Source organism: Leptodactylus fuscus, chromosome 8 (genome assembly GCF_031893055.1).
Source record: "Leptodactylus fuscus isolate aLepFus1 chromosome 8, aLepFus1.hap2, whole genome shotgun sequence".
In the NCBI taxonomy this organism is placed as follows: Eukaryota; Metazoa; Chordata; class Amphibia; order Anura; family Leptodactylidae; genus Leptodactylus; species Leptodactylus fuscus.
The window spans coordinates 86,998,045-87,127,061 of record NC_134272.1 but is presented as its reverse complement, the minus strand read 5'-3'; the positions used below and the strand labels follow the sequence as shown (position 1 = coordinate 87,127,061).

General features: G+C 43.0%; 1 protein-coding gene across 1 annotated transcript; it reads right to left on the bottom strand.

Annotated features, from left to right (window-relative positions):
- Positions 1 to 16,603: 16,603 nt before the first annotated feature.
- TMEM163 (transmembrane protein 163) lies at positions 16,604 to 110,082 on the bottom strand. The gene is made up of 8 exons (XM_075284634.1): positions 109,714 to 110,082; positions 98,501 to 98,620; positions 54,049 to 54,092; positions 52,440 to 52,531; positions 33,576 to 33,672; positions 20,210 to 20,321; positions 17,555 to 17,696; positions 16,604 to 17,251 (listed from the first exon to the last, which is right to left on the bottom strand). The coding sequence occupies exons 1-8, from the start codon at positions 109,901 to 109,903 to the stop codon at positions 17,191 to 17,193; spliced, it is 858 nt and encodes a 285-aa protein (XP_075140735.1). The 5' UTR covers positions 109,904 to 110,082; the 3' UTR covers positions 16,604 to 17,190.
- Positions 110,083 to 129,017: the final 18,935 nt, after the last annotated feature.

The window sequence follows — 129,017 nt, the reverse complement described above, 5'->3', positions numbered from 1 at the left end:
GGCTGGGGGGTGTCCAAAAGCTTGAATTTGATGTTCCAGTTTGTACTTTGGTTGTCACTACCCCTGGATGCTTCAGCAGGACATGGATGTTTTATTTTGGTTACGTAAAGCTAAAAGTAGCATCTGTAGAGACCGGAGCAACTTAAAGGGGAAAGATTTAAAGGGATTCGACCATTACAACTGTTTTTTTTTTCTGTGGCTAAGATGTCGGAGTCGCCTTCAGAAAGTCTATTCGTCTGTTATCTGTAGACGTGGTCTCCGCTGCGCCGTTCCTTAGAAATACCAGTTTTACCGGTATGCAAATGAGTTCTCTCGCAGCAATGGGGGCGGGCCCCAGCGCTCAAACAGTGATGAGGGCGTCCCCACCACTGCCAGAGAAGTGTCTCCAAGCGCCGCCTCCTTCTTCGTCCGCTGCGTCATGTTCAATGTCTTCTTCTGGCGCAGGCTCATAACTGAGCAGAGCAGACTGCACAGGCCACGGGAAAATGGCCGCTAACAATACTGTGCAAGCGGCCATTTTCCCGTGACCTTTGCGCCTGCACAGTCTGCTCTGCTAGAAGTTACGAGCCTGCGCCGGAAGACATTGAAGATGACGCTGTGGACGAAGAAGGAGGCGGCGCTTGGAGACACTTCTCTGGCAGTGGTGGGGACGCCCCCTTTGCTGTTTGAGCGCTGTGGCCCGCCCCCATTGCTGCGAGAGAACTCATTTGCATACCGGTAAAAAACAGTATTTCTAAGGAACGGCGCGGCGGAGATCACGTCTAAAGGTAAGAGATGAGTAGACTTTCTAAAAAAAATGTTTTAATGGTAGAATCCCTTTTAAAGGGGTTTTCTGACAGTTAACCCACTTTCACAAAAAGCTCAGAATGGGTTAAAAAAAAAAAAAAAAAATTACAAAAACAAGTAGCTCTCATTCTGATGCGCCCCACCCCCCACTGGTCTCTCCTGGTCCCTCTAAGGCGCAAAATATGCTGCTCAGCCAATCCGCGCCTGAGGCGGTCACCGCTCCGGCCATCGATTGCCTAATCAGTACCTCCCGTTGTGATAAGAGGGCTCAGAAGGTCGAGACCAACGCGGAGTCTCCTCTTCTTGACGTGTAATTTGCATAGACTTCTATTAAAAGTAAAAATACAAAAATTTGTAGCCTTTGCTGAAGCAAAACGAAGAAGTCAAATGTCTGCTGCTCTGTGGTCATAGTTGGGTCCGCCCCCCAAGGCCGTTACTCGCTGGATCAGGGCGGTCCTGACTACAGACCAGGGGTTTTCCTGACAAAAATGTTAAAATTTAATCTCAAATTTTTGTTTAGTTGAGCATATACTGTAAGAGTCTCGGCGTACTGCCTTAAAGCATCGGGCGGTCTTGTGTTGGGCTGCACTAGATATAAGACGGGGTCTCGCTTTTTCTTGTAATGTCTCTTTATTTACACTGGCCATAAATCTCCTTTCCCCCCTTGTGGGATTCCTATACATCTGGATTGTACGGACATGAAGGCGGAGCTGACACTTGTATCTGTAGACATGTTCTTGCTTCAGCATGTAATACTCCAAATCTCCAGCAGAGGTCCTCGGTACGGAAGTGGACGGGACATTGATATGTCATACAACATCCTGCAGTGCCTCTTGTGGTGGTTTGCGGTATCACTGCCATAATGGGCACCATCCAGGGTCTAGCCGGTCACCTGTCTTCATGTCAATGTCGCTGCTACTCAACAGGATACGGTTGATCAAGTGACAAAAAAAAGGAGGTTGGTATTAGAATAAGGCCGGACTTATCTTAAAGGGGTGGCCGATGACAAAAACCTTGATATACTGAAGCGGTTAGAAAAACATGGCTTCTTCCTTGTAGGAACAGCGCCACACTTGTCCACAGGTGACGTCTGGTATTGCAGCTTTTTTTTTAAGCCAATGCAGATGGCACCAAACCTATAGACAAATGTGGCGCTGTTTTTGAAGAAAAGTAGCCATGTTTTTTTTTTTTCGTCAAGCCTATCGCCGCCCCCTATGGGTCCGCGACGGTTTAACCAAACATTCCAAGTTATCTGTAAAAATCCCAACTGAGCTTGGGCACTGCCACCTACTGGTCACGTGATGTATCACATTCCTCCGCTCGATCTAAGAATCAAAAAGTTTCACGTATAAGGGCATTGTGGTCATCGGGTTTGTTGCACTGATTTGTCTCTGTTGTTAGTTCTGTTTAGAATTTTTGTGTTAACCCTTTGTTCCACGTTTAAAGTCAACTAAGGGGATAAAAAGTGAAAAATTTTTATTTTTGAAAATTTTTGGATTTTTTTTTTAATGTTTTCTTGATTTCTACCTTATTCTTTTTTTCTCCCCCACTGGTGAAAATGGAATACAATACACACTGTTAAGATGACGACGAGGACCTCATTATCTCATATATGCAAATTAATTTGCACATGTATAAAATGTTTCTTTTTTTTCTTTTTTTTTTTTGTTCCTCGGGGGCGGGGTTTGTTTTTGTGAATGTTTCGCTGTCACTTGTAAATTCCGGATTCTGTGTTTTTTGTGTCTTTGGAATTTGTCCTTTTGTGTCTTAATTTAATTTTGAATACAGTACGTGCCTTTTAACTCTTTAAAGGTTGTTTTGTGAATCGGGTTTTGTTGGAACAAACGTTACAATTGGCGCCTCCCAAAAATTCTAAGGACAATCTTTTCGAAACCGGACGGCACAACAATGGTCATAATCAATAGATCCCTAAATTTCGCTTCTGTGTGTGTCCCATATGTGATCTATCAAAAAATTTAAAAATATTACATGAAAAAACCTCTAGCAACTTTTTTTTTAAAATAGTTTTATGTTGAATGAAGTTTTCAAAAATTTTCCATATAATCTACATTAAAATAAAAAAATTCCTAAAAATCCAGCAGTTCTAATTTTTTTTTTGACCACTAAGCCAAATTATATGCTGAGAATTTTTTTTTTTTTTTTTTTTTTTTTTTTTTTATAGGTGATTTCTTTGCAGCAGTCACCTCACTTACAGCACACTCATCATGATCACAACTATCTTGTATATGTAGATAGGACACTGAACCCACCAGTCACAATAGGGGATGTCACATCTTATCTACGTTCTTACAGAGCATGCCCAGAAAACTCTCCCATAGAAGCCAATACGGTCTGTTCCAGACCATTGTGTCTATGGCCGGCCCACCTGCAGCAGATCACATCACAAACTATTTTAGGCTTAGTGGTTAGAGTTGGAATTGCAAGATTTTTAGGTTGTTTTGTTTTTTTGAATATTGATCATAATATGGAAAATTAAAAACATCAAAAAAAATTTATTATAAAAACCTTCCTCTCTGCCCTCCCCATCACTTGAGTAGGCGGAGCTAGGATTCAACAAACGCCCCCAGGTTCGCCTGAACGGTTCCCATCATGGGACTGGTGTGACGTTCCAGCATTTCCCGATCACGGGGTTAGAGATTGTACCGATTTCTATAGTGTTGCTAAACTAAAGCTTTCAGAGCTGTTGTAAATGTCGATTCTGCATCTTTAAACCTGACGCTTTCGGTTTTCATTGTTGTAGAGAAGAAATTCTAGGGAAAATTTATTTTTCAATAAATCATTTTTTTTTTTCCGGTGTGAACTTTGTCCAATCAGTAAATCGTCTCCCATACAGGGGCTGGTCTGTGGGGGGCGCTCTACAGAAGAAATACTGAATACGCACAGAACATTGCAAGAAACTGACAGCGACTAACTAGGACGTTTCTACGGAATCAGCCTTGGTTTCCCAAGATGACACAATTCTTGGAGTAGAAGGAGAGCAAGAGAAGGAGACACCGGTGGAGACTGCAGCAGCCAAACATCAGCTCTTCTATCTGGAGTATAATACAGGATAAGTGATGTAATGTATGTATACAGTGACTGCACCAGCAGAATAGTGAGCGCAGCTCTGGAGTATAATACAGGATAAGTAATGTAATGTATGTACACAGTGACTGCACCAGCAGAATAGTGAGCGCAGCTCTGGAGTATAATACAGGATAAGTAATGTAATGTATGTACACAGTGACTGCACCAGCAGAATAGTGAGCGCAGCTCTGGAGTATAATACAGGATAAGTAATGTAATGTATGTACACAGTGACTGTACCAGCAGAATAGTGAGCGCAGCTCTGGAGTATAATACAGGATAAGTAATGTAATGTATGTACACAGTGACTGTACCAGCAGAATAGTGAGCGCAGCGCTGGAGTATAATACAGGATAAGTAATGTAATGTATGTACACAGTGACTGCACCAGCAGAATAGTGAGCGCAGCTCTGGAGTATAATACAGGATAAGTGATGTAATGTATGTACACAGTGACTGCACCAGCAGAATAGTGAGCGCAGCTCTGGAGTATAATACAGGATAAGTGATGTAATGTATGTACACAGTGACTGCACCAGCAGAATAGTGAGCGCAGCTCTGGAGTATAATACAGGATAAGTGATGTAATGTATGTACACAGTGACTGCACCAGCAGAATAGTGAGCGCAGCGCTGGAGTATAATACAGGATAAGTGATGTAATGTATGTACACAGTGACTGCACCAGCAGAATAGTGAGCGCAGCTGTGGAGTATAATACAGGATAAGTGATGTAATGTATGTACACAGTGACTGCACCAGCAGAATAGTGAGCGCAGCTCTGGAGTATAATACAGGATAAGTGATGTAATGTATGTACACAGTGACTGCACCAGCAGAATAGTGAGCGCAGCTCTGGAGTATAATACAGGATAAGTGATGTAATGTATGTACACAGTGACTGCACCAGCAGAATAGTGAGCGCAGCTCTGGAGTATAATACAGGATAAGTGATGTAATGTATGTACACAGTGACTGCACCAGCAGAATAGTGAGCGCAGCTCTGGAGTATAATACAGGATAAGTGATGTAATGTATGTACACAGTGACAGCACCAGCAGAATAGTGAGCGCAGCTCTGGAGTATAATACAGGATAAGTGATGTAATGTATGTACACAGTGACTGCACCAGCAGAATAGTGAGCGCAGCTCTGGAGTATAATACAGGATAAGTGATGTAATGTATGTACACAGTGACTGCACCAGCAGAATAGTGAGCGCAGCTCTGGAGTATAATACAGGATAAGTGATGTAATGTATGTACACAGTGACTGCACCAGCAGAATAGTGAGCGCAGCTCTGGAGTATAATACAGGATAAGTGATGTAATGTATGTACACAGTGACTGCACCAGCAGAATAGTGAGCGCAGCTCTGGAGTATAATACAGGATAAGTGATGTAATGTATGTACACAGTGACTGCACCAGCAGAATAGTGAGCGCAGCTCTGGAGTATAATACAGGATAAGTGATGTAATGTATGTACACAGTGACTGCACCAGCAGAATAGTGAGTGCAGCTCTGAGGTATAATACAGGATAAGTAATGTAATGTATGTACACAGTGACTGTACCAGCAGAATAGTGAGCGCAGCTCTGAGGTATAATACAGGATAAGTGATGTAATGTATGTACACAGTCACTGTACCAGCAGAATAGTGAGCGCAGCTCTGGAGTATAATACAGGATAAGTGATGTAATGTATGTACACAGTGACTGCACCAGCAGAATAGTGAGCGCAGCTCTGAGGTATAATACAGGATAAGTAATGTAATGTATGTACACAGTGACTGTACCAGCAGAATAGTGAGCGCAGCTCTGGAGTATAATACAGGATAAGTGATGTAATGTATGTACACAGTGACTGCACCAGCAGAATAGTGAGTGCAGCTCTGAGGTATAATACAGGATAAGTAATGTAATGTATGTACACAGTGACTGTACCAGCAGAATAGTGAGCGCAGCTCTGGAGTATAATACAGGATAAGTGATGTAATGTATGTACACAGTGACTGCACCAGCAGAATAGTGAGCGCAGCTCTGGAGTATAATACAGGATAAGTAATGTAATGTATGTACACAGTGACTGCACCAGCAGAATAGTGAGCGCGGCTCTGGAGTATAATACAGGATAAGTAATGTAATGTATGTACACAGTGACTGCACCAGCAGAATAGTGAGCGCGGCTCTGGAGTATAATACAGGATAAGTAATGTAATGTATGTACACAGTGACTGTACCAGCAGAATAGTGAGCGCGGCTCTGGAGTATAATACAGGATAAGTAATGTAATGTATGTACACAGTGACTGCACCAGCAGAATAGTGAGCGCAGCTCTGAGGTATAATACAGGATAAGTAATGTAATGTATGTACACAGTGACTGCACCAGCAGAATAGTGAGCGCAGCTCTGGAGTATAATACAGGATAAGTAATGTAATGTATGTACACAGTGACTGTACCAGCAGAATAGTGAGCACAGCTCTGGAGTATAATACAGGATAAGTAATGTATGTACACAGTGACTGTACCAGCAGAATAGTGAGCGCAGCTCTGGAGTATAATACAGGACGTACCGATCCTAATATCAATATGATTAACCCTTTGCAGAACCAGGGTATGACAAGCTGTAAATACTCAGGCAGTATTATAGCGCTCCTTGGCTCTATCACTTGTGCGTTTTCTTTATTATTGCTGCAGTTTTGTTACATTAACCCTTTCCCCTCCTTCTCTTCTTCTATGTTATGATTTTTGTTCTTAATAATAAACTTGAGATTTTTCTCCTCAAGCCATTAAACAGCGCTCCGGTGCGAACTGATCGATACGATATTACTGTGCAATAAATACACACAGATTACAGAGTGACATGAAAATCAATGGGAGCAGAACATTACAGTATTAGAAAATGCCACCCAAAATCCATCCATCACGTTGGGGTCGCTCCTGTCCTCGCCGCGGGGTCGCTGCTGTAGCGGCTGATAGATGAAATCTTGTTATGAGGAACTTTTGGATTGATTTTCATAAAGTCAGAAAATCATCAGGGATTTGGAAAAATTAAAGTTTTGTGACCTTCTATCCCCGAGTGGTATCTTGTGTGTCGCTGCAAATGCCAGGAGGGCGCTAGAGAGCAACGTAAAGGCCGGAGATTTGTGTTGTGCTGATGAGGTCGTCTATAGGGCTCCAGTATGGCGGGATTAAAAGTCTGCTTTATAGATCAGGACCTTGTGAGAGTTTAATAATTTCAGCTTTACTTATTATGGACTGATCATCTGTTTTATGTCACCAGTCACATCCAAAGCTGCATTCTCTCTCTGACTAGTCACATCCAAAGCTGCATTCTCTCTGACTGCCATTTCACTATCAGATACAGAGCTCTGTTATGTAAAATATCCTATTGGTTATTGTTGTAACTTCTGTCCACTGTTGTCTTGTGTGACTGCGACTACTGTATATGTTACCTGGAGTCACAATACACATCCTAAGCTGCAAGTGTCAAATTAGGTTCAAGATGTTGACTTCGAGAAAGAAGCCGTGCGTCTTTGTGGCCGTCCAACTGTGGGACGGTTTAGTTCTGGAAGCCTGTAGATGTGTCATAATTCGTGTTTTATAACCATCTGCGTACAGGAATCTGGTTGCGGAACTGACGCATTTCCGACCTTGAGCACCTGGAAAATACCTTTAACCTGTTGTATACCGCTGTGCTAGCCGTTCCTGTCTGTAGGTCAGAGGGTGCGGGTGTGAGCAGTGTCTCGTCTACCATACGTGGTGGTCGGTGCCTTTGTAGGTGTGCGGAGGTTGCGGGTCACTACACTACTTCATAGCCCAGTGTGATAAGTGAGTGTGGAAGTCCGGGGTCACACGTGTGTTGCTGTGGGGGTTGTGTTTGATCCATAACATGGCCCAACCTACGCCCCCTTGTGGCGATACGATTATATCCTGTAAGGCTGAGGCCCCACGGTGCGGAAACGCAGCTTTTTTTTTGTTGCAGATTTTGCTGCGGTTTTTTGAGCCAAAGCCAAGAATGTCTACAGAGGAAATAGGAAATATCTAGGAGGTTCTTAGACTTCTCCCTTCTGTTTAGTCCGCTCCTGACTTTGGCTCAAAAAACTGCAACAAAAGAAGCCGCGTTTCTGCATCGTGGGGCCTCAGCCTAAGATCTATTTCTTGGGAAGAAGGGACAAGTTGTAGGTTTGAACACTCCCTGGAAATGGTATTTCCCCTGTAATTCACCAAAGCAGCGACAGTCTGAATGAGTCCAGCGGTGACCTATGAGATCTGAGAGTTTCCAATGCAGCTTTGGATACAACTAGAGTATAAGACGTTAAATACCTCCTGATGAGGTATGGGAGCGCTCTGTATTATTTTAGACACAGCTTTGGATGTGAATTGAGTATAAGAGATTATATGACTCGTGGTGAGGTCTGGCAGCTTTCAGCATTATTTTAGATGCAGCTTTTGATGTAACTAGAGCTGCCTGAGGCGAACTATAGAAAGGTGCCCCCCCCACCCAAACAATGAATAAATATAATACCCACCCTCTTTGGTTGTGTGATGAGACCCCCCTAATTAGGGCATGCACCCCATTGGCAGATAGATATTTTTAAAAATCCCCTTATTAGGCACCCACATAGTATATCACACACACCCCCCCCCTTTTTTTTTTTTTTTTGACCCCCACACAATATACTATACTATATACACTGTATATTAGCTTTTCCTTATTTCTTAGTATAATATAGCTGTGGTCAATTAAAGAGAACATCTGATCCCTTTCCAGTAGATGGCGCTCTATCACCATCCTAATTCTATGTACATTGTAGTTCTTCCTTCCCTCCGCTAGATGGCGCTATCAGTATAATAATTCTTTGTGCACTGTAGCTCTGATTTATTTCCACTAGATGGCGCTCCATTACCATAATAGTCTTCTGTATGCTGTAGCTCTCCCTTCCATCCACTAGATGGAGCTGTCACCATTATAATCCTATGTGCACTGCAGATTTATTATGTTATTTAGTAGATAGAAGTAAATGTTTGTTTTGTACCGTGTTATTAGAGATACTTAGGAATAATTCTACTTAATATATTAGTTGTGATCATTTTTTTTATATTTAATACTATTTATTATATTATTTATTTCCACTAGATGGCGCTGCGTCTCCATAACACCATACCTTGTGTTTATAACACTGAATATCATAGATGGTTTTTACACATTTTATTATTTTTCATGAATATTGAACGCTGGAAAAACAAACTTCAATACTTGTCAATGCAGTTAAAAAATCTCTGTCATCTGAATGTAGGGAAAGCTCTGGGTCACTCCATGTTTTGCCTTCGACACGTTACAATCTATGGACATGTTTAGTGTTTATTCTAAAGACCAGAAGGAGGCGCTGGAGATCATGGCTGTAATACAAGCCGCCTCTTCTTATTATATTCTACCCCCTGCATATAGAGATCTATACATTTATGCAGCTATATATCCATATATTGCGCTTGTATCTCAATACCACCAAACCATATAATAATACTATACACTGAATCAATACAATAAACTTATATACATATAGCACCTCCATATGGTGTCCATGTAATATTGCCTCTAATTGCTCCTTATACCCCCTACATTGAATTAAGTGTCCAAGAGGACTTTCCACCATTTTCACCACCTCCATCTCTTTGCATCTTTTAATAGCCCCCTCCACTGATTCCAGCACAGTTGGAATTTTCTCACCCCCACCATTCCTGAGCAATCAGCACTTTTATTATTATTGTTTATTTATATAGCACCATTAATCCCATGTTGCTGTACATTATTATATTAATCCCATGGTGCTGTACATTATTATATTAATTTCATGGTGCTGTACATTATTATATTCCATGGTGCTGTACATTATTATATTAATTCCATGGTGCTCTGTACATTATTATATTAATTCCATGGTGCTCTGTACATTATTATATTAATCCCATGGTGCTCTGTACATTATTATATTAATCCCATGGTGCTGTACATTATTATATTAATCTCATGGTGCTGTACATTATTATATTAATTTCATGGTGCTGTACATTATTATATTCCATGGTGCTCTGTACATTATTATATTAATTCCCTGGTGCTGTACATTATTATATTAATCCCATTGTTCTCTGTACATTATTATATTAATCCCATGGTGCTCTGTACATTATTATATTAATCCCATGGTGCTCTGTACATTATTATATTAATCCCATGGTGCTGTACATTATTATATTAATCTCATGGTGCTGTACATTATTATATTAATTTCATGGTGCTGTACATTATTATATTAATTCCATGGTGCTCTGTACATTATTATATTAATTCCCTGGTGCTGTACATTATTATATTAATCCCATGGTGCTTTGTACATTATTATATTAATCCCATGGTGCTCTGTACATTATTATATTAATCCCATGGTGCTGTACATTATATTAATTCCATGGTGCTCTGTACATTATTATATTAATTCCATGGTGCTCTGTACATTATTATATTAATCCCATGGTGCTGTACATTATTATATTAATCCCATGGTGCTCTGTACATTATTATATTAATCCCATGGTGCTGTACATTATTATATTAATCCCATGATGCTGTACATTATATTAATTCCATGGTGCTCTGTACATTATTATATTAATTCCATGGTGCTCTGTACATTATTATATTAATCCCATGGTGCTGTACATTATTATATTAATCCCATGGTGCTCTGTACATTATTATATTAATCCCATGGTGCTGTACATTATTATATTAATCCCATGGTGCTGTACATTATATTAATTCCATGGTGCTCTGTACATTATTATATTAATCCCATGGTGCTGTACATTATATTAATTCCATGGTGCTGTACATTATATTAATTCCATGGTGCTGTACATTATTATATTAATTCCATGGTGCTCTGTACATTATTATATTAATCCCATGGTGCTTTACATTTGGGGGTTACATACAGTACACATAATATACAGGTAGATATAATACTAACAGTGACCGACTGGCACAGTGGGGTAGAGGGCCCTGCCCGCGAGGCATTGCAATCTATGAGGGAAGGGGGGTAGAGATAGAAGGAGAGGGGGAGACTGTACAGATGGGGGTGCGGTGATAGTGTTATTGGGGGGTGTAGGCCTTCCTGAATAGGTGAGTCTTCAGGGCCTTCTTGAATCCTGTGATTGTGGGATCAGTCTTACGTGTCTTGGTAAGGAGTTCCAGAGTATGGGGGATGCACGGAAGGAATCTTGGAGACGGTTGTGTGAGGAGCGGATGAGGGCAGAGCGGAGTAGGAGGTCATTGGAGGATCTGAGGTTACGTGTGGGCAGGTAGCGGGAGATTAGTTCAGAGACCAGACACCACCCACTTGATATTAGGGAGTCTAGTTTGCATATCAGGCTCCAAAACTAACAGCACTGATTGCTCAGGAATGGTGGGGACTAGAGGAAAAATTCTCACTGTACTGGAATCAGTGGAGTGGCGCCTACTAGAAGATGAAAAGAGCTGAAAATGATGAAAGGTCCTCTCTAATAGTTCCTGGTGGTATAGGGTGATCCTGCGGCAAGTAAGAATGGTCTGTTGACCTGTACTGGCAGATTGCATTTACCTCTTAAAAGCTCTAGGTGGCGCACCAGTTACTGGATCAGCTGACATCACAGGATTTCCTCCTGTTATAGGGATTTTTTGTAAGTGCAGAGGGGCATCACCTATTCTATAGGGTCCCTGTATGTCATAGGAGCAGCCAATGATTGGACCACCAGTGGGGCTGCTTTAGCTATGGATAGGTGAGCATAACATTTAGTTTAAGTTTGTAGGTGTTGAATTATTTTAAAGGGATCCTGTCATTGGATACTTTTTTTTCTTGATAACTTGTAGGAATAGCCTTAAGCCTTTTCTCTGATTTGCAGGTTCAGAGCTCAGTGTGTTTTCTCTGCTTGTGGAGCTGCAGGTTCAGAGCTCAGGGGATGTTCCATATGAGGTCTCTCTTAATACCCCTCCATTTTCTCATTGCTATAACCTGTATCTGTCTCTCCCACTCCTACAATGATTTGGCCTGCAAGCTGTGATGACGAAATGCAGGTCTATCTTCCTGGGGGATATATTGCATGCTGCATTTGACTAATACGAACCTATAATAACTACAAATGTTACTTGCCTGCTCGGTTACCAGCTGCCTGCAGGATCAGACTACATTGGGTTTGTTTGTAGTCTATGGAGATACATGGATATGCATATGAGCTGTGCACAGGATATCTTGCTTTTTTTTTTCAGTGCATTGGAGCAAAAATGTCCCTTGACTGATATTGTCTTCGGAGTTTGGAGTGTCATATACAATCTATACAAATTTAAAGAGACAAACACATTTATTTTTGAATAAATATTTATTGTTGAAAGACTATATAATTTATTCCTTTGTCACCAGGGGGCGCTGTAACACATTGCTCAGTCACTTGATGCTGGAGGCCCCCCTTATAGCTAAGAGTTGAATGTACCTTCTTTAAGGAAGACGTTAAGATATACATTACATTCAGGGAATACACCGTCAATGTTAAATACAATACGAGTGAAATAAATTACTTGGAAGGTCGTCTTCAGATTTCCAGAAAACTTGGATACAGAATAAAATTTTTTTACCTAAAACATCAGACAGTCAAGAACTAAACGCCTGGGGATGACCGCAACGCTATACGGAACGTTAGTAGAACCGCCGTGTTTCCAATATGGAGCCTAATATGGAATGTGACTGTCGGCCGTCATGTAACATACATGTGCAGATTCCACACAGATGTAAAATAGCTACAAAAATAAATGGCACATAATAAACCTATTACATAGGAACAATTTACAGGTTTTATTATTTTCCCTTTTGTGCATTTGACAGTTTTTAATTCATAAAAATTTTACTTTTTTTTTTTTTCACAGTTAAAGGACGAAACCTCCCGCTCTTGTGCCGACTTCGAGGAATTAAAGGGCTTGTCCGTCATTACCGCGGGTCAAGTTTTATGTATCCAAAAAAATTATCTAATCTTGATTTAAAATAAACTTTCAGTTTTCTGTATACGGCTGAAGAAGAACTGGAGAAGGGTAACACATGGCTGTAAGAGCAGACTACATTTGTAGTCTGTTATCATGGAGACGCATAAGTCTGGGCAAGAGCTGCGTACGCAAAACGATAGGTCATTTTTAACCTATTGGAAACGTCATTTCGTATTTTTAGATACATTGCAGCAATAAGAAAGGGATTTAAAGGGGAAGGAATCCAAGCAAATGTAGATTTTCAGTGGGGGGGGGGGGGGCAACAACGAATCTATGCATGTGTTCAGCATTTAAAGGGATTCTACCATTAAAGCAACTTTTTTTTTTCTAATTACCACGTCGGAATAGCCTTAAGAAAGGCTATTCGTCTCCTACCTTTAGATGTGGTGTCCGTCGCACCGTTCCTTAGAAATACCGATACTTACCGCTATGCTAATGAGGTCTCAGCAGCAATGAGGGCGTCCTTCTTCTTCATCTGCCTCCTCCCCTTGGCTATCGTCTTCTTTCTTCGTCATGTCTGACACCTGCGCAGTCAGCCGGCGGACATATTTCCAAGGCTGCAATTGCGCGCATGCGCAGTATGCTCCTCGAATCTTCGCCGAACGGAGTGTACTGCGCATGCTCAGTAAGGTCCGTACAGCCCTCCGACGCCTGAATGAGTTCACTCGCGCGTCTGAGGGCTGTACAGACCTTACTGAGCATGTGCAGTACACTCTGTTCGGCAAAGACGTGAGGAGTATACTGCGCATGCGCGCAATTGCAGCCTTGGAAATATGTCCGCTGGCTGACTGCGCAGGCGTCAGACATGACAAAGAAAGAAGACGACAGACAAGGGGAGGAGGCAGATGAAGAAGAAGGACGCCCCCATTGCTGCCGAGACCTCATTAGCATAGCGGTAAGTATCGGTATTTCTAAGGAACGGCGCGACGGAGATCACATCTAAAGGTAGGAGACGAATAGCCTTACTTAAGGCTATTCCGACGTGGTAATTAGAAAAAAGTTGCTTTAATGGTAGAATCCCTTTAAAGGAATTTTTTGCTTCTAGTCTCTAAGGCTTCAGCTAAATTGAAACCTCTGATGTAGAAAGATCTTTTTGGTGGTATAGAATGGATAAAGCCTTGGGATGGCCAATATGTTTGTGATTAAAGGGAACCTCTCACCAGGATCCCTTTTAGATCAGGGCATCTGTGTCTATGGATAGAATAGCAATTTCACATTTCTTATCAAAGGGCTGTTACAAGGAAGGGAGCGAACCGCAAGTCCTTTGATGAAGCTGAAAAGACCCTTCATCTACAGAGCTGGCCCCTCCCCTCATTCCCGAAATCACTGGGATTGTCCTGTTTATTTCCCTACATGGAAGTAAAAGGTAAAGATTTCCTAACTGTGAGAGTTTCCCTTTAAAAAATATAATAGTAAATGTATTAGAAAAAGTTGCAGGAAGGTGTCACATGTCCAAATCGTAGGAGGGTGGAAATGACCCTTTGACTTATCATAATAAAGTTCTGTATCTGAATTTCAATATTATGAAGTAAATTTTATATAAAAACATTTTTTAAAATAAAATAAAACCTATTCTTTACATCCTCACTACTTCTCCGGTACCTGTATTGCTTGAAACTATGGATTTGCATCCTAAGACCCTGTGTACACCCCATATAATACACCACAAGACATATCGGTAACAATCCTCTACTGACCACGAAATACAACAAGAAAGTCCTTCCTGTCCCCAACTCCAGTGTCAGAGGGGGAAACCTCAACGTGATTCCAAAATGACTTGTCCTATTTATTGCCGCTATGTACTTAAGATATCATCGCCGTCTGTATAAGCTGCGTCATCGGGAGATGATGATGTTAAAAGGCTTTAAGGGAGTCACCAGAACCAGCGTATCACCCTGCAGATAGATAGGTTAGGGTCACCAGAATTAAATGATCTTTTCCCCTTGTGAATCGCCGTCTCCGTTGCTGAGATATCGCTGTTTTAGTCTCTATATAAATGAGCATTTGCAGCAATGGCGGCGCCCTGGTGGTCACAAACAGCTCATTTGCATATGGATACAAACAGTGATATCTCAGCAATGGAGGCTGCGATTCACAAGGGGAAGACGTCATTTGATTCAGGTGACCCTAACCTATCTATCTGCAGGGTTGGGGTGATATGATGGGGTCTGGTGGCAATCCCTTTAAGTATAGATATTATAATTGTGCTTACAAGTGTGCAGGATTGATCTGGCCATAGATACAGGATAGCTGCCGGGACTCCCTCAGGAACATATCCCCAACAACTGGATCTCCTATCCTAGAATATTTTAAGCTCCACCCATGTTCTACCAGGGACCCTCCCTTATACAAATTTATACAAACCACACCCCTCTATGGTCCAGTTTGGTTGACAGTTTTGCAAAAACGGGACTGTTGGTAGGGATGAATTAAAGGGGTTATACCACAAATGAATATTATTCCCAGTAGAGTACCTATCATCTAGACCACTCTGCTACTATAGGGCCCCGAGGTAAGGGGCCGCTGCCGATTTTCTCCTGGCTTTCCAAAACTAATTCACTGCATTTTTCTGCAGTTGCCACTAGGGGAGCCCAATGTAAGGAGATTTATACAAATTCCATTGGGTCCATGTGCAGCCATATCTCACAGGTAGGGACTTGGGACCCCGGTTCTCACAATCATAGAGGTCAGATAGGATTGGGGATAAGTTTATTTAGTGGTACAACCCTTTTATTAACCCCTCGATTGGATCTGTTTATTTAATGGAGCTGCCGATTCTTCCATGGGTGATGTTGGAGATTGCTCAGAACTGTTCCAATGGTCATCAGACAAACATCTCATGTCTATGGTCAGCTCTACATGTGCTTTTATAGAGCAAATGACATCACGATGGTGACTATGAATGTTATATGAAATGTTCTTAAAGGGAGACTCCACCTTTTACCACCAGCTCATTTTTAAGTCCAAAATTCCATGCAGATGAATTTCTCAATAAATCTTTCTTAAGGACAGAGCTTTGTTTTCCTGATACAGCCCACGAAGCCCCTGCACAGGTCTGTAGCTGCCACTAGAGGGCACTTAATAAATCCAAGATGTTCTATGTATAAACTGTATGCGGTAAGCTCTTTGGCTCCCTCTAGTGGTGACTGCAGGTAGTCAAAGTTTTGTCACTTTGCTTTAAGTCTATAGAGGGGATTTGGAGCTCCTTGTCACAAAAGCAAAGTTTTGACCACTGTAAAGATTTATCAAAAAAATCAGCGCAGAATTTGGAATCTATTTAGTTAGAAAAAAGAAGCAAGAACGGGGTTTAAAGGTAAACATTCCCTTTAAGTGGGATGCAAAAGATGTCATGGTCCAAGTGTGTGGGAGGCGCTTACCTCTGTGCGCACCGTTGTCCTCTGTTATCTGACGCACTGGTTGTCGCTAACTTGACACGTAACACATGAAATAGTTTCATTACCTTCTTATCGGCTTTCAATCGCTTTTGTTGTTTCATATCGACGCCGCAAGTTATCAAGTTAAGGGCTGCTACACCTGTACGGGAAGCGGGGGAAGGGAACTGACAACTGTTTTGAGCTCATTTCTGCCTCAATTCCAAAAAAAGTTGTCATGGCCAAAACCCATTCAACCTCTGCCCTGACAAAGTTGAACATCATCCCTATACCCACACTAACTACGATTATGCTGCCCCCTATGGATAAAAATCTAGATAAAATCAGTTCATACAATACTCCTATGTGACTACAGTTGCTGTGTATGGATATGGAATGTTCCGAGTGATTTTTGTTGCTTTGCTCCGTCGTTGTGCTCTAGTTTTTGGGGTTCATTCTGTGCTTGTAGGGTAGTATTATATATACCGAGCTCACGAGGCCGCTATATACACATGGAATATATACTTAGATAGAAAAATACTCTGTTATTCTGTCTTCTGCAGCGTCGTTCAGCTGATGCGTCCTCGGTCGGCCATGTTCTGGGGTCGGGGTTCATTCTGTAGATAGGTAGAGAACGGTCATAGATACAAATAACAGGAGTCCATGTTGCAGAGGTCTGCGCGCCGCTTCTTCAGGACGCATCACTCACGAGGATCGGCCATCACACACCAGTCCCATAAATGTTAATTTGCGCAGACAGGTCATTATATAGTTTTGGATTTCCATACAACCCAACGATATAAGTGGGAACACACCATGGCTGTCCCTTGTTATCAAAGTCTTAGGGAGTTAACAAGTTTCTGGCGGTCTCTTCACTCGAACATCTCGTAGTGGCGAGTCTGTCTCACTCGGGGAACCATGTCCAATAGTAACCTGGAAGACAAGGAAACGGGTGAAAATGGGATGAAATCGGCAGCGAGGACTATATGGATTCTTCTGTGGTGCCCCTAGTGGGTACACTGCCCATCAGCTCAATGGACATGTCTGTAACAGAGCCCCGACCACGTGCGGGGTATAAAACCGGTGTGGTCCTTGGTGGGATTTGAACACCAGGACCCAGTGCTGCAAGGCTGCAGTGCTAACCACCGTGTGACCCCCCAAAACCAGTGTAGTCTTATGTGATACATCTGGGCCTATCGGGCACAAGGACGGGCCTGAGGGTTACAATTTACTTACTTAATCCCATAGCCCATAATTATTAGTCCGATCAAGATCCCGAAAGTCCCGTCCAGGTACCAGACCTTAGAGTTGTGCTTGTAGACCTCTGCGCTGATCAGAATAGAGAATCCCATGATGCCACCCACCAAAGAGTTAAATCCTGGGGAAAAAAGGCATAAAATATATTATAAATGCAGCTTTGGATGTGACTGTAGGAAAAATCATAAGCAAGTACAATAGGCCCATGTGATCGGTGTCCAGCAAATGAATATTCTCTTATTTTCCCCATGCTCTCATCCAAAAAAAAGGCATCAGAGTCCAACACTACCCAAAATAATACCGCACCAATACCATGTGTGAACCCGGCCTAACACTTCTATTACTCCGTATATGAGACACAAGAATCAGGATTTGTTTCTCAACAGATGGCAGTGAAATATAAAATCAAGGCTCTACAACCAGAAGTATCCAGAGCGCCTCCGATTCTTTATTACATATCAATATTTGATTAAAGTTAGCAATTGTAATTTCCAAAATCATACTGAGCGATTCCCCCCACCCCATAAATATATTCATGTGCCCTCTGGCATCACAAGGGTTTGACAGAACTGGAGCCTTAAAGGGAACCTGCTCCATAACTTCTACTGAAACACCATAACAACCCTATGTAGTGAAGCCTCGATACACTACTATACTGCACCATATTATAATGCTGCCAAGTGTACATAGGGGGCAGTATTATAGTAGTTATATTCTTGTACATAGGAGTAGTATTATAGTAGTTATATTCTTGTACATAGGAGTAGTATTATAGTAGTTATATTCTTGTACATAGGAGCAGTATTATAGTAGTTATATTCTTGTACATAGGAGTAGTATTATAGTAGTTATATTCTTGTACATAGGAGTAGTATTATAGTAGTTATATTCTTGTACATATGAGCAGTATTATAGTAGTTATATTCTTGTACATAGGAGTAGTATTATAGTAGTTATATTCTTGTACATAGGAGTAGTATTATAGTAGTTATATTCTTGTACATAGGAGCAGTATTATAGTAGTTATATTCCTGTACATAGGAGGTAGTATTATAGTAGTTATATTTTTGTACATAGGAGCAGTATTATAGTAGTTATATTCCTGTACATAGGAGGTAGTATTATAGTAGTTATATTCTTGTACATAGGAGTAGTATTATAGTAGTTATATTCTTGTACATAGGAGAAGTATTTTAGTAGTTATATTCTTGTACATAGGGGTAGTATTATAGTAGTTATATTCTTGTACATAGGAGCAGTATTATAGTAGTTATATTCTTGTACATAGGAGTAGTAATATAGTACTTATATTCTTCTACATAGGAGCAGTATTATAGTAGTTATATTCTTGTACATAGGAGTAGTATTATAGTACTTATATTCTTGTACATAGGAGGTAGTATAGTAGTTATATTCTTGTACATAGGAGTAGTATTATAGTAGTTATATTCTTGTACATAGGAGCAGTATTATAGTAGTTATATTCTTGTACATAGGAGTAGTATTATAGTAGTTATATTCTGTTACATAGGAGTAGTATTATAGTAGTTATATTCTTGTACATAGGAGTAGTATTATAGTAGTTATATTTTTGTACATAGGAGCAGTATTATAGTAGTTATATTCCTGTACATAGGAGGTAGTATTATAGTAGTTATATTCTTGTACATAGGAGTAGTATTATAGTAGTTATATTCTTGTACATAGGAGTAGTATTATAGTAGTTATATTCTTGTACATAGGAGGTTGTATTATAGTAGAAATATTCTTGTACATAGGAGGTAGTATTATAGTTGTTATATTCTTGTACATAGGAGTAGTATTATAGTAGTTATATTCTTGTACATAGGAGGTTGTATTATAGTAGTTATATTCTTGTACATAGGGGGTAGTATTATAGTTGTTATATTCTTGTATATAGGGGGCAGTATAATAGTAACACTAGTATTATATCATTGTAGTTCTCTTCATCAGTTACAGGAGTATATAATACTAGTATATAATACCTATAAATCGCTATCATTATTTTGTAGGATCTCTCTTTTCTCCCCAGGTGTGTGGGTACGTTCAGTTGGACGTATATTATGTTCCCGGGTGTTCAGACTGTACAGGCCTCAGCTCACAGACTGCTGGGAATAGTTCCTGTCTGGCTTTGTATAATGGCTGCCTCTGCTCCTCTGTGGTTTGCTCTTGTACCCCATCCATTATAAAACTGCAGGCTCATAGCCGAGGTTCAGTACAAATCACATTAGTTGTGATGAAGCATCTGCCGGCTGCAGAGAGGAGAAGTCTCAGTAATTATATCTACGTGGCGGAGACTCGCTCTGCGGCCAAATAATCTGCATCTGATTTATCCATAATGTGCATAAGATCACAGAGATAATGAACATTTTAGAAGCATGCGGCTAAAGGGTTAAAGAGGACTATCAGGACCTAACCTGGGCCAGCCCATCAGCAGGAACTATCCTTTAATGTTTGATAGTTTGTGTCCAACCCTCAGCAGAATGAAGTGGCTGCAGAGCTTCCCACTTAGATATTTCCATTGGTGTCACCCCATTACCTTGTGATCAAATCTCTTGGGCTGAAATCTCTGTAAATGTTCAGACATACATCCCATAATACTCCATCACTCACCATCAGTGATCAGCGCTCGACTCGTCAGGACTTTCCCCAACATGAATTTCACGGCAGCCAATAGCGTACAGAGGATTCCACTTAAAATGGAGACGCTGAATAGAAAGTTATCCTGCAAGACAAGATGGACGGATTGATAAAATCTCCTGATGTTACAGGGTGATCATACAAAATCGCGCTCAATAAAGGTCTCTGGAATAAAGCCATTTTATTATTTCTACCATCCGAAGTTTGATGTGAAAAAAATCTAAATAAATTCTACATACCCCAAATTGATGCCAATGGAAAATAAAATTTGTCCCGCAAGAAACAAGCCCTAATAGAGCTACACTAATGCCACAATAAAAACGGAAAATCAAAAGACAAAAAATTGTTTGGTCCTTAAAGGGATATTCTAGCAATTTTAAGCAATCCCCTAGCTATTGTATAATTGGTGGGGGTCTGATCTTTGGGACCCCACAATATGAGGATAAAGGTCCTGTTCCCCTATCTCAATGGACCAGCGGCTCAGGCATATGCAACGCATTTCCTATGGCACTGCCAGAGATAGCCAATAACATTCATAGAGAGGTAAAAGGGTCCACCGTGCTCGTAATCAGTTGGGGTCCTAGCCGTCGGAGCCCCACCAATCCAATGAGATGGAAAATGAATGCAATACCCCCGTAATGTGTTATATTCCTAGCCATAGCAGTTATGTCCTACAGATGCTGGTCCCATCTTCAGGACCCTTACCGATCTCTAGGACGGAGGTCTCCCAACCCCACAACCTGTCCGTGTTGTGACCATGTATGTATGGCTGTTCTCATGTAAGCATTAGGGAACCCTGTTCTCTGCATACAGTAGGTGCAGGACCTCCATCAGACATGTATGTCGTATTCACATGGCAGGACGGTATAAGGCGCTCTACCCTGGGCCTGGCGTTTAGCATCGTAATTGACCCTTTACGTGTTTATTTTTGCTTTTTTTCTGTAGGGAGGAGAACACAAGTTCTTGTCTGTTCCATCTTCTCCCATCGGCTGTTTACGGCTCCTGAGGGACAGGGGGTTTATGTTTCGCCCCTCATTACTATTCACCTCACACATCTGCCTCTCAATTTATTCGCACTGTAGATCCGCATAAGGCAGCCGTGTACAGCGCGATATCCCTGATCTGTCATCTCCCCCGTACCAGCCCTGATTGTTAGTGACGCTCCATTAAGAGGAGACTTCTTAACATTCACAAGGGATACGGCGCCAATTTACACTAATTTATCAAACCCATTGAGTAGAGTATACAATTTATTATAGAAAGACTCCTCTGCCACCGACTACACAGAATCTCCTGTTCTTAATTTCCTCATTGCTGTTCCCGAGAGACATAAAATTAGTTTCTCACAAGGATCCGCACCTGTTCACACTGTCATATTACACAGTACAACGTCCCTGCATAGCTCTAATAGCTCATGTGCAGTCAGATAGCACATTATATATATATACAGTAGTCTTATCTACAGAAGGCGTTTTATATTCTAGTACATAGGAGCAGTATTATAGTAGTTATATTCTTGTACATAGGAGCAGTATTATAGTAGTTATATTCTTGTACATACTGTAGGAGGTAGTATTACTACTACTATGTACAAGAATATAACTACTATAATACTGCTCCTATGTACAAGAATATAACTACTATAATACTGCTCCTATGTACTAGAATATAACTACTATAATACTGCTCCTATGTACAAGAATATAACTACTATAATACTACCTCCTATGTACAAGAATATAACTACTATAATACTGCTCCTATGTACAAGAATATAACTACTATAATACTACCTCCTATGTACAAGAATATAACTACTATAATACTACTCCTATGTACAAGAATATAACTACTATAATACTACTCCTATGTACAAGAATATAACTACTATAATACTACTCCTATGTACAAGAATATAACTACTATAATACTACCTCCTATGTACAAGAATATAACTACTATAATACTGCTCCTATGTACAAGAATATAACTACTATAATACTACCTCCTATGTACAAGAATATAACTACTATAATACTACTCCTATGTACAAGAATATAACTACTATAATACTACTCCTATGTACAAGAATATAACTACTATAATACTGCTCCTATGTACAAGAATATAACTACTATAATACTGCTCCTATGTACAAGAATATAACTACTATAATACTGCTCCTATGTACAAGAATATAACTACTATAATACTACTCCTATGTACAAGAATATAACTACTATAATACTACCTCCTATGTACAAGAATATAACTACTATAATACTGCTCCTATGTACAAGAATATAACTACTATAATACTGCTCCTATGTACAAGAATATAACTACTATAATACTACTCCTATGTACAAGAATATAACTACTATAATACTACTCCTATGTACAAGAATATAACTACTATAATACTGCCTCCTATGTACAAGAATATAACTACTATAATACTGCTCCTATGTACAAGAATATAACTACTATAATACTGCTCCTATGTACAAGAATATAACTACTATAATACTACCTCCTATGTACAAGAATATAACTACTATAATACTACACCTATGTACAAGAATATAACTACTATAATACTACCTCCTATGTACAAGAATATAACTACTATAATACTGCTCCTATGTACAAGAATATAACTACTATAATACTACCTCCTATGTACAAGAATATAACTACTATAATACTGCCTCCTATGTACAAGAATATAACTACTATAATACTGCCTCCTATGTACAAGATTATAACTGCTATAATACTACTCCTATGTACAAGAATATAACTACTATAATACTGCTCCTATGTACAAGAATATAACTACTATAATACTGCTCCTATGTACAAGAATATAACTACTATAATACTGCTCCTATGTACAAGAATATAACTACTATAATACTACCTCCTATGTACAAGAATATAACTACTATAATACTACACCTATGTACAAGAATATAACTACTATAATACTACCTCCTATGTACAAGAATATAACTACTATAATACTACCTCCTATGTACAAGAATATAACTACTATAATACTGCTCCTATGTACAAGAATATAACTACTATAATACTACTCCTATGTACAAGAATATAACTACTATAATACTGCTCCTATGTACAAGAATATAACTACTATAATACTGCTCCAATGTACAAGAATACAACTACTATAATACTACTCCTATGTACAAGAATATAACTACTATAATACTGCCTCCTATGTACAAGAATATAACTACTATAATACTACTCCTATGTACAAGAATATAACTACTATAATACTGCTCCTATGTACAAGAATATAACTACTATAATACTACCTCCTATGTACAAGAATATAACTACTATAATACTGCCTCCTATGTACAAGAATATAACTACTATAATACTGCCTCCTATGTACACGAATATACCTACTATAATACGGCTCCTACAGTATAAATAAAATATAACATCTGGTTTGCATTCTTATACTATATGGATGGAACCTTCACTGTATAATGTACTTAAAATCTTAAGTAAAATATACATCTTATATCACTATTCTTGAACGTGGAAACTTTCAGGATCTTATATAAGGATTCTTCGTTTCCAGGTTCTTGGTCCTTCCGGTTCATTCCGGTTCATACATTCGGGGATTAGGGGCTCTCGCCTCATATGAGCAGCAGTAATTATGTTGCTGAATTAAATTCTACACTAATTCCTTTCTCTCGGGATCGGATGATTATTTTTAGGGTTCGGTGTTCGTCATTGCACAAACATTTATTAAAGATATTGCGCACGGCATCCAAAGCAGCCATTATGAGGAAAATGAGGCGGTGTGCGGCGGTAATCCCAGATGTCACCATTATTATGTGCCGTGACTGCAGCCAGCGACTTGTTTAATGCAAAATTGTAATAATAAAGAGACAGGACTCGGTTATTAAAGGGGAAGTTCATTTATGACAGGTGACAATAATATTCCATCGTACAACGTGTACAGCAACTTCCAACTACACCCAGGTGCTTACAGTATGTGCACAGCAGACCATAGCCAGTGTCAGTCAGGGGCTGGAAAGCAGCGTATTTGGCTATAAAGTTTGGTTTTATGTGACTCTAAAAATTTAAAGTGGACCAGTCAGTCCCCGTGATGTCTGTACTAGTGAGTGTGCTTAGCCCTTTAAGGATGCATCCTAGTACAGGCCTTGAGATTTGGCGATTTTTTTTCATATTTTTCAAATGTCATAACTTTTTTATTTTCCGCTGACATGGCTGTATGAGGACTTATTTTTTGCATCATGATTTGTATTTTTGGTCGTCACCATTTTGAGATATATATAAGTTTTGGCTATTAAGGTTTGTGCATGAACAATTTGCTGGGACAGGTATAGTTTATCTAGGTACCAATTTCTGGAATGTTCAACTTCTTGATCACTTTTTTTTTGTTTGTTTTTGTAGGGAGGCGAAGTGACCAGAACCCATTAACTTACACTTTGCGGTATTAATGTATTATGTTCAGCAAATGGGATAAATCACATTATTTTTGCATAGTTCGGCTGTACCGAATATCTTTTTTACTTTATTTTTGGAAAATTTCTGGATTTTATGATTTATTATTTTTTGTTATTTTTTTTCCACTTTCTTTTAATTTTTTTTTTTTTTTTTTTTTTTTTACTGTATTTCAAGGGGACTTGAGTATTGGGTTACTTGATCCCCTGGACAATATACTGCAAGACTGCATTGCCTGCCTATGTGTATCACAGCAAGGCATTGCTTGACCTCCTGGCTGCTATGACAAGAACAGGGCTCCCCACCCACTACTTGCCCAGAACGGCAGCGTACTGTTTCGGCATGGAGCGTTCATTGTGTAACTGCTGAACAATGCTGATAATTTGTTATTTTGCTTTATAACCAATTACATTTTTATACTAAGTTGCTATTTGTGCATTTCTCTTCCTCTAAGATCCTACAAGTATCCTCAGGAAGCCAAATATGAACAGGGTCCAGGAGAGGATGAACACTCCTCTATGACATATGCCGCACTTCCCATTAAAACCCTGGACGACTACCAGCAAAGGCATTGGCACAGGAGGCAAAGGCAGATTGTGCCCATCTCATTCACACAGCTTGGGCGCAACGTATCACTGCTGCAACACAACATGACGAGGGGAGAATTCACACACAGCAGATTTTGCAGCAGAACTTTCTGAATGGATCTTTCTGTTCAAAATAACATAATGCAGATGCCTGAAATGGAATGATAGCGGCATAAATTTCCGAAACAAACGTGCCGCATGTGAATATGACCTAATAGAAGACTGACTCCCAGAACAAATAATTCTATAACTTAGCATCTTCTTCTCTGATGCAGGTGTACAAGAGGGCGCCACACAGCCAAAGAATAGAATAATAGAATTAACCGTCTGCTGTCACCACTAGGGGGAGCTCACATTATATGGGTCTTCAATTGAGCTAAATGGAAGATGGAGAAAATTCTATGTAATGAGCACCCCTAGTGGTGGCTGCAGGAAGCAACCTTTTTAATGTTGCAGGTACAGAACATGACCAAATATTTTGATGTTCTTTAGAATTACAAATGGTATTTTAAAGTTTTTTTGTCATGCAACTGTGTTTAAAAAAAATACTAAATACTGAAATTTTCACTCTAACCACTAGACCTAATAATAATTGGACACTTGCCAATTCTGAAGAGTTTTTCAAAAGCAGGATTACAATAGAAGATAACACCTGTATAGATAACACCACTGAGCAATCATTACATCCCTACTGACAACAGATGATAGGCAATAATAGATAACTGGACATGTGCGGCTTCCAATGCAGAATACATGGACCTAGTGGGCACATCAAAGCCCGTGTGCCACCATGTATGAAACGGAGGCCCAACATCAAAGCGGACAGAGGACAGAAAGCTACACAGGCCTGGTTACAGAAAGGGCCGGTCAATGGTAGGGATTGTGGTAAATTCTGCGATGTGGGCCATATCATGCTGTCATAGTAATAATGCCAAGTGATCGCTCCCTCTAGTGTAGCTATTACGTTTCCCTACACTGCCCCCACAGGAAATAATCGTCATGACATACAGTGGTCCTCCAAAACTGAATGTTATGTTTCTCTTTAACCCTTCATCAGGTTTGTCCCTTAAATAAGAAATCGCAGTACACCCAATTATTTACAGCCTGACGCCCTGATGTCTCCCTCATACACCTTGCTGGGCGCCATCTTTGTATTCATGTCTGTCCACAGACAGATAAATCTCTGCTCCGTTTTCCCCCGGGTATATAAATGGCTCCGATAAGCCGCCACTTTAAAGATTTGTCCTCATGTAAAGTGAACAGACATAATTCACCCGTAATGAGAAACAACAACAGATCTTTGATTAAATTCCACGCCGCCATCCATCCTCAAACACCAGTCGGGCTCTGGGATGATTTCTCCGTAACGCATTATTAATGGCTGCCAAGGTTTAGAGGAATTCATTGTAACGCCCACCTGGCATTTTATTCACTCTCCAGTCTGGCACAGTCAGCGGAACGCATGCTGGCGCGGCTTCAGGCCTGGCAATGTGATCTGGGTAGTTAATGTCCCCTCCTAGATATACAGAGCGTATGATGGCGGTGAGTGATGGCCGTGGTCACTATACATGTGTATCCCCTAATACAAGGACGTCATAAAGCCGATGACTTCATTATCCGGCCGGCTGTGATAGAAGACATTCTTATTACAAGCAGATGGCTAATTCCGTCATGTAGCCGAGATGGCATGTCTATATTGTGGCCCAGGCGGAGAGGGGGTGTATTATAATCCAGCACAATCCCTAAAGATTTCCTGACTCAATCTGTTATTGAAAATTAGGAAGAAAATTGAAAGTAATTTCCTCGTTTTCAATGATATTAAATAAGAATTATCCAATTATCCTTTGTTCCGGTAACAGTACGGGCGACGCCATGCGGCAGCTTGGGACTTTGCAGAAAGGGTTAAATTTGTGATTGAAGCCGAGGATGCTCCATGAGATAGTAGGAGGACTATAGGGGAGAATATCTATGTAATACAGTGCCTTAAAGGGGCACCATATGGCGGCACTGAGAGTACCTACGTATCTGTGCAAGTGGCGCTGCCATATGTATCGTGTGACTCACATACTACTTACATTGGCAGATCTGAGGGGCCGCACCTGAAAAGTACATATTTTTTGCACAGACAGTATCTCCATATTGATAGCTAAAGTGGCCCCCCTCCCCCAAAAAAAGACTGCTCCCCAAAATAAGTGGCATAAAATTGCCCCAGTACACAATATTGCAAATATAGTGCCCCATATAGGGCCAACAGAGTGACCCCAATAAACAATATTGCCCTCGTGCCACATTGTGGAGGTGCAACAACCTTCAGAGCAGTGGCGTAACTAGGAATGGCGGGGCCCCGTGGCGAACTTTTGACATGGGCCCCCCCCGCAACCGACACCGATGCCGAAGACCTCGACCGACCCCCTCCTCCGCACTCTATTATGTCCCTTAGTAAGCCCTGCACACAGTATTATGTCCATTAGTGGCCCCTGCACACAGTATTATCTCCCATAGTGGCCCCTGCACACAGTATTATGTCCCATAGTGTCCCCTGCACACAGTATTATACCCCATAGTGGCCCCTGCACACAGTATTATCCCCATAATGTCCCCTGCACACAGTATTATCCCCCATAGTGGCCCCTGCACACAGTATTATCCCCCATAGTGGCCCCAGCACACAGTATTATCCCCCATAGTGGCCCCTGCACACAGTATTATCCCCCATAGTGGCCCCTGCACACAGTATTATCCCCAATAGTGGCCCCTGCACACAGTATTATCTCCCATAGTGGCCCCTGCACACAGTATTATCTCCCATAGTGGCCCCTGCACACAGTATTATGTCCCATAGTGGCCCCTGCACACAGTATTATACCCCATAGTGGCCCCTGCACACAGTATTATACCCCATAGTGGCCCCTGCACACAGTATTATCCCCCATAGTGGCCCCTGCACACAGTATTATGTCCCATAGTGGCCCCTTCACACAGTATTATCCCCCATAGTGGCCCTTGCACACAGTATTATGCCCCACAGTGGCCCCTGCACACAGTATTATCCCCCATAGTGGCCCCTACACACAGTATTATCCCCCATAGTGGCCCTTGCACACAGTATTATGCCCCACAGTGGCCCCTGCACACAGTATTATCCCCCATAGTGGCCCCTACACACAGTATTATCCCCCATAGTGGCCCTTGCACACAGTATTATGTCCCTTACTGGCCCCTGCACACAGTATTATGTCCCATAGTGGCCCCTGCACACAGTATTATCCTCAATAGTGGCCCTTGCACACAGTATTATGTCCCTTACTGGCCCCTGCACACAGTATTATGTCCCATAGTGGCCCCTGCACACAGTATTATCCTCAATAGTGGCCCTTGCACACAGTATTATGTCCCTTACTGGCCCCTGCACACAGTATTATGTCCCCATAGTGTCCCCTGCACTCCGTATTATGTCCCCATAGTGGCCCCAGCACACAATATTATGTCCCATAGTGGCCCCTGCACACAGTATTATCCCCCATAGTGGCCCCTGCACACAGTATTATGTCCCATAGTGGCCCCTGCACACAGTATTATGTCCCATAGTGGCCCCTGCACACAGTATTATCCTCAATAGTGGCCCTTGCACACAGTATTATGTCCCTTACTGGCCCCTGCACTCTGTATTATGTCCCCATAGTGTCCCCTGCACTCTGTATTATGTCCCCATAGTGTCCCCTGCACTCTGTATTATGTCCCCATAGTGGCCCCTGCACACAGTATTATGTCCCCATAGTGGCCCCTGCACACAATATTATGTCCCATAGTGGCCCCTGCACACAGTATTATGTCCCTTAGTGGCCCCTGCACACAGTATTATGTCCAGGATTGGCAAGTAAATAGGGCCCGAAACGGCCAATTTAAAAAAACAAACTAAAAAACCCAAAAAAACGCAGCGGTAGTGGCTGTCCCCGGGCCCCCTAATGGCCCGGGCCCTGTGGCAGCAGCATCCGCTGCCTCTATGGTAGTTACGCCCCTGCTTCAGAGACTCTATTTGTAGTATAAAAGCAATTTACCTAAGTCTTTAGTAGAGTCAGAAGGAAGAAAAGAAAGATGCAACATGGTTCAGGGGCCCCAAAGAAATCATGTGGCGGTATTCCAGCGTGGAGGGAGTCTCCATCTCCTCCACCGCATATGTACTAAGGGTTGTCTTGTCCATGTTACACTAGAAACATCAACCATAGGTGATCTACAGTATATATTTTACATGGGTACGGTATTGTCTATGAACTATGGAATGGTCAACTCTAATCATATGAGGGTAAGGAAGAGGCTCAAAATCTTCTTACTTACCCTCAAGGGTGTAACTTGGGCCCAATGCAAAATCTGTACCGGAGTCCCCATTTCCCATGTGCTAGCTATACTACTTGCCTCTTATTATACTGTAGTCTTTTGGGCCTCCTCAGGCTATTGCTACCTCTGCAGCCCTTATAGCTTCAACCCTGCTATACCGCCATGCGCTGCACAGTCCCTGCACCGGTGAGAGACTTAGGAGCCTTATAGATGTCTCTAATATTGGGAAACTTCTGGATAATATGGGAATGTAGACAGATAGGGTCACTCAGAATCTGTCAAGATAAGTCATTTTATTAGGTTTTAAGTGTGAAATAATGTAAATTGCAAAAAAAAATTCAGGAAAATCAGAGATTTTGATCTCCGAAGATTATGTATCTATGGACATGTAGTGATGGACACTGATGTGAATAGACGTCTATACCGCGCTGTGAAGTACATCAATTATTCATAGTAATCCATAGAAATCCACATTCTACCGCCGGAGACTCCAGGAAATCCAGGGATTGTGCAGAAAAACATGATATTAGTCCACCACCCTTACTTTATCCTTGACTGTGACCTTGGGGAAGTCTCAGCCTTCCGGTATCCTAGACCTCATCAGACCGCAGTGTAACCTCCGCATTATTGGCGCAGGGCTCGTCCGTATACACCAGGAGTCGCAGAAAAGCTCCGCACTGGGAAAGAGCTTCAAGTCCCAAGAGAGTAGCAAAGTATATTAATACAATGGCATTAACTGTATCCTGCCTGCCCGAGGACGAGACCGCCACAGATACGGAGGTAATACTGGCAGCTCACCAGCTGGGGGCACTATAACTACATTATGTTCTGCTCACCCTGATCACAAAGAAATTGGAACCAAGTCCCCTGAGAGATGAGATCGGGAAGATTTATCTAGAAAATAAACTGGTATATGGAGACTGCGCCAACTCACTGCTACATCCATCACCGAGAGAGGCGGAAGTTTGTGAAATATCAAGAGATATCTATTTATCTGTCCGTCTATCTATCTCCTATCTATCTATCTATCTATCTAATATCTATCTATCTATCTCCTATCTATCTATCTATCTATCTATCTATCTATCTCCTATCTATCTATCTATCTATCTATCTATCTATCTATCTATCTATCATCTATCTATCTATCTATCTATCTATCTCCTATCTATCTATCTATCTATCTATCTATCTATCTATCTATCTATCTATCTATCTATCGCCTATCTATCTATCTATCTATCTTCTATCTATCATCTATCTATCTATCTATCTATCTCCTATCTATCTATCTATCTATCTATCTATCTATCTATCTATCTATCTCCTATCTATCTATCTATCTATCTATCTATCTCCTATCTATCTATCTATCTGTCTTCTATCTATCTATCTATCATCTGTCTATCTATCTATCTATCTATCTATCTATCTATCTCCCTATCTATCTCCTATCTATCTATCATCTGTCTATCTATCTATCTATCTATCTATCTATCTATCTATCTATCTATCTCCTATCTATCTCCTATCTATCTATCATCTGTCTATCTATCTATCTATCTATCTATCTATCTATCTCCCTATCTATCTCCTATCTATCTATCTATCTATCTATCTATCTATCTATCTCCTATCTATCTATCTATCTATCTATCTATCTATCTATCTTCTATCTATCATCTCTCTATCTATCTATCTATCTATCTATCTATCTATCTATATATCTCCTATCTATCTATCTATCTATCTATCTATCTATCTATCTATCTCCTATCTATCTATCTATCTATCTATCTATCTATCTATCTATCTCTCTATCTATCTCCTATCTATCTATCTATCTATCTATCTATCTATCATCTATCTATCTATCTCCTATCTATCTATCTATCTATCTATCTATCTATCTATCTATCTCCTATCTATCTATCTATCTATCTATCTATCTTCTATCTATCTATCTATCTATCTATCTATCTATCATCTCTCTATCTATCTCCTATCTATCTATCTTATCTATCTATCTATCTATCTATCTATCTATCTATCTATCTATCTATCTATCTATCGTATCTAATTCATCCTATCTCAGGATTTCCACCTCTGTACATTGTAAATTTCTAATGAGTACTCTGCTGAGGATGGATTGGGTCACATTGAGGAGATCCAGCTGATGGCGTCGCACAGGCAATGTTCCATGGAAAAGATATATAGATATCAGGCACATAATCCTTTGCCATGTCTGTCTCATGTCTATGGCTAGCTTAAGGGTCACTGCAGGCCATATTGCTCCTATAAAGGAGACCACCGTGGCCCATTACATAGTTAACTCCAGTGCCCAATGTACTATTAACCCACATGACTTCAAGTAGAAAATGGGGGCCTCAGGGGCTGCTCCAAAATACCTCTATAGGATCATCCCACTGAATCCAGGACCCTCAGGCCTTTAGTCCTATCCGCCATAGGGAATGCATTGTGGGATATATATAAGGGCACCAAGAAAGCAATTTTAGAAATCCAATCTCTCAGCTCCTGATATTATTGTATTGCTGCCTCCGGGGCATCTGGTATCTTAGGAAATATTTTATATTATCTTGGTACCAAATATGGGGAACATTATTGTCCGTCCATGTCCATATAATGATCTGTAACCGCGGAGCCCCACAACTGTAACCGGCCTCATATTCTTAATTTAACATAATAACTAGATATTCTGCGTTTTCTTTCGTGTTCCTTTATTTCGGCCTCATTTTCCCAATTAGCCCTAATGTAATCATCGCAGCGCGTTCAGATGACAGTGATGGAGCGGAGGCCACAGCGAATGTGAGCGCGGCCGATGATGAAATCACATACGGTTCATGTCAAGATAATGGCCGCCGGGCGAGCCCGCACCCTCTATAGGACTAATGCAATTACCATGTAAAATATCGCCATAAATGTGCTGGAAACCTTCCATCGTCCCCTGAAGAGAAATCCTTAAAGTGACCCTTAAAACTTTCTACCAACACTCAGGTAGAGATTTTACGTCCCGCCCGCCAGCCGACTATTGGAACTGACCCCAAAATGGGTAAGAATTTTTATAAATTTTTTGGTTAAAAAAATTCATCGCCCAGGTGATTTATTACATGTCCTGAACAACATGGGGTCGATTTTAGACTGCAGTATAGTATGTCCATCTTAATGAAGGGCTATGTTGGAGTGAAGTGGGCCAGAATTATTAAAGGCGTTGTCCAGGACTTTTGGAGATGAGGACAGCAAGTGAACAGTCCTGCTAAATAAAATATTTTTGCCATATTATATTGTTACTGTAATGGTCCCATTAGAGGCGTCCCCGGAGTGTCACGGGATCTTCCACCACTCTTTCAGTGCACTTCGCTCATTCTTCTTGTATATTCATGGATTGCGCATGCGCGGAATATACTATAGCTGTCACACAGTACAGAAAGGAGATGGGAAAGGACTGCAGAGAGAAAGTAGTCCCTGCTGTAGGAGAAAAAGACAAGGACACATGGCCGGAAGGGCCTGGTATATGCGACATTGCCAGAAGGGTGGAGGAAGACCATGTGATACTCCGGGAAAGCCATTTCTGCCATGATAGCTGTTAAAAAGTTGCAAGAAGAGCTCAATACATGCGCCACTCAATACAGCGCTATCCCCATATTCACAAATCTGATAGATGTGACCCCCCACCACCACCTCTGAGACCTGCCCCTATCTCCAAAACAGAAGACCGATCCCGCCTGGTGCTGTGGCCACTGTGAATGGGAGAGGTGGCCGCACATGTACGACTCTGGACAGAAATCTTGACCATTTTCTAAACTAGGGTCACCGCTTCCTACATTTCTAGTCGGCAGAAGGAGCAGAAAGACAAGCGTGACAGGTTCATCTGGGAGACTTACGACTTCTGGGAGGACTCGGATGGAGAGGTCATGGATGGCTTTCACCACGATACAGAGAGCTGACAGCAGGAATATTACACCCAGGATCACGCAGGCTCTGCGGAATTGAAAGTAACACAAAGTTAACAGCTTTAGTATAAAAAGTCGTCCCATTGTAGATACTGACAAAATGAGATCATGGTCTTAAAGGGGAACTCCACAATGTACTCAATACACTAAGCTAAGGATCGAAATACTTTGCTTTACTTCCCTTCTTCTGGTTTTATCCTCCATCCAGGTCTAAAGCAAAGGTCTGACATCAGGGTGGAGATAAAATATTATCAGTCTGGGGTATTAATTAATGGAGTCTGGTTTAGCATTTTCTTTTATTGGCGTCTTTATTAATTGGGCACTCCGGCTGTATTGCACAGTGGTGGGCGGCTGGAAGACATCAAGATAAGGAGCTCCCGGCTTCCAAGGTGAAGTGACATCCTGTGCCCAAAAGTTCCTATCCAGAAGAAAGGTAAGTATGATGGATTGGGAGGGGCTTGAGTTAAGAAGAGCTAGTAATGGGTGGGGTAGCTACAGAAACAGGGAGGGATGAGTTTGTATAGGAGGGGAAGGGAGTGAGAGAGGGAGGAGGGGAAGGGAGTGAGAGAGGGAGGAGGAGGGAGTGAGAGAGGGAGGGGAAGGGAGTGAGAGAGGGAGGGGGGGAAGGGAGTGAGAGAGGGAGGGGGGGAAGGGAGTGAGAGAGGGAGGGGGGGAAGGGAGTGAGAGAGGGAGGGAGGGAAGGGAGTGAGAGAGGGAGGGGGGGGAAGGGAGTGAGAGAGGGAGGAGGGGAAGGGAGTGAGAGAGGGAGGAGGGGAAGGGAGTGAGAGAGGGAGGAGGAGGGAGTGAGAGAGGGAGGAGGAGGGAGTGAGAGAAGGAAGTGCTGTGAGCCCAAGGCATCACGGTAGTTGTAGGAATACAGAGAACAGGAAGCCTTGTAAACAAATGCAGAGGATGCCAGGAGATCCCAAAGAAACCCAGAAATCATTCAAAACACTGCTTAAAGGTATCCGAGTGCAAAAAAAAAAAAAAAAAAAAAATCCTGTAAAACCCCTTTAATATTTTGAGAGGCTCTGGTCCGTATTTATTTCACATAAAGGGGGTCTTACGTGAAAATTTCCTAATGTCACTTCTCAAACGTTGAGGAGTATTGGATGCAAATGAGGAAAATGACATGAATAACTAAATCTGGTCCAAAAACAGTAAAGTGAAGTTACACAATGTTTTATATAGATTTTACCAGTGAAAAGTTCTAACAAGCAGGATACGATACTTTTGTACTTAGTGTCATATGTATCTGATGTTACCAAATATAATCCTTGTATCATGCTCCACCCCGTTTAATGCTCCACCCCCTGTGTCATGCCCCACCCCTTGTATCATGCTCCACCCCCTCAGGCCTTGTATTACACATATCTGGACTGTTCCTTTAAGATGTTTTTCCATATAGATACAGAACTTCTAGAACACAAATATAAACCAACATTTCGGACAGCTGTCACTTCTCTCTTTATACTTTTTCTTTCTTAGGCTTTAATCGATTTGCCATTTTTTGAGACATCCAATCTATGACACCCCCCCTCCCCTCCCCCCTCATCCCCTCCACATACTGACATTTCCATCATATTTGAATGTGTTTCTGATATTTCCGGATGTCTTGCGTCCGTGGAGATGACATGATCCTTTGTGGCCATGGAGATGAGTTATGGAAACCCCACATACCGTGTGTCACTAGTGTCATGTACTATTCATTACATATTATACAGATCCGTATCTTCTATATTGTATGACTGTTTTGGTACAAATTGCTAAGAACAAGGCAGGACAACCCAAAGAATACTCCATTATTGATGGCAACTCCTCCCATGCAGTGAGGCCTAGTCCTATATCCTGTACTGTGACATCACTGTGTGTATTATCTCTGTACTGTGACATCACTGTGTGTATTATCCTGTACTGTGACATCGCTGTGTGTATTATCCTGTACTGTGACGTATGTAGATAGGGATACAGACTTCGTCCCAGTGTTGAAGCTAGGGTCCCACCCCGTATCAATAGGAAAAAGAGCTTCACACGAAGATATGTGTCAACAAATCTGGTAATTTTTTATTAGTAGAGCAAACGTTTTCGGTCTGGATGGACCTTCCTCAGGCTCTGTTCAATGTAGTAAAAGACTGTAATTAACCTCATACCAAATCTCCAGACCAACATCTGTGACAGTCTTTTACTACATTGAACAGAGCCTGAGGAAGGTCCATCCAGACCGAAAACGTTTGCTCTACTAATAAAAAATTACCAGATTTGTTGACACATATCTTCGTGTGAAGCTCTTTTTCCTATCCTGTACTGTGACATCACTGTGTGTATTATCTCTGTACTGTGACATCACTGTGTGTATTATCTCTGTACTGTGACATCACTGTGTGTATTATCCTGTACTGTGACATCACTGTGTGTATTATCCCTGTACTGTGACATCACTGTGTGTATTATCCTGTACTGTGACATCACTGTGTGTATTATCTCTGTACTGTGACATCACTGTGTGTATTATCTCTGTACTGTGACATCACTGTGTGTATTATCCTGTACTGTGACATCACTGTGTGTATTATCCTGTACTGTGACATCACTGTGTGTATTATCCTGTACTGTGACATCACTGTGTGTATTATCTCTGTACTGTGACATCACTGTGTGTATTATCTCTGTACTGTGACATCACTGTGTATATTATCCTGTACTGTGACATCACTGTGTGTATTATCTCTGTACTGTGACATCACTGTGTGTATTATCCCTGTACTGTGACATCACTGTGTGTATTATCTCTGTACTGTGACATCACTGTGTGTATTATCCTGTACTGTGACATCACTGTGTGTATTATCCTGTACTGTGACATCACTGTGTGTATTATCTCTGTACTGTGACATCACTGTGTGTATTATCCTGTACTGTGACATCACTGTGTGTATTATCCTGTACTGTGACATCACTGTGTGTATTATCCCTGTACTGTGACATCACTGTGTGTATTATCCTGTACTGTGACATCACTGTGTGTATTATCTCTGTACTGTGACATCACTGTGTGTATTATCCTGTACTGTGACATCGCTGTGTGTATTATCCCTGTACTGTGACATCGCTGTGTGTATTATCCCTGTACTGTGACATCGCTGTGTGTATTATCCCTGTACTGTGACATCGCTGTGTGTATTATCCCTGTACTGTGACATCGCTGTGTGTATTATCCTGTACTGTGACATCGCTGTGTGTATTATCCCTGTACTGTGACATCGCTGTGTGTATTATCCTGTACTGTGACATCACTGTGTGTATTATCCTGTACTGTGACATCACTGTGTGTATTATCCTGTACTGTGACATCACTGTGTGTATTACCCTGTACTGTGACATCACTGTGTGTATTATCCCTGTACTGTGACATCACTGTGTGTATTATCCTGTACTGTGACATCACTGTGTGTATTACCCTGTACTGTGACATCACTGTGTGTATTATCTCTGTACTGTGACATCACTGTGTGTATTATCCCTGTACTGTGACATCACTGTGTGTATTATCCTGTACTGTGACATCACTGTGTGTATTATCCTGTACTGTGACATCACTGTGTGTATTATCCCTGTACTGTGACATCACTGTGTGTATTATCCTGTACTGTGACATCACTGTGTGTATTATCTCTGTACTGTGACATCACTGTGTGTATTATCCTGTACTGTGACATCACTGTGTGTATTATCCTGTACTGTGACATCACTGTGTGTATTATCTCTGTACTGTGACATCACTGTGTGTATTATCCTGTACTGTGACATCACTGTGTGTATTATCCTGTACTGTGACATCACTGTGTGTATTATCTCTGTACTGTGACATCACTGTGTGTATTATCCTGTACTGTGACATCACTGTGTGTATTATCCTGTACTGTGACATCACTGTGTGTATTATCCTGTACTGTGACATCACTGTGTGTATTATCTCTGTACTGTGACATCACTGTGTGTATTATCCCTGTACTGTGACATCACTGTGTGTATTATCTCTGTACTGTGACATCACTGTGTGTATTATCCCTGTACTGTGACATCACTATGTGTATATTATCCTGTACTGTGACATCACTGTGTGTATTATCTCTGTACTGTGACATCACTGTGTGTATTATCTCTGTACTGTGACATCACTGTGTGTATTATCCTGTACTGTGACATCACTGTGTGTATTATCCTGTACTGTGACATCACTGTGTGTATTATCTCTGTACTGTGACATCACTGTGTGTATTATCCTGTACTGTGACATCACTGTGTGTATTATCTCTGTACTGTGACATCACTGTGTGTATTATCTCTGTACTGTGACATCACTGTGTGTATTATCCCTGTACTGTGACATCACTGTGTGTATTATCCTGTACTGTGACATCACTGTGTGTATTATCCTGTACTGTGACATCACTGTGTGTATTATCCCTGTACTGTGACATCACTGTGTGTATTATCCTGTACTGTGACATCACTGTGTGTATTATCTCTGTACTGTGACATCACTGTGTGTATTATCCTGTACTGTGACATCACTGTGTGTATTATCCTGTACTGTGACATCACTGTGTGTATTATCTCTGTACTGTGACATCACTGTGTGTATTATCCTGTACTGTGACATCACTGTGTGTATTATCCTGTACTGTGACATCACTGTGTGTATTATCTCTGTACTGTGACATCACTGTGTGTATTATCCTGTACTGTGACATCACTGTGTGTATTATCCTGTACTGTGACATCACTGTGTGTATTATCCTGTACTGTGACATCACTGTGTGTATTATCTCTGTACTGTGACATCACTGTGTGTATTATCCCTGTACTGTGACATCACTGTGTGTATTATCTCTGTACTGTGACATCACTGTGTGTATTATCCCTGTACTGTGACATCACTATGTGTATATTATCCTGTACTGTGACATCACTGTGTGTATTATCTCTGTACTGTGACATCACTGTGTGTATTATCTCTGTACTGTGACATCACTGTGTGTATTATCCTGTACTGTGACATCACTGTGTGTATTATCCTGTACTGTGACATCACTGTGTGTATTATCTCTGTACTGTGACATCACTGTGTATATTATCCTGTACTGTGACATCACTGTGTGTATTATCTCTGTACTGTGACATCACTGTGTGTATTATCTCTGTACTGTGACATCACTGTGTGTATTATCTCTGTACTGTGACATCACTGTGTGTATTATCTCTGTACTGTGACATCACTGTGTGTATTATCTCTGTACTGTGACATCACTGTGTGTATTATTTCTGTACTGTGACATCACTGTGTGTATTATCCCTGTACTGTGACATCACTGTGTGTATTATCCTGTACTGTGACATCACTGTGTGTATTACCCTGTACTGTGACATCACTGTGTGTATTATCTCTGTACTGTGACATCACTGTGTGTATTATCCCTGTACTGTGACATCACTGTGTGTATTATCCTGTACTGTGACATCACTGTGTGTATTATCCTGTACTGTGACATCACTGTGTGTATTATCCCTGTACTGTGACATCACTGTGTGTATTATCCTGTACTGTGACATCACTGTGTGTATTATCTCTGTACTGTGACATCACTGTGTGTATTATCCTGTACTGTGACATCACTGTGTGTATTATCTCTGTACTGTGACATCGCTGTGTGTATTATCTCTGTACTGTGACATCACTGTGTGTATTATCCTGTACTGTGACATCACTGTGTGTATTATCCTGTACTGTGACATCACTGTGTGTATTATCTCTGTACTGTGACATCACTGTGTGTATTATCTCTGTACTGTGACATCACTGTGTGTATTATCTCTGTACTGTGACATCACTGTGTGTATTATCCTGTACTGTGACATCACTGTGTGTATTATCCTGTACTGTGACATCACTGTGTGTATTATCTCTGTACTGTGACGTCACTGTGTGTATTATCTCTGTACTGTGACATCACTGTGTGTATTATCCTGTACTGTGACATCACTGTGTGTATTATCCTGTACTGTGACATCACTGTGTGTATTATCTCTGTACTGTGACATCACTGTGTGTATTATCTCTGTACTGTGACATCACTATGTGTATATTATCCTGTACTGTGACATCACTGTGTGTATTATCTCTGTACTGTGACATCACTGTGTGTATTATCTCTGTACTGTGACATCACTGTGTGTATTATCCTGTACTGTGACATCACTGTGTGTATTATCCTGTACTGTGACATCACTGTGTGTATTATCTCTGTACTGTGACATCACTGTGTATATTATCCTGTACTGTGACATCACTGTGTGTATTATCTCTGTACTGTGACATCACTGTGTGTATTATCTCTGTACTGTGACATCACTGTGTGTATTATCTCTGTACTGTGACATCACTGTGTGTATTATCTCTGTACTGTGACATCACTGTGTGTATTATCTCTGTACTGTGACATCACTGTGTGTATTATTTCTGTACTGTGACATCACTGTGTGTATTATCCCTGTACTGTGACATCACTGTGTGTATTATCCTGTACTGTGACATCACTGTGTGTATTACCCTGTACTGTGACATCACTGTGTGTATTATCTCTGTACTGTGACATCACTGTGTGTATTATCCCTGTACTGTGACATCACTGTGTGTATTATCCTGTACTGTGACATCACTGTGTGTATTATCCTGTACTGTGACATCACTGTGTGTATTATCCCTGTACTGTGACATCACTGTGTGTATTATCCTGTACTGTGACATCACTGTGTGTATTATCTCTGTACTGTGACATCACTGTGTGTATTATCCTGTACTGTGACATCACTGTGTGTATTATCTCTGTACTGTGACATCGCTGTGTGTATTATCTCTGTACTGTGACATCACTGTGTGTATTATCCTGTACTGTGACATCACTGTGTGTATTATCCTGTACTGTGACATCACTGTGTGTATTATCTCTGTACTGTGACATCACTGTGTGTATTATCTCTGTACTGTGACATCACTGTGTGTATTATCTCTGTACTGTGACATCACTGTGTGTATTATCCTGTACTGTGACATCACTGTGTGTATTATCCTGTACTGTGACATCACTGTGTGTATTATCTCTGTACTGTGACGTCACTGTGTGTATTATCTCTGTACTGTGACATCACTGTGTGTATTATCCTGTACTGTGACATCACTGTGTGTATTATCCTGTACTGTGACATCACTGTGTGTATTATCTCTGTACTGTGACATCACTGTGTGTATTATCTCTGTACTGTGACATCACTGTGTGTATTATCCTGTACTGTGACATCACTGTGTGTATTATCCCTGTACTGTGACATCACTGTGTGTATTATCCTGTACTGTGACATCACTGTGTGTATTATCTCTGTACTGTGACATCACTGTGTGTATTATCTCTATACTGTGACATCCCTATATTATTCCTGTTCTCTACCATAGTAAATAATGCTAAGTATTTCATGTTCTGTATTGCTGTAGGCAGACATGGCAGGGTGGGGTCCCATTCCAAGCTCTACTTTGGGGGCCCCGCGGTTACTGGTTACACCCCAGATAGTAGCTCCAGCTAATAAAGTTGGTGTCTCTATGGCCCCCATATGGACTGGTAGTGATTATTACTATACACTGTGTAACAACTCTATCCCCAATTGTAGATTTTGGGGATCACTATTGCATGGGGGGGGGGGGGGGGTGTGCAGTATTTGTATCACACCATCTGTTGTTATGGAGACTTTGCCTTCCCGTCTCCCATACACCAGGCACACCTCCATACTCTGACAATGTCCTTGGGATGAATTCATTCTTGTCACATGCAATAAATAAAATTCTAATAAAAGCGAAGAAGTAAAAGTAGCTTTTTGTATTTGCATTTGTAGGATTTGTTTGCACAGACGTTTTTTTTCTGATTATTTTGGAGAATGTAATAAGTAACAGGGCTGGATCCTGCTGACAGGCGACATCTTATTACCCAGAGCTGATCCGTGCAATATTGAAATGCAGCTGAGGAGCGGCACAGCTCGCCTGAGTTTTTTTGGGGTGTTTTTTTTTTTTTTAATGGAACGGCTGATGTCAGCCATTGCCAAGATGTACAGAATGCACAAGGCACGCACTTTGGACTCTGCAGTGAAGAACTTGGCCGCATTGTTGTTTTATTATGAGGCCGCAACATGTAACACAAGCCTCCCTTACCGAGAGTTATAGGAGAAATATGACACTGAGACACACAGTAACACACTGGGGATGGCAGATGTGCGTCACGGCCGTCTCTACAAACTGCAATGCAGATCCGTGATGTCCAAAGGAAATTTATATACACTTTACAAGAGCCAAAATAGTCATCGTCCCCCCCAACCCTGCACTTGGTCCTGTGCTAGAAATGGGAAAAGAAATAATGAGTTTATCAGTCGCCGACTCGGGGTCATTTACACAATTAATATTAAACATTTAGGAATTACGCTTGGCGGCGATTATTGTCAGGAGACAATCACAAAATACAACAAGAGCCTACAGGTTATAGGGTTTAACCTCCAAAATCCACAATTGTCACCATCATAAAACCCGCTCTCCAACACCTTTACATTACGCCACTCTTGCACCCAGGGGCGTAACTATCGTAGAGGCAGCGGAGGCGGCTGCCACAGGGCCCGGGCCATTAGGGGGCCCCATGACAGCTGCTACCACTGCGTTTTTTTTTAATAGGCCGTTATGGCTCCTATTCACTTAAAGAAGTCATTAAAGAAGGACGTGAGCGGCGGTCGACAGCACAGGAGCCGGGGACAGGTAAGCAACAGTGTTTTTTTTTAAAGGGGCTCTATCAGCAAAATCATGCTGATAGAGCCCCACATATGCGTGCATAGCCTTTACAAAGGCTATTCAGGCACCGTAAAAGTTAAATTAAACTACCCCGCCGTTTTAAAATAATAACTTAAAAAAGAATGTTCTCTACTTACGGAACGTGCACCCTGGGCGGGCATTCAGGGTGCGCCGTCTTCTTCTTCCCCGCCTCTTCTTCCTCTGACGTCTTCAGGTCCCGTCCTCCTCCGGCGCTTGCTCACGGACACTGATAAAAAAAAAAATAGCCCGGGCGCATGCGCAGTAGCACGCGGCTTCTACTACGGCTACTGCGCATGCGCCCGGGCTATTTTTTTTTATCAGTGTCCGCGAGCAAGCGCCGGAGAAGGACGGGACCCGAAGACGTCAGAGGAAGAAGAGGCGGGGAAGAAGATGAAGACACACCCAGATGCCCGCCCAGGGTGCACGTTCCGTAAGTAGAGAACATTCTTTTTTAAGTTATTATTTTAAAACGGGGGGGTAGTTTAATATAACATTACCGATGCCTGAATAGCCTTTTTAAAGGCTATGCACGCATATGTGGGGCTCTAGCAGCATGATTTTGCTGATAGAGCCCCTTTAATGTTTTTATTCCCCTGGGTCTCCGATTGTTATACTGTGGGGCCTGAAAAGACCCCAGAGTATAATAATTGTTTATGGGTGTCCACAGTGGGACATAATACTGTGTGCAGGGGCCTCTATGGGGGATAATACTGTGTGCAAAGGACACTATGGGGTATAATACTGTGTACAGGGGACACTATTGGGGATAATACTGTGTGCAGGGACCACTAAGGGACATAATACTGTGTGCAGGGGCCACTATGGGGGATAATACTGTGTGCAGGGGCCACTAAGGGACATAATACTGTATGCAGGGGACACTATGGGGGATAATACTGTGTGCAGGGGCCACTAAGGGACATAATACTGTGTGTAGGGGCCACTATGGGGCCACTAATACTGTGTGCAGGGGACACTATAGGGGATAATACTGTGTGCAGGGACCACTATGGGGGATAATACTGTGTGCAGGGGACACTATTGGGGATAATACTGTGTGCAGGGGACACTATAGGGGATAATACTGTGTGCAGGGGCCACTATGGGGCATAATACTGTGTGCAGGGGCCGTAAGGGACATAATACTGTGTGCAGGGCTTACTAAGGGACATAATAGAGTGCGGAGGAGGGGGTCGGTCGAGGTCTTCGACGTCAGTTGGGGGGGGGGCATGTGAAAAGTTCGCCACGGGGCCCCGCCATTCCTAGTTACGCCACTGCTTGCACCACTCTTGTCCATGGGTTGTGACTGGTACTACATTCAAATGCAAAAGGACGAGCTGCAAAACCCGATTTATCCCCTGGATGAGAGTGGCGCCGTCTCTATAAATGAGCAGACCCTTTGTTTCTATTCCCGTTAAACCTCATTGAGTCATTTCCTGATATATTAGGGAATTTCCTTTTTAATTTACATGCCAATATGAATCCCAGATTCGAGGCTTTACGGGGTGCTGGGACCGATATGAGTGACTATATCTCAGCTATGGCGCAGTGGAACATGTAGAGATATATAAAGGATAGTAAATAATACGTCCTGCTAGTATATAGGGCCCATACATCACAGGCCGCGTACAAGGAGGGGTCACACACTGCATGGAAATGAGATTTGCTATGAATTATTCATGAATTGTTATGGATTTTGTTAATCCTGCAATTTCCAATGCAGTTATTGGCGCTGCATAGAATCTGCATTGATTTTACAGTAATTGTGTTTCGCCCGGAGGGGACGGCTCTTATTTAATACTGTAGCAAAACGAAAATTATGGAAAGACAACTAGAGAGTGAGAGATAGTTCATGGCTTCTTCTATCTTACACATCACTTCAAAGCAAGATTTCACTGTGCCAAAGACTATATTAAAGGGATTGCCCCGGATTAGAAAAGCCTATCCACTTTTTTCCATAAACAGCGCCACACTTGAGCACAGGTTGTCTTTGGCATTACAGTTTAGCTCCAGTGAAGTGACTAGAGACAAGGAGGCAGCACTAACTTTGCATATATCCTTTAGAGGAAGGCAATACTACCTGTGCCTACATCATTCTATAGGTAACTGGATGTAATGCGCCCCCTACCATGAGAACCGCCAGCTAAATACAGTGAAAGTAGTCGCCATGCGGTCACATGGTAATGATGAAAAGAGAAAATATGCAGGAAATATTTCCCCAAAATTCACAAAAGCCTCAGCAAACCTGTTTATTCCCGTCCTCTGCATTGTACCAGGACGCTTGTGCGGTGCGGCTGGCATCGTTTACATTCTGAAGGTGCCATCACAGAGGATCTGCCCGGTGTGTGCCATGAGATGTGTCATAAATAATTCTATGTACATGTAATTATGGAGCTGCGTGACACAAGAACCTGTCTCCCTCTCTGCAGCTGTCATAACAAGGTGCAGGAGTAAAGACGGCACTGCAGACATTGCACGTCCTGCCCGAGTAGAACATGAGGAAACTAATTAGACAAAAACATGTAAATGAGGCGTTGGCCCAGATGCCGAATGTTTATTCAATATTGCAATAAAGAGCTGGAATAGGACATGTGAATTATGTGTTTACACGTATAGAGATAGGAGGCGGACAGAACAGATGGATGGAACATATCACTATATACAAGATAATGGATAACGTATACCAGCTGTACATATATAGTTATATACAGTGTATAACCAGGTTATACCGGCTGTACATATATAATTATATACAGTATATACCCAGGTTATACCAGCTGTACATATATAATTATATACAGGAGATACCCAGGTTATACCAGCTGTACATATATAATTATATACAGGAGATACCCAGGTTATACCGGCTGTACATATATAATTATATACAGTATATACCCAGGTTATACCAGCTGTACATATATATTTATATACAGTATACACCCAGGTTATACCAGCTGTACATATATAATTATATACAATATATTCCCAGGTTATACCGGCTGTACATATATAATTATATACAATATATTCCCAGGTTATACCGGCTGTACATATATAATTATATACAGGAGATACCCAGGTTATACCGGCTGTACATATATAATTATATACAGGAGATACCCAGGTTATACCAGCTGTACATATATAATTATATACAGGAGATACCCAGGTTATACCGGCTGTACATATATAATTATATACAGGAGATACCCAGGTTATACCGGCTGTACATATATAATTATATACAGGAGATACCCAGGTTATACCAGCTGTACATATATAATTATATACAGGAGATACCCAGGTTATACCGGCTGTACATATATAATTATATACAGGAGATACCCAGGTTATACCAGCTGTACATATATAATTATATACAGGAGATACCCAGGTTATACCGGCTGTACATATATAATTATATACAGGAGATACCCAGGTTATACCGGCTGTACATATAGAATTATATACAGTATATACCCAGGTTATACCGGCTGTACATATATAATTATATACAGGAGATACCCAGGTTATACCGGCTGTACATATATATTTATATACAGTATACACCCAGGTTATACCAGCTGTACGTATATATTTATATACAATATATACCCAGTTTATACCAGCTATACATATATAATTATATACAGGAGATACCCAGGTTATACCGGCTGTACATATATATTTATATACAGTATACACCCAGGTTATACCAGCTGTACATATATAATTATATACAGTATATACCCAGGTTATACCAGCTATACATATATAATTATATACAGGAGATACCCAGGTTATACCAGCTGTACATATAGAATTATATACAGGAGATACCCAGGTTATAACCGGCTGTACATATAGAATTATATACAGGAGATACCCAGGTTATACCAGCTGTACATATATAATTATATACAGGAGATACCCAGGTTGTACAGGCTGTACATATAGAATTATATACAGGAGATACCCAGGTTATACCAGCACGGTCCATATCACTGTATACAAGATGATGTATAACATATACCAGCTGTACATGTCTAACTATATACAGCTTGTGACGCAGGTGCCCTGTTTAAAGCCCGATATCTGCTGTACAATCTGCAGTCTGGCTTCTTACTGTCACCACTAGAGGGAGCTCACCGCAACACAGTAAGATGTCAAGCTCCCCCTGGTGGTGGCAGCTGGCCGCTAGTAACTTATTATTAAATCTTATGGCTATCTGGGGGGGCTCCGCATCAGAAATGAACCTCCATAAAGATATAGAATGAAATTACTTGGTACAGAGATGAGGTGGCTATTCCCTGTGTGCAGTGTGTCGGAGCCTCTCAGTGCTGTTTTGCAGCAGTTTTCACATATTTGCACTTGTATATACTGAGGAGTGGACAGATTGGGTGAACAGATTGTGTGTGGTGTGCGGACTATCCCTCTGAGGGGAAAACAAGCTGAGCCCCGAGAAAATCCTGTCTGTCTGAGTTAGGGTGATCAGTCAATGGCCTGCACCTCGGAGATCAACCTGCTCCAAATATCAGGAATATTTAGTGTACTTAGTAATATTTTCAGGGGTTTTTGCTTCTTTTTTATTACTTATGAGCAATAAGAAGTTCTGTAAGCAGATAGGAAACCTGAGGAAATCCGAAAAACACTATTAGATAGATCATAGAATGGCTGCTGCAATATACACAGATGGTATAAGATATACAGTGTCTTGTATATAGTGATATGGACCATGCTGATATAACCTGGGTATATACTGGATATAATTCTATATGTACAGCTGGTATAACCTGGGTATATACTGTATATAATTATATATGTACAGCTGGTATAACCTGGGTATATACTGTATATAATTATATATGTACAGCCGGTATAACCTGGGTATCTCCTGTATATAATTATATATGTACAGCTGGTATAACCTGGGTATATACTGTATATAATTATATATGTACAGCTGGTATAACCTGGGTATATACTGTATATAATTATATATGTACAGCCGGTATAACCTGGGTATCTCCTGTATATAATTATATATGTACAGCCGGTATAACCTGGGTATATACTGTATATAATTATATATGTACAGCCGGTATAACCTGGGTATATACTGTATATAATTATATATGTACAGCCGGTATAACCTGGGTATATACTGTATATAATTATATATGTACAGCTGGTATAACCTGGGTATATACTGTATATAATTATATATGTACAGCCGGTATAACCTGGGTATATACTGTATATAATTATATATGTACAGCCGGTATAACCTGGGTATCTCCTGTATATAATTATATATGTACAGCCGGTATAACCTGGGTATCTCCTGTATATAATTATATATGTACAGCCGGTATAACCTGGGTATCTCCTGTATATAATTATATATGTACAGCCGGTATAACCTGGGTATCTCCTGTATATAATTATATATGTACAGCCGGTATAACCTGGGTATCTCCTGTATATAATTATATATGTACAGCTGGTATAACCTGGGTATATACTGTATATAATTATATATGTACAGCCGGTATAACCTGGGTATATACTGTATATAATTATATATGTACAGCCGGTATAACCTGGGTATCTCCTGTATATAATTATATATGTACAGCCGGTATAACCTGGGTATCTCCTGTATATAATTATATATGTACAGCCGGTATAACCTGGGTATATACTGTATATAATTATATATGTACAGCTGGTATAACCTGGGTATATACTGTATATAATTATATATGTACAGCCGGTATAACCTGGGTATCTCCTGTATATAATTATATATGTACAGCCGGTATAACCTGGGTATATACTGTATATAATTATATATGTACAGCTGGTATAACCTGGGTATATACTGTATATAATTATATATGTACAGACGGTATAACCTGGGTATCTCCTGTATATAATTATATCAGTGATACATCTTATATATAGTGATATGAATGTACTGATATAACCTGGGTATCACCTGCTGTATAATCTCCTTCCATAGTTATAATGTTGTCTTATCCAGCAATAATAAAGTGTCAGCAGCCAAGAAAATTGAAATACGTTTTTCATAATTGCTTGGTGCTCATGAAGCGAGCAGCTCGAAACTCTAAGCACCCTCCAGGTAATGAAGATTTGCTCCCCGTCCCGTCTGTGGACTGTGGTGTAGGAGAAGTTCTATATTTTTAATAAATGAAGCTGTAAGGACTCTTGATGTCGCCACAAGATTACCCGAAGATTCTGGGAAGAGCCGCCACCGCACAGCTTAGTCTCGTTAACGAATATAACACTTTCCTTAGCAACCGAAGGCGACTCATTAGACATTCGTTAGAATCGGCGCCGTGTTCATTATCTCAAGTAAGTGACGTGCTCACATTAGCGGTAAAATAATGAGGATAACAGATCAGTCTCACGGTGAATATCATTATTCTCAGGTTATTCTCAGTCAGACTCCCAACGCTGAATCACTAATTAAAATTTTCAAGAAAATAAAAAAGACTTTAACACATTGAGGTGATGGAGAGTCAGGCGGCGCCACGTATAAGATTTGTGGGCTGTGAACATGGTGATATATTCAAGGAGAAGATATCATTTTGCCAAACCATTCAATTGTATCTTAAACCTCAGATTCGATCTCTGGATGTCTGCAAGGCAACTGTCCAAAGCAGAAGCCCTCCCCCACTGCTCCAGATACATCAAGTCCTTCACTACCAGTAGAACTCCAGACTTCCTCGTTTGCAGGACATCTGAGCCCTGATGTCTGATGGGGCCCAAAATACCCACTGCCAAATAAGAGAACATCACCATTATATGAAGAAAAAATACTCCATATGTTTACTAAGAGATAAACTGCTGTCTGCAAGGCAAATGGCTGTAGCAGCAGCTCCCCCCCCCCCCATTGTATTGTCTGGTATAGGAAAACACACAAACACTGAGTCCCATCCTCACAGCAATATACACACAGTATAATGCTCCCCTTTGCCCCCCACAGTATAATGCTCCCCTTTGCCCCCAACAGTATAATGCTCCCCAGTGCCCCCCACAGAATAATGCTCCCCAGTGCCCCCCACAGAATAATGCTCCCCAGTGCCCCCCCCAGTATAATGCTCCCCAGTGCCCCCCACAGTATAATGCTCCCCAGTGCCCCCTACAGTATAATGCTCCACATTATCCCTCCACACAGTATAATGCTCCCCAGTGCCCCCACAGTATAATGCTCCACATTATCCCTCCACACAGTATAATGCTCCCCAGTGCCCCCCAGAGTATAATGCTCCACATTATGCCTCCACACAGTATAATGCTCCCCAGTTCCCCCCACAGTATAATGCTCCACATTATCCCTCCACACAGTATAATGCTCCACATTATCCCTGCACACAGTATAATGCTCTCCAGTGCCCCCCACAGTATAATGCTCCACATTATCCCTCCACACAATATAATGCTCCCAGTGTCCCCACAGTATAATGCTCCACATTATCCCTCCACACAGTATAATGCTCCCCAGTGTCCCCCACAGTATAATGCTCCCCAGTGCCCCTCACAGTATAATGCTCCCCAGTGCCCTCCACAGTATAATGCTCCACATTATCCCTCCACACAATATAATGCTCCCCAGTGCCCCCACAGTATAATGCTCCACATTATCCCTCCACACAGTATAATGCTCCCCAGTGCCCCCCACAGTATAATGCTCCCCAGTGCCCCCTACAGTATAATGCTCCACATTATCCCTCCACATAGTATAATGCCCCCCACAGTATAATGCTCCACATTATCCCCATCCACAGTATAATGCTCCCCAGTGCCCCCACAGTATAATGCTCCACATTATCCCTCCACACAGTATAATGCTCCCCAGTGCCCCCCAGAGTATAATGCTCCACATTATGCCTCCACACAGTATAATGCTCCCCAGTCCCCCCCACAGTATAATGCTCCACATTATCCCTCCACACAGTATAATGCTCCCCAGTGCCCCCCACAGTATAATGCTCCACATTATCCCTCCACACAATATAATGCTCCCAGTGCCCCCCACAGTATAATGCTCCACATTATCCCTCCACACAGTATAATGCTCCCCAGTGCCCCCCACAGTATAATGCTCCCCAGTGCCCCCCACAGTATAATGCTCCCCAGTGCCCTCCACAGTATAATGCTCCACATTATCCCTCCACACAATATAATGCTCCCCAGTGCCTCCACAGTATAATGCTCCACATTATCCCTCCACACAGTATAATGCTCCCCAGTGCCCCCCACAGTATAATGCTCCCCAGTGCCCCCTACAGTATAATGCTCCACATTATCCCTCCACACAGTATAATGCCCCCCACAGTATAATGCTCCACATTATCCCCATCCACAGTATAATGCTCCCCAGTGCCCCCCACAGTATAATGCTCCACATTATACCTCCACACAGTATAATGCTCTCCAGTGCCCCCCACAGTATAATGCTCCACATCATCCCTCCACACAGTATAATGCTCCCCAGTGCCCCCTACAGTATAATGCTCCACATTATCCCTCCACACAGTATAATGCTCCCCAGTGCCCCCCACAGTATAATGCTCGACATTATCCCTCCACACAGTATAATGCTCCCCAGTGCCCCCCACAGTATAATGCTCCACATTATCCCCCCACACAGTATAATGTTCCCCAGTGCCCCCACAAGTATAATGCTTCCCAGTGCCCCCCAGAGTATAATGCTCCACATTATCCCTCCACACAGTATAATGCTCCCCAGTGCCCCCCACAGTATAATGCTCCACATTATCCCTCCACACAGTATAGTGCTCCCCAGTGCCCCCCACAGTATAATGCTCCACATTATCCCTCCACACAGTATAATGCTCCCCAGTGCCCCCCACAGTATAATGCTCGACATTATCCCTCCACACAGTATAATGCTCCCCAGTGCCCCCCACAGTATAATGCTCCACATTATCCCCCCACACAGTATAATGTTCCCCAGTGCCCCCACAAGTATAATGCTTCCCAGTGCCCCCCAGAGTATAATGCTCCACATTATCCCTCCACACAGTATAATGCTCCCCAGTGCCCCCCACAGTATAATGCTCCACATTATCCCTCCACACAGTATAGTGCTCCCCAGTGCCCCCCACAGTATAATGCTCCACATTATCCCTCCACACAGTATAATGCTCCACATTATCCTTCCACACAGTATATTGCTCCACATTATCCCTCCACACAGTATAATGCTCCCCAGTGCCCCCCACAGTATAATGCTGCACAATATCCCTCCACACAGTATAGTGCTCCCCAGTGCCCCCCACAGTATAATGCTCCACATTATCCCTCCACACAGTATAATGCTCCCCAGTGCCCCCCACAGTATAATGCTCCACATTATCCCTCCACACAGTATAATGCTTCCCAGTGCCCCCCAGAGTATAATGCTCCACATTATCCCCCCACACAGTATAATGCTCCACATTATCCCCACCCACAGTATAATGTTCCCCAGTGGCCCCCCGCCAGTATAATGCTCCCCATTCTTCCCTCACACAGTATAATGCTCCACATTATCCCCCCACACAGTATAATGCTCCACATTATCCCCACCCACAGTATAATGCTCCCCAGTGGCCCCCCGCCACTATAATGCTCCCCATTCTTCCCTCACACAGTATAATGCTACAAGTTCATAGATAATATCTCGGATATCAAAAATTGTTTCCTAATTTTTAATGTTGTCGAAAAGGCCTTTTCTAAAATTCTTTAGATGGGACCCTTTAAGAAACAGTGAAATCCTCCTATTCTAAACCTGGAGGTGTAAAACAAATTAGTCCCCCATTATTCCTTGTGATACTGTAACATGTCTATATACTCACAAGTACTCTCTGTGCGCTGAGTGTACAGCTGCTGCGTTGCTGTAGCGCCATAAGACGATCGCTGAGGATAAGACATCCAGGACGGCATCAAACTGAAAAGTAGTGCAAGATGGAGTGTAAGAACTTCAACAAAAGTACAAAGGTAATCTCTAGAAATATTAGGAATCGGCAGGAAATTCTGGGCACAAGATCTTAAAGGGATCCAGTCAGGGTGTTGGGGGCCACAAACAAACCTCTGTATCATACCACCAATTGTCACCGATATCCATAGGACTCAAAGCTTGGAGATGCCCAGTGTCCATCGAGTTGGGTCCCCTGGGATACTCCCGCGCATGCGCACAAAGTCAAGCCGAGTTCCTTGCGCCCCAAGAAACATTTTATCTGGAGGGCCCAAGGAACTTCTGTCAGACACCTTCCAACCCCGAATGTTACCCCCTTGGACAGATCTATCCTTTAGTCATAGAGTCACCCAAGCTTCACAGAAATGTATAGTCCCTGCTCTCTCCTGATGTTTTTTCTGATGGGCGGCAGCCTAAGAGTTAAAATCAGGTATCCATCATCCCGGGATCGGCCCTACGTGTAGTTTATTGCAATACACAGAGATCTGCTGTAAATTTCATCTCTCTAAATATCCCCATAGAAGACGACACCACATTATTACACGTTCTCCTCAACAAAAGAAGACAATGAGACGTCTCAGATTATACAGGCGAGGGGGGATATTTTTGGAACAGGCCTATTGTGGTAGCAAATCCAGCAATGATCATTACTTTGTCGGCCTGGTAACTATTGTGCTTGGCTGAGGCCCAAACCGCGTCGTGAATTACACGAGAGATTAATAACGGCAGAATCAGAACCAAAGTCAGGAATATTTCATGGGAAATCGAAAAATAATAATTTATGAATCAACAAGTCACATTTCAGATTCTCAGAACTTACAGTGAGCCGGGTGGGAGTGAGGGTCCTCGGGCCCCCAGATAAATGATGATGGGGCTTACCCTCTAAAAACTACTAGCAAATAGACTATAGTGCCCTTCACACTTGTGTATCTTCTACTGGATCATTAATATGCCGGTGCCGGGACCCATCGGGGGATCCTCCGGTACTCGGGGGGGCTAATACTGTCCAAATCTGTATTTAAAGAGGAGTTGTCCCCAGTTCTGGCATCCTGAGCATTTTGGTGCTTTGTTTATCTAAATCTGTTCAGCTATTCCAAAGATATAAGTCCTTCTAGTGTTGTTGTACATTAAGGTCTACGAGGCAAGTGGGTGTGGTTTCTCTGCAATATGCAATATATCTAATGCAGTGGTAAAGCCCACTTGGCTAATATAGTCTAATGTGTATCATTACTAACAGGGGTTATATCTGTGGAATAGCTGGACAGATTTGGATAACCAAAACACCAGAATGCTCAGGGTGATAGCACCGATCAGATGATGGATGTCAATGGGCTATTCAGGTCTGGTGACAGCTCCTTTTTAAGATCAACCTGGTTGGTAATCCAGTTTCATACATTGATTCTCATGATTTCTCTGATGTCATTTTTAATAAATTGGCGCATACAAGGATTAGGATATGAGGATTAAAAAAAATACCGAAAACTACTTACAGCAAATCCAAATGATGACGCACTGTACCTCATCACAGAGACGGCTGCAAAGAGAGGGGGACGCAGAATTAGTCTTCACATATACACAATACATAATAGTAATGGGTATATACATGATGTAATCTAATGTACACATAATGGAGATGATGACATTGGGTAAAATATTATTTAAAATTACTCTTTTCACATTATTATCTCACCCTCTCCGATGCTTTAAACCAATCTTTACAGCAGACCTGAAAGTGAGATGCTGTAGTGAGCACTGCATGTTGTACTGACATCTAGTGGCCAAGATGAAAACTAGAATATTTCAGAACGGAGCTGTACACCATAGAAAATCTGATGAACGGTTGATTTGATAGGATCTGGGATATCTCAGTGGCAGATAACACTTACTATATTATTATATCCGGGAAATAAGAGATTGTAATAGACCGATCAGTGGGCGACACATGACGGGAACCAGTGAATTATCAAGTACAGGGAGTGAATGTCATGGTTATCATACGTGACAGAACTTGTGTTCTATTGAGAGTGTACTGTGACATTAATAAGATTTCATGGCAGACATGACATTTCCCTCCATGCCGTCAGCTTACCACTTCATTTTACACGCTCCATCTAGTGATGGAATTACCATATAATCTATATTTTACAGTGTTATGATCTCCCTGCCATTGATCTAATGCTAACACTTCTCGCTGGAGACAGGATACCGAACTCTCGGCTCAGATTTATCCTACTGGGACTATATAACTAAATAGAGAATACATTACAATGTAAAATACCATATTATAGGATATCATCTGTTTCCCAATCACTAGCTATATACAAATCCATTTTAAAATATTGCAGTTTTCCTTTTGGCCTCTAGAAGTCAGTGCAACACTGCTGTCCTGACATCTTACTTTCATACCTGCTGTGAAGAATAGTGCAAACCATAACAGAGGATGCAACTAGAATTGCATTTTTAAAAGGTGAAAAATTGGCCATTCCTGGGGACTTTGAGTTGCGCTTGGTGAAAATTTTCAGGCCAAATTTTTATATTTTTCAGCATTTTTTTTTCCTATAAACTCCTTATAACACCAGATCTAGAATATGGAAATCAACACTGGGCTCCACATTGTTAAAAGGATATAGGGGAGCTAGAGAGAGTAAAAAGTGGCTACTGGATTATTAAAGGTCTCACTTGTAATAACAGGATACAAAAATTGGAAAAAAAAACTCCCATCCGCCCCATTAATCCCAAGGGCGGACTGTTCCTTGTGCTTTGCGTTCTGAGCCAATCCAATGTCTCCTTTCTGCCCCACTCCATTTTTATTAAAATGTTTTGTAAGAATCTGCAGCTGCATCTCCCTCCTCCCTCCTCCTCATCCGCTATGCATTGCATTACAGCAGAGAGAATTTTTGGGAATGTCTGAGGTTTATGAACATTTATAAGGAGCCTCACAGCAGGGAAAGGAGAATTGCAGCTTGCTGGAAGGTGAGAAAGATGGTGCAATCTCCTAATGAGATATATGGTACATGAATTGAGCGGTCCGCATTTTTAATATCAAACGCTCCATGGAAACACAGAGAGAATGTCAGATAAAGAAGATATTTTTAGCTCCAATAATAAAAAAGCGTCCGTGCCGTTAAGATCAAGGCAACACGTTCGCCACCGCCCCCCTGTGTGGGTCTCCAGAGAAATTTGTTCCTATAAACCTTCTCTACACCTTCAAGACAGGACAGGCAGTAAAGCGTCTAATTGCTGAATTTCTTTGATGTGTCTGAGACTTGTCTTCATGATCTTCACCATCTTCATAGCCCTTGTAGTCTCCATAGTCTTCATAGCCTTCATAGTCTTCATAGCCCTCATAGCCTTTGTAGCCCTCACAGTCTTCATAGTCTCCGTAGCCCTCATAGTCTTCGTCATCTTCATAGCCCTCACAGTCTTCATAGTCTTCATAGCCTTCATAGTCTTCGTAGCCCTCACAGTCTTCATAGTCTTCGTAGCCCTCATAGTTTTTGTAGCTTTCATAATTCTGGCAGTGAATGTTAAACCACCTTGCTGGGCTAGAACAAATATACGGCGCCTGCAGAGATGAAGACGCCGGGAGAGATCGAGTAACCTTTCCTGCGTTTATTGTCAGGAGTATAAAGGGACGGCAGCTCCAGTCTTACAAGACGTTTTTATTTTATAAAGCACAAAAACCTTTCTCCAAAAATGTCATATTAACCCTTCAGCAAAAAGCCTACGATTTGTTCTACCTTATACCTTACCCTCGATGTTCAGGGGTCCGAGGTGGCATTATACTGTTCTGTAATTCATTTTTGTAACCCGCCAGAGGTCATATTTGGGAGGCCAAATAATTGGGCTATACAGTGCTTATATACAACTCCCACAGCATGCCCAAAAGCAATACAGAGATAAACTAAAAGTACTATACACTGTCTAACCACTATTAGCACAGCATGGCCGAATAATACCACCATACATAGTCACAAAATTACTAAATAATACCGAAATACTACCACCATAGAATGACAAAGTACTAGTGTCACACAAAGAGCAAATAACAGATCTGTGCAGTGTCTATACTATGCTGAAATAATACGGTAGTATAATACCTAAATACTGCCAACATACCATACCTTAATAATAGCCCTCTAAGAGATCATATAGAAGTATTATATAGTGTCTAGAGTACTTTTTGACTGTTTTGGGAGTGTTTAGAGTATCAAAATGCTATCACCAAAGTAGGACAAAATACTAGTGCTCAAATAATAGTGCAATACAGTACATTGTCCAAAAACAGTATCATACTGTGCCTAAATAATAGTGCAATACAGTGCCTAAATACTACCATACCTAAATTATAGTGCCATACAATGTCCAAAAACAGTATCATACTGTGCCTAAATAATAGTGCAATACAGTGCCTAAATACTACCATACCTAAATTATAGTGCCATACAATGTCCAAAAACAGTATCATACTGTGCCTAAATAATAGTGCTATAAAGATCCCCATTATACAGTGCCTAAACACTATCACCATACCATGCCTAAATAATACTGCTATAAAGAGCCCAAAAGTAGTTTTATACTCTGCCTACATACTAGCACATCATGTTAAAATGGGAAGCGAGAATAACGATGACCCCCGTTCCTCTGTGATATAAGAAGATCCAGAGACTACAGGCAGATGTGTAATAAAGACGAGACTGTGGACTTATTTCTCTCCATGATTAAGTTCTTGTGTTTTCCTTAGAGCACCAGAGAGGAATCCGGGGCCGACATCTGTATTGTGTATGACCTTTCCTAGGAAGATGATAGATGCTGAGACTCTGGAGAGAATGCGCCATTCCTCACCTGTCAGCAAAACTGCTCCCCCAGCCCCCAATATCTCTGCAGAAATGTCACTGAAAAGGTACAACAAGTACAGAGATGTCACATAGTGCACATGGGGGAGACAGCGAGACCGAAATATCTATGTGTAATAGTTACAGACCTGTCTGTGTATTATCTATCTCCTATCTATCTATCTATCTATCTATCTATCTATCTATCTATCTCCTATCTCTCTATCTCCTATCTATCTATCTATCTATCTATCTATCTATCTATCTATCTATCTATCTATCTATCTATCTCCTATCTATCTATCTATCTATCTATCTATCTATCTATCTATCTATCTCCTATCTATCTATCTCCTATCTATCTATCTCCTATCTATCTATCTCCTATCTATCTATCTATCTCCTATCTAGTGGTTAACACTGCAGCCTTGCAGCGCTGGCATCCTGGGTTCGAATCCTGCCAAGGACAACATCTGCAAGGAGTTTGTATGTTCTCCCCGTGTTTGTGTGGGTTTCCACCGGGTACTCCGGTTTTCTCCCACACTCCAGAGACATACTGATAGAGACTGTAGATTGTGAGCCCTATATGGGACAGTGACTGTCAATGTCTGTAAAGCGCTGCGGAATATGATGGCACTATACAAGTAAGCATAATAAATAAATAATAAATATCCTCAGATTTATATCTATCTTTCAGAATAAATTTCTGCACCCAGTTACGGTGCTCAATAAATTGGATAAGATCTAGACATCCTCTTCACAGCGTCCACCCAGGACACAATGCTCCATCTTGGCTCAGATAGATACTTCTCCCCAGGAGTCTTCAGCAGAGGATATCCTCCTGTATAATACCCTATTGCTTTATTGTTGAAATGTTGTATATAGAGAACAGAACACATATAATATAGAACGAAAAAAATGCAAAAATTATTCGGCTCACCATATAAAAGTCCTTTTTCTTCAGATATAGTCCTGGAAGCACGGCACACGGGAGGACCCAACCCGTTTGGATACGAATAGGAGGAAATAAAAATATAGCCAGCTGATCCAGATATATAAAGAGTCCGCGGTAAATAAAATATAACTTTTATTTAAATAAAATGTAAAAAGTTACATAGTAACTCTGGTGTCATATCTCTGTACAAAAAAGCTACGCGTTTCGGGACGCTAGTCCCTTCCTCTCGGCTCCAGCCGAGAGGAAGGGACTAGCGTCCCGAAACGCGTAGCTTTTTTGTACAGAGATATGACACCAGAGTTACTATGTAACTTTTTTTATTTTATTTAAATAAAAGTTATATTTTATTTACCGCGGACTCTTTATATATCTGGATCAGCTGGCTATATTTTTATTTCCTCCTACACATATAATATAGCTCTGTGAGCAGATCTCCTCCTCCCTGCTGACTGATCTCTTCCTCCTCCTCCCTGCTGACTGATCTCCTCCCTGCTGACTGATCTCCTCCTCCCTGCTGACTGATCTCCTCCCTGCTGACTGATCTCCTCCTCCCTGCTGACTGATCTCCTCCCTGCTGACTGATCTCCTCCTCCCTGCTGACTGATCTCCTCCTTCTCCCTGCTGACTGATCTCCTCCACCTCCTCCCTGCTGACTGATCTCCTCCTCCTTGCTGACTGATCTCCTCCTCCCCCCTGCTGACTGATCTCCTCCTCCTCCTTCCTGCTGACTGATCTCCTCCTCTCTGTTTACTGATCTCTTCCACCTGATATTAACTACAATCTGTGCAGCTCAAGGATCCTCAGCTCTGCTAGATGCAGATATTTCGAGCTACAAGAAGGTGCAATATCCTCCTCCACATCATCTTCACACATTAGCAAATTGATATGCGAGAACATATGCTGCACGATACGGAGGCAAAACATGACAAGCGCACAACGTCATTGTCACAACAGATCCAGAGACGAGCATGAGCTTGTAACATTGTGACAGCTCCCCCACCAGGCTGCGGCCCCCGCCACTAGGAACGCTTCCTCCTGATGGGATGTAAATTCATTAAAACCTGTGAGCCCTGACTATCTACACACTACAATACAGAGAGAACTGGTGTGAGGTCTCTGCTTCTGGGAAAGCTGGGTGACAGCCAATTAAAGTTTTATCATTTAGGCCGCTGATTCCCAAACTGTGGATTGCACCCTGGGGGGTGAGGTAGGGACGTCTAAGTGGGTTTCCAGGGGGATCGTGAGCCATTTACGGAATAGGGGGGTGGAAAATTGTCGGGCTTATTTTTCGAATGTGGCCAAGTGCACTGGAGAGGGCGCTCGTGCTAAATTCTTTCCCACCTTCAGATAGTTTGGGAACCACTCATGTATGCCCAGGGCTACACTGGAGATTTGGGGGGGGGGTCTCTCTCAGACAACCAGACCCCCACCCACTATCAGTACAACAGAGAAGATTTTAGACCAAAATACAAAAAGTTCTTCCCTCGGCCTGAAGAGTCACTATAGTCCCCATCACTGCAGCCAATGGAGACCTTCTGCCTGTAACACCCCTCCTCCGCTCCTTCGTCCTTGAGTCTTGTCCTGGCATCTTGAGCTGATGCTTCATCTACAGAAGCCTCACAGTCAGACAGGTTTGGTTGTCAGCGTGCAAAAATAAGCAATATCATTTTTGCATTACCAGGGAGAGTTCCTTTGGCACTTCTCCAAGTTAAAGCTTTCATAACAGGCTGCCATACTCAATCTAGAATGTAAAAGCGCGATTTGTTATTTTTGACTCTGATTTAAAGGGGAAGGCCATATATTAAGTAATAAATAATAGAGATGAGCGAACACTAAAATGTTCGAGGTTCGAAATTCGATTCGAACAGCCGCTCAATGTTCGTGTGTTCGAATGGGTTTCGAACCCCATTATAGTCTATGGGGAACAGATACTCGTTAAGGGGGAAACCCAAATCCGTGTCTGGAGGGTCACCAAGTCCACTATGACACCCCAGGAAATGATGCCAACACCTCTGGAATGACACTGGGACAGCAGGGGAAGCATGTCTGGGGGCATCTAACACACCAAAGACCCTCTATTACCCCAACATCACAGCCTAACAACTACACACTTTACACACTCAATACCACATCTCTGACAGTAGGAAAACACCTTGAAACATGTGTATTTGGCACTTGCAGTGAGGAGAGCTTGTCACCAGCAGTGAATTTGGCCCTTGTAGTAAGTTGAGGTTGGCACCAACATTTGTTTTGAAAATCAGGGTGGATTGAGCCTCTAACCAGCAGAGTTTGGGCAAATTCATGGTGGAGGGAGCCTCTAACCAGCCCAGTTTGGACCAATTCATGGTGGAGGGAGCCTCTAAACAGCCCAGTTTGGGCAAATTCATGGTGGAGGGAGCCTCTAAAAAACCCAGTTTGGACCAATTCATGGTGGAGGGAGCCTCTAACCAGCCCAGTTTGGACCAATTAATGGTGGAGGGAGCCTCTAAACAGCCAAGTTTGGACCAATTCATGGTGGAGGGAGCCTCTAAAAACCCCAGTTTGGACCAATTCATGGTGGAGGGAGCCTCTAACCAGCCCAGTTTGGGCAAATTCATGGTGGAGGGAGCCTCTAAACAGCCCAGTTTGGGCAAATTCATGGTGGAGGGAGCCTCTAACCAGCCCAGTTTGGACCAATTAATGGTGGAGGGAGCCGCTAAACAGCCCAGTTTGGACCAATTCATGGTGGAGGGAGCCTCTAAAAACCCCAGTTTGGACCAATTCATGGTGGAGGGAGCCTCTAAAAAACCCAGTTTGGACCAATTCATGGTGGAGGGAGCCTCTAACCAGCCCAGTTTGGACCAATTAATGGTGGAGGGAGCCTCTAAACAGCCAAGTTTGGACCAATTCATGGTGGAGGGAGCCTCTAAAAACCCCAGTTTGGACCAATTCATGGTGGAGGGAGCCTCTAACCAGCCCAGTTTGGACCAATTAATGGTGGAGGGAGCCTCTAACCAGCCCAGTTTGGACCAATTAATGGTGGAGGGAGCCTCTAACCAGCCCAGTTTGGACCAATTAATGGTGGAGGGAGCCTCTAACCACCCCAGTTTGGACCAATTCATGGTGGAGGGAGCCTCTAAACAGCCAAGTTTGGACCAATTCATGGTGGAGGGAGCCTCTAAAAACCCCAGTTTGGACCAATTCATGGTGGAGGGAGCCTGTAACCAGCCCAGTTTGGGCAAATTCATGGTGGAGGGAGCCTCTAAACAGCCCAGTTTGGGCAAATTCATGGTGGAGGGAGCCTCTAACCAGCCCAGTTTGGACCAATTAATGGTGGAGGGAGCCGCTAAACAGCCCAGTTTGGGCAAATTCATGGTGGAGGGAGCCTCTAAACAGCCCAGTTTGGACCAATTCATGGTGGAGGGAGCCTCTAAAAAACCCAGTTTGGACCAATTCATGGTGGAGGGAGCCTCTAAACAGCCCAGTTTGGGCAAATTCATGGTGGAGGGAGCCTCTAACCAGCCCAGTTTGGACCAATTAATGGTGGAGGGAGCCTCTAACCAGCCCAGTTTGGACCAATTAATGGTGGAGGGAGCCTCTAACCAGCCCAGTTTGGACCAATTAATGGTGGAGGGAGCCTCTAACCACCCCAGTTTGGACCAATTCATGGTGGAGGGAGCCTCTAAAAAGCCAAGTTTGGACCAATTCATGGTGGAGGGAGCCTCTAAAAACCCCAGTTTGGACCAATTCATGGTGAAGGGAGCCTCTAAACAGCCCAGTTTGGGCAAATTCATGGTGGAGGGAGCCTCTAAACAGCCCAGTTTGGGCAAATTCATGGTGGAGGGAGCCTCTAACCAGCCCAGTTTGGACCAATTAATGGTGGAGGGAGCCGCTAAACAGCCCAGTTTGGGCAAATTCATGGTGGAGGGAGCCTCTAAACAGCCCAGTTTGGACCAATTCATGGTGGAGGGAGCCTCTAAAAAACCCAGTTTGGACCAATTCATGGTGGAGGGAGCCTCTAAACAGCCCAGTTTGGGCAAATTCATGGTGGAGGGAGCCTCTAACCAGCAGAGTTGTGGGAAAGCAGGGTGGAGGGAGCCTCTAACCAGCAGAGTTGGTGGAAATCAGGGTGGAGGGAGCCTCTAACCAGCAGAGTTGGGGGAAATCATGTTGGAGGGAGCCTAGTATTAGCAGAATTGTGCAACGCTTATGGTGGATGAGTATGAGGATGCGGAGGAATTGGAGAGGTTGAGTACAGACATGGAGTTTCATGTTGGGGTGCTTTACACAGGTGGGCACAAAAATGAAGGCTCTATCCAGTGGTGGTTCATTTTTATCAAAGTGAGCCGGTCGGCACTCTCAGCTGACAGACGGGTGCGCTTGTCAGTGATGATGCCACCGGCTGCACTGAACACCCTCTCAGATAGGACGCTGGCGGCAGGACAGGACAGCACCTCCAAGGCATATAGGGCAAGTTCAAGCCACAGGTCCAACTTCGACACCCAATACGTGTAGGGCGCAGAGGGGTCGGAGAGGACAGGGCTGTGGTCGGAAAGGTATTCCCGCAACATGCGCCTATACTTCTCACGCCTGGTGACACTAGGACCCTCCGTGGCGGCACTTTGGCGAGGGGGTGCCATCAAGGTGTCCCAGACCTTAGACAGTGTGCCCCTCGTTTGTGTGGACCGGTGAGAACTTGGTTGCCTACTGGAGGAACTGCCCTCCCTGCCGCCAACGTCACATGCTGGAAACATCTCCATCATATTCTGCACCAATTGCCTGTGGCAAGCATTGATGCGATTGGCCCTCCCCTCTACCGGAATAAAAGACGAGATGTTGTTTTTATACCGGGGGTCAAGGATAGCAAAGATCCAGTACTGGTTGTCCTCCATGATTTTGACAATACGCTTGTCGGTTGTAAAGCACCCCAACATGAACTCAGCCATGTCTGCCACAGTGTTAGTTGGCATGACTCCTCTGGCCCCACCGGAAAGTTCAATCTCCATTTCCTCCTCATCCTCCATGTCTACCCATCCGCGCTGCAACAATGGGACGATTCGAAGTTGCCCGGAAGCCTCCTGTATCACCATCACATCATCGGACAACTCTTCTTCCTCCTCCTCCTCCTCCTCCTCCATTAAACGCAGTGAAGCGGACAGATGTGTGGACCTACTCTCCAGCTGTGACGGATCGGATGCTATCCCTAACTCCTCTGTGTGATCTGAGTTATCCCTGATGTCAATCAGGGATTCTCTCAGAACACACAAGAGCGGGATTGTAAGGCTCACCATCGCATCCTCAGAGCTCACCCTCCTTGTGGACTCCTCAAAGACCCGTAGGATGTCACAAAGGTCTCTCATCCATGGCCACTCATGGATGTGAAACTGAGGCAGCTGACTTTGTGGCACCCTAGGGTTTTGTAGCTGGTATTCCATCAAAGGTCTCTGCTGCTCAACCACTCTATTCAACATCTGAAACGTTGAGTTCCAGCGTGTGGGGACGTCGCACAAAAGCCGGTGTTGTGGCACATGCAGGCGTTGCTGGAGAGATTTTAAGCTAGCAGCGGCTACTGTCGACTTGCGAAAGTGGGCGCACATGCGCCGCACTTTCACCAGTAGCTCTGGAACATTGGGGTAGCTCTTTAGGAAACGTTGCACCACTAGGTTGAAGACGTGGGCCAGGCATGGAACATGTTGGAGTCCGGCAAGCTCCAGAGCTGCTACCAGGTTCCGGCCGTTATCACAAACGACCATGCCTGGGCCCAGGTGCAGCGGCTCAAACCATATTGCCGTCTCATCGAGGAGGGCATCCCTCACCTCGGAGGCAGTGTGCTGTCTGTCCCCCAAGCTGATCAGCTTCAGCACAGCCTGCTGACGTCTACCAACGCCAGTGCTGCAACGTTTCCAACTCGTAGCTGGGGTCAATCTAACAGCGGAGGAGGAGGCGGTGGCGGAGGAGGAGGCGGTGGCGGAGGAGGAGGCGGTAGAGGAGGAGGAGGAGGGGGGTGTTCTTCTCGTGTCCCTGCCAGGAATGTTAGGCGGGGAGACGAGGTACACCAGGCCAGTTTGGGAAGCAGTCCCAGCCTCAACTACATTCACCCAGTGTGCCGTCAGTGAAATGTAGCGTCCCTGTCCGCATGCACTTGTCCACGCGTCGGTGGTCAAGTGGACCTTTGTGCAAAGCGCGGAACTAAGGGCCCGCCTGATGTTGAGTGACACGTGCTGGTGCAAGGCGGGGACGGCACACCGGGAGAAGTAGTGACGGCTAGGGACGGCATAGCGAGGTGCCGCAGTTGCCATCAGGTCCAGGAAGGCGGGAGTTTCAACAAGCCGGAACGCCAACATCTCCTGGGCCAGCAGTTTAGCGATGTTGGCGTTCAAGGCTTGCGCGTGTGGGTGGTTAGCAGTGTATTTCTGCCGCCGCTCCAATGTCTGAGAGATGGTGGGTTGTTGTAAAGAAACGCCTGATGGTGCCTTTGATGGTGCAGGAGAAGGAGATAAGACAGGACCAGGGGAGGATGAGGTAGAAGTCAACAAAGTGGCGGAGGCAGATGAAGTGGTGTCCTGGCTCGTCCTCTGGAGTGCATCGCCAGCACAGTCAGCAGTGGCAGTGGCAGAGGCAGAGGCAGTGGCAGAGGCAGTGGCAGTGGCGTGAACGGCAGGCGGCCTTTGTCCTGCCGTTGCTGCCTGCCACTGATTCCAGTGCTTGGATTCCAAATGACGGCGCATTGAAGTGGTGGACAGGTTGCTCTTCTCAGAGCCCCTAATCAATTTCGAGAGGCAAATTGTGCAGACAACACTATATCTGTCCTCGGCGCATTCCTTGAAAAAACTCCACACCTTCGAGAAACGTGCCCTCGAGGTGGGAGTTTTTCGGGGCTGGGTACGAACTGGAACATCTTGGGAGATTCCGGGTGTGGCCTGGCTTCGCCTAAGCTGCTGACCTCTGCCTCTGCCTCTAGCTACCCTTTTTGGTGCTGCACCTGCCTCAACATCCACACTACTTTCCCCGCTTGACATCCCCCCTGTCCAGGTCGGGTCAGTGTCCTCATCATCCACCACTTCCTCTTCCAACTCCTGTCTCATCTCCTCCTCCCGCACAATGCGCCGGTCAACTGGATGCCCTGACGGCAACTGTGTCACATCATCGTCGATGAGGGTGGGTTGCTGGTCATCCACCACCAAATCGAACGGAGATGGAGGAGACTCTAGTGTTTGAGCATCTGGACACAGATGCTCCTCTGTTAGGTTCGTGGAATCGTGACGTGGAGAGGCAGGTTGAGGGACAATGAAAGGAGCGGAGAACAGCTCTGGGGAGCAGGGACAGTTTGGGTTATTGTTCTGTAAAGCTTCGGAATTTTGGGAGGAAGGAAGACAAGACTGTTGGGTAATAGGAGGAGAGGAGGCAGAGTCTGACTGGCTGCTGGACAATGTGCTGTAAGCGTTCTCTGACAGCCATTGCAAGACCTGTTCCTGGTTCTCGGGCCTACTAAGGTTTGTACCCTGCAGTTTAGTTAATGTGGCAAGCAACCCTGGCACTGTGGAGTGGCGCAATGCTTGCTGCCCCACAGGAGTAGGCACGGGACGCCCTGTGGCTTCACTGCTACCTTGCTCCCCAGAACCATTCCCCCGACCTCGCCCACGGCCTCGTCCACGTCCCTTTCCGGGAGCCTTGCGCATTTTGAATTCCTAGTTAGAAATTGGCACTGTATACCAGTAGTAAAAATTGTGGGTGCACGTAACCCCAATATATTCTTTGAATTACCAGTCAGAAACTGGCACTATATGGCAGTAGCAAGAAATGAGGGTATTTGTATTCCCAATATATTCTTTGAATTCCCAGTCAGACACTGGCACTATATGGCAGTAGCAAGAAATGAGGGTATTTGTACTCCCAATATATTCTTTGAATTCCCAGTCAGACAATGGCACTGTATACCAGTAGTAAAAATTGTGGGTGCACGTAACCCCAATATATTCTTTGAATTACCAGTCAGAAACTGGCACTATATGGCAGTAGCAAGAAATGAGGGTATTTGTATTCCCAATATATTCTTTGAATTCCCAGTCAGACAATGGCACTGTATACCAGTAGTAAAAATTGTGGGTGCACGTAACCCCAATATATTCTTTGAATTACCAGTCAGACACTGGCACTATATGGCAGTAGCAAGAAATGAGGGTATTTGTATTCCCAATATATTCTTTGAATTCCCAGTCAGACAATGGCACTGTATACCAGTAGTAAAAATTGTGGGTGCACGTAACCCCAATATATTCTTTGAATTCCCAGTCAGAAACTGGCACTATATGGCAGTAGCAAGAAATGAGGGTATTTGTATTCCCAATATATTCTTTGAATTCCCAGTCAGACAATGGCACTGTATACCAGTAGTAAAAATTGTGGGTGCACGTAACCCCAATATATTCTTTGAATTCCCAGTCAGAAACTGGCACTATATGGCAGTAGCAAGAAATGAGGGTATTTGTATTCCCAATATATTCTTTGAATTCCCAGTCAGACAATGGCACTGTATACCAGTAGTAAAAATTGTGGGTGCACGTAACCCCAATATATTCTTTGAATTCTCAGTCAGACACTGGCACTATATGGCAGTAGCAAGAAATGAGGGTATTTGTATTCCCAATATATTCTTTGAATTCCCAGTCAGACAATGGCACTGTATACCAGTAGTAAAAATTGTAGGTGCACGTAACCCCAATATATTCTTTGAATTACCAGTCAGAAACTGGCACTATATGGCAGTAGCAAGAAATGAGGGTATTTATAACCCCAATATATTCTTTGAATTCCCAGTCAGACAATGGCACTGTATACCAGTAGTAAAAATTGTGGGTGCACGTAACCCCAATATATTCTTTGAATTCCCAGTCAGACACTGGCACTATATGGCAGTAGCAAGAAATGAGGGTATTTATAACCCCAATATATTCTTTGAATTCCCAGTCAGACAATGGCACTGTATACCAGTAGTAAAAATTGTGGGTGCACGTAACCCCAATATATTCTTTGAATTACCAGTCAGAAACTGGCACTATATGGCAGTAGCAAGAAATGAGGGTATTTGTATTCCCAATATATTCTTTGAATTCCCAGTCAGACAATGGCACTGTATACCAGTAGTAAAAATTGTGGGTGTATATAGCCCCAATTCTATTGCTAGGGGACTTGCAGGGTATTTCTGGGGTGAAGGTGGGGGGGCACACCGTTGGAACGGGTATCGGGGTATATATCGGGTATACGGGAATACACTGACAGTGTATTCCATTCAGGATCCTGGGAAAGCTGGGTTGCGGCGATTGAGCCCGTCAGTGCCACGTTACACTGACAAGCTTCTCCCTGGAATTTAGCTCTTATAAGAGCTGTTGGTTGTCTTCTCCTTCCTATCCTAGCCTGTCCCTGCCTACCCAGAATCTAACCCCTAGCTAACTGGACGGAAACCTCCGTCCTCGGTGAATTGCAAGCTCAGAATGACGCGAAGCTGGGCGGCGCTGTTCTTTTAAATTAGAGGTCACATGTTTTCGGCAGCCAATGGGTTTTGCCTACTTTTTTCAACGTCACCGGTGTCGTAGTTCCTGTCCCACCTACCCTGCGCTGTTATTGGAGCAAAAAAGGCGCCAGGGAAGGTGGGAGGGGAATCGAGTAATGGCGCACTTTACCACGCGGTGTTCGATTCGATTCGAACATGCCGAACAGCCTAATATCCGATCGAACATGAGTTCGATAGAACACTGTTCGCTCATCTCTAATAAATAAATAAAAACGCATTAAATTTTCCAGGATGAATGAAAAACTCACCATGAACTGCCTGGGTAAAATGCAGAAGCTTAAAGGCATAGCATGGCGGTATAATATTAACATATATGAGAAATGAAAGATTATATTTGGGCATAGTATAGCAATGTTATATGAAGACAGTATGGAAATAAAATATGAGAATTGAAAGAAATTACAGAAATGATATTTAGGAAATGAAAGATGGTATTATTTGGGCACTGTATGGCAGCATTTTTTGGGCACTATATGGCAGTAATATATAAGAGCTGAAAGATGGGCAAGCGTATAGTGGAGGGGTAGGGAACCTTCGGCTCTCCAGCTGCTGTGAAACAACAACTCCCAGCATGCTCCATTCACTTCTATGGGAGTTCCAAGCACAGCAGAGCAAGTATGCATGTTGGGAGTTGTAGTTTTGCAACAGCTGGAGAGCCGTACTTTCCATACGCCTGGTATAGCGGGATTATTTGGACTGTATATTTTGTAGATCTTTTCTTTATAATTGTGCAGTATTTTCCTGTACATCTGCTACACTGGGAAGAAGACAATCTGTCAAACCTGAATACAAAGACTTCTCCACAGACATTGATCCAGAGATGGAGGGACATGAATCTGGGGGCAGAGATGGAGGGACATGAATCTAGGGGGAAGAGATGGGGGGACATGAATCTGGGGGCAGAGATGGAGGGGACATGAATCTGGGAGCAGAGATGGAGGGACATGAATCTGGGGGCAGAGATGGGGGACATGATTCTGGGGGTGACAGGAATCTGGAGGCAGAGATGGGGGGACAGGAATCTGGGGCAGAGATGGAGGGACATGAAACTGGGGGAGAGATGGAGAGACATGAAACTGGGGGAGAGATGGAGGGACATGAATCTGGGGGCAGAGATGGAGGGGACATGAATTTGGGGGCAGAGATGGAGGGGACATGAATCTAGGGGGAAGAGATGGGGGGACATGAATCTGGGGGCAGAGATGGAGGGGACATGAATCTGGGGACAGAGATGGAGGGGACATGAATCTGGGAGCAGAGATGGAGGGACATGACTCTGGGAGCAGAGATTGAGGAGACATGAATCTGGGGGCAGAGATGGAGGGGACATGAATCTGGGAGCAGAGATGGAGGGACATGAATCTGGGAGCAGAGATGGAGGGACATGACTCTGGGAGCAGAGATTGAGGAGACATGAATCTGGGAGCAGAGATGGAGGGACATGAATCTGGGAGCAGAGATGGAGGGACATGAATCTGGGGGCAGAGATGGAGGGGACATGAATCTGGGAGCAGAGATGGAGGGACATGAATCTGGGAGCAGAGATGGAGGGACATGAATCTGGGGGCAGAGATGGAGGGGACATGAAACTGGGGGCAGAGATGGAGGGACATAAATCTGGGGGCAGAGATGGAGGGACATGAATATGGGGGGACATGATTCTGGGGGCGACAGGAATCTGGGGCAGAGATGGAGGGACATGAAACTGGGGGAGAGATAGAGGGGGGACATGAATCTGGGGGCAGAGATGGAGGGGGGACATATAATTTACGGGTGACTGTAGGAGGATTATACTGTGTGGGGGCACATGAAAAATGAATGAGAATGGGCGGGGTCAACATAAAAGTGGGTGGAGCTAAATTTCCTGCGCCGCGCTATGCGTGTCGCACACTTTGTCCCTCTTTCAGTTCTTCAGAACTTAGAAGGTATGCAAGTCTATAATAGAGAAACAACAATTGAGGTTGTATCAAAGTTCTGTCAAGAAGATTAAGATCCTAATAAATTCACCTCTATAAACAGTAAACATGCGGAAAGAAGTATCTGCCGGTAAATGGATGGAAAATAATGTTGCCCGGCTGATGGCTTATCAATTCTGAGCTCGTCTGCGCTCTGGCGAAATCAATCAGACTGCCGGGAAATCTGTAATTCCTTTTAATTAGTCAGAAAAAAATTAAATGTAATTAAAGTCCCAGAACCGCGTCGTATTAGGCGATAAAAAGATCTATGTTCGGTTTTATATCTCATCGGCAGGAAATAGTAATATCCTCTCCAGCAGAATCTGCTGACTTTCTTCCCTTGCAAATTGGGTTCAAAAATATGATGTGACGTTAAACAGTAAAAAAAAAAAAAAAAAATGTTATATATATATATATATATATATATATATATATATATATATATATACTAGAGGGAGGACCCGGCTTCGCACGGGTATATTACATTTTATGTTTGTGTAGTGGCCCCATAAGGAATGTCCAATTTTGCACTGATGTATTTTGTATGTGGTGTGTGTGTATGTCCATAAGCGTCATGTGATTATCTGTATCTCATTTTGGATATCAGTGAAAAATCTGTGATCAGTTGTTATGGATACCTGGAGTAAAGCTGTATCTAATCCTTCCCCGTGTAGTACTGTGTTTAGACGCAAGTATCTAATCCTTGTTGGTGTGGTACTGTGTGCAGATGCACATATCTAATCCTCCGGCGTGAGGTACTGTGTGCAGATGCACGTATTGAATCCTCCCTCATGTGGTACTGTGTGCTGAGACACGTATCTAATTATCTGGCATGTGGTACTGTGTGCAGAGGCATGTATCTAATCCTCCAAAGTGTGGTACTGTGTTCAGACGCACGTATCTAATCCTCCCCTGTGTGGTATTGTGTGAAGAGGCGCGTATCTAATCCTACGGCATGTGGAACTGTGTGTAGACGCACGTATCTAATCCTACAGCATGTGGTACTGTATGCAGACGCGTGTATCTAATCTCTAATCCTATGGCGTGTACAACTGTGTGAAGATGTGCGTATCTAATCGTCTGACATGTGGAACTGTAAGCAGACGCGCGTATCTAATCCTACGGCATGTGGTACTGTGTGCAGACGTGCTTATCTAATCCTCTGGTGTGTGGAACTGTGTGCAGATGCGCGTATCTAATCCTCCCCTGTGTGGTATTGTGTGATGAGGCGTGTATCTAATCCTACGGCGAGTGGAACTGTGTGTAGACGCGCGTATCTAATCCTACGGCATGTGGTACTGTGTGCAGATGTGCGTATCTAATCCTCTTGCGTGTGGTACTGTGTGCAGAGGCTTGTATCTAATCCTCCAAAGTGTGGTACTGTATGCAGACACACGTATCTAATCCTCCCCTGTGTGGTATTTTGTGAAGAGGTGCGTATCTAATCCTACGGCATGTGGAACTGTGTGTAGACGCGCGTATCTAATCCTATGGCATGTGGCACTGTGTGCAGACGCGTGTATCTAATCCTCCCTGTGTGGTACTGTGTGCTGACGTGTATGTAATTCTCTGGCTTGTGGTACTGTGTGCAGAGGCATGTATCTAATCCTCCAAAGTGTGGTACTGTGTGCAGACACACGTATCTAATCCTCCCCTGTGTGGTATTGTGTGAAGAGGCGTGTATCTAATCCTACGGCATGTGGAACTGTGTGGAGATGCACGTATCTAATCCTACGGCATGTGGTACTGTGTGCAGATGTGCATATCTTATGCTCTGGTGTGTGGAACTGTGTGCAGATGCGTGTATCCAATCCTTTGGCATGTGGTACTGTGTGCAGACGCATGTATCCAATCCCCCAGCGTGTGGTACTTTGTGCAGACGCGTGTATCTAATCCTTCGGCATGTGGAACTGTGTGCAGAAGCGTGTATTTAATCCTCTGGTTTGTGGGACTGTGTGCAGACGCGTGTATCTAATCCTCTGGCGTGTGATACTGTGTGCTGATCTGTGTATCTAATCCTCTGATGCGTGTATCTCAGTTTGGATATCAGTGTTGTATTGTGCATGTGGAGTGACCGTGTGTATTGCAGTTGGAATATGAGTGAAAGACTTGCAGGTTTGTATTGGCTAAGGGGGGGGCATTGTGTTTGGAATGCTGTATCTCAGCAACGGTACGTCCGAGCGAGTTGGAGTCTCGTCTTAAACCTTCCCGGATACCTGAAGTATCTCTGTGCCAAATTTGGTGAAGATCGGTCCAGTCGTTTGGTTCGCATTAGAGCACAGACAGACAGACAGACAGACAGACAGAAATTCATTTTTATAATATAGGGAGATATATATATACAGTCCTATGAAAAAGTTTGGGCACCCCTATTAATCTTAATCATTTTTAGTTCTAAATATTTTGGTGTTTGCAACAGCCATTTCAGTTTGATATATCTAATAACTGATGGACACAGTAATATTTCAGGATTGAAATGAGGTTTATTGTACTAACAGAAAATGCGCAATATGCATTAAACCAAAATTTGACCGGTGCAAAAATATGGGCACCTCAACAGAAAAGTGACATTAATATTTAGTACATCCTCCTTTTGCAAAGATAACAGCCTCTAGTCGCTTCCTGTAGCTTTTAATCAGTTCCTGGATCCTGGATGAAGGTATTTTGGACCATTTCTTTCTACAAAACAATTCAAGTTCAGTTAAGTTTGATGGTCGCCGAACATGGACAGCCCGCTCTCAAATGATCTGAAAACAAAGATTGTTCAACATAGTTGTTCAGGGGAAGGATACAAAAAGCTGTCTCAGAGATTTAACCTGTCAGTTTCCACTGTGAGGAACATAGTAAGGAAATGGAAGACCACAGGGACAGTTCTTGTTAAGCCCAGAAGTGGCAGGCCAAGAAAAATATCAGAAAGGCAGAGAAGAAGAATGGTGAGAACAGTCAAGGACAATCCACAGACCACCTCCAAAGAGCTGCAGCATCATCTTGCTGCAGATGGTGTCACTGTGCATCGGTCAACTATACAGCGCACTTTGCACAAATAGAAGCTGTATGGGAGAGTGATGAGAAAGAAGCCGTTTCTGCACGTACGCCACAAATAGAGTTGCCTGAGGTATGAAAAAGCACATTTGGAGAAGCCAACTTCATTTTGGAAACAAAAATTGAGTTGTTTGGTTATAAAAAAAGGCGTTATGCATGGCGTCCAAAAAGAAACAGCATTCCAAGAAAAACACATGCTACCCACTGTAAAATTTGGTGGAGGTTCCATCATGCTTTGGGGCTGTGTGGCCAATGCCGGCATCGGGAATCTTGTTAAAGTTGAGAGTCACATGGATTCCACTCAGTATCAGCAGATTCTTGAGAATAATGTTCAAGAATCAGTGACGAAGTTGAAGTTACGCCGGGGATGGATATTTCAGCAAGACAATGATCCAAAACACCGCTCCAAATCCTCAGGCATTCATGCAGAGGAACAATTACAATGTTCTGGAATGGCCATCCCAGTCCCCAGACCTGAATATCATTGAACATCTGTGGGATGATTTGAAGCGGGCTGTCCATGCTCGGCGACCATCTAACTTAACTGAACTTGAATTGTTTGTCCAAAATACCTTCATCCAGGATCCAGGAACTGATTAAAAGCTACAGGAAGCGACTAGAGGCTGTTATCTTTGCAAAAGGAGGATGTACTAAATATTAATGTCACTTTTCTGTTGAGGTGCCCATACTTTTGCACCGGTCAAATTTTGGTTTAATGCATATTGCGCATTTTCTGTTAGTACAATAAACCTCATTTCAATCCTGAAATATTACTGTGTCCATCAGTTATTAGATATATCAAACTGAAATGGCTGTTATAAACACCAAAATATTTAGAACTAAAAATGATTAAGATTAATAGGGGTGCCCAAACTTTTTCATAGGACTGTATATATATATATATATATATATATATATATATATATATATATATATATATATATATATATATGATAGAGGGAGGACCCGGCTTCGCACGGGTATATTACATTTTATGTTTGTGTAGTGGCCCCATAAGAATTGTCCAATTTTGCATTGGTGTATTTTGTATGTGGTTTGTGTGTATGTCCATAAGCGTCATGTGATTATGTGTATCTCATTTTGAATGTCAGTGAAAAACCTGTGTTATGGAATACCTGGAGTAAAGCTGTATCTAATCCTTCCCCATGTAGTACTGTGTTTAGATGCAAGTATCTAATCCTACGGCATGTGGTACTGTGTGCAGACGTGTGTATCTAATCCTATGGCGTGTACAACTGTGTGAAGACACGTGTATCTAATCCTCCCCTGTGTGGTATTGTGTGAAGAGGCACGTATCTAATCCTACGGCGTGTGGAACTGTGTGTAGACGCGCGTATCCAATCCCCCAGCATGTGGTACTGTGTGCAGACGCGCGTATCTAATCCTATGGCATGTGGTACTGTGTGTAGATGTGCGTATCTAATCCTCCCCCGTGTGGTACTGTGTGCAGACGCGCGTATCTAATCCTCCCCCGTGTGGTACTGTGTGCGGAGACGCGTATCTAATTCTCTGACTTGTGGTACTGTTTGCAGAGGCATGTATCTAATCCTCCAAAGTGTGGTACTGTGTGCACACACACGTATCTAATCCTCCCCTGTGTGGTATTGTGTGAAGAGGCGCGTATCTAATCCTTCGGCGTATGTAACTATGTGTAGATGCGCGTATCTAATCCTTCGGCATGTGGAACGTGTGCAGACGCACGTATCAAATCCTTCAGTGTGTGGAACTGTGTGCATAAGTGCGTATTTAATCCTCTGGTGTGTGGGACTGTGTGCAGACCCGTGTATCTAATCCTACGGCATGTGGTACTGTGTGCAGACACGTGTATCTAATCCTATGGCGTGTACAACTGTGTGAAGACATATGTATCTAATCCTCCCCTGTGTGGTATTGTGTGAAGAGGCGCGTATCTAATCCTACGGCGTGTGGAACTGTGTGCAGACGCGTGTATCCAATCCCCCGGCATGTGGTACTGTGTGCAGACGCGCGTATCTAATCCTACGGCGTGTGGAACTGTGTGTAGACGCGCGTATCCAATCCCCCGGCATGTGGTACTGTGTGCAGACGCGCGTATCTAATCCTATGGCATGTGGTACTGTGTGCAGAGGCATGTATCTAATCCTCCAAAGTGTGGTACTGTGTGCACACACACGTATCTAATCATCCCCTGTGTGGTATTGTGTGAAGAGGCGTGTATCTAATCCTTCGGTGTGTGGAACTATGTGTAGACGCGCGTATCTAATCCTACTGCATGTGGTACTGTGTGCAGACGCGTGTATCTAATCCTCTGGAGTGTGGAACTGTGTGTAGACGCGTGTATCTAATCCTAAGGCCTGTGGTACTCTGTGTAGACGCGTGTATCTAATCCTATGGCGTGTACAAATATGTGCAGATGCGCGTATCTAATCCTCTGGAGTGTGGAACTGTGTGTAGACGCCTGTATCTAATCCTTCGGCATGTGGAACCGTGTGCAGACACACGTATCAAATCCTTCAGTGTGTGGAACTGTGTGCAGAAGTGCGTATTTAATCCTCTGATGTGTGGGACTGTGTGCAGACCCGTGTATCTAATTCTACGGCATGTGGTACTGTGTGCTGATCTGTGTATCTAATTCTACGGCATGTGGTACTGTGTGCAGACGCGTGTATCTAATCCTATGGCGTGTACAACTGTGTGAAGACACGTGTATCTAATCCTCCCCTGTGTGGTATTGTGTGAAGAGGTGCGTATCTAATCCTACGGCATATGGTACTGTGTGCAGACGCGTGTATCTAATCCTATGGCGTGTACAACTGTGTGAAGACACGTGTATCTAATCCTCCCCTGTGTGGTATTATGTGAAGAGGCGCGTATCTAATCCTACGGCATGTGGTACTGTGTGCAGACGCGTGTATCTAATCCTATGGCGTGTACAACTGTGTGAAGACACGTGTATCTAATCCTCCCCTGTGTGGTACTGTGTGCAGACGCGTGTATGTAATCCTATGGCATGTGGTACTGTGTGTAGACGCGCGTATCTAATCCTCTGGAGTGTGGAACTGTGTGTAGACATGTGTAGCTAATCCTACGGCATGTGGTACTCTGTGCAGACGTGCGTATCTAATCCTCTGGAGTGTGGAACTGTGTGTAGACGCCTGTATCTAATCCTTTGGCATGTGGAACCGTGTGCAGACGCACTTATCTAATCCTTCAGTGTGTGGAACTGTGTGCAGAAGTGCGTATTTAATCCTCTGGTCTGTGGGACTGTGTGCTGAGACGCGTATCTAATCCCCTAACATGTGGTACTGTGTGCTGATCTGTGTATCTAATCCTGTGATGCGTGTATCTCAGTTTGGATATCAGTGTTGTATTGTGCATGTGGAGTGACCGTGTGTATTGCAGTTGGAATATGAGTGAAAGTGTTGCAGGTTTGTATTGGCTAAGGGGGGGCACTGTGTTTGGAATGCTGTATCTCAGCAACGGTACGTCCGAGCGAGTTGGAGTCTCGTCTTAAACCTTCCCGGATACCTGAAGTGTCTCTGTACCAAATTTGGTGAAGATCGGTCCAGTCGTTTGGTTCGCATTAGAGCACAGACAGACAGACAGACAGACAGAAATTCATTTTTATAATATAGGGAGATATATATATATATATATATATATATATATATATATATATATATATATATATACATATACACACACACACACACACACACACACACACACATATATATATATATTATTAATGTTCAGGCCTAACAGTAGGAAATGACGCAAGAAACGGTCTCGCCATCACCTCTAGACACCAGGGCCAGAAGGGGAAACATGGTAACCTACATCAAGGCAGACTGATTTGGGTTAGTGACTGCGAACTATAAAACTTATCCCTATTCAGATACCACTGTATATGCATTATATTTAGAGGATATCAAATATTAATATTCCCTTTGCCTCCACTGGACCACCAGGGCTTAGAGACTTCCGTAGGAGACTTTAAACCTAAACTTCCTGGACCCAGATACAAAATCTGTCGCAAGGCTCCGTAACTTCAATGTGACATCAGATCTGTCCTGGGTCTCAAACCCAGGACCTTGTATATGAGAGGCAGGAACCCTAATAGTTAAGCCTCAGCCAGAAGTGGACAGCCAAGTAAAATCTGTCTGGGGCCTCTCAATCAAAATTTTTAGGCCATGCCTCCTCTTTACAGGAACTGAACCCCCTTTTGCACTTCAAAAAAACCTCCTTAAAACCAGTTTCACACGGAGTATTTTGGTTCGTAATGTGGAACGTAGACGGCGACCGCAAAATAGCGCCGCGTATACGGTACCGGCTCCCATTGAAAACAATGGGAGCGTATACGGCCCGCAAAAGATCCCACGGCGTCTACGTACCAAATCACGAGCCAGAAAACTCAGTGTGAACCCGGCCTTATTGGCCCCATGCGCAGTATAAGGCCCCCTTTATCAACCCCGTCCTTTGCGTTACCTCCGACGCCTGCGTAGTTGGTTCTGCCAGTGAGACACTAGTAGAGCCGACTGTGCATGCCGGCCAGTGGTCATTTTTGGGAGGCCGCTCTTGCTCTTGTAGCTCAGTACAGGAGCGGCCAACCAAAAATGGCCGCTGGCCGGCATGCGCACTCGGGCTCTGCTGGTGTCTCACTGGCAGAGCCAACTGTGCAGGCGTCGGAGGTGACGCAAAGGAAGACAACGAAAGAAGGGAGGATCCAGCTGAAGATAGAGGCGTCACTGAAGGGTGTTTTTGAGAACCAGTGGGAACGTCCCCATCGCATTTTCAGTGCTGGGGCCCACCCCTATCACTGCGAGAGAACTAATTTGCATACCGGTAAAAACCAGTATTTCTAAGGAACGGCGCAGCGCAGACCACGTCTAAAGGTAAGAGACGAATAGCCTTTCTAAAGGTGTGATCGCCAATTTCAATGGTAGAATCCCTTTAAAGGCCTCCATACAGTATATTTCCCCCATTGCTGACCCACAGACAAAATACTGTCCCATTTCTTGGCCTTCACACAACTTATTTGGTCCCCATACAGTATATTGCTCTATTTCTTGTCCCCAATAAAGTATATTGCTCCTTCTTTGGACCCTACATATAATACCCCTTTTTTTGGCCCCCATACAGTGACATGTAATACTCCAACAGATAGCTGCCAATATTTTACTCGTCACGGACAGAAGTGGGTATTGATGAGTATTAGCTGCTACCTGTCAGAATAACCAATATTTAGGCACTATCAGATGATGGCTTCCCCATTCACTGGACCACCAGGGATTATAAAGGAAGTGAAGACCTCCTCCTCACAGAGGACCACCAGGACCTAGAAGGTCTTCAGAAAGCTCCAGAGAAGATAGCTTACTCCCTCTTTCATGGTATACAAGGTCCTATAACCAGTATACAGGATCGACCTCTTCACTGGACCACCAGGGATTTTAGGATTCCTCCTACCGGACATTTGTATATTGTAGAATCCTATTGCACAAGTACAAGAAGGAATCCAAAGAACTTTCATCAATAAATGTCTCTAATACAATATCATGTAAATACACTGGATACATGGCTATAATATATGGAATAAGCAGACTACTATGTGAATAGCAATGCAAAGTCGATCTGGTATCACTGGATGCTGGTGTCCGCCACTCGCTTTATTGCTATGGAAACAAGAGATGTTGAAGATCGGTCCCAAGACACCCGGACTACGGAAAATGTCAGGACATGTACATTAACACACGTAACACTGGGATATACTCTGTAGGGGGTGTGATATATTGTAGGGGAGAGAAGGATGGAAGGGGTAGATAAACTATTATATTGATGGATAGATAGATAGATAGATAGATAGATAGATAGATAGATAGATAGGAGATAGATAGATAGATAGATAGATAGATAGATAGATAGATAGATAGATAGATAGGAGATAGATAGGAGATAGATAGATAGGAGATAGATAGATAGATAGATAGATAGATAGATAGGAGATAGATAGATAGATAGATAGATAGATAGATAGATAGGAGATAGATAGATAGATAGATAGATAGATAGATAGATAGGAGATAGATAGATAGATAGATAGATAGATAGATAGATAGATAGGAGATAGATAGGAGATAGATAGGAGATAGATAGATAGGAGATAGATAGATAGGAGATAGATAGATAGATAGATAGATAGATAGATAGATAGATAGATAGATAGATAGATAGGAGATAGATAGATAGATAGATAGATAGATAGATAGGAGATAGATAGATAGGAGATAGATAGATAGATAGATAGATAGATAGATAGGAGATAGATAGATAGATAGATAGATAGATAGATAGATAGATAGATAGGAGATAGATAGATAGATAGATAGATAGGAGATAGATAGATAGATAGATAGATAGATAGATAGATAGGAGATAGATAGATAGATAGATAGATAGATAGGAGATAGATAGATAGATAGATAGATAGATAGATAGGAGATAGATAGATAGATAGATAGATAGATAGATAGATAGATAGATAGGAGATAGATAGATAGATAGATAGGAGATAGATAGATAGATAGATAGGAGATAGATAGATAGATAGATAGATAGATAGGAGATAGATAGATAGATAGATAGATAGGAGATAGATAGATAGATAGGAGATAGATAGATAGATAGATAGATAGATAGATAGATAGATAGATAGGAGATAGATAGATAGGAGATAGATAGATAGATAGATAGATAGATAGATAGATAGATAGGAGATAGATAGATAGGAGATAGATAGATAGATAGATAGGAGATAGATAGATAGATAGATAGATAGATAGATAGATAGATAGGAGATAGATAGATAGATAGATAGATAGGAGATAGATAGATAGATAGATAGATAGATAGGAGATAGATAGATAGATAGGAGATAGATAGATAGATAGATAGATAGATAGATAGATAGATAGGAGATAGATAGATAGATAGATAGATAGATAGGAGATAGATAGATAGATAGATAGATAGATAGATAGATAGATAGATAGGAGATAGATAGGAGATAGATAGATAGGAGATAGATAGATAGGAGATAGATAGATAGGAGATAGATAGATAGATAGATAGATAGATAGATAGATAGATAGGAGATAGATAGATAGATAGATAGATAGATAGATAGATAGATAGATAGGAGATAGATAGATAGGAGATAGATAGATAGATAGATAGATAGGAGATAGATAGATAGATAGATAGATAGATAGGAGATAGATAGATAGATAGATAGATAGGAGATAGATAGATAGATAGATAGATAGATAGATAGATAGATAGATAGGAGATAGATAGATAGATAGATAGATAGATAGATAGATAGGAGATAGATAGATAGATAGATAGATAGATAGATAGATAGATAGATAGGAGATAGATAGATAGATAGATAGATAGATAGATAGGAGATAGATAGATAGATAGATAGGAGATAGATAGATAGATAGATAGATAGATAGATAGGAGATAGATAGATAGATAGATAGATAGATAGATAGGAGATAGATAGATAGATAGATAGATAGATAGATAGATACATAGATAGATAGATTATGAATTTTAGATCTTTTGTAGCTTTGATAAGTGACATAATATACTAGTTTACGAGTACAACAAACTCCTTGGCACATATATCTATACTGTACCCACCATATTATTGCCTTAGCGTATATATAGACATACAGCAAATATACAGTAGATATAAATAGCTGCAATGATCCCCAGAACCCCCATCCTGTATTATGTCTCCACTGTCTGCAGTTTACATTTAGCACATAGTCCACTGCCACGATATTAGATTATTAGATATTGTAGCCCCTGGCACAGCAATATGTATTGTACGGAGTGATAAATCCTCAGTAACCAGAAGAGTCTCACATCAGCTCTGTGTTACAGCCTCAGTCCAGGCAATAAGCAGCAACAATGTGATACAGAGAACGTCCGACATGCATATAAGAAGACTGAAGAGTGCCATAAAGTAGTAAAAATATGTATAAGATATGAAAGGACCCTGGAGAGTGAACCTCATGGGGAAGAAATGGAGAGAGCAATCAGAGCTCATAATAAATGTACTGAGAAATAATGGAAGTTTAATAAGTGAAAGAAAAGTTTTCTAGGGAGAAAAACTAGTATTACATCATAAGTCATAGAAGGACTATAATACTGCCCCTATGTACAAGAATATAACTACTATAATACTGCTCCTATGTACAAGAATATAACTACTATAATACTACTCCTATGTACAAGAATATAACTACTATAATACTACTCCTATGTACAAGAATATAACTACTATAATACTACTCCTATATACAAGAATATAACTACTATAATACTACTCCTATGTACAAGAATATAACTACTATAATACTACTCCTATGTACAAGAATATAACTACTATAATACTACTCCTATATACAAGAATATAACTACTATAATACTGCCTCCTATGTACAAGAATATAACTACTATAATACTACTCCTATGTACAAGAATATAACTACTATAATACTACTCCTATGTACAAGAATATAACTACTATAATACTACTCCTATGTACAAGAATATAACTACTATAATACTACTCCTATGTACAAGAATATAACTACTATAATACTACTCCTATGTACAAGAATATAACTACTATAATACTACTCCTATGTACAAGAATATAACTACTATAATACTACTCCTATGTACAAGAATATAACTACTATAATACTACTCCTATGTACAAGAATATAACTACTATAATACTACTCCTATGTACAAGAATATAACTACTATAATACTGCTCCTATGTACAAGAATATAACTACTATACTACTGCTCCTATGTACAAGAATATAACTACTATAATACTACTCCTATATACAAGAATATAACTACTATAATACTACTCCTATATACAAGAATATAACTACTATAATACTACTCCTATGTACAAGAATATAACTACTATAATACTACCCCTATGTACAAGAATATAACTACTATAACACTACCCCTATGTACAAGAATATAACTACTATAATACTACCCCTATGTACAAGAATATAACTACTATAATACTGCTCCTATGTACAAGAATATAACTACTATAATACTGCTCCTATGTACAAGAATATAACTACTATAATACTACTCCTATGTACAAGAATATAACTACTATAATACTACCCCTATGTACAAGAATATAACTACTATAATACTACCCCTATGTACAAGAATATAACTACTATAATACTACCCCTATGTACAAGAATATAACTACTATAATACTACTCCTATGTACAAGAATATAACTACTATAATACTGCTCCTATGTACAAGAATATAACTACTATAATACTACTCCTATGTACAAGAATATAACTACTATAATACTACCCCTATGTACAAGAATATAACTACTATAATACTACCCCTATGTACAAGAATATAACTATAATACTACTCCTATGTACAAGAATATAACTACTATAATACTGCCCCCTATGTACAAGAATATAACTACTATAATACTACCCCTATGTACAAGAATATAACTACTATAATACTACCCCTATGTACAAGAATATAACTACTATAATACTACCTCCTATGTACAAGAATATAACTACTATAATACTGCTCCTATGTACAAGAATATAACTACTATAATATTACTATATACAAGAATATAACTACTATAATACTACTCCTATGTACAAGAATATAACTACTATAATACTACTCCTATGTACAAGAATATAACTACTATAACACTACTCCTATGTACAAGAATATAACTACTATAATACTACTCCTATGTACAAGAATATAACTACTATAATACTACTCCTATGTACAAGAATATAACTACTATAATACTACTCCTATGTACAAGAATATAACTACTATAATACTACTCCTATGTACAAGAATATAACTACTATAATACTGCTCCTATGTACAAGAATATAACTACTATAATACTACTACTCCTATGTACAAGAATATAACTACTATAATACTACTCCTATGTACAAGAATATAACTACTATAATACTACTACTCCTATGTACAAGAATATAACTACTATAATACTACTCCTATGTACAAGAATATAACTATTATAATACTACTCCTATGTACAAGAATATAAGTACTATAATACTGCTCCTATGTACAAGAATATAACTACTATAATACTGCTCCTATGTACAAGAATATAACTACTATAATACTACTCCTATGTACAAGAATATAAATACTACAATACTACTCCTATGTACAAGAATATAAGTACTATAATACTGCTCCTATGTACAAGAATATAACTACTATAATACTGCTCCTATGTACAAGAATATAACGACTATAATACTGCTCCTATGTACAAGAATATAACTACTATAATACTACCACCTATGTACAAGAATATAACTACTATAATACTACTCCTATGTACAAGAATATAACTACTATAATACTACTCCTATGTACAAGAATATAACTACTATAATACTACTCCTATGTACAAGAATATAACTACTATAATACTGCTCCTATGTACAAGAATATAACTACTATAATACTACTCCTATGTACAAGAATATAACTACTATAATACTGCTCCTATGTACAAGAATATAACTACTATAATACTACTCCTATGTACAAGAATATAACTACTATAATACTGCTCCTATGTACAAGAATATAACTACTATAATACTGCTCCTATGTACAAGAATATAACTACTATAATACTGCTCCTATGTACAAGAATATAACTACTATCAGTGGCGTAACTAGGAATGGCGGGGCCCGTGGCGAACTTTTGAGATGGTCCCCCCCCCCCCCCGACGCTGAAGACCTCGACCAACTGACCCCTACCACCGCCGCCACACCCCCCCCCCCCCGCGCATTTCTGCACACACTATATTGGCCCCCATATTGGCCCCTGCACACAGTATTGTGTCCCCATAGTGGCCCCTGCACACAGTATTATGTCCCCATAGTGGCCCCTGCACACAGTATTGTGTCCCCATAGTGGCCCCTGCACACAGTATTATGTCCCCATAGTGGCCCCTGCACACAGTATTATCCCCCATAGTGGGCCCTGCACACAGTATTATGTCCCATAGTGGCCTCAGTACACAGTATTATGTCCCATAGTGGCCCCTGCACACAGTATTATGTCCCCATAGTGGCCCCTGCACACAGTATTATCCCCCATAGTGGGCCCTGCACACAGTATTATGTCCCATAGTGGCCTCAGTACACAGTATTATGTCCCTATAGTGGCCCCTGCACACAGTATTATGTCCCTATAGTGGCCCCTGCACACAGTATTATGTCCCTTTAGTGGACACCCATGAACAATTATTATACTCTGGGAGTATAATAATCGGAGTATAATAATCGGAGACCCAGGGGAGGGGGATACAAACATAAAAAACTCTCTTACTTACCTTTCTCCCGACTCCCCTCCTCTCCGTCGGCCATTTTCCGGGACGTCATGTGACAGGGCCCTGCGTCGCGGGTCATATGACGTCACACAAGTAGGCCGAAGCCTGCGCGGAGCCTGGAGAGGTAAGTAACAGTGTTTTTTATGTTTCTTACCTCTCCGGGCCTCTGATCGTTATAATCGGGGGTCCGAAAAGACCCCCGAGTATAACAGTGCTTGTAGGGCCCACGGTGTCACTTACCGTATATGGGGCCCGTTACCGGCTAGAGTAATTCCAGCCGGTAACGGCCTATTAAAAAAAACAAAAAACGCAGCGGTAGCGGCTGTCACCGGGTGTTATGACCCGGTCTCAGCAGTCTCGGCCTGTTCGGTTCAGGCGCAGAGTGTCCGGACGGCATTCAGCGCGTGAATCACCTGATGCACGGCAGGGGAATATTCACACCAGACATGCTGTTTCTGTTCTGGCACTCGGGCGTGGATCACGTGGTGAGTGGCCTGGTGGATCAGTGCCTGGTGTGTCTTGGCCTCTGAAGGGGTTAAGTTCTCTGCAGTGCTGAATACTTGACAGGCCATGGGCGAGGCCTTCTCTTACTATGTAAGGGTGCATGCACACTACGTAACGCCGGGCGTGTATGAGAGCCGTGCACGCCGGCGTTACAGCAGGGCTGCCGAACACTTCCCATTCACTTCAATGGGAGCGCTCGTAAACGCCGCTGTTACGAGCGCTCCCATTGAAGTGAATGGGAAGTGTTCGGCAGTCTGCTGTAATGCCGGCGTGTACGGCTGTGATACACGCCCGGCGTTACTCAGTGTGCATGCACCCTAAGGCTGTTGCACTTGTTCTCTGATGCCGGTCTTAAACGTCTGTACTTGTGCTCTAGTATGGTCTGTGTCTGAAGCTGTTTACATCTGCATCCCGGCCCATCCAGTTTCTTGCTCCTGTTCACACAAGACTGTTTAGCTAAGTATTGAGCTCCTATCCAGACATAGTGTTCCGGGCGCAGTGAGCCCTAGGTATTTTTCTGTCTGGAGGTTTGGAATATTTTTTGGTAGGGGTTTTTATAGTGTGTGATCCTAAGTTCTGTTTTTCCCTATCCCTTGCTTAGTTCAGTTATTCTGTGTTTTACGTTTATTCTCTTCCTATGCTTTTGTGTACTCATGTTCACCGTTAGTCCAAGTCTGGACATCCGTGGGGGGCTTGTTCTGTATCTGCCTCTCCTTCGTAAACGTGAAGCTAGACAGGGGCTCTATTTCCCTTTGCAGGTTAGCTACTTCTCCGGCTGTGCTCGTGCCCCTTCAGGCAAGTTAGTCGGGCCCACGGCTACTTCTAGTTGTGCGAGGCAGGGTGTAGGAGTATCCACACTAGAAATCCAAACTGCTCATACTTATGATTGTTTGTTTTTATATATGTTTTTCCTGTACCGTACTGAGAAGTTATCAGTCCGGGGCCAGTCTGTGGTCAGGGACCCCCAGACCATAACACCGGGCCCCCTAATGTCCCGGGACCTGTGGCAGCTGCTACTGCTGCTACCACGGTAGTTACCCCACTGACTACTATAATACTGGGATCACACTGGTTTTATCTTGGCCGGGTATTCCACATCCTATGGCCAGCCATGATACACAGCTATCCTGTATGAAGAGTCTGGACTTGTGGATCTATTTTGAGTTTATTTTGTTAATTAAGCAAAGCGTAAATTGGTTCGTCTCCACAGGAGGACTGACGGTGACGTTAGAAGGACCCGTGAACATCCACCTGACCGCGCTGACACGGTAGCACATTTAACTGTGAAGTGAACTGTGATGGCAGATCTAATTTTGCAAAATCAGCTGAGCATTACAATCCATGGCTGAGTGTCTAACAAGACTCACATGAGCATAGATAAGCGTCAGCACCAGAATCACGCTGAACTTCCTTCAATCATCTCTGGACCCTCAAAATAATAAAGAGGCCACTGTCTGACCCTGAGGCGTAACATGAAGCTCCTGGGCAAAATCTGTACCGGGTCTTGTTTATAGTGCTGGTCCTCTTTATACTGGGAAGAGACATCTCATGGGCCCCTAAAAGTCCAGGAGTCACAGAGCAGAAGACAACCATATTTCTTGAACCAAACCTTGAGCTGGGACTCAGACGCCAAGCAACATAAGGAGTCCCAGTATTTAGTGTAATGCATTTTTATTACGTTATTGTTAAACCAGAGACTATAGAACGCGAGCCAAGCACTGACATTCTACCACATACAATGTCTGCAAAGAGTTGCCAAAATAATCCTGATAGACAATGTGTAGGAGGAGAAGGAGACCCCCTCCATACAGGGGTGCCGCAAAAGATGGGACGTTTCAGTAGAATTAAACAGCTCTTGTATTTTCTGTTTCGAAGTGCGTTCATAAGTTCCTTGATAAACTGTTCAGTAAAGCGATATAAACCGCAGCTAAGAGCCTCTATGTTACAGAGCCATCAAAGTGATAGAACGGTATTACCTGCACACATAGACTGCAGAGACAGGGATCGTGATTTCCCAGGACTTGTTACACTATGCTGCGGAGACGTTTATCGTCACCATATGTCGCTTCATATATTTCCCATATAAGACATGCGTAGGCGAGCCGCCTGATTCCAGAGCCCTCTAATGATACGATCCATTGTATGTGACACTTTACTATTCCCATATTTCACAGTCACGATTATGTATCTGCACTAATGAGAATTAGAGCTAATTCCTTCCACGTTGGATTAATTAGGTTTTACAATATAATCCTTGTTCTACCGCGCTTGTGCATTTAAAGGAGCCTCCGTATATTAAGAACAATTTACAGCTACACAATGTATTATAGTTTGTGTTTTCTACTCCAGTCATGCCCAAAGCAAAATGTAAAATACTGCACTTGTAGCAGAGTCCATTGTGGGAGCTCTGATGGCAGTGATACGCGGCACAGTAACAGTAGTAGATATACACTGTAACAATAAACAGTGGACACACTTATGGGGGATCTGTAGATGACACTGTTATGGGGGATCTGTAGATGCCACTGTTATGGGGGATCTGTAGATGCCACTGTTATGGGGTTTCTGTAGATGACACTGTTATGGGGGATCTGTAGATTACACTGTTATGGAGGATCTGTAGATGACACTGTTATGGAGGATCTGCAGATGACACTTATGGGGAATCTGTAGATGACACTGTTGTGAGGATCTGTAGATGACACTGTTATGGGGGATCTGTAGATGACACTTATGGGGATCTGTAGATGACACTGTTATGGGGGATCTGTAGATGACACTTATGGGGGGATCTGTAGATGACACTGTTATGGGGAGGATCTGTAGATGACACTGTTATGGGGGATCTGTACATGACACTGTTATGGGGGATCTGTACATGACACTGTTATGGGAGATCAGTAGATGACACAGTGTTATGGGGGGGATCAGTAGATGACACTGTTATGCGTGGGATCTGTAGATGACACTGTTATGGGGATCTGTAGATGACACTGTTATGGGGGATCTGTAGATGACACACTTATGGGGGATCTGTAGATGACTCACTTATGGGGGATCAGTAGATGACACTGTTATGGGGGGGATCTGTAGATGACACTTATGGGGGATCTGTAGATGACACTGTTATGGGGGATTTGTACATGACACTGTTATGGGGGATCTGTAGATGACACTGTTATGGGGGACCAGTAGATGACACTGTTATGGGGGATCTGTAGATGACACACTTATGGGGGATCTGTAGATGATACTGTTATGGGGGGATCTGTAGATGACACTGTTATGGGGGATCAGTAGATGACACGGTTATGGGGGGTCTGTAGATGACACTGTTATGGGGGATCTGTAGATGACACTGTTATGGGGGATCTGTAGATGACACTGTTATGGGGGATCTGTAGATGACACTGTTATGGGGGTCTGTAGATGACACTGTTATGGGAGATCTGTAGATGACACTGTTATGGGGGATCTGTACATGACACTGTTATGGGGGATCTGTAGATGACACTGTTATGTGGGATCTGTAGATGACACTGTTATGGGGGATCTGTAGATGACACTGTTATGGTGGATCTGTAGATGACACTGTTATGGGGGGATCTGTAGATGACACTGTTATGGGGGGATCTGTAGATGACACTGTTATAGGGGATCTGTAAATGACTGTTATGGGGTATCTGTAAATTACACTGGTATGGGGGATCTGTAGATGACACTGTTATGGGGGATCTGTAAATTACACTGGTATGGGGGATCTGCAGAGGACACTCTTAAAAATGGACTGTTTCATACATTTTTAAAAGTCCATTTTTTTCCATGTTCATCTTCTGGAGGTCTTAGAAAAACATGGAAACTTGGATTACTGATTCCACAATAAAATATATAATATCATAAAATAATAGAATTTTCTAAGACATCGCATGTCATTATCAATGCCGCAGCACACTACACCATCCAGAAGGAAGATCTGTAAACTTCCCCTCCCCCATACATATGAAGACAAAGCACCGTCTTCCCAGAAGCCCCTATTAATAAAGATTTCATATAGTAAGACAATATCTGCGGAGACCACGCCTGCAGCAATACCCCTGGAGGAGGCCATATTACACAAGGCGATAATTGGACGTAGCTTCATTAAGTCACATGACTCTCTTGGGGAACATAGGTAGAAAGGATTACAGCACACCTAGAAGGAAACCGTGATAGACCAGACATGGGGTGCATAATAGCGGTTACATAAAGGGATTGTATGGTCAGATTTTTTATTTTCTCATTTTACATTTCCATAAGATTTGGGGCAGCCATCTTGCCTGAGTTACTGCAGCAGTGGACTGGCTTTCAAGCAGGATGTAATGAAAAGGTCTTCAAACTGACTTCTATGGGAAGTGTTGTGGGCATGCTTTGCGACATGTACAGGGGTCACTGTGCAGGGAGGGGGAGGAGCTGACTCGATCACCTATTGTAAGGTGGATTCTGTGTGATCTGCCTCCACTTTTACAATAGAGCTGTTAATTTTGATGACACAGAATTAAACTCCCATCCAGGAGGCTCCAGCTAAAAAAGGTAACTCATGGCATCCAGAAAAGTCCCCCGGCCCAGCAGAATGACCTTGCATCTACTCATTTAGAAAACCAGTCTTCATATCTCCTGCAGCGACCAAGGGTGCACCTCCTCTATATAGAGATGCCCTCGGCCCATAAATTAAGCGCACCCTCCGCTGGACCGTGAGGCTGCACTGACATCTATGCCAGCTACAAGCCAGGAAACTGATGTAAATGGTCAAATCTGGCAAGGCCGGTGGACCATACCATGCCACTTTCAGGAGAGAAGCGATGATGGTGCAAAAGTGAAAAAAATTCACACAAAAACCTGACACACAAAAATGTACGACTTTATCATGCCATGCACGTCAGAAAAATGGTCTACAAGGTGAAATAATTTCCCCCTATATAGGAGTCAATGTTAACCAGGCACATTGAATATGACAAGAGAAGTCTATTAAGACAACGAGCTGGCATGGAAGGGGATTTTTCATCCTAAACACTTATGGTATATCCACAGATTCGTTAGGCCGGGACTTATAGCTTCGGGTCCCTACATTTACATGCTTACATTTACATTGGTAAAATTGGGACTACCCAAAGCTCCTCCAAGGGGGTTTCAGATGCCTTCACTGAAATTAATGGAGCACTAAAGGCACTCCAGTGACATTCGGTTATCTACATATGTCCTTCTCTGACTGTCAGAGTTGGGAACAGTGGCGTAACTACCGCCATAGCAGCAGAGGCAGCTGCCACAGGGCCCGGTACATTAGGGGCTGCGGTTTTTATTTTTTCTTAATAGGCCGTTACCGGCTGGAGTTACTCCAGCTGTTACGGGCCCTATTTACTTACCGATCCTGGCAGGGCCGAGATCAGTAAGTGACACCGCGGGCCCCACAAACACTATCATTATATTCGGGGGGGTTTTCAGACCCCCAAGTATAATGATTGGTGGCCCGGGAGAGGTAAGAAGCATAAAAAACCACTGTTACTTACCTCTCCATGATACGGACAGGCTTCAGGCCTAGTTGTCTGACTTCTCATGACCCCTGCCTGCGTCCCGGGTCATGTGACGTCTGACGTCATTGAAGATGGACTACAGCAGAGGCCGACAGCGTAGGAGGCGGGAGATAGGTGAGCAACAGAGGTTTTTTTTATGTTTTTCTCCCCTTGGGGTCTGAAAAGACCCCAGAGTATAATTATTGTTTATGGGTGTCCACAGTGGGGCATAATACTGTGTGCAGGGGCCACTATGGGGGATAATACTATGTGAAGGGGCCACTATTGGGGATAATACTGTGTGGAGGGGCCACTATGGGGCATAATACTGTGTTCAGGGGTCACTATGGGTAATAATACTGTGTGGAGGGGCCACTATGGTGGATAATACCAAGTGCAGGGGCCACTATGGGGGATAATACTGTGTGCAGGGGCCCCTATGGGGGATAATACTGTGTACAGGGGCTACTATGGGGGATAATACTGTGTACAGGGGCTACTATGGGGGATAATACTGTGTGCAGGGGCCACTATGCGGGATAATATTGTGTGCAGGGGCCAGTAAGGGACATAATATTGTGTGCAGGGGCCACTATGGGGGATAAATCAACAAAAAATATAAATTTTATATCTATTTTTATGGCTATTTTAGATGAATGGTTACCTATGATGAAGGAAATGTAGGACTAATCAATACCGTGTAGGCTGTGACCCCCCCCCCCCCCCATTACCCCCACACCATGAATATTAATGCCAGTAAATAAGTAATAGGATGATGTACAGCCTGCAGATAAATCACTGCGATCACGGAACAGTTTAGTGCAAACAGTGAGAAAAGTGGACAGTGTGAATAATGACGAAGCCGCTCTCATCAGCTTTAATTGCTGCATTCGCTGATACGGTCACAAATAACACAAGAACAAGGCGCTCCCCAGTCAGCCATACAAAGAAGCATTGATTTCCGGGGAAGGTGCGGGGGAGCGTTCCCCAGAAAATCAATACGTCCCCCGGTTATTTTTACCTGTTTGTATAATGGGAAAATAAACTCTTTTATTAAACAGTTCAGTAGAGTTATAATAGTGATGTGAGAAAGCTGTATTCAGCTATTAGGACTGTACCCATGTACAGATGTAGCTCCCGGGCCCACCTCAGTCCCTACTTAGGACTCACGTCCCTCTATATAATAATAACTAGAATAATTCATTATATTCTTCTGTTTATTCCCTGATTGTATATTAGACATCATCCTATATAACAGTGCAAACCTATTAAGACTGGCATATCATACGCCAGTCTTAATAATCCGCTCAACCGGCGCAGAAACCCGAGAGCGTCATAACTGCCATTAAGGACCGGTGCAGATTTTCATTGTCACTCACCCCAGGAGACTGCAGAAAACCGGTGTGAGTTACAATAAATCGTACAATGTGGACGAGTGGGCACAGATTGGGTCTTGTGCTAAACGTGCGTCTCAAGATTAGGAAACTGCGGTGGAGGGAATGATGAATTTGCCGCAATGTGACATACTTTAGAACTTAAAATATCTCTGTTTAGATATTATTAGTGATAATATTTTAATAAAAATCCTCTGAGCTTATTGATAGGCAAACAGATTGTAAGAGATTACTTGGTAATCTGCAAGTGAAAAACAAGTCCTCCACAGTTACTAAATCTACAACACCTAAACCCCTGTGGTGCTGCTGAAGCAAACTCATTGCGCCACCTGGGCCTCCATACTACTGCTGAACTGAATTTATAGCACCACCCAGAGCTTCCATTTACTACTGAGCCAAACATACTGTGACACCAAGACCTTCCATAATTCTGGATGGAATTTACAGGATGACCAGATCTCTCATGGTCCTACTAAGACTAAACTTACAACATCACCTAGTCCTTACATAATTCTACCGATCCTATCTTACTGCATGATCATGAACAGAACTTACAGCACCACCAGGACCTCCAATGGCACTACTGAACCAAAATCACTTCCACCACTGCCACCAAGAACTTCCATGTTTTAATCCAAGCCTACTGTCCCACAGAAATACTGATCCAAACTTACTGCAAACTCTGATAACATTAACTATGTCTTCCTGTTTTTTGATTTTTATTTTTTTTTGAAAACTCTAAACGGAAATTTTCCAGAATTATAAGTCAATTGGTAGCGGATCACAATACAAATCAGGGAGACCTCACGAGGCATCATGTTCAGACACCCCTGGGTCCATTCCTGCCTCTATGGCATCCATATTGCAGCCTATCACCCAGCTTTCCTGGACACAAATCTTACTATAAGAAGGCAACGTTTTTCAAAAACCTCAGCTTTACAAACTCTATCCTATGGATCTAGATATCTTGACCTTGTCTGCAATGACATTATGTTGAGGGGGGTTAACTCTTCGATCTGAAGTCTGATTGTGACAGGCCAAGATTTATTCCAGGGCTGTCAGGAAGATCAAGCAGCGGCGTTATAATCCAGGCTTTTATATTCACGCCACGTGAAGCCGCATGTCTTGTATTCCTAACTAAGCTGTGTTCTCTTATTACATTAGAGCAGCTGCATAAAAGGAGCGCTGGACAACAAGATCAATCTCAGAAGCTTCTTAAGAGACGGCAAGTGTCCCAGACTGTCTCTTACTGGAAGCCCATTCAGCAAAATCCTTCTATAAGCTTTCAAAGAAATATCATGAGACTGTAAAATATATTGTATCCTCCATCCTGTGGCTGCCCGTGTAATTACTAGAAGATGCCGCAGTCAGATAGTATCAGAAAGCAAAAACCGCAGCTCACTGCATCCTGCTTACCTGGTCTATACAGCGGACAATGCACTTATATTACAAGGCCGCTGACTGCCCAGAGGAAATATATGGCACCCATACAGTTTAATAGGTGCCAGCCCCCTCCTTCAACTTAAAGGGCATTTACAGCCTTGAAAAATTTTTCCTTTTTTTTTTTAAGTTTGCATAGGTTAAATTATTTCTATCTATCTATCTATCTATCTATCTATCTATCTATCTATCTATCTTTTATAGCAGTCAGAGCTTATTTTTTTTCCAATACAAAGCTCCAAATCCTATACGAGAGTAATATCATTTTGGTTTCCTGCAGTCACCACAAGGGGGAGCTTAATGGGAAAGTGTCACCAGAATCCAGAATCTAACCCCAGCCCTGCAGATAGATAGGTTACTGTCACCAGAACCAGCATATCACCCCAGCCCTGCAGATAGATAGGTTAGTGTCACCAGAACCAGCATATCATCCCAGCCCTGCAGATAGATAGGTTAGTGTCACCAGAACCAGCATATCATCCCAGCCCTGCAGATAGATAGGTTAGTGTCACCAGAACCAGCATATCACCCCAGCCCTGCAGATAGATAGGTTAGTGTCACCACACCCAGCATATTCCCCCAGCCCTGCAGATAGATAGGTTAGTGTCACCACACCCAGCATGTCACCCCAGCCCTGCAGGTATATAGGTTACTGGCACCAGAACCAGCATATCACCCCAGCCCTGCAGATAGATAGGTTACTGGCACCAGAACCAGCATGTCACCCCAGCCCTGCAGGTATATAGGTTACTGTCACCAGAACCAGCATATCACCCCAGCCCTGCAGATAGATAGGTTACTGTCACCAGAACCAGCATATCACCCCAGCCCTGCAGATAGATAGGTTACTGTCACCAGAACCAGCATATCACCCCAGCCCTGCAGATAGATAGGTTACTGTCACCAGAACCGGCATATCACCCCAGCCCTGCAGATAGATAAGTTACTGTCACCAGAACCAGTATATCACCCCAGCCCTGCAGATAGATAGGTTACTGGCACCAGAACCAGTATATCACCCCAGCCCTGCAGATAGATAGGTTAGTGTCACCAGAACCAGAATATCACCCCAGTCCTGCAGGTATATAGGTTACTGTCACCAGAACCAGCATATCACCCCAGCCCTGCAGATAGATAGGTTACTGACACCAGAACCAGAATATCACCCCAGCCCTGCAGATAGATAGGTTACTGTCACCAGAACCAGCATATCACTCCAGCCCTGCAGATAGATAGGTTACTGTCACCAGACCCAGCATATCACCCCAGCCCTGCAGATAGATAGGTTACTGTCACCAGAACCGGCATATCACCCCAGTCCTGCAGATAGATAGGTTACTGTCACCAGAACCAGCATATCACCCCAGCCCTGCAGATAGATAGGTTAGTGTCACCAGAACCAGCATATCACCCCAGCCCTGCAGATAGATAGGTTACTGTCACCAGACCCAGCATATCACCCCAGCCCTGCAGATAGATAGGTTAGTGTCACCAGAACCAGCATATCACCCCAGTCCTGCAGATAGATAGGTTACTGTCACCAGAACCAGCATATCACCCCAGCCCTGCAGATAGATAGGTTACTGTCACCTAATTCAAACATGGTTTCCTCTTGCGAATCACTGCCTCCGTTGCTGAGATATATTCTCTCTTGTCAATATACAAATACTTTGTATCATTTTGAGAAGACACAGAAAGGTCAAAGGAGAGAAACATTAGCAGACAGGGGGATGTAGGTGGACTGCACCAGAGTTGGGAAGTTAAAGACCAACTATAATGCTATTCTGTTACTAAGGGGTGTTGATTCCTGCCCTGCCTTTAGGATTTACTTACTAACACTACATGTGCCATACATTGGGCCTCTGTCAGGTACTTATCATATTATAAACAAGGAACACAACAATCTCATATGAAATACACATATGCAGTCATTTGTCATTACTATTCAACCAATATATAATAAATTCAGCAGCCTTTATCAATTATTTAACAGGGGAACGCCACAGAATTTAAAGTAATGGTAGATTAATAAACCTTCTCTCCCAAGCTGATATATCCTGAAAAAATATTGATCCCTGAAAGCAAAAACAGATCTCAGGCTACTCTATAAACCAAACTAAGAAATGCTGAAATAATTGTATAGTACATCATAAAACTGCTTACACAGGTTAGAAAAGAACACAAAGAGATCACTGGTATAATAGACCAAGATGTAAGATTAAGATATGTAAATAATACTGCCCCTATGTGCAAGAATATAACTACTATAATACTACCTCCTATGTACAAGAATACAACTACTATAATACTGCTCCTATGTACAGGAATATAACTACTATAATACTGCTCCTATATACAAGAATATAACTACTATAATACTACCTCCTATGTACAAGAATATAACTACTATAATACTACTCCTATGTACAAGAATATAACTACTATAATACTACCTCCTATGTACAAGAATATAACTACTATAATACTACCTCCTATGTACAAGAATATAACTACTATAATACTACTCCTATGTACAAGAATATAACTACTATAATACTACCTCCTATGTACAAGAATATAACTACTATAATACTACCTCCTATGTACAAGAATATAACTACTATAATACTGCTCCTATGTACAAGAATATAACTACTATAATACTACTCCTATGTACAAGAATATAACTACTATAATACTATGAAACTATACATTACGAATTCCATGTGCCTCTATAAATATTACTGCAGATTATATATACACAGTTTTACACTTGAATGTTCACATTGAAATTTGTAGTTCTTCCAATTTACAATTTAGGTTTGGTGTTCTTTCGGTTTCCCGTTTATTATTCAGAATAGTGGTGTATCTTATTTCCATATTTTAATGGAGCGAATGTTCAGCCACCATAAGATAACATTTCTGCCCTTCTAACTTGAACACCCTGAGACGAGAGCTGTATTCACACTTCAGTAGGTGGAGTATGCCCGGCTTGGCGTCCTCATTCAGTGCTATATGGTAATGTATTCCTGTGCGGCGCCTCCACCATTCTCTCCATATAAATTGCTTCCTTTAATTTATGTTAAGTTTTGCGAAAGGGCCGCAGGTAAAGTTCAATAATCCCTCTTGGGAGCTGACACCATCCCCTCAGGTCATGTACTATAGATTGAGCACTGGTGAATTCTCTCGCCTGTTGAGTCAGGCTGGAGATACAGGGAGGATAGTAAGCAATGACTATTGTACTCTTCGCCATCATTGGTACATGCGCCTCGGCTTTGTGTACACAAGAAGAATGCTACATCTTAAACTCTACCATCAAATATCCTTACCCCTAAGGGAAGGAATATATGTACTATGACGACATCTTCTACCTTCCTAACTGGCATGGGTGGGGGCCAGTAAGAGGATGCAATGCCCCTCGTAACTTCTCATTACTCAGGATGGGGGAACCTTGTGGGATTCATTTCACAAAAATTTGCAAGTTTCAACAGACAGTTTCATTCAGTCCATACAGAAAGTATCAGACCCCAAAGTATCATATGTGGAGGCGCGGTAATATAATAAATGCTAATACTCGCCTTCCCCACCTCTCCTGTATCTCAGAGCTCCAGTCTTCTTCCATCATCTTCCTCTGATTGGGCCACATCGGTGACATTGGGCTTGTTGACATCACGACACGTGTTAAAGTGTCATAATGTCGGCTCTCCCATTGTGATAGGCCATATGAGGTTTGTAATGGAGCGGTGGACGCCGCAAGGGAGCCCACGAGAGGCGAGAGAAGGGGTGTCAAGGTTTATTATTTTATCACACGGCTCTGGGGCTTTCACTTATTACGCAGTGGGGTCTGAAGAGACGTTATGACATATACTAGCAATATATCCATCACTTTTTGGGATACGAATACCACTTTATCCACAGACACTTCAAACCAATCCAACCGAGAATGCCCAGTGACTGGCGGTAACATACAATATCGTCAACTTTACATCGTCAGATTACGTACAGTACATGGACTTCAGATAAAGACCCAACATGGACCTTGAAGCTGAAGACTTATTTACTTCACATGAGCTATAACAGTCCGGATGACTTGGTTCAATAGTTACATACTTATGTATAAAGACATTTACGGATAACGTTCATACACCCATATAGTCCTACAGTTTTGATCCAGAGGAAGGCAAAAACCCAATGAGTTCCAACAGACCCATTTTAGGGCAAAACCGGTTCTTCTTACTCGAAGTCTGCAAATTAGAATAAATCCTTGGCCCACCCTTGGCTCACTCAATCACCATTAATGTTTATATCTCAAGGGTCCCTTGGAACCCCATGGCGGTACCCTACTATTTTTCAGAGTCACAAGATCTTAGGTCATCTATACAATATATTACAGGGCTTATCTTAGAGAAGACAACTTCTCTCCACTAAGTAGCTCTGATCTTACTGGTCAAGATGTTCAAAGAAAGGAGAGTCTTGTATCAAGAGAGCAGGACACCATGGGCAGGAATCACACAAAGCATCTTGACCCTGATGAATCACTAGAAAGTCATATGAAGCAAACATGTGCCCTGTAGATTGTTAGCCATGGGGATTCATTATTACTAGGACTTCTCTATGGTATCATAGTGAGCCACCCCTTTAAGCTATTGTTGCGCTGCGTGCTATTCCTACAGCTGAATTCCTATTTTACAAATTTGACTGGAAATGGCTGAAAATTGTTTTCTCTGCAGAATTAATAGGCGTCTGAAGCTTTTATTCATCACAGGAAATGTATTTTGGGGAAATCACTATGTTGCTATTTTCACGTTCTTGGCATTGCCGCCCTCCGAGGACTGCTCTGCTACTTGTGTTACCGCACAAATGGATTCATAATCTAATGGACGTTGGTAAAGTGCATGGTATAGTCATGTGAAACCTGGGGGAAACACGTGTCAGGCTGGTACTACATGGCGGCCTGTTACTACCTAAGAAATAGACCCTGGTGGCAAGCGCTTAGCTCCAAAGTCACCTCGAAATGGGGTTGCCCAATGCTGGACCTTCAGGGCCAACTATTGGGGACGTAGAGTTGGACTATGTAGTCGGGATCAGAGGTTAGGCCTTCCGACCCCTATATTATAAATTTAGGGGGTCTTCTGGGTGTGATTGATGAAATAAGGGCAAGGTTTAGATAGGTCAGGGTAGTAAATAAGAAACCAGCATACTCACTAAAGGCTGCAACGGCCAACACCAAAGTGACCACGATGGACGACCACGACACCCATAAGGCTTTTTTCCTGTAGTTTTGGGCTTCATGTGGCTTAAGTGTTGTGCTGCTTTGTAATAAACCTGAATAGAGAACAGACACATAAATATTAGTGCACAGATAGAACAGTCAGGATGTAATAACTATGTATTATAATAGTTTAACAGATACTAATAAAAGTTATATTTTATATTATTATCTTTATTTGTTACACCGTTATCTGTAGTGCCTAATGAAAATTAATATGTGCAAAAAAAAATTCACTCATCGTGCATTATATGGACAGCCCATTGACTATAATGGGAGCTATACAATGCCTTATTTCTCCTATAGTGACCCTGCATTGAACTGAATAATTTGCTGACAGATTCCGCCAATGACAAAATTGGTCATCAACTGAAGATCCATCGGGGTCCGGCACTCAGGATTACCGTGGATCAGCTGTTTGTAACACCAGTGGCGCTATTTGAGCCCATGTAAGGTCACATTCACTGATCACATTCCCTGATCATAGCTCAGTCCCATTCAAGGGAATGGATTGATCTGTGATACCAAGCACAGCTGACAGTGGCTACAGAAGGAATGTGAAATTGTGAAATATAAAGAAGCTCTCATACTTCTCTATTCTGCTCAATCTACTCCTGACTTTGGCTCAAATCAGTGGCGGGGCCCCGTGGCGAACTTTTGACATGGGACACCCTACCTAACCCCCCCCCCCCCCCTCCCCCGGCCGACACTAAAGACCTCGACCACCTGACCCCTAACGCTCATCCCAAACGCCCCCCCACCCCGCGTGCATTTCTGCGCACACTATAATATCCCATAGTGGCCTCTGCACACAGTATTATGTCCCATTGTGGACACACGTGAACAATTATTATACTCTGGGGTCTTTTCAGACCCCAGAGTATAATAATCGGAGACCCAGAGGGATACAAACAACAAACTACTGTTACTTACCTATCTCCCGACTCCCCTGCATTCTCCGTCGCTGTCGGCCATCTTCCGGGACGTCATGTGACCGGGGCCCTGCATCACGGGTCATATGACGTCACACAAGTAGGGCAAAGCCTGCCTGGAGCCTGGAGAGGTAAGTAACACAGCTTTTCATGTTATCTTACCTCTCCTCTGCCTCTGATTGTTATACTCAGGGGTCCGAATAGACCCCCTACTATAATAGTGCTTGTGGGGCCCGCGCTGTCACTTATCGATCCCGACCCCTGCCAGGATTGGTAATAATATAGGGCCCGTTACCGGCTGGAGTAACTCCAGTCAGTAACGGCCTATTAAAAACAAACAAAACCTGCAGCAGTAGCGGCTGTAGCCGGCCCCTAATGTCCCGGGCCCTGTGGCAGCTGCTACCTCTGCTGCTACGGCGGTTGTTACACCACTGGTTTAAATTAATTATTATTATTATTATTATTATTATTATTATTATTAATTGCAGAAAAATCTTAAACAAAAAAAATCAGCTTCTCTACAATGTGCTTTAAACTTCAGATACTGGGTGGAGTGGCTTTGGCCCAGCAGATTTATATAACCTACACCAGAACACTGCTGTACAATATAGCTGTAATGGGTTCCTGGCTGGTGGCAGACAGATGCACCAGAATTATTCAGACGACGGACCTCTCTATAGAATTCAGGCACATCTCGCGCTCGGGGGTTAATTGATGACACCGTCAGGCAAAAGCATAACAATTTTATGAACTTGTGACTTTCAGATTACATATCTCACCACAGATTGGAACATGAGACTCCCATCATTTTATAGACAATCCTCTTGGCTATCTCATACATAAATGTGACTTGTAACTATTTAGTAAGTAATCGGTTTTGCAGATTCTTGTCATGTGACTGCATTGTGACTGTTTTGCTCCTAAAAATATCAATTTAAATTTTTATTATTATTTTGCGGACGGAGCAATAGCCTCATCTGAACCTCTGACCAAGTATCGGTCCAGAGCCCAGAGATGTGTAGGCACTGGTTACTAACCTAAAATGGTGGAGGGGGGCTGATATTGCAGGGGGGGGGGCTGATCTTCATTATTTTCATTTGCAAGTAAATACTGACCGTCAAACACAGACCCAGAGATGGTTCACATCAGAAACAAACGTAAGATTCTTATTTCAGGGTTAATAGAATGTCTTCTCATGTGATAATATATAAGATCAGTCCTTATCATAGTCAGAAAGGTTCCTCACAAAAAGTGGCCCCTCAGCCCCCGGATTTATTAAATCATTATCTGAGTCCCAGATTATCAGGCAGTTGTGCCAGGAACATGTATCAGATTATCAGATGACGGGTTCACATCCAGGAGAAGACTTTGTATCTTCATTGGGGTATTGAGGATTTGTGATCTTTCTGGTTATGATATTTATGGAGTCTTCTGATTATTTTGTCTACAGCGGTGCGGCCACAATTCTATCACAAGCCGTACATATAGTAGACACCAATCAGGATCAGATGTCCTGCGCTTCAGAGACAGATTTCGGGCTCGGTCTCTGTCCTCATGATTGGATTTGACCTTCGCCCGGACTTTCCACAGTCAGACGCATTCACTACATAACTGGATTTTCTGCTGCATCGCGGTAGATTCCGGTCTTGGTCTCTGTTCTCACTACCAGACCTTCCCCAGCCAGATTTCATCACAAATCATCACCTGCCGCCATTTTCTTCCCCGGCTCATCATCATCGGGGCCACATTATGGACTAGCGCCCTGACTTCTCATCACATCATCTTCATGTATCACCTTCAGTGTATATTACACCGCCATGTATCTGCTTCTTTATGGGTCTCCATAGTATGTAATGGGATATTTATATCATATTCACAGAATCCACCATAAATGTTCAATAGATGAAGGTTTTACCTTTAGCATATGCCGGACAAGGGTCCCCGACCCTCCTCTCCCAGCCACTATTGTCATACTTGTGAACATTTCTGGATTTCTATCTGGGAAATAGCAAAAATTTTGACAACTGGGCAATACCATTCCCCTTATCTTAGAGGTGTGTCTTGAGGATTCACTGGTAAAGAGCTGGGTACCAATACATCTCTCCATATAGTGTATTCTGAGTATTAGGGTGACGGTACATGGTGCGCCCCAGTGTCATGTATAGGCACAATTATGCTATTTCTATTACCTATGTGCACATATAGATACATAGATGGAAAAACCATGGAAACAGAGTCTTTTATTTCATGTGAAGATGAATATTCATAGATAAACAATTACCCAAGACAGACTATGAACGTGACGCTTAGTAGGATCCGGAACGTAAAGGCGTCCATATGTTTAGTTAATCTGCTGAGTCCCTTACTATGGAAATCAGCGACAGCCGAGAGAGAATGAAGACAATGCCGGCAGAGGAGAAATATTCTGAAGAAGACTGATAAGTGACAACCTAATCTCTAAGCCATGGATGTGCTCAGAGCCGTTGTCACAACCCTTCCCCCACTCACACACTGTGCATTGGTGTGTCCTATAGATTTAATAGGGGAAGAAAAAATGAGATACCCTGTGGGAAAAAAAACCCAACAAACAATATTTTTTTTTCCTGCTGGGTGATATGCTGGGTCTGGTGACAGTGACCTATCTATCTGCAGGGCTGGGGTGATATGCTGGTACTGGTGACAGTAACCTATCTATCTGCAGGGCTGGGGTGATATTCTGGTTCTGGTGACAGTAACCTATCTGCAGGGCTGGGGTGATATGCTGGTTCTGGTGACAGTAACCTATCTATCTGCAGGGCTGAGGTGATATGCTGGTACTGGTGACAGTAACCTATCTATCTGCAGGACTGGGGTGATATGCTGGTTCTGGTGACAGTAACCTATCTGCAGGGCTGGGGTGATATGCTGGTTCTGGTGACAGTAACCTATCTATCTGCAGGGCTTGGGTGATATGCTGGTTCTGGTGACAGTAACCTATCTATCTGCAGGACTGGGGTGATATGCTGGTTCTGGTGACAGTAACCTATCTATCTGCAGGGCTGGGGTGATATGCTGGTTCTGGTGACAGTAACCTATCTATCTGCAGGACTGGGGTGATATGCTGGTTCTGGTGACAGTAACCTATCTATCTGCAGGGCTGGGGTGATATGCTGGGTCTGGTGACAGTAACCTATCTATCTGCAGGGCTGGGGTGACATACTGGGTCAGGTGACAGTAACCTATCTATCTGCAGGGCTGGGGTGATATACTGGTTCTGGTGACAGTAACCTATCTATCTGCAGGGCTGGGGTGATATGCTGGCTCTGGTGACAGTAACCTATCTATCTGCAGGACTGGGGTGATATGCTGGGTCTGGTGACAGTAACCTATCTATCTGCAGGGCTGGGGTGATATACTGGTTCTGGTGACAGTAACCTATCTATCTGCAGGGCTGGGGTGATATGCTGGTTCTGGTGACACTAACCTATCTATCTGCAGGGCTGGGGTGATATGCTGGCTCTGGTGACAGTAACCTATCTATCTGCAGGGCTGGGGTGATATGCTGGTTCTGGTGACAGTAACCTATCTATCTGCAGGGCTGGGGTGATATGCTGGTACTGGTGACAGTAACCTATCTATCTGCAGGGCTGGGGTGATATGCTGGTTCTGGTGACACTAACCTATCTATCTGCAGGGCTGGGGTGATATGCTGGTTCTGGTGACACTAACCTATCTATCTGCAGGGCTGGGGTGATATGCTGGTTCTGGTGACAGTAACCTATCTATCTGCAGGGCTGGGGTGATATGCTGGTTCTGGTGACACTAACCTATCTATCTGCAGGGCTGGGGTGATATGCTGGTTCTGGTGACACTAACCTATCTATCTGCAGGGCTGGGGTGATATGCTGGTTCTGGTGACAGTAACCTATCTATCTGCAGGGCTGGGGTGATATGCTGGCTCTGGTGACACTAACCTATCTATCTGCAGGGCTGGGGTGATATGTTGGCTCTGGTGGCAGTAACCTATCTATCTGCAGGGCTGGGGTGATATGCTGGTTCTGGTGACAGTAACCTATCTATCTGCAGGGCTGGGGTGATATGCTGGCTCTGGTGACACTAACCTATCTATCTGCAGGGCTGGGGTGATATGTTGGCTCTGGTGGCAGTAACCTATCTATCTGCAGGGCTGGGGTGATATGCTGGGTCTGGTGACAGTAACCTATCTATCTGCAGGGCTGGGGTGATATGCTGGTTCTGGTGACACTAACCTATCTATCTGCAGGGCTGGGGTGATATGCTGGTTCTGGTGACAGTAGCCTATCTATCTGCAGGGCTGGGGTGATATGCTGGTTCTGGTGACACTAACCTATCTATCTGCAGGGCTGGGGTGATATGCGGGTTCTGGTGACAGTAGCCTATCTATCTGCAGGGCTGGGGTGATATGTTGGCTCTGGTGGCAGTAACCTATCTATCTGCAGGGCTGGGGTGATATGCTGGTTCTGGTGACACTAACCTATCTATCTGCAGGGCTGGGGTGATATTCGGGTTCTGGTGACAGTAGCCTATCTATCTGCAGGGCTGGGGTGATATGCTGGTACTGGTGACAGTAACCTATCTATCTGCAGGGCTGGGGTGATATGCTGGTTCTGGTGACACTAACCTATGTATCTGCAGGGCTGGGGTGATATGCTGGTTCTGGTGACACTAACCTATCTATCTCCAGGGCTGGGGTGATATGCTGATTCAGTAGTCTGTGCCAAAACATCAAAATTATACATCTCTAAACTGCGGTAATTTTACCATATTTTACAACAGTTTCTACATGGTCCTGTCCCTCCCTTTAAGCCCCACCCACTTGTTGGAAAAAGTCGTGACCTGCAGAAAAAAAAAATAATCAAAAACACAATTCCTTGCGAAAAATATGGCTACTGCCCAAATGGGCAACTTTACGATTCCAGAAAAGTAGTACAGAATTTTTATTATTTATTTATTGACCTCATTCTGATCCCCATTGAATCCGCCTTCCAAATCCACATGTTGGTATGGCCCAGGTAACATTCAGGAGGATGCCTACAAAAACATATAAACTCCATGATCTAGTTGCTGTGGTCGGATTCAAAGCCAGGACCCAACACTACACAGCAACCAGTGATCCGCCATCTTTTTTCAATGGCTACCTACAGCTGCCACTAGGAGGCGATCACTGTATACAGATCATCCAGCTACCATAGAGTTCAGCACTACCTGTAAAGCCATGCACTGAGCTCCCCCTAGTGGTGACTTCATGTAGCCTGAAATGAATCATTTATGAAGTCACAAATATAGAGCCCCCATAAGGATACCACGTATAGGAGGGGCTCTCATGGGGTCGGGACCCATTCTGAATTTTGCTGCTATGATTTCTATGTACGTCTTGGTCTGTGATAATTGAATTCACACAAATGCAATTTTGGTTGGCCTGAAAAGCCTACGTCGGATTTCATTGTTGGTATACAGCACAACAGGCGACACCTGGCAATGTATTTCTAGGGATCTAAAATTAGTTTTGAAAAAAAAAAAATATCTAGAACAAATACAATTATTTCCTGGCAATGACATATCCCTTGTAGAGGGAAAAGCAGCCGATTCCACCATCAGGCGTAAAGCAGAGGATGAATCCCGAAATAGCCTGCGATTCCTTCCTCCTCCACATCCCATCTGTATCTATGTCTGTCGCTTTCTATTACTGCGTCCTCACTTTCCTATTTCTATCTCTACTCTGCATATTAAAAAAATTCTACCCCCCCCCTCCCCCTATACAGACTCTGCAGGTCCCAGGAGGGACTGTACAGGTGTCAGTCCCATCCAGTCTATTCTCCAGCTGTTCCCTGAGCCAGGGTCCCGCCATATGGTCCTCACTCGCCTTTGTTCTCCCTTTTTAATCCCTTGTAAAGCATTTGATAAATCCCTGCGCCGCGCCGGGCCGGAATCATCCGCTGACAATCAATAACTATATTTAGTGGAAGTGCGGATGGCGGCATTAACCCTTCATAGCAAGATCAGGGGAAATCAAGGAATAAAATACAATCCCAGGAAATGTGGCTAGGTAAAAACCTCACAGGGTAGGCAGTGAAAGGGTTAAGGTTAATCCTCAATAATCTCCATATACAATGTGCAGTCACTGACCGTACTGTATATTGGAGGTATCCGATGGAAAACTGAACCGACTATGCCCAGGCTTACATAGATAGATAGGGAGACTAGGTCATATCTATGCATCTATCTCATATATATTATATTATCTATTGATCTATGTATCTACAGGTCACTCTCTACATCTATTTATCCATCAATTATCTAATAATTTATCTAATTATTTCATATATATTATCTATTTATCTATCAAACATCTATCTATCTCCTGTCTATAATCTATCTATCTCCTATCTATCTCTATCTATCTCTCTTATGTATCTCCTATCTATCTATCTATCTATCTATCTATCTATCTATCTATCTATCTATCTATCTATCTCTCTCCTATTCATCTATCTATCTCCTATCTATTATGTATCTATATCATATCATATCTATCTCCTATCTATCTATCTATCTATCTATCTATCTATCTATCTATCTATCTATCTATCAATCTATCTCTTATCTATCTCCTATCTATCTATCTATAATCTATCTATCTCCTATCTATCTATCTATCTATCTATCTATCTATCTATCATCTATCTATCTATCTATCTATAATCTATCTATCACCTATTTATCCTTCCTCCCTTAATGCGATTCGTTCCCTCCTCAGTTAACTCATCGTGTGACTGCTATTATGCCTCTGCTTTGATTTTATGCTTTCCACATCTGACTCCATTGTAAATTATTCATTCTGCCCTTGAAGCATCTGAATAGCTGAAAGCACCTACAATGAGCCTAAGATATCCACACAGATACTCGCCGCACACAACACACAAATATACTAGAGTAGCTGAATGAGACATATACACAAAAACACACACAAGGCTTGTACACGTCCAAAACTGTATCACCACTCCATAGACACAAGCATATACATGACACAGAACTCACACACACAAGTATATACCATCTAACAAACACACACCTAATATATAATGCTCACATACCATACACAAACATAATACCTCATGCGTACATATTCCTATCACATACCAGGGCTGTGGAGTTGGAGTCAGGGCTAATTTTGGGTGGAGTTGGAAATAAAAAAGTTACCGCCTCTGACTCCGACTTCATAATAAAATGATTGTTTTTGATTCTTTTGGCCAATTCTTGATATTGTAGAATTAATTACTTGTATAATTTGTAACATTTTTACTTTCATAGGAATTCAGTCACTTTTTTTGTGACTTAGAGCAGCTTTACTGCTCCTGACTGATGGTTGTCATTCGTTTATGGGGGGGGCGGGGGGGGGGGGGGTTGGTGGACATAATGGACATAAACAGGGGTCCTGATGGACACCATTAAATAAAACAGGGACCTTTTTTATACTGAAGTTGCCAGATGACAAAGTCAGATTTGCAGCACTTTTTTTGTTGACATGGCCTTACACACACCTAACCATACATACCATACAATCAAATTGCCAGACACATACACGCCAGATACATACATACAGTATATGCAAGATGCACAATTACAAGGCTCCATGCACACAACTGTATTGTTGCCAGGGTGCATTCCATTTTCTTTAATGCATAGTAACTTACATTGATCTATTGATTTCTATGGACGCGATTGTGATTTTTATAATTCTACGTGGGTGCCATAAATTTGGCCAGAAAACTGAAGGGGTCTGGGCTCATTCTGCAGTCTGGGCTCATTCATACAAGAACAGCCAGAACACAGATGCCATCTGTAGGCTATCCATCCATCCTGCTTTTTATGGACCACAGTCATGTACATGCAGCCTTACAAACACGCAGGTAAAAAGTAAAACGCACAACCACACGACTATATCCGACAATATAAAAAAGAACATATTAAATTATGTACAAAAATAAATACAAAAAAAAAAAGAACAAATATTTACAAAACAGACAAAAAAACAAACGTAAAAAATATGAAACAAAAACAAACATGAAAAATCTCAAAAAATATAAAAACAAACAGACAATACAAAGAAATATTAAAATATATAAAAAGTAAAAACAAATATTTAGAAAGATAAGCGGCACAGGCGCATATAACAAGGGCATTATATTACTGTATATGTTGTATGTGCATTGAACTAAACACATATCACATACACACAGAACACAAACCATCTACACATACCAGATAAACTCACATTGACACAAGTGCACATACCAAATACAGCCAAGTACACACACACACACCCCTGGCATAACTGTGGAGGCCACGTGTCATACACTGGTGCTAGTGACATAGCACAGACAGGCTGGATGTGACCATACAGGACTCTTATAAGCTGCACCCATCACCTTCCATATGGATTGTCCCCCCCTCCCCCCCTACAGATATTTACTAATACACAACTTAAACTGCTATCACATAAAAGCAAGTACAGAATATAGCATAGCACTACATATCAACCACATAGCTTAAAAAGCAATAATCTATGTACAGAGGGCAGGACTGCCCTCCACCCAGGTCCTGAACACTCACAGCACCCATACCCAATTGTATAGGATTTCACTAAAACAGATATTACACATTCTTGAATTGAAGGTTATGGAGTGGTCAGCATAATATGAATAAAGTGAATCCCTATAGTGATCCCTACACTGAGAAGAGACAAGGAGGGTAGGGGTTACTGTGAGGTGTCATATGTTAAAAATATAATGCAGAGATCTTACTGTAGGTTACTGATCTGATACATGCCAGGAAATCAGATACAATGTATGGACCAGGTGTCATATATGAGGGGCCTGATACAATGTAGGTAGCAAATATTAAATATCAGGGATCTGATAAAAGGAAGAGGACATCAAAGATCTAATAGATTGTAAGGATCACATATTAACAGGGATGCCATAAAATGTAGGATTCACAGGCTATATATCAGGGATCTTATATATTATAAGGATCACTCATCAAATAAAAGGGATCTGATACAATGTATGATAGATAGATAGATAGATAGATAGATAGATAGATAGATAGATAGATAGATAGATATGACATATAGAGTTAGATAGATAGGAGATAGATAGATAGATAGATAGATAGATAGATAGATAGATAGATAGATATTATTGCTCTTCTTTCTACAGGATAGTACAGACTGTCACTCCCATCAGATCACAAGTTACACTATATAGAGCTTTGCTACATTATGGAGGTCAGCTATTAGAGGTTTGATACAATGAAACTATCACTTTTCAGATAAACTCTTATCTGATGCAATATAGCAAAGAATTATCATGTATGTAACTGGTTTACATCAATATCTACTAAAGCTCCACACAGAAGATCACAGATTATACAGTACAGTCATCACATGTCACATATCAGGGATCGGATACAATATAATTCTAGGTGTTTACAAATAGAGATGACGGTATACTACATAATAAGCAACATTGCAATGTGATACGAAGTAGTTTTCACAATGTTGGGTCCGTGGCTTATAGCAGAGGTCGTCTCTTACAATGTAAAGATCATAAATCAGGGGTCTGATACAATGTAAAGATTATATGTCATGTATCAAAGGTCAGATACAATGTAGAGATCACAAGTTACTAAACAGTATATTCAGCTTATTGATTGTAACTCATATTATTATATATTGTACTGTAGATACAAAAGAGTGTAGAGATCACATTGTATATCATAGGTTGGATTTAACTGGAGATCATATATAATGTCAGGGCTCTGATACTTTGTAGAGCTTATATATGGCAGGTCAGTGGTCTGAGATTATATATATATATATATATATATATATATATATATATATATATATATATATATATATATAATGTCAGGGGTCTTATACATTGTAGAGATGACAAGTTACTAGACTGTATTACAGTTTATTGATCACATCTCCTATATTATTGATATAGCACAATGTAGGGATCACACATGACGTCTAAGGACTCAGCTTACAGGGGGTTAATGCTATCTGTCACCCCCTGGACTGTCCACTAGTGAATAACCTGAGGTCACCGGCCACTACTGAAGTTACTTTATCCGGGACCCCCTAAACTTCCCCCTGCCCCTATGTGACAGGTCCCAGGCTCACCCACCTCTGTTCTCCACCAGGTCACTGAATTGGCCGCTCTCACTCATCTTCATCTGCTGCTCCATTGGCACTGGCACCTCCAGGGTCTTGCTTGGGGGCTGCTCCGGACGGGCTGGGGCTGGCTGCCCGTTACAGTTGGGCTGCACGATGCTGGGGTCCGGGGGATAACACAGCTCTGTGTCAAAGGGGTCCATGGTGGCTGGAGATGAGGAATGTAGCAGCCAGGTGTGAGCAGAGGAGATGTGTGCACTGAGGCTGCTGCTGCTGCTGCTGGATCACTCACTACTAGTGCAAGCTCAGTGCAAGCTCATGCCAGCCAGAGAGAGGGCTGCAGCCTGCCAGAGGAGGACAGCTAGACAGCCAGGCACTGAATGCTGCCTCCTATAGCCTGCACTGTGCTCAGGCTGCAGCATCACTCAGCAGTGCAGGGGGGGACACAGGCAGGTGACTGAGCCCCACACACCATCCCAGGCACATCGCACCCCACTCACTACTCCCTGCTTTATATAACTCAGTGCAGGGTGCAATACAAGATTCTGGGACCCCCTAATATCCAGGGCTGCTTGTATAACTGTACTTACTAGCTGTGCATAGCTCAGAGAGGTACCAGAGATACTCTACAAGACACTTAGGTAGTCGGATTGTATATCCTCAGGGTGGGGGCTTCACATAAATATTGCAAAGCCTCTTATTGACAAAAAGCAATGTAGCGAGGAGAGGGAAGTTACTATGGGAGGTGGGACCCTCTAATATCCAGTCTATGGAGAAGAGCTGCATGCTATATATGAGCTAGTTATGTATAGCTCCATAGGGACTAGAGATGATGCACAAGATGTGGGATCCTCAGAGACTTAGGTTGTCAGATGTCATATATCCTCAGGGTGGGGGCTTAAATATTGCAAAGCCTCCCATTCACAAAAAGCTACGTAATACTAGACATACTAGTACAGATAGTAATACCTATAACTGTACTAGCCATGTATAGGTCAGGGAGGGACTATAGATTTGGGATCCTCGATACTTAGGTTGTCAGATTCTATATCCACAGGGTGGGGGCTTTACACAAATATTGCAAACCTCTGACATAAAGCAATGTAGTGAGGAGTGTCTATGGGAGGTGGGACACTGAAACCAAGCAGAAAAGGCTCCACAAGTAATGTAATTGTCAAGTACAATGTGCAGCATCCTAAACACTGAGCGGTCTATGTGCCATTCATGACTAAGACAGGAGTGCAGGGAGGGAACAAATATTCTAGAAATCCTGCACCCCCTATGGGCAGCGCCACCTAATAGGACACCAGTACAATAAATAATATGGTAATCTGAACCTCCTGGTACAAGATTTCATAGAGGTCCCTGGAGCATTGAGGCCACAGCTGGCTAGGAATTGAGGGGTGGGAGGTGTGTGAATAATGTAGTCGCTGTAATGGGCCCTCTAATATCCCACTGCTTATAGGGTCATTATAGGAAAGCAAATGAGAGATGACATAACATGCACTAGAAGAGACATGAAGGTGGTAAGTCAGAATGGTCAGCGGCCCCCTGCCTTCTTAGAGACTATTGACAGCTGGAAGATTTGTTGTAGAAATTACATTCAATTTTTGATAGATTTGAGATGCAGTCAGATAGAAATATGATAGATCGATAAATAGACAGGTATGAAATAGAAAGACAGATGAAAAAAAAAATAGTAGTATAAAAAGTACCATAAGTGAGGCCAAGAAGGTGGGTGAAAATCCCTGGGACTTGGCTACTGTATCTTTGTAGATAATCCATGAAATTGGCAGAACTCCAATAGTGGTAAATGCTAAATGAGAGTACAGTACATTTCATGGATTAGATGGACATCTAGCTACATAGTACATAGATAGATCTGAGCAGATAGATAGATAGATAGATAGATAGATAGATAGATAGATAGATAGATCTCAGTAGATAGATAGATAGATAGATAGATAGATAGATAGATAGATAGATAGATAGATAGGAATAGATAGATAGACAGATAGGAGATAGATAGATAGATAGATAGATAGATAGATAGATAGATAGATAGATAGGAGATAGATAGATAGATAGATAGATAGATAGATAGATAGATAGGAGGGGGATAGATAGATTCAAATCAAATCAAAAGCTTTATTGGCACGTCCGAATAGGTATTTGGCATTGCCAAAGATAGTAAAGTGGGCTGTGGGGGGGGGGGGGAGTTAGATTCGGGTGGGTGGGTGGGTGGTATAGGGGGTGGGGAGGTGGGGGGTTTGGGTTATAACAGTCCATGGAGTTTCATCTTCCTCTTCGTTGGTGACCGCTATATGGGGAGGTGGGGGTGGGGTGGGGGTGGGGCGGGTGGATTGGGATAAATATAACAGTCCGTGGAGTCTCATCTTCCTCTTAGTTGGTGACCGCTGGACACGTATTGGGCAGCGATCTCCACAGTGGCCTCTTCTTCTCCCAGTAGGATGTAGAGATAGATAGATAGATAGATAGATAGATAGATAGATAGATAGATAGATAAAGTTATGGATGGATATATATATATATATATATATATATATATATATAGATCTCAAAGATAGTGACAAATCGTGACATGGTATATACTTTAAAAATATGTTTACCATGAAAACTTGGTTTACAAAATATGTAATTTATTGCTGACACATTCCCTTTAGGCTGAGGCCCCACATTGCGGAAATGCAGCTTCTTTGGTTGCAGATTTTGCTGCGGTTTTTTTGAGACAAAGCCAGGAGTGGATTAAGTGGAAGGTAGAAGTATAAGAGCCTCCTAAATATTTCCCATTCCTCTTGTAGCCATTTTTGGCTTTGGTATAAAAAAAAGCAACAAAATCTGCAACAAAAAAAGCTGCATTTCCACAACGTGGGGCCTCAGCCTTAAAGAGGTTTCCAATATGAAGTATGTATCCCCTATGTACAGGATACGTTTCTGAATCTTGGGACCCTAAGTAATCAGAAGAATGGCATCCCTGTGTGCACAGATCAGGAGTGTGTATATACCACTCCATTCACCTTTATGGGACTGATGAAGCCCTGTGTACAGCAACGTTTCCAGTCCTAAAGAAGTCAATGGAGCAGTAGTCATACATGTGCACTACTGCTCCATTTACCCAGGGAACTTGAGGACCCTGTTTATGTGAACCATGGGATCCCTCCGCAGTCTGTGTATAGGGGATAAAGGACTGTTTGTGGCAAAATCCCTTTAGCTCCTGAGGCAGCAGAACACCCATGGCCAAAAGTGTATAGGTAAGAATCTATGGATGAAATATGATGGTCCACCGGGCTGGTGACGCATTTCAGACCTTCTAGGATTAGGACTTGGTTGTGAAGGATTCCTCTGCGCCTCTATATCTAGACTAAGTGGGATCCTTGTTTTGCCTTTAAATAAGACAAGGCTTAAATCTCAAAAATAATCTCCTTAAATAAAACAAATGGAGCGTGCAAGACATTAGGTAATATAAAGAAAGAGCAAACAAGCAGACACGGAAGTGACCCCTCTAAGAGTGTCCTGATATTTACTGAGCTGTGGCTCTCCTGCCAACACTAATATTAGCTGCCACTTATCAGAGCGGACTCTCGGCATCTCCAAATGTGCCTAGCATTACACAGACCCTTACACATGGTATCTGACCCTTACAGGACTGGGTATTATATCATCTATACTTCTCGGTGGCACGGTTGTGACATTTACCTTCTGGAATGGTCATGTAGGAGCGATAGAGCCGGGGCAGGATTAGGAGTAACCCCATGTAATACCCATATAACCCTACTGCACTGGGCTGAAATCCTAGGTACAGTTATTCTGGAGATTTCAAAGAAACCAATGTTTGGGGTCAGCGGGAGACTCCTCTGAAATGGAACAGTAATGAAATTGCCAAAACTTCCTCCTAGACCTGCATCGGAGGCTTACCAGCAGACCATCTAATGTATACAGCAGACGCCTCCCATCTATGCCCCAGGGGGAAGATTATTAGGATCAGGAGTTAAATTTTGGCCTTGATTTTTAAATGGTGATAATCCCTTTAGAGGGTTATTCTAGTTCTCTTGTTATCCTGATCGGTTATCAATAAGAGATCACTGGGAAGCCAACATGTAGGACTCCTGCTGATCAGCTTTCTGGAGGAACCGCAGTACTAATGTGAGTGCCGTGACCTCTTCACTATTTGCATTACATGCCATCTGTTTTATAGAGACCGTGCAATGTAACTGCAGCCTGTAATAACCACGCACGGCCACTATAAAACAGACAACGTGTGATGTAAATAGTGAAGGGGTCACAGCGTTCACACAAACACCATGATCGCTTTAATCAGCTGATCAGCAGGGGTCCTCGGTTTTGGACCTCCACTGAGGATAGATCATCAATAACAGGTAGATGGAATAAACCTTTAGAGGGATCCCTAGCCTCATGACAATGGTTGGGGAAAGCCTGATAGCCCAACTGCTGTCTCCAATGGAAAGCTTCGAGAGCAGGGATGAGCACTCATCTCTGCTGCTGGAAGAATTCAGTAGAATGACCACTAGAGGCAGCAGAGGCAAGTGCACATCTCTGCTGTCAGGATCGTGCAGGGTCATGGCCATCTCCAGCTGGCCGCAGTCTCTCTACCCCTTTAGGTCAGTTGTGTTTGCACCCACTGTGAACACAAAACTTACGCCCCTGCTGAGAACAACGCCCTGTACAGTACACCCTCCGGCCTTCTCATCTATATAGGCTATGGATTCCTGAATTCATCAGCAAAGTCGATTCCTGTCTCTTTCACTGGTAAGTGACATCACCATTCGTGGCACTATGGCATCACCCTACCTGGTTTGGTTTGAGCCTGGAGGGAGGGGTGTAGCTGTCACTGTCTCAGGGGAAAAAAATTTTAAAAAAAGGAAAATAAAAATTGCAGTGAAGTCATTTACATGTTTACATGGAGGCCGCAGAAGACAAAGCAGAGACAGAACCTCATATATCAGCTCTATCAAGTGCATAAGTAAGAAAAGGGAAATGTGACATTTTAAGCCCTCAGCATTGTGGCCTAAATCTATAGAGCAACAACTGGGTTAGGGCTTAAGCCTGCACATAATCCGCAAGACATACAGCGCCATGTTCTAATATTGTGTTCTACCAAGACAACAGGCTGCAGGATTTATATTCCCGGAAGAGCAGCTGGATGAATAGACCGGGCTCTGTCCGCTTGTCTCGCCCCGCTCAGTACGACCATGTCCTGAAACACAGCAAACGCCTTTATTGGATCCATGAGAATCTCTCAGCCGTTATCCGAAATGGAGCAAAATCAATAGAAATACAAAGTGGCGGACGGCGAGGAATATTTATCTGCTTACTGGGATTATGTGGTGTCTCGTTTACATTGTGATTTATAGAGTTGGGGATTTCATGTATAGAACACCGTAAATATACAATATATATATACACTCATCGGCCACTTTCTTAGGTACACCTGTCCAACTGCTCGTTAACACTTAATTTCTAATCAGCCAATCACATGGCGGCAACTCAGTGCATTTAGGCATGTAGACATGGTCAAGACAATCTCCTGCAGTTCAAACCGAGCATCAGTATGGGGAAGAAAGGTGATTTGAGTGCCTTTGAACGTGGCATGGTTGTTGGTGCCAGAAGGGCTGGTCTGAGTATTTCAGAAACTGCTGATCTACTGGGATTTTCACGCACAACCATCTCTAGGGTTTACAGAGAATGGTCCGAAAAAGAAAAAACATCCAGTGAGCGGCAGTTCTGTGGGCAGAAATGCGTTGTTGATGCCAGAGGTCAGAGGAGAATGGCCAGACTGGTTCGAGCTGATAGAAAGGCAACAGTGACTCAAATAGCCACCCGTTACAACCAAGGTAGCCAGAAGAGCATCTCTGAACGCCACACAGTACGTCGAACTTTGAGGCTACAGATGGGCTACAGCAGCAGAAGACCACACCGGGTGCCACTCCTTTCAGCTAAGAACAGGAAACTGAGGCTACAATTTGCACAAGCTCATCGAAATTGGACAATTGAAGATTGGAAAAACGTTGCCTGGTCTGATGAGTCTCGATTTCTGCTGCGACATTCGGATGGTAGGGTCAGAATTTGGCGTCAACAACATGAAAGCATGGATCCATCCTGCCTTGTATCAACGGTTCAGGCTGGTGATGGTGGTGTCATGGTGTGGGGAATATTTTCTTGGCACTCTTTGGGCCCCTTGGTACCAATTGAGCATCGTTGCAATGCCAAAGCCTGCCTGAGTATTGTTGCTGACCATGTCCATCCCTTTATGACCACAATGTACCCAACATCTGATGGCTACTTTCAGCAGGATAATGCAATGCCATGTCATAAAGCTGGAATCATGTCAGACTGGTTTCTTGAACATGACAATGAGTTCACTGTACTCCAATGGCCTCCACAGTCACCAGATCTCAATCCAATAGAGGAGCATCTTTGGGATGTGGTGGAACGGGAGATACGCATCATGGATGTGCAGCCGACAAATCTGCGACTGCAACTGTGTGATGCCATCATGTCAATATGGACCAAAATCTCTGAGGAATGCTTCCAGCACCTTGTTGTATCTATGCCACGAAGAATTGAGGCAGTTCTGAAGGCAAAAGGGGGTCCAACCCGTTACTAGCATGGTGTACCTAATAAAGTGGCCGGTGAGTGTATATATATATATATATATATATATATATATATATATATATATATATATCACACATACAACCTGCAATATACTGGTGACAAGCAATCTATATATACAGTCTGTACAAGACGCCAATTAACCAGAACATTAAAACCACCCAGTATGTGGTACGTGCAGGGCAACCACACCAGACCGTATGGTTGCCACGGCCCCCTCAGCCGCCCCAAATCAAGCGGGACAGTCCCACATTTCAGGTGATTCCCCGCTCTTCTGGGTTGCAGCCAGTGATTTCACCTTAGGACACAGACATTGAATCCTATAGCTAGAGCTCGGTGCGCCATTATTTAGCCTTCAGCTGATAATGTCTGCGGCAGGGAAACACAATGAGTGCCGAGCCACAGACATTACAGTCACAGCCTGCGGGTCCACATGAACGCAATTCGGAGAGAGTTTTTTAATGTAACACTGGGGGGTCCAGTCTCAAAAAGTTTGCACAGGGCCCCCAATACATTAAAATGGCCCTGGGTATGTGTCAAAGTAACATTCAGATTAACCCAGACCATCGCCCCGTGGCGAACTTTTGACATGGGGCCGCCCCCGAACCGACACCCTCGACCCACCCCCTTCTCCACATTCCTGTGCGCACTATTATGTCCCTTAGTGGCCCCTGCACACAGTATTATCCCCCATAGTGGCCCCTGCACACAGTATTATCCCCCATAGTGGCCCCAGCACACAGTATTATCCCCCATAGTGGCCCCTGCACACAGTATTATCCCCCATAGTGGCCCCTGCACACAGTATTATGTCCATTACTGGCCCCTGCACACAGTATTATCCCCCATAGTGGCCCCTGCACACAGTATTATCCCCCATAGTAGCCCCTGCACACAGTATTATGCCCCATAGTGGCCCCTGCACACAGTATTATCCCCCATAGTGGCCCCTGCACACAGTATTATCCCCCATAGTGGCCCCTGCACACAGTATTATCCCCCATAGTGGCCCCTGCACACAGTATTATCCCCCATAGTGGCCCCTGCACACAGTATTATCCCCCATAGTGGCCCCTGCACACAGTATTATCCCCCATAGTGGCCCCTGCACACAGTATTATCCCCCATAGTGGCCCCTGCACACAGTATTATACCCCATAGTGGCCCCTGCACACAGTATTATGTCCCATAGTGGCCCCAGCACACAGTATTATACCCCATAGTGGCCCCTGCACACAGTATTATACCCCATAGTGGCCCCTGCACACAGTATTATACCCCATAGTGGCCCCTGCACACAGTATTATATCCCATAGTGGCCCCTGCACACAGTATTATCCCCCATAGTGGCCCCTGCACACAGTATTATATCCCATAGTGGCCCCTGCACACAGTATTATCCCCCATAGTGGCCCCTGCACACAGTATTATCCCCCATAGTGGCCCCTGCACACAGTATTATCCCCCATAGTGGCCCCTGCACACAGTATTATGTCCCATAGTGGCCCCTGCACACAGTATTATCCCCCATAGTGGCCCCTGCACACAGTATTATCCCCCATAGTGGCCCCTGCACACAGTATTATCCCCCATAGTGGCCCCTGCACACAGTATTATCCCCCATAGTGGCCCCTGCACACAGTATTATCCCCCATAGTGGCCCCTGCACACAGTATTATCCCCCATAGTGGCCCCTGCACACAGTATTATCCCCCATAGTGGCCCCTGCACACAGTATTATCCCCCATAGTGGCCCCTGCACACAGTATTATCCCCCATAGTGGCCCCTGCACACAGTATTATCCCCCATAGTGGCCCCTGCACACAGTATTATCCCCCATAGTGGCCCCTGCACACAGTATTATCCCCCATAGTGGCCCCTGCACACAGTATTATCCCCCATAGTGGCCCCTGCACACAGTATTATCCCCCATAGTGGCCCCTGCACACAGTATTATCCCCCATAGTGGCCCCTGCACACAGTATTATCCCCCATAGTGGCCCCTGCACACAGTATTATCCCCCATAGTGGCCCCAGCACACAGTATTATACCCCATAGTGGCCCCTTCACACAGTATTATACCCCATAGTGGCTCCTGCACACAGTATTATACCCCATAGTGGCCCCTGCACACAGTATTATGCTCCACTGTGGACACCCATTAACAATTATTATACTCTGAGGTCTTTTCACACCAAAGAACAAAGAAATATTTACATATTCCAATAACCTAAAATAAAACATATAAGTGAAAAATAATTAATATCACCACTTGGTGGCAGCAAACGGTTTTGTGGAATAGATAGATATTACATAGATACATAGATGGGTAGATAGAAGAAAATTCCAACAGCACCTCCCAATGTGAACAGGTGCAAGCTACCGTGGCAAAATACATAAAAACAAAAAAATATAGCAGCCCTCTGACACAGCACAAAGGCTATAAGGAACAAAGAAAAAACTGCATTACAGCTATAAAAATACTATAAACTAAATATATAAATACATTTGAGGTTCTTCGTTGTACATATTTGATCACACAGTAGGAAGCCCCTATACCTGCCCCGACAAGGCGACCTCATTAAGGTAGGACCCTACACTTTATATTGTAACCTCTTGTGGACCCAAGTATGGGTCTGCAGTGTGAACACAGGGCAATGACATACATCTCCCGGACCAGAATAAGTCTACAGTGTGAACACAAGGGAAGTAAGATCCAGAGAACACTCACCTTAAATGGCCTTGGGGAGACGGGTTCTCTGTTCCAAATAAATAGGCCTGTGCAAATGAATGGGAGTGCAAGTCCAACTAAAGGGAACCGCACCCCTCTTACTATATACATAGTATAGAGTCTATACATGTGCTGTCATAGTGCTGCTATATTTTTCTGTTTTTATGTATTTTGCCATGGTAGCTTGCACCTGTTCACATTGGGAGGTGCTGTCTGAATTTTCTTCTATGTATATAGTAAGAGGGGTGCGGTTCCCTTTAGTTGGACTTGCACTCCCATTCAATTGCACAGACCTATTTATTTGGAACAGAGAACCCGTCTCCCCAAGGCCATTTAAGGTGAGTGTTCTCTGGATCTTACTTCCCTTGTGTTCACACTGCAGACCCATACTTGGGTCCAGGAGAGGTATTAGTGTAGGGTCCTACCTTAGGGGGTCGCCTTGTCGGGGCAGGTACAGGGCTTCCTACTGTGTGATCAAATACGTACAACGAAGAACCTCAAATTTATTTATATATTTAATTTATAGTATTTTTATAGCTGTAATGCAGTTTTTCCTTTGTCCTTATAGTCTTTGTGCTGTGTCAGAGGGCTGCTATATTTTTTTGTTTTTAGATAGATAGTTGGAAAGTGAAATTAGAGACATCCATCACACCCCGTGGATTACATTAGTACATGTCTCAGTCATGTCTCACGTTAATGTTGTACATGCAGCCACATCACTCACATCCTTGATAAATCTACCGCGGACATTATGGCTGGTTTTCCTTCTTTTATTCATATTCCAACCATTTCCATGGATAACGTCAGAATTTCTTCTATTCCTTTATGGACTACAGGCAGCTGGGGAATCATCCAAGCAAATGCAGGATCACGACTTGATATTGTGACTGTAGTTTTATAAAATCAGTCGCTTGGGAGGAGACGAGGAAGTGCAGGAGATGTGAAATACATAGAAACTAGAGACTGGGCTAAATGTATCCGTAACGTCCAGTGTAATGCCAGCATATACTTGTATGTGTTATCCCGACACAGCGCTCCAAATCTTCAGCTTTCATCCCCACATTCTGGCTTCCTGCGGCCACCTCTAGGGGGAGCTATGTGGATATCCTTTTATATCGCAGCCATCTACATAGATGTTCCTATGCTGACATTGAGTGACTGACTCTGATCCTGGATATTGCCCTTCTCCCGTCCACCTTGTACCTGTTATCCTACTCCAGCTATCTCTGCCATCCTCTGGTCCATCACATCCTGACCTCTCCTCATGAAAACGCCAACTCCATTTCACTGCATTTGCACTCATCTGTGACTTTTGGGGACCCTCCTGTAAAGATCCCGCTTCGGTCATGGGGTAAAGGTGGAAGACCAGGGACTTTCCGTGAAAAAATGCAAAGCGTTGATGCTGCGTTTTTTTCCCGCAACGCTTTTTTGCTGCAGGCACGCTACGTGGGGCCTTAGCCTTACGATCCCAAATGAATCCCTCACTATTTAAGGAACTTTTTTGGTTTTTTTCAGGTAAACTCTGGCTCCGGCTCGATCCTGTATAGAAATGACTCAGCGGCGATTCTCCAGGGACGGCTCTGAGAGAATCTGTGATGCTAAACTCTTATTCTTTAGTTGGTCAGTCGGACCCTGGGGACCCCCCGCTGCCGGGGCCCGGGCTAAAGTGAGACAGAAATAAAACCAGTTGTCATGGCAATTTCATAACTCAGCGGGTACCTGCGAGCCTTCACTTTTTACCGATTTTTTTTTTTTTCTTCTCTGATATAAAATGTGTTAACTTCGATTTGTTTTCTAAAATAAATTGACGGTAATTCGTGAAAATCAGCGAAATAGAAGAAGCTTCGTCTGTACAATAGTATTACTTGGGCTCTGGGACGTGTAGTCGTTTTTAATAGGCTCTGTATAACAATGTAGGGAAATATCTGCTCAAATATATGAGCCAAGCTGTGTCTGACAATACATTTCCATCAATAACAAGCAGAATTAAGAATGCAGCTCTGAAGGACAGTATGGAACCCAGGATAGGTGCAGAATGTACAATGTAAGGGGCCACATGGTGGCTCAGTGGTTAGCACTGCAGCCTTGCAGCGCTGGAGTCCTGGTGTTCAATCCCGCCATGGGCAAAAAACCATCTGCAAGGAGTTTGTATGTTCTTCCCGTGTTTGCATGGATTTCCATCCCATATTCCAAAAAAAAAAAAGACATACTGATAGGGAAAAATGTACATTGTGAGCTCTATGTGGGGCTCACAATCTACATTTAAAAAAAAAAAAAAGTACAATGTAACAAAGGGGTGGTCCACAAGCCACATAGGCAGGAGTGGGGTGCAGATGGTTCTCCCTGGTTCTGCTAAAGTGGTTGTTAAAAATGCAGACCAGGGGCGAAGAGAAGCCCTTGGCTGGATCTGACACCGGTAGACTTCCTGCTCTACCACTTTGTGACCTGTTGGCCGCAGACCACATATAAGCCTGCAACCTACAATCTGTAGCAAGTGTAAATGCTGTTCTTACCTCTCCGCTTTTCCATCGCCCCCACTCCTTCCTGATCTAGGTGCCCATGACATGATAGCAGTGACTGCGGAGCATGGCCAGAGATTAGTGAGCTAAGTACTGGACTAATAGTCACCTCTGTATGAGGGCAGTGATGGGGGCCCAGGAATATGGTCCGTCACCTTGCCATATTTTATATGTGCAGCCCATTTACCCAGAAGGTGGTTTTTTTCTCATCTTCAGTGAAGACATGCAGCGGTGGGTTGTGAAGGGTTAAAAGCAGGAGTCTCACAGTTTTTTAACTTCTTGATGCGTGACTTACTATATTTTCGAGATCGAGAATTTCATTCCTATTTGTCAAAATTTTTAGTAAACAGATTTTTTTAGCATGGTGGTGAGAGTGTGTGCAATGCCGGGACGGAGCGTGCTCGCTGCCCTTCGCTAAGACGGTGCCTGGAATGCTGTCACTGACAGCTCTGCACCCGACAGGCACCCCCTCTCATTTAAAGGGACACGACTGCGCTGACTATATAGGCCCATGGATTCTCCACATTAGTAAGTCCGTATAACATGGCAGGTGTAGGGCAGGATTAGATACACAACCTCTGCAGTACAGTCACTAAATACATTGGCTCGGCAGACAGTATCACACAAGCTGGGATTAGATATATTGGCTCGGCATTACAGTATCACACCATAGGCTTAAAGGATTCCCGTAATTACTAGTTGTCCTCTGCATAGGAAAAACTTACTAGATCTGTAGGACCCCACTACTCGTGATAGCGAGGGACCCATGTGACCCATATGAATATTGTAGGAATAGGTTGTGCAAGCACATTGTTACTCCATTCAGTTCTAGGGGATTGGAAATAGCTGGGCGCCGTACTCAGGTTCTGGAAAAGGAACCCATAGAAGTCAATAGGAGTCTTTTTTTTTTCAGCTCTGAAATTCCACACCAAATTCCTCACCATTTTCTTCCATGTGAATGGACCCTTAAGCAGATAGTATCACACATTATAGGCTTAGATACACTCTCTCAGCAGACAGTATCACACATTATAAGCTTAGATACACTCTCTCAGCAGACAGTATCACACATTATAGGCTTAGATACACCAGTAGATCACTGTCTCTACAGATCACGTAGATAAATGGGAACATTGTGCAGTTTTGGTAAAGCCTGCCGATAACTAGACTGTCTGACAGTAATGAGGTCGGTCCGCGGCTCTCCAAGGAGGAGGTCACCGGAGTCACACAATTCAGGCCTTGTGATTTAACATCGCAGTGAAAAGAAGTTGCGGAGCAGTGACAAAAGCGTCAGCCATGTAGTCAGCCTTGAATTCTTTCCTTAGCAAAGTGTGATCTATGCTTCAGAAATACGCCATACCCTGACAACCAAACAACCCGAAACCTGACTCAGTTATGGCACTTAATGGGATTCACTAAGCATACATCATGTATGAAAAGTGGGCACTATAGCTAATAAGGAGGCACTATGAAAAATTCCTAAACTGAACACTGCTATGTTGTCCCCACTGTCTACAATGCTGAGCAGCTCAGTGTGATGGACCCTCCGAGTCCCCAATGATCCCACAATGGATGGAGAGAGTAAATGAGATCCATCATATGGGGAATCTTCTTCACATCACTCTGGAATGTGCGGACAGTTTTGAGAAGACATGGCTCTACTAGATCACGTTTGACTCATCTCTTAGGCACAGGGAGTTGCTGGGCCTCGCCTCGGACCCCGTTTCATTGGATTTGATCCTTCACTAGGCTCTGGAACGCACTGCCTTCATTCCCTTACACCTGCCAAATCCTCCCCCACCCTTCTCCATACCTTATGCTCATTCTCTACCCCCATTCTGACCCTTGTTTTGCACATAGTTCTTCTTTGATTGTTCCTTGTTGGGCTGGTAATGGAGGAGTCCACTAATGCTGAGAGTCTCCTTTGATACAGTTCCACCTATTCTATCGGCGCTCTAGGCTACCTCATATTTGCATAGTTTCTCGTCTCATCCCTTTTTCCATTCCCTTGTCTGTTGCTCCCTTTATCCTGTTGGCTCTATTTGCACTGTATTACTGATAAACCAATACAAATCTTTAACCCATAAAGTTCTTTCCAACCCAAGAACCAATGAGCTGTGACATAACACAGTGTGAACAGTCCTGGGAGGGCTCTAGTGAGGCTTCTCCTATTACACCATCTGCAAAAACGGATCAATCACAAACTGAGTGCAAGGGCGCGATATCTCCTAATATCTCTCTGGTTCATCTTTCTACGTAGTGACTCTTACCAGACCTCCCATGCCTGAGCTGTCGGCCTAATTACAATGCACTAAAAGTTTTTTTTTCTTCCAACGTGCACAGCTGCCTGCGGTGCGTAATGAGGCAGATGAAAACATTTGCTACGGATCTCACTTCACTCCGAAAAACACCTTTCCCCTATTAAAAGAATTTGCTTACGCTGCAGCAAGCAGCACATACAGGATCATATGGCCAAAAGCAAGATGAGAGGATTTGTATCGTGGCGAGAGACCCAAATAATGGTGCAATTAGAGGACGGCGCTGCCTCCCCCGCAACCTCACTAATAATCTACTAACTTCACAATACGGGAATATATGAAAGGATTGCAGAGGATCCCTGCAAAATGTAGACAATGCTTAAAGAGGAAGTGCACCCAAAAATAAAATCCCAAAAAGTTTTTAAAAAATTGTATTCAATGAGCATAAAGGTGACTGATCCATGGAAACAGTAAAGGGTTGTCCAGTATTACAAAAACAGTGCCACACCTGTTTCATCTATAAATTCATCTCCATGCGCTGAGCTGCAATACCAAACACAGTCTGTAGAGAGGTGTGGCGTAGTTTTTGGAAGAAAGCAGCCTTATTTTCCTAATCCTACACCCCTATATAGGGCTTGTCCGCATTAAATGATCCCTATTTGATAGTATGGCCTACAGAAGATAAGCTTACCAAAGGATGGTGTGTTGCTAGGTCTAGAGTTGAACAAACCAGTTCATTTTCTAAAATTCTTGGGCTCGGTTAAAGATCACTCTGACACAAAACTAGTGGCCATATGTGAAAACAAGTTTTGTCCATCTCTAGCTAGAACTACAGAGAACAACTGTTATATGGGTTTAAACAAATTATTTAGCAGAAAGTGTTCAATTTCCCTACACTGCCCCCGCAGGGTAAATGAAGCATTACACAGCACCAATTAAAATCAATGGGTAATCTATCTAGTTCAATCACATGCCAAGTCCTCCTGAGTAACAGATACTCTTCATGACCACTTTAGCTAATATAGGGGGGTCTGGAATAGGTGACTAGCCCGCTATTAAACCTGATTTCCTTGGTTTGGTCATTGAAAAGAGTCTCTCTAAACCTGACAAACCTTTTAATGTTATTCATGTAGACATCAGTAACTTTCGGCTACTGAGATCCAAGATCCCAATGTCTGTTACCATGCCCTCGACACAGATGTGGAAGTTATATCTGGGGTGATATGCTGGTTCTGGTGACAGTAACCTATCTATCTGCAGGGCTGGGGTGATATGCTGGTTCTGGTGACAGTAACCTATCTATCTGCAGGACTGGGGTGATATGCTGGTTCTGGTGACAGTAACCTATCTATCTGCAGGGCTGGGGTGATATGCTGGGTCTGGTGACAGTAACCTATCTATCTGCAGGGCTGGGGTGATATGCTGGTTCTGGTGACACTAACCTATCTATCTGCAGGGCTGGGGTGATATGCTGGTTCTGGTGACACTAACCTATCTATCTGCAGGGCTGGGGTGATATGCTGGTTCTGGTGGCACTAACCTATCTATCTGCAGGGCTGGGGTGATATGCTGGGTCTGGTGACAGTAACCTATCTATCTGCAGGGCTGGGGTGATATGCTGGTTCTGGTGACACTAACCTATCTATCTGCAGGGCTGGGGTGATATGCTGGTTCTGGTGACACTAACCTATCTCTCTGCAGGGCTGGGGTGATATGCTGGTTCTGGTGACACTAACCTATCTATCTGCAGGGCTGGGGTGATATGCTGGTTCTGGTGACAGTAACCTATCTATCTACAGTGCTGGGGTGATATGCTGGTTCTGGTGACACTAACCTATCTATCTGCAGGACTGGGGTGATATGCTGGTTCTGGTGACACTAACCTATCTATCTGTAGGGCTGGGGTGATATGCTGGTTCTGGTGACAGTAACCTATCTATCTGCAGGGCTGGGGTGATATGCTGGTTCTGGTGACAGTAACCTATCTGCAGGACTGGGTGATATGCTGGTTCTGGTGGCACTAACCTATCTATCTGCAGGGCTGGGGTGATATGCTGGGTCTGGTGACAGTAGCCTATCTATCTGCAGGGCTGGGGTGATATGCTGGTTCTGGTGACAGTAACCTATCTATCTGCAGGGCTGGGGTGATATGCTGGGTCTGGTGACAGTAGCCTATCTATCTGCAGGGCTGGGGTGATATGCTGGTTCTGGTGTCAGTAACCTATCTATCTGCAGGGCTGGGGTGATATGCTGGTTGTGGTGACAGTAACCTATCTATCTGCAGGGCTGGGGTGATATTCTGGTTCTGGTGACAGTAACCTATCTATCTGCAGGGCTGGGGTGATATGCTGGGTCTGGTGACAGTAACCTATCTATCTGCAGGGCTGGGGTGATATGCTGGGTCTGGTGACAGTAACCTATCTATCTGCAGGGCTGGGGTGATATGCTGGGTCTGGTGACAGTAACCTATCTATCTGCAGGGCTGGGGTGATATGCTGGGTCTGGTGACAGTAGCCTATCTATCTGCAGGGCTGGGGTGATATGCTGGTTCTGGTGACAGTAACCTATCTATCTGCAGGGCTGGGGTGATATGCTGGGTCTGGTGAAAGTAGCCTATCTATCTGCAGGGCTGGGGTGATATGCTGGGTCTGGTGACAGTAACCTATCTATCTGCAGGGCTGGGGTGATATGCTGGGTCTGGTGACAGTAACCTATCTATCTGCAGGGCTGGGGTGATATGCTGGTTCTGGTGACAGTAACCTATCTATCTGCAGGGCTGGGGAGATATGCTGGTTGTAGTGACACTAACTGATCTGCAGAACTGGGTTGCTATGGTGGATTCTAGTGACACTGCTTTTTAAATCTTGGCACTAAATTTTGTAATCTCTTCCTGTGCCCCATATTACAACCCCACCCATATAATAAGCCCCTCCCATGTCTAGACTCCTCCTACAAGAAGTTACTTTGTCTACTTACCAACACTCTAAGATCTGCAAATGTTATTTTCAGCAGTAGGAAAGCGTCCGGCGCGCACCATTTACCGCCACGCTCTCAGCTGAGACAGAGCTATTAGTCTCATTCTGAAGTTGGATTTCGTTTAATTAAAAACCGTCAAGTCCTGGGATCTGCGCGGCACGGATGTGTTTAATTAATCATCTTTGGAATCTGAAGACAGACGTCGGAGGTGCGGAGGATTTCTGGAGTACCCAGAGCCTAATTAAACTTCTGAAAAGGTTAATTCAATTTCTGGAAGCAAATTTTTGCATTTTTTTACCTCCCTGGACCTACATGGTTCCTCTCTGGAAAAGTCTTAATGCAGAATTAAACTAACATACTGACCTTTGTGGATTTAGATTTCTGATTAAACCGGAAACTTATTAAATAATGCAGGAGGATATTTGCCATCGACTCCAACTCAGGATTGTGAAAGTTCTCGGAGCCCGTTCTTAAAATTTGCTGACCCGTGTTTTCCATTGTATAATGCTCGCACTAAATTTACTCTGACCACTCCACCATTTGGAACCTAAAATTTTCTTAAAGAAACACTTGTGGCATAACGGATATACTGGGAAGATTTATTTAGGTCTTATTCACATGACAGTAACAACGGCCATTTTGAGAACACATTGAGTTCAATACATGTGTTCACTTGTCTGTTGTTTCGATGGAGTATTAGGGACCTGAAATCTAGCAAATCCCATCCACATATTGTGCGAAAATAAGCACAGTGGGATTTCCTAAACCGTTGCGGCTTTGAAAATTGCATCATGTTAATTATACGTACAGGAACAATAGCGGTTTTCCTATAGCCCTGATGGCAAACTTATGGCAGGCGAGCCAGAGATGGTACGCAGAACCCTCTCTGTTGGCACGCGTGCCTTCGCTCTGATCGCTCACTAACGGGGAATCCGGTACAGGATTCACCGTTTGTGAGCGATCGCTGCTTTAAGCTGTTTGTGCAAATGCTGTCAGTGTAGGCTGCGGGTCTGCACAAGCGTGGCCTACACTGACTGCAGAGTGTGACCTCTGCCCTGACACAGGCACGATGACGCAAGTCATCGGTGCGTGCAGTAAGAAGAAGAATGAGGATGCTCTTCATGGGATTGCATACTGAGTAAGTAGCTTATACTACTGTGGGGGGGCTACTGTGGAGTATATAATACTGTGTGGGGGGGCTATTGTGGAGCATATAAGACTGCGTGGGGGCCTACTGTGTATATACTACTGTGTACTACTGTGTGGGAGCCACTGTGGAGCATATAATACTGTGTGGTGGCCTATTGTGGATTATATAATATTGTTTGGAGGTCACTGTGGAGCATATACACTGCCTGGCCAAGAAAAAAGTCGCTAGTGTTAATATTTAGTTGGGCCACCATGAGCATGAATAACAGCACGCATCCGTCTCGGCATGGAGTCTATAATGTTCTGTAGTGTAGGCTCAGGGATTTTGATCCAATTCTGGAGTATCAGGGAGCCCAGGTTACGCAGATTCGTTGGGGGTGGTGAGTGACAGCGCAGGTTCCTTTCCAGCACATTCCAGTGTTTCATGTGCTTCTCGTTGCACCCGGACACGACCATCACTCTGGAACAATGTGAAACGTGATTCATCTGACCACATGACCTTTCTCCACTGCTCTAGGGTCCAATCCTTGTGGTCTCTTACAAATGACAGGCACCGACGTCTGTTGGTCTCTGTCACCATTGGCTTCCTTGTGGCGACACAACTGTTGAGACCCATTCCTTTGAGTTCTCGTCTCATTGTTCGCTCTGAAATGTGTCGCTCCATCGAGTTGAACATCTGTGTGAGCTCAGAGGTGGTTTTCCGGCGGTTATTCTTCACCAGTCGCTTTAGGGACCTACGACCTCGAGTTTCGAGTATAGGCTTACGCCCACACTTTCCACGGTTGGAGGGGGGTTCTCCACCATCTCGCCATGCTCATATGATACGCTGAACAGTTCTCTGTCCGATACCAGTTACTTCAGCTATCTCCTTGGTCGATTTGTTGGCCTGATGCAATCCAATGACTTGCCCCTTCTTGAAGGCACTAACCTCTCTTCCTCTGGTAGCTCTTCCGCTGGTAGACATCGCTTCACACCTTTAATTATGATCTGCACTTGACAAGCTACAGCTCAATTATATATATTCAAGA

What these genes read in the sequence shown, in the direction of transcription:
- TMEM163 (XM_075284634.1), bottom strand. Translation starts at nt 109,903, where the DNA reads ATGGACCCCTTTGACACAGAGCTGTGTTATCCCCCGGACCCCAGCATC. An exon ending in CGTCATCATTTGGATTTGCT is followed by an intron (nt 52,532 to 54,048) that starts GTAAGTAGTTTT and finishes ACTACTTTTCAG; the next exon opens with TTTGATGCCGTCCTGGATGT. An exon ending in TCGAGCGCTGATCACTGATG is followed by an intron (nt 17,697 to 20,209) that starts GTGAGTGATGGA and finishes TTTTTTCCCCAG; the next exon opens with GATTTAACTCTTTGGTGGGT.